At 36.6% G+C, this 144179-nt stretch overlaps 1 long non-coding RNA gene across 4 annotated transcripts; it reads right to left on the bottom strand.

Moving 5' to 3' along the window:
- Positions 1-82052: 82052 nt before the first annotated feature.
- LOC122909958 lies at positions 82053-131488 on the bottom strand. 4 transcript variants are annotated; one of them, XR_006385201.1, is made up of 6 exons: positions 131349-131488; positions 129457-129669; positions 128162-128288; positions 88103-88221; positions 85759-85859; positions 82053-82082 (listed from the first exon to the last, which is right to left on the bottom strand). It is a non-coding gene; the product is annotated as an uncharacterized LOC122909958 (long non-coding RNA). The 4 variants fall into 4 exon arrangements; XR_006385199.1 differs by lacking the exon at positions 82053-82082 and having other exon boundaries at positions 85580-85859; positions 131349-131485; XR_006385198.1 differs by lacking the exons at positions 82053-82082; positions 85759-85859 and having other exon boundaries at positions 87931-88221; positions 131349-131481.
- Between the last annotated feature and the right edge of the window lie 12691 nt (positions 131489-144179).

Raw genomic sequence — 144179 nt, 5'->3', positions numbered from 1 at the left:
ATGCAGAAAGATTGTTATTTGTTTGTTAATGTTTGTGCTTCCTGTATACTGAAGTGCATTTTCTGAAACAATTTATGAATTCTCTAACATCTTATTAAGTACCTGAGCTAGTGATGAATCAATATTTTCTATTTCCAACACCTAGGAAAACTGGAACTCTGCTAATTGTTGCCATATCTGAGAAGTCACAAAATTTTAATTCATTATGGTTATGATGAGTTTTTAATGTATTATTTGATGGAATTTTTCATATATATTTTAATTTTTCTGCTAAGTGGTCTGTTTCAATATGCTTTAAAATTACAGGAAATAAAAAATATTTATGATAATATATATGGAAGCAACACAGAGACATAAGATAATTCCAATTTAGGTGTATTTATTCCTTGAAGAGGAGTTGAAAAATTCACACACATATATATATTTGTATATAATTAAACTTTTCCTTTATGAATAATTTTATAGCTTTACTAATGTTTCATACAATTAATTCATTTGATCATGATAACAAACTTGTGGGGTAGTTGGAGTAGATATTTTATTTTCTTTTTTGGGAAGGTAGATATATTAAATTTCATTTTGCAGGTGAGGAAACTAAAAATAGAGAGGTTACATGGCTTTGGAGAAAGGTATTATAAACCATGCCCACTGGCACTATTCATTCATTCAACAAATACTCATTATGCTTCTGCTGTATTCCTCCTCACTCTTCCACTGAATGGGGATAAGACAATGAAAAAGATAGAAAATGTTTCTAAACCTATGTCTCTTAACTCACTCCAGTGATTAATGAACCAGACCATGTGGGCTCTTAACTTTGGCAAACTAATTTTTTTTTTTAAGATTTTAATGTAAACTCTGTTTCCCAAATTTAATTCCAGGCCTTATAAAGAATAGATAAAAAAGAAAAAGAAAGATATAATTGGAATTTTATTCTAAATATCTAGATACAACCCAATAGCACATCAGAAGCTAAGATTCTAAGAAATGAAAACAAATAAGGAAGCAAATCTTAAAATGCTTCGAAACCACTATAGTAGTGTCTAGAGGCGGGGAGGTAATAAGTCACTTTTACACCACTGAACCAATTTACCATGGGTGAGATTCTCTCGGCTCGTATGTGCTCCTTATTCATGCTGCTGAGGTGGTCACCTGGGCAAATTATGTGAAGACTGCTGAGTGCTGAGACAGGTCAAGAAGTCAAAAACACTTCTCAGAGGTTCATATTCACTTCCTCAGAATAAAGATTTTTTTTTTCAGTGTTCCAAAATTCACTGGGAAGCCAGTGGGGACTGCCACCCCAAGGACTCATGAGTCTGGTGCCAGGAGCAAACTCCGAAAGAGAGGGCCTTGGGACACAAGCAGTGCAATACATGCCCTTCACAATACCTACCACCAGGCTCACCCCCCCAACCCCCGGAAAAAACCCTCAGTTTGTGTCTCAGAGTCCACAGTCTCTCATGGTTCATGTCCCCCTCCAATTTCCCCTCACTTCTCCTTTCCTTCTCCCAGTGTCCTCTGTGTTATTTCTTATGTTCCACAAGTAAGTGAAACCATCTGGTAATTGACTCTCTGCTTGATGTATTTCACTCAGCATAATCTCCTCCAGTCCCATCCATGTTGATACAAAGGTTGGGTATTCATCCTTTCTGATAGAGTCATAATACTCCATTGTGTATATGGACCATATCTTCTTTATCCATTCGTCCACCTAAAGACATCTTGGGGGGCACCTGAGTGCCTCAGTGGGTTAAAGCCTCTGCCTTTGGCTCAGGTTATAATCCCAGGGTCCTGGGATGGAGGACCACGTCAGGCTCTCTGCTCAGCGGGGAGCCTGCTTCCCTTCCTCTCTCTCTGCCTGCCTCTCTGCCTACTTGTGATTTCTGTCTGTCAAATAAATAATTTCTAAAAAAGTATTTAGAAAGGCATCTTGGTTCTTTCCACAGGATAAAGATCTTTTTAAAATCCTTTTAATCTGGACAGCCAGTGATGACCATTGTTATGTGTTCAGTAACTGGTACCAAAGCTAAACAACTACTTGAGACTTAGATACATTTTTAGCACAGTCATCATATAATGTATTGTCCAAACCAGGACACTTGATTATGAAATGGGGAGCTATAAATGACGATGCTGTTTCAAGAGGCATAAACTTATTTTAATGTTTATAGGAGTCATTTCTTCTTATACTTTATAAGAAGTATAAATACTTCTTATTTTTAAATGTTTCAGTATAACAATATTTTTTAAAATGTGACTTTCATTTTCAAAATCCTCAATAGATAACTCTGTTCTAGGGACTTGTGAGTATACTTCCTTCCTCTTCCAATTAAACAAGAAATTATCAGACTAAATCGTTAGGAAGTTTTTATTGTAAGAAACGGAAAACCCAATTCAAACTTGCTTTTTCAATAAACGGAATTTAATATCTTCCTTCCCTAAAAGTCCCAAAGGTAGAGTTGGCCAAGGCACAGGCTTTATCTAGAGACCCAAAACGACATCAAAGATCTGGTTTTGTTCTGTATCTTCTTCTTAGGGTAGGTTTCATCATAGGCAGGTATGCCTTAAACTCCCCAAATATCTTCCATCACCGCTCATTTCTACATGCTTCTGCACTAACATCAAGTAGAAAAAGAGTGTCATTGTCTCAGCATTACAGAAAAGAAACCCATAGATGTACAGTGTTTATATTAGTGACCATTATATAACCATCTCTGAGCTGGTTTTCTGCACTCAGGTGGGTGGAAGGCAGTCATTCATTTAGCCTAGATCTTGCATTTTGTTTTTAAAAATCAACCTTGGGGCCAGATTCTCTGGAATCCAAGTGAGAATAGAGAGCTCCTGGGAAGAAATGGCCCAGGATTGGTTGGTTGGGTGGGTGGGGGTGCTGATTTAGGATAGATGGGGTGTATGAAATCCAAGAAGGCAAGAAAAATGGAAACTGCCCAAATACCAAAAAATCTCTGCAGGATACTGGACAATGGGGATTGTCAATACAGACAGAAAGGAAAGATAATAAAGAAACTAAAACCACATTAAATGGATTAACACAGAGTTTATGTGAGGGATTGGAACCTGGGCTGTTGGTCCTATTTCTGGTTTGGGTGACTGACAGGATGGTGCTATTTGTGAAGGTAGAACCACAGGAAAAGGAGTGAGTATAGGAGAAGATGCCGGACTTGGGACATGTTGAACTTGAATTGACCTTGGACTATACAAGTAGGCTCTCCTGTGAGTTCTTTCACTTATCAGTTTTTCTTCTGTCTGCTAGTGGCTTACTCAGTATCCACTCCACATTCTCCCCTATATTGCCAGGGTCACCGATGTATCTGGTTAGAGACATAAATTTCCCAATTTCTACTGCTTCTCAGTTGAAGTAACCAACGAGTTTTAAGAAACTGCTGGAATTTGGAAAAGCTCTTCATGAGGCTAAACCTAGGGGATGACTGTACTTTAGGGTTTTGTTTTTTCCTCTTTCTTATCCTCTCAGATGATGAACTACATAATATATATCTGAATATTAATCTGGATCTTAGGGGAGACATCTGACATATAACTTCTTCATATTTTAGTAGAACTTGATGTATATCAACCTACCTAACAATATATACAATATCCATCTGATGCAGTATGAAGAATACAAAAGTGACAAATACACAGTATTTGCCAACAAGACCTTAGTATAGAGAGATGAGAAAACACAAAACAATATTTACATAATTATTATGAAGATACATGTTAGGAGCTAAGAGGGAGTTTTCAGACAAAAAGATAATATCAATTTGGGGATTGTGTGACTTGTGACATGGGTGGGAAGAGTGGGCCAATTTTTAGCTGAAAGTTGGGGAAAAGGAAGGATATTCCAACTGGAGGCAGCAGCTTAATTCATATATGATTCTAAGAGAATAGCCAATTATACACATTATCTGTAAGGTAAATTCTCACATTTAGGAATTCAGAACTATTGCAAACATTAGGAAACCAAATCTATGAACATTTGGGTCTCAGAATATGCTCTTTTTATTGAAATACAGTCAAAAGATCAAACTTTTTTATTCACTGAATTGATTGGGTTTTTTGGCCCATATGACCAACTCATCTGACCATTTTAACATCATCTGGGTACATAAGCTTTTTTTAAATTTTATTTTTATTGCTGATGATCTATTTCAACTCTGAGTCTGTAAAATCAGTAATATTAATCTCCTCTTTGCCTATTTTAATGCTTCTCTGTGCACAGGTTTCTCAGTCTGTAAAATATGGAGCACAGCATTCCTAAGTTACACGTGGTAAATGAAATGTTTGTGCCAGAGCCATTTTTGAGATTCTAGAAGAAGATATTTTATATTCTACTTCTCATTACTGGTACATTGTGGAACAGTTTCTACAAAGAAAAACACGGATAAAACAAACTGAAACAGAACTGTAAAACTAGTAGTAAGCCACTTGACACCTTTATGGAGAAACGGAAACATAGAGATTTCCTCCCAGTTTTCATCGAATCCTCCAACCATTTAGAATCTGAACCAGCTGTGCCAGACCAGAACATAAAATAATTCCGTTCAAGTAGAACGCTGAATAAGACAGTGACATTAAGACTGGGTGTTTTGTGGCCACAGGGCAGGAACAAAGGCTGAAAAAAAATGTACTTTTCATACCAGTTGTTTAGATTTACTGCCATTTTTGGTAATGTAACATTTGTACTTGAGTGTGGGTATAGATACACATACATGATGGATAGAGGTATAGGTATATTTTATTATTTATTTTTTAACTGAAGTATAGTTGACACACAATGTTAGTCAGACATTAGTGTGAGATGTACAATACAGTGATCTGACAACTCCGTATGTCATGCTGAGCTCACCCGTGTAACTACTGTATGACGCTATGATACCATCAGCTATATTCCCTATGCTGTATCTTTCACCCCTATGACTTATTCATTCCAAAACTGGGAGAAGGCATTATTTCTAACTTTATTTTTTTCATATTAGAAAAATATCATAGACCATTTCAAACATTAACGGAATTTAAATCAATGGTTTTTTATCTCAAGAAAAGTAAAAACTGGGGCGCCTGGGTGGCTCAGTGGGCTAAAGCCTCTGCCTTCGGCTTAGGTCATAATCCCAGGGTCCTGAGATCAAGCCCCACATCGGGCTCTCTGCTCAGCAGGGAGCCTGCTTCCCTCTCTCTCTCTCTCTGCCTGCCTCTCTGCCTACTTGTGATCTCTGTCAAATAAATAAATAAAATCTTTAAAAAAAAAAAAAAGAAAAGTAAAATAAGAACATATGTTTTTAGAAGCCAGAAAGCTGAAATAAACTTTTTTATTAGAAGAGTAAGTGATGGATAAGATAATCCAAGAGAGACAATACTTCACATGTGAACACACTCACACACAAACACACACACAAAACTAAAGTGTGTAAATACTTTTATATGAGTTCAGCCTTTGAAGAATTATGGAAAAAACACAATCTTTTGTTGTCACAACGAATTTTGTCAAAATGGTTATTGCATGAGGAAATACTTATAAAAGTCTCTGGGACCCATAGCATTGTATTTATCAGTAGATAGTATTACCTTGCATTCGTATTTTGTGTTTCCTAGAACTTTAAGATCCAGTCCTTCATTTTATTCTGTGAATTAAACATGATAGATAATGGATTTCCCTTTTGTACAGGAATGACTTGATTTGGACAAGATATGTAACTGCCCCAAGACTGCACAGGAAGCAAGCCAGTTTCTGCTGTTTCTTCTCTAACTCTCTCTATTGCCTTTTACTGCCTTCTACAGTTATGAATGCAGTTTTAATCCACAGCACCATTCGCTGGCAAATAAGTAATGAGACAAACGTTGAAAACCTTGTGGGCACAACTCAGTCAAAAAATTGATACTCCTCAGGGAAACATAATAGTTATCCTATTATTCATGATTAAAATATGGATCTAAAATTTCTCCTAGACCCTCTTCTATGAGAACCAATAATGTTGCTAAATGTTGATAATGCCACAATAGCACGTTTATCCTTTAATGAAATGTGGAGCACAAAAGCAGATGGGATGCCACGTACCTAAGATGACTTGATCCATATCCAGAATCAGCAGCTCTCAAAATGCCTCATTACCAACCTATTTGCAAGATTCCCCCAGACATGACAGGAACCTCCAGACATGACAGGAACTCAGGAAACCCCAAACCCCAACCAACTTGGATGAAATTCCTAGGTCAAACCCTGAATCCATTCCTTATTTTCTCTCTGCCATCACAAAGTACACAAAAAGAATGTCTGAGTCTCTCTATGATACAAGTATAGGGCCATTTCCAAGCTACCCAAAATGGCATTCCACATGGTAACTTGAGTGGGGCAAAAGAGATGGCAGAGAAATTATTCATGCCTCAAACAGCGAACTAAAGACCTTCTACCCTGCAATTTGGGCTTTACTTAAGGTCCCACAGAGAGAGCTGCATTCAGGAGCTTGGGTGGTACCATACTGGCAGGGCTTAGAGGAAAAGTGAAGCAATGTATGAGGCACCGAAGACAAGCCTACAGAACTAAATGCAACTATGACATTAACACATCAGCCCATATCCACCCCTCTTTGTTGTAATGCATGCTCTTTTCAAATTTAGTGTTTTGTTCTTGGCCAAAATGCTACATAGTATGTTCTTTCATTCTTGAGTTTTCCATTCAGAACACTGTGTTCTCAAGGAGACTAGTGTCCATGATGAAAAAAAAATTGGTATGACCACATGAATGGAAACAAAAATCATTTAAATCTCTTTTCTTCTACTTCTATACTAGCAGGGTTCAAGTATGGATAATAAAAAAGTAACAAGACAAGAACAGTCAGTACACAAAGGAAGAAATAACCAAAGAAATGCAGATGAAACTAAGAGCCAAATAGATTTTCATCTATCATATGGCAAAAATTTAAAAATATTTAAAATATTCAATGCTCAGGATGTAAGGAAACTGATTCTCATTAACTGTTGATAAAAGTGCATATTGATAAAAGACATCAGTAAATTTAGAAATTTGAAGATTTATCAAAAACATTTAATACATTTAATACATGCCATCATATGGCAAAAATTTAAAATATTTAAAATATTCAGTGCTCAGGATGTAAGGAAACTGATTCTCATTAACTGTTGATAAAAGTGCATATTGATAAAAGACATCAAAATTTAGAAATTTGAAGATTTATCAAAAACATTTAAAAACATTTAATACAGAAGCAGGAACTTCTGTGTTAATGAATATGATCTATTTTGACATATTATCCACCAGAAAGTTTATGAGAGTTTATGTTTAATCAGAACAGAGAGGTACTACCTGTCCAAATAAAAGGTTGTTGTGGTCTTAGATATTGAAAGAATTCTAAAAATCTTTAGTTTTGGATTTGGGTGTACACACTGTTTTGAAAGGAGAGGATGTCTCTTCTTAATTATTTTGTTCTTGGCTCAGATGAACCGCAGTCTGGAACTACTGCACACATGTCAGTTAACATGGGGAACAGAAGTCTGGCCCAGGACTGTGTAGGGAGAAATCATAACAGGAAGGCAAGACTCACCCCAGTTAATTTCCAAAATTAAAAGGGTCCACGTGGAAGATAAAGAGCCATCTTTTCCTTCCACGACTTCAGCGTTTTACTCAAAGAGCAGGATGTGAATTCTCATGTGTCAAGATTCATACATCCCATAGCTCAAACTAGACAAATGATCAGATGACAGCTTCATAGCATAATAGCCACTGCCAGCTACTAATTACAAATCCACTAGTGGCAAATTCCTATCAGATATTTGGAAGAAAACCTCTAAGTCTTCTTTAAGGCATCCTTAAGAACAAGCTTCTGGCATGACAATGAAAAAGAAGTTGGAGAATATTAATAAGTGTTAGTAAAACTTGAAAAAGCATTAGAATATAAAAAAATGCATGGGAAAATGTTTTGCTCTGGAAAACAGCTTGAAAATCCTTGTCCCTAAAACTCCATAGATGATTTCCATATTCACATCTAAAGTTGTCGTGCCAGAAAAGGATGAAAGACAGGAAGAAAAGGAGTAGAAGTGGCTGGAGAGGAACAGGAAAGCCTGATGTGCTTTAGGGATTCAGTCTGACATCATACATAGTCAGGATGTGAAGTCACACCAAAGATAGCTCATCAAGTTTCCCCTTAATTACATACGTACACTATCGTGGAAAGACTTGCAGAATTAAACTCAGGGTTTATGTTCAGTGTTCCTTCGGTCTATTTGACAAATCCACAACCGAAGTAAAATTTTAGTTGAAAATGCTTCAAAAAGAAATGCGTGTTTTTCCATCTATTCGCTGATGTTTAGCCACTTCAACTTGGGCCTTAATTTCTTAATAATAGTTCAAACAACAAAGACCATATTGCTTTACAGTGGAAATAATGATGGCAGAATGAAAAAATTGCTAAAAAGCAGAACTGACTTACATGTTTACTTAAGGACTTTCCACGGAACAATGATTTTTAAATTAACTACTTATCTCCTCTCTTATAAGATTTTTATGGAAGAACTGAAGTTGGGAAAATGACCTCTTTCTTATGATTAAATTCAGTCCCTCTCTGCAGCATGCTGTAATTTTAAGGGCGTATAAAATCCCTTTTTCAGATTTGTAAGAGGGGTAAATTACATTACCTTCAATGGAGTTAATGTGTATAAAAACAGAAGATAAACTTGCTCAATCAAACAATTGCAAGATTCAAATGGAATTGGGATATTGAATTTCTATCACTAGCAATACAATAGCATAAGACCTCTATTTTCAATACTACCTTAAGAGCAAGGCTAGAAAGAAACCCTCAGATAGTCTATGTAAGTAAAAATATTCTTTTAAAAAATTAATAAATTATTTTTTCTTATTATAATCCATATTTCAGATATAACCTACTTTGACAAAGTCTATGTCTATGAAAGAAAGTGAAATTATGTTTCTGTTTCTAAATATTACTCTAAATGTGGTTTTTACACTAATATATGGATTATTGGCCAAAACTTTCATTTTTAATCGAAATATTTTATCATGTTCTCACAGTAAAATCTTGATTGTTAATTTTTAGTACACTGAAGAACAAAAAAAGATTTTGAAAAATAAAAACAAATGAATATTTGCTATGGAAATGTTGCATAAATTATTTATTTAACTCCTTTAGAACTTATTGAATTTATTTATTTCCCATGCCTTTTTCCAAAAAAAGGATCACAAAGCAGACACATAGAATTTAAGATTACTAAATTGAGAAATAATATTTGAACATAGATTAAGAGAAAAAGATATTTTAAAATGATAACAAGAGATAATAAGACATAAAACCTGCCTCTTAATCCCAAGGAACCAAGTGTAGTAGAAATCAATTCTATTTTTTATACCTCCTGGACACATACCTAGAGTTTATTTCCCACTTATGCTTGCATCTGGAGTGGTCTTGTGACTGAGTCCTGACCAGTGAAATGTGGGCCAAAGAGATGTGTATCACTTCCATGCCTGGCCTTTTCCCAACTGCCAGTTGAATGGATCCTCCTCTACGCCTTAAGGCAGGATGGACCTGCAAGCTAGAAGGAGCCTGAGTTTCTAAATGACCTTATGAAGAAGGTAATCCAAAGGCAGAAATCTCCACATTGGCTTTTGTGTGAGTGAGAAATAACCCTTATTGTGTTAAGATACTGAGGTTTGGGGGATGGTTCATCACAAGAGTTAACGTTATGTACCAGAAACAATTCAATAAGGCAAAAAGAAACTTCAAAAGTTAAGATTTTACATCAATTAACATACACACAAATGACAGCATGCACAACTGTAGAAATCTGAATAAGCCCATGGATTGCATCCTTGTCAACTTCTTGGTATCTCTACCTTACTATTGCTACACAGATGTTAACTTTGGGGAATGCTAGGGGAAGTGTGCAAGGGTTTTCCTGTATATTTGTTTGCAACTTCCTGTGCATCTATAATTATTTCAAAGTAATAAAATGTTTAAAGTTTTTTCTTGATTAGAGAAGAAAAGTTTTATCAAATATTCAGGGAAAACCAAATTTGATTATTCTTAATTGTTCACTATATAGATGAAAATGAAGTATTCATACTGTGAAAAAAGGTATACAACAGAGAAAATGCCAAAATGTAAATTATATTTCTAATTCGTATAGTGACTCTTTCCATAAAAACTGAAAGACAATGAAAGTTGAAGCATTATTTGGGAAAGAGGGTTGGAATGATTAATATGATATGGTCCAAAAGCATAAACTTCTATTTGGCCCTCATGAAAAAGTAAATTTTGGGGACACATGGGTGGCTCAGTCGGTTAAGCGTCTGCCTTCAGCTCAGGTGGTGATTCCACTTCCTGGGATAGAGTCCCATATTGGGCTCCCTGCTCAGCAGAGGACCTGCTTCTCCTTCTGCCTGCTGCTCCCCCTGCTTGTGTTCTCTCTCTCTCTCTCTCTGACAAATAAAGAAAGAAATAATCTTAAAAAAAAACAAACAAACTAAATTTTGAACAAATAAAGGAGGGGACAACAGGCTGGCAATTTTCAAACATTTTTCATTTTGATTCATACTAGGTAATGCTCACAAGCACAAAACACTCCCGTATCAGATGAAAGTTTCCTCTACCACTCAAGAAAGTTAATGGAATGCCAGGGCATAAGAAGAAAATAATTTTTAGCTCAACCTTGATTTTGTTCTGATTTAGTTTTTAGCATAAATTGTCAACTTAAGGACTTTGCTGTTGTTAAAAAATCAATAACGTACTTTGGAGGAACTCTCTGATTTTCTTTTTTTTTTCTTTTTTATTTTTTTTCCAATTTATTTATTTTCAGAAAAACATTATTCATTATTTTTTCACCACACCCAGTGCTCCATGCAAGCCGTGCCCTCTATAATACCCACCACCTGGTACCTCAACCTCCCACCCCCACCCCCGGCCACTTCAAACCCCTCAGACTGTTTTTCAGAGTCCATAGTCTCTCATGGTTCACCTCTCCTTCCAATTTACCCAAATTCCCTACTCCTCTCTAACGCCCCTTGTCCTCCATGCTATTTGTTATGCTCCACAAATAAGTGAAACCATATGATAATTGACTCTCTCTGCTTGACTTATTTCTGATTTTCTGTCATTAGAAAGAATTTGTCAAAATGAGTTTCCTGGTTTGTCAAAGAAAACCAAGACCTCAGCCTTTTTGACAAATAAGCAAATTCACATTATGCTGCCTCTAAAGCTCGATCCCTGCTATCTCCTCACTAGTGGGTTCCACGTGGTATCTCCCTCACTGTCTGGAGACATAATGCCTCTGATCGCTACCACAAGTTTCTTACTCTTACCTCAAGAAGGCTCTAAACACATTTCAGTCTTGAATCCCAGCTGAGCAGGAACTCTCAAGGTAAGAAATTTCTTATTATGAGAAAGGGGTTCAAAGAATGGGCAACCAAAAAGAGTGTCAAATATCTGCTACACAGAGCATATATAGATTTAATACAAAAAAATACAATGTCTTAACTGCAGTATAGAATCCTGGCAAACAGCACCTCAGCTGGGTGGTGAAGGAAAACCTCACTCCAGTGGTAAAGTCATGCTGAGAATATAGACCATCCAGCACACACCAGTATGATATGATGAGAATGCAAGTTCATCTCTGTGGCACCCTTCCAAAGGTGCATAGCCCCATTTTAACCATGAGAAAAGCATCAGAGAAGCCCAAACTGAGAGACAAAATACCTGAGCAGCACTTGGCAAAACAGTCAAAATCATCAAAAATAAGCAAAGTTTGAAAATCTGTCATAAAACAAGAGAAGGCTAAGGAAACTTAATGACCAATATAATACTCTGGATTCGATCCCAAGGCAGAAAAGACATGAGGGAAAAATCTAATGAAATCTCAATAATATGGAGTTCACTTCTTGACATTCTGGCGAAGATAGTATGAATAAAAGGTGGAGTTTAGTTAATAGTAATATACCAATGTTGGCTTCTTAGTTGTGACAAATGTACGTTAAAAAAAGAACATGTTAATTATAGGGGAAAGTGGATGAATGAGGAGTAGAGCAGAGACTGACTCTCTGCGCTATCGATCCAGCTTCTCTAGAAATACAAATCTCTTCTAAGACAAAAGTTTACTTAAATAAAAATCCTTTTGCTGGCTAATGTTCTTATGAACACTGGTGTGAAAATATTCCCCAATTTTTTCCTTCCCCTTTGCCTAAAACAGTAATGACTGGTATAGTACTTCAAAACAGCAGTTTCACTCTTAGGTTTTTATACTACATACCTTTGTTGTTTGTGGCTTCTCTTCATTTTAACCAAGGTTGATTCAAAATATTTAAGGCTTATCATCTGTTAATTCTAGAGCATCTCACAAAACATCTCAGGCAACCACAAATAATGATTTTCTTAGATTATCAGATCTGTTATATCTGCATAACAGTGTTTCAAAGTTACATATTCCCATAGGCACAGGGGGGGGTGGGAGGTAAGGGGTAGGAAGGTATTAACATAGTTAAAAGACAAGATTTAGCACGCGATTATGAAGGTTCTCATTGAATTATTCTCATTGGATAAATGAGAACCTCAGAAATTTAACAAACTGTTATTAAATTTGTTCTAAACATTTCAACAAAAATTTATTATTTATAAAACTGATGAGTGAGCAAAATATATTAGGTCCAGCCTTCTAATTAAATTCAAATCATATACAAGAACATATTTGTGCGTTTGAATTCTTAGCCACTGAGAAGTAACCTTGTTAAAAAGTGTTACTTAAATCTGATTACCTGCTGACTCCACCAGGATTTCAAAAGAGAAGGAACTGTAAACCTTTGGGCAGGATATGGGTTTCGAGGGAGGTTGTTAACAACCCTGTGTTCATAGGCATGCAGTAAAATCCTCTGTCTACCCAGAATGTTATAGTATCTGTCTGCCAAAATTCAAATGCTAGCTCTGATGTTTATAATAAATAAAAGGGATTTAGTTATACTGCTAGTGATCTAAGCCATTCTTTAAAGGACTTTCACCGAAAACACCTTTTCATGAAAACAATTATTAAGCAGCAGAATGATGTTTTATAGGAATATATACTTACATGACATACTGGGAAAAGTATTTTTATATCTTAATGATGAAAATAATAGTCAAGGAATGTATTTCTTTAGACTGTATTGAAGACTAATTTGATTTATCCAAAATAAGTCTCTGCCAATGGCTTTTGCAAGGGAAACCTGCTAAATAGAGTCTCAGAAACTGGCATAAAGATTTTTAGACCATGATGCTATCTTAAAAATGAACCCAGTCATTTTTCATGAGGGTATGGGCAACTCAAGAACAGAACCTGTTAAACAATATTTAGTAAAAAAAAATTTCTAATGCCCAGACAGCCAATTAATATAGGTCAACCTTCTCTACATACCTAAAAATACCCATTATTTTTGTTCTTTCTCATAGAATTTATTTTGCAAACTTCTCAGCATAGTTGGGTACTCATCTCAATATTTCTAGGCTCTTTTTGTCCTTTGGGAACATTTTGCCCCATCACTTAAGTAAATGAAATTTCTTCCTTATGCTACTTCTGTTTCTTGTCCTATCCACAATTGGGCTATCAAAAGTCTTACATAATTACCCCAGAGAACTATTCCATACTATATAGAATTGAAAAATAAAGTGATTTTAAACATCTCCACCCTGTACCATGGTGTGCTTACCAGGCACACAGAGTCATTTGTGTCCTGACTGACATGGCTACAGAGTAAGCGTAGCCAAAACGGGTACTGCCTATATGCTTGTAATTGGATAAAATCTTCCCATAAATGAGATTTGGTTCCAAAGTGCGTTTGTGTCTCCAAAATTGCTAAATGTAGTTCCTTGCACTATCAAATGTAAATCTGTTGATTAATAAATGATCAGGAAATTGTTGCAGTTGCAGAATCTGAACTATCTCTTTTATATTACATTTGTTTAATCCTGTTCTTATCTTCTTATGTGGGATTGATTCTGCACACAGGCAAATCATGGCCAACCATGCGGCATAATTTAGGATATAAATTATTTGGTAGAGAATAAAGGTTCAAGAATCTAGTCATTTCCCATTAATGGAAATGACTAGATTCTTGAACCTTTAGCCATGCCTGTTAAACTTTAGCCCCCTTAGAAAGAAAAAAGAGATTTCCTGAGTGAATGTGACGTATACCCAAATAGTTTTGATGAAGAAATAGTAATATGGGCAAGAAATGACTTGAGAGTGGTAGGTTTCAAGGCCAGAAGAGTCTTGATTTTTGGCAATGGCTGGAATGTCAGGCATCAATTTATGAAGACAGGGGACTCTAAAGAGATAATAAGTTCTCTCAGAAGAAAAACTACAAAATTCACAATTTAAAGCTGGTCATATTTGTGATTTCATGGCAAATACAAACATAATCTTCAGTAAGTCTTGTGTTTTTCTTTTTCTTAAACTCCATAGCTATAATTTGATTTAGAGGTCTCGATCTTCTATTTTTAGCTTCTACCCTTTGTTTAGGGGTCCTTTCATCTCAAAAACATGTTGTAAAATATGCTGATTAGATGACCTGTCAAAATTCTCATAGGTATAGATTTAGTGATTTAGGCATCAATGGCCATAGGTGGACTATTATTACTCTACTTCACATGTTTTCCTATTCTAGGACTCAGGCTAATGACAATACACAGAAAGGAAAAAAAATTTATAAATCATATATCTGATAAGAGACTCATATGTAGACTATATAAAGAACTCCCATAATTCAACAATAATAAAACAAATAACCCTATTTAAAAAATGGCAAAGGTTATGAATAAACATCTGTCCAAAGATGATCTCAAGTGGCTAATGAACAAATGAAAGGAGGATAAACATCATTATTATGGAAATGCAAATCAAAAGCACAATCAGACAGTACTTCACATCTGTCAGAATGACTATAATCAAAAGGACAGATAATTGTTGGAGAGGGGCACCTGGGTGGCTCAGTTGGTTAAGCAGCTGCCTTGGGCTCAGGTCATGATCCCAGGGTCCCAGGATCGAGCCCTGCATCAGGCTCCCTGCTCAGTGGGAAGCCTGCTTCTCCCTCTTTCTGCCTGCTGCTCTGCCTACTTGTTCTCTCTATCTCTGTGTCAAATTTTTTAAAAACTTTAAAAAATAATAATAATTATTGGAGAGGATGTAGAGAAATTGGAATCCTTATATATTGCTGGTAAGAATGCAAAATGATGCAGTTTTGGAAAAATAGTCTGGCTGTTCCTCAAAATGTTAAGTATAGAGTTGCCATATGGCCCAACTATTCTGCTCCTGGGTATATATCCAAGAAAAATAAAAACATATTCACACAAAAACTTGTACACAAATGTTGATAGCAATGTTATTCTTTTTTTTTTAAGATTTTATTTATTTATTTGACAGACAGAGATCACAAGTAGGCAGAGAGGCAGGCAGAGAGAGAGAGAGAGGAGGAGGAAGCAGGCTCCCTGCTGAGCAGAGAGCCCAATGTGGGGCTCAATCCCAGGACCCTGGGATCATGACCTGAGCTGAAGGCAGAGGCTTTAAGCCATTGAGCCACCCAGGTGCCCCTATTCTTAATAACCAAAAACTAAAAGCAACCCAAATGCTCATCAATTCATGATTGGACAAAATATGTGGTATATCCATATAATGGAATACTATTCAGAGAAAAAAAAAACTACTTATACATGCCAAAACAAGGATGAACCTTGAATACCATTGTGCTAAATGAAAGAAACCACTTACAATAAACCATTTATTGTATACTTCAATTTATATGAAATGTCCAGAATAGGGAAATACACAGAAACAGGAAATAGATTGGTGGCTTCCTAGGATCAGGAATGGAAAGAGTGGATCTAGAGAGCAATCATTTACCATATGTATCTTTAATTCCATAAACACAAAGCAATATCAATCTGTACCAGCCTTAATTGGAATAATCTCCATACATCCATTGATCAGAAAGGCATGGACAGGCAGAGAGATGTGAACTTGTATGAAAGACCTTGAGAATGGACTTTGAAAGGGATAGGGACATACTATCTCTACTTCTACTCAAAGGTAAGCTGCTTCCTACCTTACCAAAATCGAAGATGTCCACTTTGGAAAATTTACTGTACCTATAAATCTTCAGCGTTGGTATATATATGTGCCTGCTTGTGAATGAAATCTCATAGTTAACAAATCTATTGAAAATAATTATTTCTAATATTTTATTTCTAGATATTATTTCATAAGCTTTCATCCCTCAAGTTCTCTTATTTGAAGAAATAACATTCCACTTGTCATTTAATAAATAGGCCTCTGATGTTTTAAAATATTAAATTACAAGTGTTATTTGAAAATCTTGGTAATAATACATATGGGAGAATAGCGAAGCTATCTCATATATCTTGTCATAAGAACTTGCAGTAGAACTTCATCATCAGTATAAGCTTATCTAGTTGGAAGATATAATCTGTTGAAATCTGTATCTCAGACACATCTATTTAAAATAAATTTTGGAATAAAATAATGGCTGGAACATGGTTTGCCTTAGAAAGTATCAAAGACAGGCAATGCTGACAATGAGCCTTTTTACTGAGGAAAAACTGAATTCAGAGCTTATTCTTAAAATTGTGTTCAAATTTCACCTTCATCCCCAAAAGGTAATTGAATATATAGGGTACACCCATGATTAGTTGACCATAAGAGCAATTAAGTCATAATCCCCTCACAGAAACTGTTTATGTAGTCTTTGGCAGCTGATACTTCTGATGAAACATTGCAATTTCAGAAGTCTGTGTCACATATTTTTCTTATGGAGTGATAAACACATCCTTATCACGTTTCATCTCAGATTTGTAGCATATTATTGATGATTACAAGCCTTTTCTTGTGGTTTGAGAGTTGCTCTGGCACAGCGAGTCTCTTCTGGGATCATTCTCCAAGTTTAGTTAAGTGACCCAATATGAATGGTTTGCCTTATTAGGTAAAATGACTAAAAATGTATTCAACCTCAGCATTCCAAATGAATGAAGTTAGTCCATTAACTTGCATATAGAAATGTCTTTATTAAGAAAAAAAAAAAAAAAAAAGAGGGTCGCCTGGGTGGCTCAGTGGGTTAAAGCCTCTGCCTTCAGCTCAGTTCATTATCCCAGGGTCCCGGGATCAAGCCCCACATAGGGCTCTCTGCCCAGCAGGGAGCCTGCTTCCATTCCTCTCTCTCTCTGCCTACTTGTGATCTCTGTCTGTCAAATAAATAAATAAAATCTTAAAAAAAAAAAAAGAGGAAGACTAAAAGACACAGTTCTGTCTGAATATATAGTTCTAATCTTGAGTAGATTATCATCTAATGTTAATATTTAATTGATTCTGTGAGCCCTTTTTTTAAGGATTTTTTTATTTTATTTATTTATTTATTTAAATATTTATTATTTATTTTATTTATTTCAGACTGGAGTCTGAATGAAATTAGGAGCAAGCTAATACATTCTGCTATCTTCTTTGGGCTTACTTTTTGACTAGAGACTAAGAGATCACTGGAATGAGAGTAAAATAGTAATAGTAATTTTTATGAATTTTTACTAATCACCACACACTGTTCTAATTGTTACATAATGACTCATTTAAGTAACATGAGTTTGGTAGTATTATTAGTCTCAATTTATAGGCAAGATATTGAGACACAGAATGATTAGAGAGAATGAAAAAGAGGGTGTCCTAATCTGGTTTGTGAATAAAGGAAGTTTCTTTCCTAAGAAGTTTAGTTCCTAATTTCCTTTAACAGGGAAAATGCTTAAAGATTCTTATGTGCCTGTTTTTAAAGATTTTATTTCTTTATTTGAGAAGGAGAAAGAGCACGTGCAAGTTGGGGGAAGAGTAGAGGAAGAGGGAGAATTCCCAACTCCCTGATAAACAGGGAGCCCTACATGAGGCTTGATCTCATAACCCGGAGATCATGACCTGAACCCAAACCAAAAGTCAGATGCTCAATCGACTGAACCACCAGGCACTCCATTATTTATATTTTTATATGTTAATATCTAGTTAAGATGAATCAATTATAATGGTGACTTGTCATGCTCAACCAGACAAAATTCTATCTTTCTATAGTCATGTGATTGTTAAAAGTTCTTAGATATGAGAGATTCTGATTAAGAGATAGAGATTTACCCACAATTACTTCTAGAGAATATAACCTCTCATGAGATAATACAAATGAGTTTATAACAATTTAAAATTCTACATCTAACCTTCACACCATGTAACACATCCCACTGGGTTACTGGCTTAGCATCATTTAAAATACTTATCATGTAAAGTATAGGACAGTGTTTTTCAAGCCTGCTAGTGCATTAGAATCAGTCTGGCAGTATATAGCACCCAAGATGAAATAAAACAAAATGTCTTAAGGAAAGGCCCCAGAACTTCAAATTTTTAACTCCTTTGGTAATTCATACGAGTCTTTAAGTTATGAACCAATGATCATGTACTAGTCTTAGGTTGACCTGGGTTTATGGCATTACATACATCAAACTTTGGAAGAAATCTTAAAGACTCAGTAAAAACAAAAATCTGGAAGGACTATTAATAAAGGAAGTAACTTATAAATCTTTCAATTCAGCTTAGGTTTGGAACAAAAGTCTGAATATTGTTAAATGATAATATGTCAGTGTCCAGATGTGCAAAATCACACATAGAGAAACACGTCAAGTTTATAGTCAAAGCAAACTTTAAAAGGAGACCAGAACTGGTTTTAAATCATTTACTAGACAGAAATTATGCAAATGTCAAAATCATAGATCTAATAGCTGGAATGAACTTTATGACATGATTGTGGGAGGTCATAAAGAAAGAATTTTTTTTTAAGATTTTATTTATTTATTTGACAGAGATCACAAGTAGGCAGAGGGGCAGGCAGAGAGAGAGGAGGGGAAGCAGGCTCCCCGCCAAGCAGAAAGCCCAACGTGGGATTCAATCTCAGGACCCTGGGACCAAGACCTGAGCCGAAGGCAGAGGCTTTAACCTACTGAGCCATCCAGGTGCCCTTAAAGAAAGAATTTTTATACAGGTACATAACTAGCTATTTTCAAAGTACTGAAGATTGTTTACCTGAAAAATTCATATCTAGCGAAAGATAGAAATAGGTACCAATTTTCACTGATACCAAGAAGCCTATTAGATTGTGTATATTGCACAGATATATTTATGTTGTAGATGGAAAAGATGATGTGTTTGTAAGTAGTGAGATTTCCTAAGCACTGACAATTCTGTAGATCAAAACATTTTTATCATCTTCTAAGCAGCATTTTTCACAGGGTATATTTCTCTCCCCAAAGAGGCCCATGGTGAAGTAAGTCTGGAAATTTCCACTTGCTATTTACTCTCTTCTCGATATTTATAGTGTACATTAGTGTATTCAGACTTCAGAGCAGACCGGCCATAATCTGCTCAGTTTCATTTAATTCAGCATTTTCCAAACTTCTTTCACTATAGACTCCTTTTAAAAATTTTTAAACATTTATTCACATACAGAACATGCTCTGGAAAACACTGCCACAGACAGTGCTTGGATTTCCACCTAGAAAACAACTTCACAAACAGAATAGGAGTGGTCATAAAGATTTTTAAAATATTATAATGGTTTAGACAAGTTAAGATAAAGGCACTCAGTCAGCCGTGCCTTCTCAGAAGGGGCAAACATTTTAGCTATATCTTTTCATTTTAGTACCTATTTTTTCCGATGAAATATGTCATTTTATGTAATCACAGTTTATTTGAATACTCCTTTTTGAAATGCCTTTGTATACGGCTTCATACATGTGACCTTAGTGCAACTAGTCAATGGCCAAGTACCAAAATGTGTAACAAACTAGTTGGGAAATGTAGACTAAACAAATGGTTGTAATAGAATCTTCATTTTTAACTACTAATTTTTATCATGTCTGGGAAAAGACACAAACATAAAATCACAGGCAATATTCATAAATCATAAGTAAAATCACAGGCAATATTCATAAATCATAAGTAAAATCTAACAACTAGTCAAAATTCAAGTCATGTTTATATTTATGTAAATAAACTCTATATATTTCAACAAAATTTTGCAATTTACCAATGCATAATAAAATAGAATTTTAAAATGAAAGGAATTTTAGAGACTGTTTGAACTCCTCATGTCACTTACAAGACAAAAAATGATCCAAAGTGGTAAAGAATTTTTTTTTATTAAAAGTTTATTTCACAGATGAACATACTGTGACTTAAAGTTTATTCCCCCAAACAACCACGGGGTACAAAAATAAATTTATGCAATAGAGACATTAATACTGTTCATAAATATCAATCATAAAAAAGGAATTTAAATAAAGGTTTTAGGAAGGAAAAACACTTGTTACCAGTTGCATTTGAAACTAAGGTTTGCTAAGAGTTATAGCGACTTTTTAAGTCATTTACCAACTTAGCATTTTGTCAATTCTTTTCACATTTGTTTTATTTTTTAATTTTTTAATATTATTTTATTTTAATTCTTTTCAGTGCTCCAGAATTCATTGTTTATGCACAACACCCAGTGCTCCGTGCAATACGTGCCCTCCGTAATACCCACAACGAGGCTCACCCAACCCACCACCGCTCTCCTTTCCAAAACCCTCAGTTTGTTTCTCAGAGTCCACAGTCTCTCATGGTTTGTCTCCCAAAGAAGTAAGGAATCTTAATCAAAATTATACGGGACAGGGCGCCTGGGTGGCTCAGTGGGTTGGGGCCTCTGCCTTCGGCTCAGGTCATGATCCCAGGGTCCTGGGATCAAGCCCTGCATCGGGCTCTCTGCTCAGCAGGGAGCCTGCTTCTCCCTCTCCCTCTGCCTTTCTGCTTGCTTGTGATCTCTCTCTCTGTCAAATAAATAAACAAAATCTTTAAAAAAAAATTATATGGGACAAAAGTCTCCCTGGTAATATTTGCTTCTATTTCCTAATGTAGTTCAGTTCAGCCAATACTTATTGAGCATTTCTGTGAAACAGGTGTATGCAATCCCAATTATAAGTGCAGGCTCCTTTGACAGCAGGAGGTGGTAGTCACTTAGAAACTTTATCCTGGGGTGCCTGGGTGGCTCAGTAGTTTTAAGCCTCTGCCTTCAGCTCGGGTCATGATCTCAGGGTCCTGGAAATCGAGCCCCGCATCAGGCTCTCTGCTCGGTGGGGAGCCTGCTTTCCCCACTCTCTGCCTGCTTGTGATCTCTCTCTGTGTCAAAAACTTAAAAAAAAAAAAAAAAAAGAAATTTTATCCCAAAAGAAATGAAAACTTAGGACAGATTTCTATCCAAAAACGCTCAAATAACTCAGAAAATATGATAGTAAAGTGTATCTTGAAAAGTAGACCCTAATATGCAGAAAGGTTTACAAACTAAAACTAAAACCAAGTCTCTTCTCAAAAACAATAAACTCCCCCCACTGAAGAATTCCAGCAGGAGTCCCCTGAAATGGCAGCGTGTGGCCTCATGGAGCCTCAGGGATTTCTGGATCACACTAATAACATGCTTTGAAACCGGAGAATGAAGTAGAAAGCTCTCTTTGCTTCTCTTTGCTTTCTTGGTGAAGAAATTTCAGGAAAAAGTTATGAAAGATTACAAAATAGGGGGCTTGAGTCTTTGAAAGCTAAAATTACAGAGCTTTGCTAAACACTGACCATCTGAGGCTACAAGGCCACAACTGCCACTCGGGCTGAGCCTCCTGTTGACATAGCCTGTATTTACACGAACTCTGAATTCCATGAAAATGTGCAAGGGTGTTCAGCCCCTAGGATGCAGAAACTAAGCCAGCTGGGTGTATTGTTGGGCTACAAGGAAAACCCAAATGCATGGCTATTACCTCTTGGTTTCACTGTGGTGGAAAACAAACTTTAAATCTTTGGGGATCAAAATATGAGATATACACACTTAAAACATTCACTCTTTCCCACAGTCCACAGCCTTTGTGCCACTTCTAGATATTTCATGTCCAAAATTTCCATTATTTAGAGTTTGTTAACGGATGTACATACACATACATATATGTATATAAACACCTTTCTTTTTTGCTATGGTGATGAGCAGAAATTTTATAAATTGCTCTCTGTTATACCTAAAGAGATCCCTCTTTTTTCAAAATGACCATGTTACATCCCAGGCTGTGTTTCTAACTCTAGAGACATGTAGTACATTTATTTTGTATATACAGAAACATCTATTTTACTCTCTCAGAGCTTGCCACTGGCTGTGGTTCATTTTCCCTTGCCTTGTAAGTTGAGAGTTGTACTAAAAAGAACACAATTCTAGTCACAGATGAGGTCCACTGGGGCTTGGTCAGGAAAGACCCAGGCAGCAGATCTGCGCAGAGAGTATGCCAAGATGAATCCCAAGGCCCCCGTGTCTAATCAGAGTGGGAAGTAGATCAAAACTTTCCAAACGTCAGAAACATTAATAGTTGAACTGCGATAACTTCTGGAGACCACCAGAGCAGGGCTGTCACTTCCACTGTTGTATTGCTTTTATTTTCTTGTAGGCAGGACTGATTCTGCGCACAAGCAGATAGATGAGTGCCCATCTATGCAGCGTTAGCATAAAAAATTATGATTAGTGAAGTTACATTTTTAAATCCAATGTCCAAAAGTAATGTTATTTCTATATGCTAATAATGGGAATTTGGAAATTAGTGTTTTAAAATAATAATATCATTTGTGGGACGCCTGGGTGGCTCAGTTGGTTAAGCGGCTGCCTTCGGCTCAGGTCATGATCCCAGGGTCCTGGGATGGAGTCCCATATCAGGCTCCTTGCTTGGCAGGGAGCCTGCTTCTCCCTCTGCCTCTGCCTCTGCCTCTGCCTCTGCCTGCCTCTCTACCTACTTGTGATCTCTCTTTCTCTCTCTCTGACAAATAAATAAATAAAATCTTTAAAAATAAAATAAAATAATAATATCATTTGTAATAGCATCAAAAATATGAGATAATTGTAGATAAATTTAATAAAATACATGGGAAATCTCTACCCTGAAAACAACAAAACATTGCTAAGAGGAATTAAAGATGACCTAACTAAATCAAGAGATAGTCCATGCTCGCAGATTGGAGGACTCCAAGTTTTAAAGCGTCAGGTTTTCCCAGATTGATTTGTAGACTCATCAGAATCCAACTACAAATCAGGGTTGTTTTTGTTTTGTTTTGTTGAAATTTAGAAGCTGATTCTAAGGGTTTTATATGAAGACCCAGAAGACCTCGAATTTGCAGCAACAATTCTGACAATTTTGACAAAGCAGAACAAGGTTGGAAAACATACATTACCTGACAAAAAGTATTATTTTAGAGTCACAATAGCCAAGACAATGTGGTATTGCCAAAGAATTAGATGTAGATCAATGGAAGGGAATTAAGAATTAATGCCAAGTTGATGGGGAGAAAAGAAAGTATTTTCAACAAGTGGTGGTGGGACATTATCACTTCCGAAGAAAAAAGGAACTTAGCCCTTATATCACACCAGTATTTACTGACCTATCCTACTCAGTATTATAAACTCAGTGTTACTGCCTCATTCTACAGATTATATATATATATATATATATATATATAGACATGTGGATTCAGTGTTTGACTTTTAGCAGGTCACCTCATAGATCACCATCAGTCAAATAAGGGACAGGAGAATTTCTACCCTTCTGTTTTCACTATTGGTATAAAGAAAGAAAATGTGTTATAAAATATATATGAAGTTTCTTTATTTATTGTACAAATATACATCGCATATGTTATCTTTATACATGTTTACATGTTATTAGAACTTGGAAAATTTGTAAGTTAGATATAAGACATTTTATAATAATCAAAGCTAATCAAAAGGGGGATTTAACTATATGCAATGTTTAATTCACCAGTTATTTGACAAAGAAGCAATAAAAAGAAAAATAGTTGCTTAAAAACAGTGCTTTGTGTGCATGCGTGTGTGTTCCCTTCCAGTTAGTAATTTGGGCTCTTTCATGGCATAAGGAACAAATAAGAATTGATTAGTTTTTATGACTTGGTCTTATGGGTCTGATGGTATCTTTCTGGAATTTAGACTTACTAACTTCTCCATATCCTGGGAATTGGTTGTTTTCCAAAGATAAACAAAAAGAATGTTGAAGAATTTTGAGTTTGATTGAAAGCTGGAAAATGATGAAAATATATTGGATGGACCAGAGCCCTGGGAGCAGCTTAAAGAAAAAATAAATTCTTAAAGTGTTTTTAAAAAAACATTGTTTATGAGATGGAAAATGACTGTGAATTTTTACAGAATCTCCTTATTAAAATGTCGCAACATTTTTTCTTAAGGGTTTCTTCCATTAAAAAAAATATATAGTTAATACCCTTACTGTGCTGCAGGCAATCAGAGTTTAAGATATTCATTTAATGCATGAAATATTCATCAAGGAGTGTTTCCACTCCAATGAGTATTTAAATATATTCTAAGACATTTGGGGTATTAAGAAAATATTAAGGAAATATATGAGCATTTGTTTTTCTGGAAAGTTAGGCAAGGAAAGCAGATGAGGCATAAAGCCTGAAAATACCAAATTTCCAAACTCAAGATAGAATGTGTCTTCCATTGCTTCTTTTTCCTATTAGAAAGTGGATAAAATGAACATATCCTTCTTTTAGATTTAAAGTTCAAATGCCTGTGTGAGTCAGACTGTATGATGGTCTGTATGTCTTGTAATTCATAACTAAATACGAGCAAGCTACTATGGAAAAAACCTAACCACAGACTCGTTTTTCCTTTCTCCTCTATATAAATTAGATTCTTTTAAACCAAACCAAACTCACATTGGTTACAAACTTTATTTTGATTTGATTTTTAAATGACCGCTCAAAAAAATCTCTAAACCAAAATGCCACAAGGAACCTTCTGCCTCTTCCTCCCCAATTCACCCACAGTAGGATTCTGGAATTAAACTATGTTGGTTATAATTATATAGCCACTTTAAAAGTATATGGCAGTCCCTTTTTTGTCATTGAGATATACGGACATTCTTGAGCACAGTACATTATTAATATTTAGCTCTTTTGTTCCTAAAGGAAAATATTTTTCTTTAAAAAGTGATGTCCTCAATCACTATGGAGCAAATTTGGCAATATCTATCTAATCTATCTATCTATCATCTATCATGTATGACAAATGTACACATGTTTCTAGGGATAAATTCTATCTCCAGGTATTTACCCTGCAATAGTATTTCAACAATTTTTCAGAGATTTATATAAAAAGATATTTATTGCAGCATTGTTTTATGATAGCAGAAGATTGAAAACAACCCAAATTCCTATGAATATAGGACCACTTAGGGCACCTCGGTGGCTCAGTCTTTAAGCATCTGCCTTAGGCTCAGGTCATGAACCCAGGGTCCTAGGACCGAGCCCCACATCACACTCCCTGCTCAGGAGGAAGACTGCTTCTCCCTCTTCCAATTCCCCTCCTTGTGCTCCCTCTCTTGCTGTGTCTCTCTCTTTCGAATAAATAAATAAAAATAAAATCTTTTTAAAAATTGATTTCTGTTTAAAAAATAAGTATATAGGACCACTTAATAAATGAGGGTAGGTCAAAATGGTGAAAGCCCTACAAAAGTTATAAAGCACCTATGTTTGGACAGCTATGGAAATCCCAACCCAGAGAACTGCACTGTCAGAAGAGAAAAGCTAGATTTTGTGGCAGTATGTAAGGTATACCATTGCTTAAAGTACAAATGCATATATATGTATATGCTTACATATAATATCTCTGAAAGGATACATAAGTAATTATCAATAGGGTTTGCCTGTAAGGTGACGTTAAACAGCTCAGATGGTGCACAGAAGTGCTCAGGAGACTTATGTTTCATCAAGTTCCATTTTGTTAGTTTTAAATATGAATTATGGCATGTATTATCTATGAAGATGAATTAATCACATTAAAAAGCAAAAAACATCTAAAAAGCAGTGTTTAATCTGAAAATAATGAAGAGAAATACTGCTGTTGTGGAAAAAGATAATATTCATGGTAGAGAAAATAAAACTAGCCCAAGAACACAAATGATTATAAGCTGCTAGTATTTAGTGCTAACATTTAAAAATACTACCAAGAAGATTGCAATGTGGTAAAGATCTTCACTATTTTCACAAATTGTATTGTGGCAAAAGAATTGGAAGATACTTGTCAGCAGCAATTAGGAAAAATTAAAAATAAAATATAGTTGGCTGATTAAATGTTTGCAAACCACACACATGACGAAATAGGCTTTATTCAGTGTGGTTGGAGTCAAGAACAAAGTTCCTAGAAGGAGACTAGACTTGTCTTACATGATTCAGAAGCAGTGCCCAGTGTCTTTATTACCACCTACATGCCTAAGACCAGGAGCTAAGAAATACACCTCAGGACCCAGGGAAGAATACAACAAGATTTATCCAAGAATATTCCTGCAAAGCAGGGATTAGGTGAGGTGTTGACATCTTTTAACTAGTGACAGAATGAACTGTAATCAAAAGCATTCCTTTAAAAACATATTTTGCTGGCTGGGAGAGGAGAGAGAGAGACTGTAGTTCATGCTTCTAGAATTAACAAATCCATGACATATCCAGTTGATCAATCTAGTTAGAATTATGCGCTGTTTGTGACTGACTGGTTCTTGATTCCTCATATGCCCCATGCCTTCAACACTTCTTGATCATTTTGATAAGATCAAATATTTGTAAAATTTGACTGAGTGCAGAAGACCTTAGAGAAAAGAGTTGTCTCCTCCCCAACACTCACACAATGGTTCCAACACCTTTAGCTGCTGACAGATAATGGCAGGGACCCTCCTCCAAGGAGCCTTTCTTCCCTAAGCCTTATCCTCTATACCCACTATTATTGTCCAACTCTCAGGTTTTTGGGTTTTGTTTTGTTTTGTTTTGTTGCAAATATTTAATCATGTACAATAAAATCTTTTAAAATATGTTTTTGACAAGTATTTATCCTTGGAGAATCTGCTAAATAATCTGTTTGAAAGCTTAAATTAAAAAAGCAATGCATGGGCGCCTGGGTGGCTCAGTGGGTTAAGCCACTGCCTTCGGCTCAGGTCATGATCTCAGGGTCCTGGGATCGAGTCCCGCATCAGGCTCTCTGCTCAGCAGGGAGCCTGCTTCCTCCTCTCTCTCTGCCTGCCTCTGCCTACTTGTGATCTCTGTCTGTCAAATAAATAAATAAAATCTTTAAAAAAAAAAAAAAAAGCAATGCATGACTACATGTTCATTTCTCAAAAATTTTCAAACCCACACTATAGACTAAAATTTAAAACTCTCCTTTTACTCTATACCTTCCTGTTCTTTGAGAATCCATTGGAAAGATTTTTCTGGGTTATCCTTCCAAAATATTACATAGGGAGAATATGTCTTTTTAAACAAAACTGATTTAAAAATGAGTTTCCACAGACTTCCTCATTTCTCATCCACTGTTATAAGTTGAATTGTGTCTTCCTAGAAAATTTGTATTTTGGGTGCCTGGATGGCTCAGTTGGTTAAGCAACTGCCTTTGGCTCAGGTCATGATTCTGGAGTCCCAGGATCAAGCCCCATATCAGGCTCCCTGCTCAGCAGAAAGTCTGCTTCTCCCTCTGACCCTTCCCCATCTCGTGCTCTCTGTCTCTCTCTCTCATTCTCTCTCTCTCAAATAAATAAATAAAATCTTAAAAAAAAAAAAGAAAGAAAAAAAGAAAATTTGTATTTTGAGGTCCCAAATGCCAGCACCTCAGAGTTGACCTAATTTGAACATAGAGAATTTGCAGATGTAATTTGTTAAGATTTGCAGATGTAATTTGTTAAGATGAAGTCATACTGGAGTAAGTTCGGCCGCCTAGTCCATCATGCCTACTATCTTTATAAAAAGGAGACATCTGGGCATGCACGTGCACATGTGCCCCCCCCGCCCCCCCGCCACACACACAGGGAGAACATCAGGTAGAGGTGAAGGAAGGGAATGGAGTGATGCTTCTACAAGTCAAGGAATGGCAAAGATTGCCAGCAAATCACTGGAAGCGAGGCAAGATTCCTGGAATTGACTCTCCCTCACCACCTTCAGAAGGAATTGTCCCTGCTGATACCATAACCTCAGACTTCCAGCCTCCAGCAGTTGTGAGACAATAGACTTGTTGAAGGCACCGGTCTGTGGCATTTTGTTACTGCAGCCCTAGCAAACGAAAACACCCACCAGAGAAGGATGACATCATCTTCTCAGTTTATCTTTTTTCCAGCCTCAGAAGAATTCCAGCTAAGTATGGAATTTTAAGATGCAGAACGGGAACATGGGGAAAATAGGAACAGAAATCATGAAGATAAAAAATAATTGAGATAGAAAGAAAGGGGAGAAAGGACTGAGGACAGCAACCCCTGTAGGATGGATGAAAGGAAAACTTCCTAGTTGCGTGTTAAGGGTATATGAGAAGGGGTGTTAAGAAAGAGCTGCTGTAGAGAACAGTGACAGGGAAAGAAGAATTTTAAACTGTTTGACCATGTATTCAAAAAGTACTTCCCCAAACCTCCAGCACATACAAACACTGTTCCAGCTTTAAAGATCTGTCAGAAAGTTAATTTCTCAATTTTACATATGTCTTGATTTCAACATATACACATTTAATTTTCTCACTATTTCTTTGAATTCACACTACATGAAGACTAAGTCAAAAATTGTATTAATTATATTCAGATTATATATACACAAAATATGTAAGTATATTGAATATATTTATTCAATTTTAAATTGTGGATTGTTTAAATATATTTAAGGTAAAGAGACTCATATACCCACCTCACAGATTTTATATCTCCACCTTATTTAATGAAATAAAACATTAATTAGTATTTACTACGATCATAACAAATTTTCACAAACATAGCGGCTGAAACAGTGTAAATTTATTATTTATTATTCTTGGAGATCAGAAATCTGACATGGGTCTTACTGGGAAAAAAAAATCAAAGTGGCAAGACTGGCAAGACTGAATTCCTTTCAGAAATTCTTAGGAGGGAAATCATTTTCTTTCCTTTTCCACTTTCTACAGACTGGCTGCATCCTTAGTTCATAGTCTCACCCCATCTTCAGGCAGCAGTGTTGGGTCTAATCCTTCTCACAACATCCTGACAACTTCTTCTACCTCCCTTTGTCTCTTTAAGGACTCTCCTTCAAGGGTGCATCCAGGTAATCCAACATAATCTCCCTATTATAAAGTCAGTTGCTTAGCAGCCTTAATTCCATCTGTAATCTGAACTCCCATTTTCCATGTAATCCAGGAGGGTAGAAAGGCATTATTCTGCCTATCATACATAATATACTCCAATTCCCTCATTCCTCTCTTCTTCTTCATTCCCAGAATATTATTCTGCTTTTTTGACATATGCATGAAATATTTGTTTCTAGAGTGCTATTTTGTGCACTGAAAATTTTCCAATAGTATAATACTTAATGAGAATTTATATCCCAGTTTGCTCATGAGTCTGGTTTGCACTCACTGTTCTAGCATAGTATTAATAGCACTCTTTTATTCTCAAAAGTGTTTCAAATCATACAATAATGCAGCTAGCATTATTCACTCAATAATTTTAATATCCATATTGTTGCCCATAAATCAACATTATAACGAATTAGCTGTATTCATTTTTTTTCTTTTCAGCGTAACAGTATTCATTGTTTTTGCATCACACCCAGTGCTTCATGCAATACGTGCCCTCCCCAATACCCACCACCTGGATCCCCCAACCTCCCACCCCCAACCCCTTCAAATCCCTCAGGTTGTTTTTCGGAGTCCATAGTCTCTCATAGTTCACCTCCCCTTCCAATTTCCTGCAGCTCCCTTCTCCTCTCCATCTCCCCATGTCCTCCATGTTATTTGTTATGCTCCACGAATAAGTGAAACCAGCTGTATTCTTAATGTTCTCCCTTATTTTTGGATATCTTGATTGAACAATCCATCCCCTCCTATTCCTCTTTAAAAAGGATGTGCAATTGTAAATTCTTGGTTTTCCTTTTATTTCTGTCAATTTCTCCTTTAATATATCTTGAAGTTATGTCACTAAATATATGAAGCTTCAAAATGCATTGCTTTATTTTCATGATGAATTATTCCTGTTATCATTCTTATCAACTTTTCTAAAAGATTTATTTACTTATTTGAAGGGGAGAGAGAGAATGAGCAGGAGGAGCTGAGAGAATGGGAGCAAAATTCTCAAGCAGACTGGCCACTGAGTGTGGAGACTGATGAGGGGCTCAGTCTCACAACCCTGGGATCATGACCTGAGCAGAAACCAAGACTCATTTGCTTAACTGACTCTACCACACAGGGTCCCCTCAACTTTTTTCTAATAATAAAATAACTAAATATTTTCTTTCCTTTTTTTTTTTTTTTTAAGATTTTATTTATTTATTTATTTGACAGACAGAGATCACAAGTTTGCAGAGAGGCAGGCAAAGAGAGAGAGAGAGGAGGAAGCAGGCTCCCCGCAGAGCAGAAAGCCCGATTCGGGGCTCAATCCCAGGACCCTGGGATCATGACCCGAGCTGAAGGCAGAGGCTTTAACCCACTGAACCACCCAGGTGCCCCTAAATATTTTCTTTTGGTTAGTATTTATGTGGTATATCTTTTCCAACCTTTCCATTATCTTTAATCTTTGTATATAACTAACATTCAACTAATGTCACTAATGAATCTTGTTTTGTAATTAAATTTTGCATTTTAGTTAGGGAATTCAATACCCCTACATTTGCTATAAATGATAATATTTTCATTTTTCTACCATACAGTATTATGCTCTTTATGTTGTGCTTTTCCTTTGTTTCTTTAACATGTTTGATTCTGAGACAATCTATATCCCTTCTTTCATAGCATTGTAAATCCAATGAAAACATCTTTCCGCTAACATATTGCTGTCCAATATTCTGGTTCCACGTTGTTTTTACCCTCCCCCACTGTTTGCTATAATTATCATTGGCTGTTATATTCTGTGTTTTTTAGGTTTTCTCAAATGTTTACAACGTTCTTTGCATATAATTGCTTCCTGCAGTTCACATTATATTGAATTCAATTTCCTCAAGTATATTTTATAGAAGACCCTAAAATGGGTCTGCTCATGGTCAGCTCTCAGGTTTTGTTTAAATAAGTCTTCATGGCTTCATGGTGGTTTTTAAGAATTGGGTTCTTTTAAACTTTTCACATTGCAATTATTATGTTCTTACCCTCCAGAATTATTATTTATGGTAGACTATATCTTCCAAATCTTGACACAAAAATGTCTCACATCTTTAAAGTTCTTCTACAGTAGACTTTGCCTCTCTCATGTTAAAAAAATGGGATCTGTGCTACCCTCCTCCCCATGCCAGATCTGGCAATTTTGTGGCTCACTTGTAACCAATAGACAGTGGTAAAAATGAGACTGCATAACTTCCAATACAAATTGAAAAAGCTCATGCAACTTCTACCTTTTTCAAAGATACACTACTTGTGAGTTCTGAGTGACCATTTAAGAAATGTAAGTCTGCTGAGGCCATCTGAGGAAATGTATGCCACAATGAGAGACCACAGACTTTGGCCATAGTCTCAGGTGAGGTCCCAGTTAATAGCCAGAATCAGCCAACATACACATGAGTGAAGACACCTCCAAATGGCTCCATTTCTGAGCTGTGGAGTAACCCCAGCTGTCTTGTTGTCCCAGCTGAGGATCCAGACATCTTGGAACAGAAAGAAGCCATTGGCTCTATGCCCTGTCCAAATTCCTTGCCCACAGACTCTTTAAGCACAATAAATGTGTTGTTTTAAGACACTAAGTTTTATGGCAACTGGTAATGAAACCATAGTAACTGGAACACTAATTAACCAACTTTTGACCTATTTTTGTTGTTCCAAAACTTCTTAGTCTCATTTTTTTTTTAATGGAATCTGTATCATTACTCTGGTTGCTTTTAGATTTCTCTTTTTGTCTTTGAGAGAGAAAGAAATCTTCAAAGATAAAGGTAAATGGTACCATGGGAATAAATAAAGAAATATATATAGGCATTGTGTGTATTTAAATAAAAATGCCACCTCTGTTTCTGGGTTGGTTAAAATTGCTTCTAGCAAACCACCTCCTTCTGAGAATGACTAGAAAACTAGATTAAATGTTTCAAAAGTATGTTTGAAAACACTGAAGAAGTATCAAGACAGCAAGGACTTGAGACAGCAAGAGCCTGGAGAGAAGGGGAGTACAGAAGTGAGCCCAATATTCAGGGCTACTATTCTCCTCAAAGCCTTTTCTGATTCATAAATAGACATTTTGAGTTTGAGACATTGACAAAAACTTGAGGTAGTTTAATTGGAATATAATAACCGAAATTAAAATTCATGGTTTTTTAAGAAGGAGATTCCTTTAGAGTTCTACTTGGGTGCTAAGGAATAACAACTCGGGAGCAAGGAGAAAGAGACAAGCATTTTTAAAACTAAGGTTCATCTTAAAATCAGCTCAAAACCAAGATGGATTAAGATAATCTTTTTCTATGAAACTGCCTTTTGGCATTGAAATAAGTGATTCTGGAAGAATTAACTCATCTAGAGGTTAAAATAATTTATATAATTTTTCATCATATTATTTGGTATTCAATAAAAAATTACTTGGAAGATGAAGTGGTATGACCATATTACAGCCCCCCCCAAAAAGCAACAGATTCACCAAATATGTAGATATTAAAACCACCAAACAACAACTATAAACAAATAATTAAAATATAATGCATATAGATTAATAAATGTATATATAAATATATTTGCATATATATAAAGAAATTCTGTTTTTATATATATAATATACACATATATATTATATATATATAACTGCAAATCCTAGAAATAAAAAATAAAGTATTGAAATTAAGATTCAATATATGATTTTAATGGGAGATTAAATCTTGCTATAGAGAGTAGCAATCTTCCATTATTTAGGAGATTGAATTATTTCTCTCAAGTGTAAATCTTTTACCATTTTTGTTAAAAAATTATGGCATTCAATTTGCAATGATGTGGATGGAACTAGAGGGTATTATGCTGAGCAAAATAAGATCAATGGAATTAAGATCAATAAAAAAATATTCAGAATAGGAACACATGGGGTGGCTCAGTTTGTTAAGCATCTGCCTTTGGCTCAGGTCATGATCTGAAGGTCCTGGGGATCAAGTCCCACATCGGGCTCCTTGCTGAGTAGGAAGTTTGCTTCTCCCTCTGCCGGCCACTTCCCCTTCTGTGCTCTCTCTCTCTCTGACAAATAAATAAATAAAATCTTTAAAAAAAAATACCCAGACTAAAGCACAGACAGATTAAAGATGAAAAACAAAGACAATATCATAATAATTGAGAGAGAAAATAAAGTTTTAACATATGAGTAAATGGTACTCCAGAAGAAGGCATAAATGAAAATGAAGCAGAAACAATATTTGAAGAGATAAGGGCTGATAATTTTCCAAAAGCTACAGATTTAAGATTTGTAATAAGGAAAACAATACCAAAAAAAAGTAAACTTGCTGAAATTTAAAATTCAAAGAGAAATAAAACATATTTTAGGCAGCCAGAGAATAAAAGACACATGACTTTCAAAGGAGCAATGATATGAATGTTTGTTTACTTTCAAAAAAAGATACAGTAGCCAAAAGACAATTAGATGCCATCTTAAAGTACAAAAAGAGAACTACTGACAATTTAAATTCTATATAGAGCAAAAATATCCTTTCAAAACAATAATCTCGGGACGCCTGGGTGGCGCAGTTGGTTGGACGACTGCCTCCGGCTCAGGGCGTGATCCTGGAGTCCCGGGATTGAGTCCCACATCAGGCTCCCAGCTCCATGGGGAGTCTGCTTCGCTCTCTGACCTTCTCCTCGCTCATTCTCTCTCTCACTGTCTCTCTCTCTCAAATAAATAAAATAAAATCTTTAAAAAAAAAAAAAAAAAACAACAATAATCTCTAACTATGGAAGAGTTGTATAAGATTGATATAAGATTTTTCCCCTAAAAGTTTAGAAGAATGTACTAGTAAAGACTTCCGGCAATAGAGATTTCTTTGTGGGAAAATAATTAATTTCTTTGATTATATGGGTATAATAATTTTCAACTTACTCTGTCAGTTTTTGTAGGTTGTGTTTTTCTCAGAACTTGTCCATTTCATAAAAATATTTTTAAAATATCTTTTAGTAGGATCTTAACATTGTGCATCTTTTCATTATTGAAGTTGGTAATTTACAGACAATTTACATGATCAATTTTAATAGGGGTTATTATTTTTATTGTTTTTCAATGAACCAATTTGTAGTTTTGTTTATCGTCTTTACTGATCAATTTTAATAGGGATCAATTTTACATATGTATCTTTCTATTAGTGTAGATAGCACAGAGAGTTGAATTGGAAGATGAACGCAAAATGGCAACATTGTTTCTTGTTCAGCTGTTTTTTGTATTCAGTATTATCTTTATATTTATAGAGTGCCATAATTTTTATTTAGTTGTTTTTATTAACATATAATGTATTATTTGCCCCAGGGGTACAGGTCTGTGAATCATCAGGCTTACACATTTCACAGCACTCACCATAGCACATACCCTCCCCAATGTCCATAACCCAGCCACCTCCCCCCACACCCCCTACAGCCCTCAGTTTGTTTCCTGAGATTGAGTCTCTTATGGTTTGTCTCCCTCCCAGGTCCCCTCTTGTTTCATTTTTTTTCCTTCCCTACCCCCCACAATCCCCTGCCCTGCCTCTCAAATTCCTCATACCAGAGAGATCGTATAATAATTGTCTTTCTGTGATTGACTTATTTTGCTCAGCATAATATCCTCTAGTTCCATCCACATCATTGCAAATTGATTGCCATAATTTTTTAACAAAAATGGTAAAAGATTTATACTTGAGAGAAATAATTCAATCTCCTAAATAGCTTTTTAATCATAGCTTTTAAATATTTTAAATACATCATTTGTTAAGACCATATCTGCTTATATTTATATCTCATGACTTTGTTAATTTCTTTATTCTTTCTAATCTTCACCATCCAAGATAATTACAAAATAAAATAAATTCAAAAAAAGGTGAAAATAACTTTATTTTCTTATTCAATTTTGCCTTTTATCTTTTTTCTTACTACTCAATACCACTCTTTTTTGAAATATCTTTTTTTCAAAGATTTTATTTATTTATTTGACAGGCAGAGATCACAAGTAGGCAGAGAGGCAGGCAGATAGAGAGAGGGGGAAGCAGGCTCCCCACCGAGCAGAGAGCCCTATGCAAAGTCCAATCCCAGGACCCTGAGATCATGACCTGAGCTGAAGGCAGAGGCTTAACCCACTGATCCACCCAAGCCTTTTTTTTTTTTTTTTTTTAATTTCTTTTAAAAACTTTTGGCTATTTCCCTTCAAATTTGCACAGATGCATTTTTAGGGTCATTTGAAAGCGATGGTTTTATGTATCATTCTCCGTGTGTTCTCAGGCAAGAAAACAAAATTAAGATATACCCGTATCTCTATAATAACACTAAATAATCCTTTAAGTATTTGCATATGCCTTGTGCCTTCACATTGATGTCTGCCGCTTACCACCAATTTATCAGTTAAGGTTGGAGTAACACCATCTTCGAGCTCACTATGGGCAGTTCACCATCACAGCATTCTCTGCCTGCCACAGCCCTACAGGACTCCGTTGATTCTTAGTTGTATCTTACTGATTTCAAAGTTATATACAAACGTCCTGTTTTTAGCTATGGAGCCACATTCCCAACTCAGACCACAAATTCATAAAGACTACATCTTTGAGCTATCAGTGAACAACAACCCAAAATCACACACAGAAAGCACTCAGAATTTTTCTTTTTATCTCATCAGGAAAAGCCCCAGCATTAAGCATGTTTATAAAGATGCGATGAAGAAAACTGTGGCTGGAAATTAAACTAATTTGTAGGAGAAAACTCGTGTTCATGTAATCAAAAGTAAGAATGCTGGTTTGTTGAGTGACCTACTTGTCTTTCAGGAATGTGGCAGTATAATGCTCTCAGAGCCCACCCACATAGTTATTTTCTGCTCTCAAGCACTTCTCACGTAGTTCTGGGGCTTTAAGGCTAGTCGTTTTTTCCTACAATGGTAAATGGATCGACAGTGGTAAATAACGGTAAACAAGGTCACCACTGGGCTCAAGCGAAAAGGTTCCCCACTAACAAAATAGTAAATCTTCTAATTACTCATTGAACATAAAATATATTTGTTACATGGACATTTACAAATAAATTAGAGATTGGTCAATATGAACAATCTGATTTTCCTTATGACTGAAGTTAATGTGACATTTTTAGTGTTAAAGAAATAGAACTTCTTTTCCTAAACTTTTGTGTATCCCCAATATCATTTCCCTTACCCAAGGAATATTGGTACCACTCTTTGAGGAATAGCAGGGGTAAAATGGTCAAAGCAGTCTGCTCAGTTAGCTTTCACCTCATTGAGCTAAATCCATTATTTTTAAGACTTAAGAATCATTCCGTTTATTTCACTGGGGATTTGAGCCCAGAACACTTGATAATTGTAAAGTGTATGAAGTGTCAGACATGATTATTTTAGAAATAAAACCAATAGTATTTGATGACAGATTCTTATCCTAAGTATTAGTGTTTCACTGTATCAAATAAGCAGATTGTAGGTAAATAAAAATATCTATAGTTTAGGCACACTTTGCCATGTTGTATCCATCCCTGCCCCCAACAGTAGTGGCTTGTACACTAAACGCCAGTCCCACTCACTTTCTTTGATTCCTTTTTGTCCCAGGACATTTTCACAACTGGTTTTCTTTGTCAGGAATAACAACACACTCACACACATACACATTTTATGGCTAGTCAGTATCCATCTGTCAGGTCTATTAGAATGCCACGTCTAAGGCTAGATTATATGTCCTCCAGGACTCTGAACATCTCCACAGTCACCTCAAATTCAATAGGACCCACAACTGTCATTGTCATGTTTTCTAACTTGTGTGGAATACTTCATCATTTAAAAAATACTTTCATATTCATTTTTCTTCTACTTAAAGTAACAGCATATCGCATCACAAGGGAGCCACATCAAGGGCTTTGTGCTCTGAAATCAGACAGCCTGGCTTGCCATTCCCTCTCGGCCATGTCCAAGTTGCACAAAATGACAAGATATTTAACCTTTCCGTGCCTTGGTTTCTTGCTCAGTCAGTGGGAATAATGGCACTTCTATCGCAGGGACTGGGACAGGGTCTAGCACTTTGCAATTACTCAATAAATACTAGCATTCACTGTTTCCTCCCTAACTTTTTGGATGAACCTACATGGTTTGGTCAAGATCAGACAAATAGTCTTTTGACTTCTTTCACATGTCACTTTGGGCTTTTCTTCTTCAAAGCAGACACACTGATTTTTTTTTTTTTTGCAATTATCAAAAACAATTTTAAAACTCACATTTCATTTCAGGAGAGTATGTAGCAGATTTTAATAAAGTTAAGTCCTGCCTGAAGACCTTGATTTTAGTTTTCTAAATGGCTGGGTGTTTTCTGAGTTTATATTCAAGACAAAACATTTTTCAGAGTCCTATTTTTAGTCAAACACATTGATATTTCTTACAGATGACATGCTGTACCAATTGAAACCAGCACAAAAAAAAAAAAGAAACAAAGGTTATGACATTTAACATTGAATGCCAAGATCTCTTGTTATTAGGAAACAGAGCCTCTTTTTGTTAATTTCTGTAATCAGAAATTGTGACCTTTGTCTCTTTATTCAGCAGTGACTTTAGGCTTATATTACTTGTGCAGTTTCTTCCTGAACACTTATTCTTTTTATTTAGAGTTTTATTTTTTATTTACAAATTATTTTACTCTTATTTTGAAAGAAAAACTGTCTTCACTAACTTTCTTTTTTTAAATTTACATCAACTGATAACACTTATCCTGTAGAAACTGAAAATAACTAAGAAATTCCTACTCTTGTTCTTAAGAATATTTTTCCCCACACATGAGAGTGTAAATGGTATCCCTACCTTACTTGTGGATCTTTTGGATTTTCTTCTATTTAAAGTTACTAAGAAGTTGGAGACTTCTGGAGCTGGAGAGTTTACAGGAATCTTCCAAGTTTTTAATACCTGAAATTATTGTAAAATTTGTTAAGTAAGTATAATTATATAATTAAGTGCGACTGTCAAATTATCTGCTCTTCTTAAGTTATTTGTGAGTGAGTCTGCATTTCTCAGGGATCCTCAGGACTTAGATTTAAAGCTCATACAGTCAGTCTTCATTATTCACGCCTGTTGTATTTGCCAATCAACCTACTTACTAAAATTTCTTTGTAGCCCCCAAGCAATGCCCACCATAGTTTCACAACATTCACAGACATGTGCACTACTGCAAAAAATTTGAGTCACCCAACGCACATTTCATCAGGTGGGGTGCAATGGTCAGCTTTCCTGTTTCAGATCTCACACTCTAAACAAGTGTGTTTTTTTTTTTTTTTCACAGTCTCTTTAGTGCCAGATTTTCCATGTGTGCTGTTTGTTGGTGATTTTGCTGTATAAAATGGCCACTGGACATATTGCTTAAGGGCTCTCTAGTGTTTCCGAGCACAAAAACATTGTAATACGCCTTAAGGAGAAAACACGTATGTTAAAAAAGTTTGGTTCAAGCATGAATTATAGTGCTGTGGGTCATGCATTCAATGTTAATGAGTCAACAATGTATACTAAATTAGGGATGTTTAAAGACACCTAAGGTTAGATGTTGATCAGCTGTCAATTTGTTTTGATGGCAGACTCACAAAATCTCACCCTGCATTTCCCCTAAGAGATAATTCAATATTCACTAATTTAGTGCTCCAGGTAACTTTATAATCTGTAACTACCATGCATAATGAGAATTGACCATATTTTGTTGTCAACTCTAAATCTTTGAAATCAGAATCTACCTGAATGTAATTAGTTTAGCTAAAATCTTTGTCAATGTATTAACGTGGACAATATAATTAATTTAGCTAAAATGTCACATCAATGTATTAACGTGGACAATTTAATGAATTTTTAAAAACAAATTTGAATAGTCCCCTTGATGAATCAAGCTAGTTGTTCTTTAATCTACAGTTGTTGTTTTATGTCAATATATGTCAAAATATCCAGTCAATTATGCTAATTCTGTATTTGTAAAAAATTCTCAGTGTTTCAGATGAGCTATTTGCCAACCAATACACTGAACTTAACATATTTGCATAGATTATGCATATAGCCAATAGGTTAAATAGCAACTGATCCTTAAAAAGACATGATTATGATTTGTTCCACAAATACATGTTGAGAACCTGCAGTTGGTAGGCACCCCCTGGGAGTTACAGTTGTGAATAAGACAGGCAATGTTCCTATGCTTGTGAGTAATCTGGGTGGTAGAGATAGACAATAAAAAATTTCACAAATAAATACAGATAGTGATATGTGTAATAAAGATAATATTAGGGAGATGTGTAATAGAGATAACAATAGAGGAGGAAGCTACTGTAGAGAGTCTGAATGACAGGAAGCCATGTGAAAGCTGGGGGACCAAAGCAAGCCAGACAGAGAGAATAAGTGCAAAAGCCCTTAGTCTTGGAAAACTGTGGCACATGCAAGATGGAGACAGACAGCTAGTGTGGCTGGAGCTGGGGTCTTAGCGAAGCAAGTATGAAAATGACATCTGCAACTATGACCTTCTCGTGTGACAAGAAGTCCTCTCTTGGTGTCTGTCCAGGTGTCCACTCTTCTTGTCTCCTCCCCTTTCCTGCTTTCTCAGATGGAACCACAGGAACATCTGAGGTGTTTTTATATACACTTCTTGGGCTGCAGAAAATTCTGGGAGTGGTGCTTTACCCTTTCCTCTTTTTCCTAGTAAGCAATATCCCTATGTCTCTACTGCTATCAGGCCTTCTGCCCCCTCAGAAATCTCCATGCAAGAAGCAAGCCACAATTTCTATGTTTCATTTAGGTGGTTAAATCCAGAGACACAAGTTAACTTCTCTCAAAAATTTCCTCATCCAGCAACCCTTAGCCCCAGTGGCAGTGCTAGAGTGAATGCAGTATGAACAGAAGATAAACTCTGACCTAAACCTTATAGAAGTTGGTTAAAAAAAATAAAATAAGAAGCAATGGGCAATGCAAGGAAAAATAAGATAGGCAGGATCATGAAGAAGTCAAAGCTTCAGGACCAGAAAGAAGTCAGCTCTGCAGAATAGAAATTTTACCCACGCTCACCTTTTCTGCTCCCCACTAGTCATTATGGAGACTGTGGGCTGGAGCCCTGTGCACCATCTCCAGCTTGCCACTGTGTGAGCAGAGACAACTCTCCTTCCTGTGCAGGTGTTGAGAAGCGGGTAAGATGCAGCCTTGTTGACCGCACTCACCCTGGAGCACTGTGAGCTGACGCCTTGCCCTTCCTTCTGCCTGCTTAGCTCAATGGGAATTGTGAGGCCGAGCATCAGCTACCATTCTGGCTGGTGCTAAGTGGAAAACAGCAAATAGCTGGCACCTTAGTCCCTTAGAACTAGACAGTGAAGACAGAACCCAGAAGGAGGAGCCAGAGAAAGAGATCCTTTAAATTTATGTGTATAAATCCTGGGAGGATTCTTTTTTTTTTTTTTCCAATTTATTTATTTTCAGAAAAACAGTATTCATTTTTTTTTCACCACACCCAGTGCTCCATGCAAGCCGTGCCCTCCATAATACCCACCACCTGGTACCCCAACCTCCCACCCCCCCGACACTTCAAACCCCTCAGATTGTTTTTCAGAGTCCATAGTCTCTCATGGTTCATCTCCCCTTCCAATTTACCCAAAAGCACATATCCTCCCCAATGTCCATAACCCTACCCCCCTTCTCCCAACCCCCCTCCCCCCAGCAACCCACAGTTTGTTTCGTGAGATTAAGAGTCACTTATGGTTTGTCTCCCTCCCTATCCCATCTTGTTTCATGGATTCTTCTCCTACCCACTTAAGCCCCCATGTTGCATCACCACTTCCTCATATCAGGGAGATCATATGATAGTTGTCTTTCTCCGCTTGACTTATTTCGCTAAGCATGATACGCTCTAGTTCCATCCATGTTGTCGCAAATGGCAAGATTTCGTTTCTTTTGATGGCTGCATAGTATTCCATTGTGTATATATACCACATCTTCTTGATCCATTCATCTGTTGATGGACATCTAGGTTCTTTCCATAGTTTGGCTATTGTGGACATTGCTGCTATAAACATTCGGGTGCACGTGCCCCTTTGGATCACTACGTTTGTATCTTTAGGGTAAATTCCCAGTAGTGCAATTGCTGGGTCATAGGGCAGTTCTATTTTCAACATTTTGAGGAACCTCCATCCTGGGAGGATTCTAAACGCCCTTGCTTGGAACTGCCTGGAATCCACACAGCAAATTATCTGAGAACTGAACTATGGTGTGTAAAATCACTCGTGTTTCAAATTGGCCTCCGGGAAGCACACAAACAGAGCAGTCCACCATAGCACAGAAAAGTTTCTGAAAATTAAGTTAACATTTGAACCACAGCCCACAGAATCAGCCAGAGGGTGCATTCTGAACCTAAACTTACTGACTGCCAATCTCAAAAGGCTATATGCTGTGTGAGTCCATGTATATGACAGTCTTGAAATGATGCAATTACAGTGTTGGAAGACAGATCAGTGGTTACCAGGGTTCAGACCTTACCTACGGACAATCCTAAAAAAATCTAACATTGTAAAAATCCCAAGAATCCACAAAAAAACTATTATATGTAATAAACAAATACATCCAACTTGTATAAGATCAACACACAAACATCGGCTGTGTCTCTCTGCTCCAGCACTGAATAATCTCAAAAGGAAATTAGGAAAATAAATGCATTTATAATAGTACCTAAAAAAATCAAATGCTGAGGAATAAATCTAACCATGGAGGTGAAAGATTTGAACACTATAAACTATAAAATATTGCAGAAAGAACTTAAAGGAGACCTAAATAAATGAAAAGATACCTCACATTCATGGATAAAAGCACCAAAATTATAGGAGCAAAAGAAAAGCAGATAAATTGGACTTCATCAAAATTAAGAACTTTTATACAACCACAGGGTATGATCAAGAAAGCAAAAAAAAAAAAAAAAACAGTTTACTTAATGAGAGAAAGTATTTGCAGATCATATATCTGGTAAGGATTAAAATTTAGAGTCTATAAAGAACTACAACTCGACAACAACAAAAAGCCAAACAAGCTGACTGAAAGGGGCAATGGGCATGAATGGACATTTCTTCAAAGATGTACAAATGATGGGGTGCTTAGGTGGCTCAGTCTGTTAAGCACATGCATTTGGCTTGGGTCATGATCCCAGTGTCCTGGAATCAAGCCCCACGTTGGGCTTCTTGCTCAGGGGAAACCTGCTTCTCCCTCTCCTTCTCTCCCCTCATTCATTCTCTCTCTCTCTCTCTCTCTCTCTCTCCCACTCTCAAATAAATAAATAAAATCTTAAAAAAGAAAAAAGGTATACAAATGGCTAAGAGTACATGCAAAGATGCTCAACATCAATATAAATGAGGTAAATTCAAATCAAACCACAGTGGGACATCAGTTCATACCCACTAGGATGGCTATCATTTTATAAATAGAGAAGTGTTGATGAGGATATGGAGAATTTGAGACCATTAGACATCGCTGACAGGAATGTAACAGGGTGTGGCCACCGTGGATAATAGTGTGGTGGTTCCTCAGAAAAGAGGAGAAAAAGTCAACAATGTCATTTCTAGAGTACATAGACCTGTCAAATTCATGGAGACAGAAAGCAAAATAGAGGTCTCAGAGACTGGTAGGGGAGAGGGGGAGATTGCTTGATGGATAGACATTTTGGTGGGGAGATGAAAAGGCTTTAGGTATAGATAGTGGTGATGGTTTTACAATGCTGTGAACACATTCAACGTCACTGAACAGTACACTTAGGAATGGTAAAAATGATAAATATTATGTAACGTATGTTTGACAACAAAAAATACTATAAAATAACTCCTAACACAGCAGATTTTTAAATTTGCTTTTCAAAGTCATCTTTCTCCCCTATGTTCATAGTATATAGAAAAGGTATACATATAGTCTGATGCTACTAAATTCTCTTATAATAAACCCTTTCTAATTCAGGTTTATTGCTTTGTAGATTTTTTGAAGTGAAGTTTAAATTTAAAGACATAAAGGATAAAACTGAAAAATCTGGCTGTTTGAATGTCATCTAAATTTTTTAAATATATACTTACTAATAGTCATCTGCTATTATCCCACAGTCACTTTAGTTATGTTAACAATGTTGTCTGTGCATCATTTCTCTTAATTTCTACATGCCTTTTGCAAGCAGTGTTGGCAAAGATAATTACTTTGGAGAATGGAAGCTGCATTTTGCCAAAGGGAGTGGGATAAAATAGCAGAAAATTTGCATTTTCTTCAAAATGCCAAACTTATGAATTCTGGGTGGACTCCGATTTTTGTTGCTAAAGTTTGCCAATCCTTTCTGGATGAGGTGTATGATTGGAATTTATTTCAGTCCTTTTTTAAATTGAAGATGTGGAAACCAAAAATTTTCCAATTTAAAATTCCAAGTGTGTTTTTTTTTTTCCTTTGAAAATAGTAACTATTTTTAATTTGGTAGCATCAGTGGTCCTATAGATGGTCATGACTTGTGCTAATGAAATTCAAATAAAGCCAGGCTTCACAGTAAACATGACACATCACAAGTACAAACAGTTTAGCATGCCAAAAATCATTGAAATGGTGCAGTATCATTGAATCTTAATTTCCTCTCAAACCTCAGTATCTCCCAGGGTTTAAGTTCATGGATTCCAGAACCTCTCTGCATGGGTTCAACTCCTAGCTCTACCGTACATTGCCTATGGAAGCCTGAGCCAGATACATACCTGTTTGTACCTCAGTTTCCCTGTCTGTAAAGTGAGATAATAATAGTATCTACCTCATAGAACTGTGATGAGTATTAAACATAAAGCATTTAAAACAGTTCTTGCACAGAGTAAATATATATAATAAGTAGTTAACTTTTTCACAAGACACACATCTGTCCACTCAACATTAACATTTTCAATTAACACCTCAATAATTTAATAAACTTTATCCTGTTTACTACAAGATTTCTTGCCTTTTTTAAAAAAAACATCCTTTTGGGGGCACCTGGGTGGCTCAGTGGGTTAAAGCCTCTGCCTTCAGCTAGGTCATGATCCTGGGGTCCTGGGATCAAGCCCTGTATCCGGCTCTCTGCCCAGCAGGGAGCCTGCTTCCCTTCCTCTCTCTCTGCCTGCCTCTCTTCCTACTTGTGATCTCTGTCTGTCAAATAAATAAATAAAATCTTTTATTTATTTATTTATTTATTTATTTATTTATGTCTTTATATTGTATTTATTTATTTGACAGAGAGAAGGACACACACAAAGAGAGCACAAGCACGAGAGTGGGAATGGGAGAAGCAGACTCTCCACTAAGCAGCGAGCCCTATGTAGGGCTCCATACTTTGAACCTGGGATCATGACCTGAGCCGAAAGCAAAGGCTTAATGACTGAGCCACCCAGTTACCTCTATACACCTTCTTTGTAGAAAAGAGAAGACCTTTCTTCATTTTAATACCTTAGAGGAGAATTGTTGGATGATATGGTTGTTCTATATCCATTTTTTAAAGTATGCTTTATGCCCAATGTGGTGCTCAACCTCATAACCCCAAGATCAAGCGTCACTCACCCTTCTAATTGCATTAGCCAGGTGCCCCTATGTTGAACTTTTTGAGAAAACTTGACACTGTTTTCCATAGTGACTGCACCCATTTACAGTCCACCATCAGATCCCATTTACAGTCCCACCAATAGAGCAGAGTTCCCTTTCTTCCACATAATGGCCAAAATTCTTGTTCAGTCTTCTGGACACTAGTCTTTCTGACAGATGACAGGGGACATCATTTTGGGCTTTGATTTGCATTTCCCTGGTGATAAGTGGTGGTGAACATCTCTTCTTGTATTTGTTGGACCTCTGTGTGTTTTCTTAGAAAAAATATCTAGTCTGAACTCTGCTCATCTTGTAACTGCCATCTGTTTTTGTGTTATTGAGTTGTATGACTTATTCAATATTGTGGATAAGAGACAATTATCAGTTAGGTAGTTTGCAAATATTTTCTCCTCTTCAGTATGTTGTCTGTTCAATGTGTTGATGACTGGAGATTTCCTTTGCTGCACAGAAGGCTTTTATTTCAAAGCAGGCCCAGTTGTTTGTTTTTCATTGTAGCCTCTTCAATAAATGGTGTTGGGAAAATTGGACAGCCACGTGCAGAAAAATGAAATTGGACCATTTCCTTACACCACACACAAAAATAGATTCAAAATGGATTAAGGACCTCAATGTGAGAAAGGAATCCATCAAAATCCTTGAGGAGAACACAGGCAGCAACCTCTTCGACCTCAGCCGCAGCAACATCTTCCTAGGAACATCGCCAAAGGCAAGGGAAGCAAGGGCAAAAATGAACTTTTGGGATTTCATCAAAATCAAAAGCTTTTGCACAGCAAAGGAAACAGTTAACAAAACCAAAAGACAACTGACAGAATGGGAGAAGATATTTGCAAACGACATATCAGATAAAGGACTAGTGTCCAAAATCTATAAAGAACTTAACAAACTCAACACCCAAAGAACAAATAATCCAATCAAGAAATGGGCAGAGGACATGAACAGACGTTTCTGCAAAGAAGACATCCAAAAAAAATTCTTTTGTTTTCTTGCTCCAATTTGTTTGCTTGGGGGGAAAATACTTTTTTTGTAGTGACTGTGCTTTCCACGGTTAACTGTGTGCTGTCATTCTAAGCAAATCATGACCTCCTATGTTTTGTGCCCAGCACCCATCTTTGTTTATAATGGTGTTATTAACAGATGGTGGTGCCAGGCAAAAATTTTACCAGAAAAGATAGGAATATTTTCTTTGGTTCTGGTTTATCTAAAAAGTTAAGTTTTAAAAAGTATAGTAGTTATCATCATATCCAGTCTTACATGTCTTTTATTAACCTGAATATGCCAGAAATCATAGTTCCTGACATCCACTTGCCAGCATTAATTATAAAAAAACCTCAAAGAGAACCTCTCAGGGAAAAATTACTTTTACTTATTTCTTTTCCTGTATTATGTAACTCCTGAAAGTAAAATAATGGCTGATTCTTTGATTCTTACTTACTAACAACAGAAGAAAAATGTACATCACAGATTAAAATCATCAGCAATCAATACATTCATTTAATTTCAACAAACCGTGGAAAATAATAACGTTTATATATGTATCAATATTAAATAATTCTTTGAAATATTATTAACCACAACTTTGTTCGTTTTGAGAAAAATCTCTTGAAAATACATATCATCAAAATATAATTTTAATTCATGACTATGTTAATATTTAAAATATTTTCAATTCTGAACACAAGTCATCTTCAGTGTTTCCTATTTGAAATGATTATTTCTATGCAAAATCAGATATATATGATATATACATATATATCACATGTTCTTTATCCACTGATCTATTGACTGATATTTAGATTATTTCCATATCTTCACTGTTGTGAGCAATGCTACAATAAACATAGGAGTGCAGATATGTCTCTAAGATCCTGTTTTCATTTCCTTTGGGTATATATCCAGGAGTGGGATTGCTGGATCGCATAGTAGTTTCGTTTTAAATTTTTTGAAGAATTCCATACTGTTTGGCTTCACCAATTTACAATCCCACAAACAGTTCACAGGGTAGGTTTTTTTTTTTTTCCCATATTTTTGCCAACACTTATCTACTATTTTCTTGATAATAGTCATTCTAACAAGTGTGAGGTGATATCTCATTGTGATTTTGATTTGGGTTTCCCTGAGTATCGTTTCATCTACCTGTTGGCCATTTGTTTGTCCTCTGTGGAGAACTGTCTATTTAGTTTCTCTACCCATTTTTTAATAGGATCTTTTGTGGCTTTTTGTTACTGAGTTTGAATTCTTTATATATTTTGGATATTAACCCCTTCTCTAATATATAGTTTGTAAACACATTCTTCCATTCCGTACATTGCCTTTTCATTTTTTTTTTTCTGTTTCTCTTGTTGTGCAGGGTTTTAATTATGGATTCTTTACTCTGTCTCATTGCTCTAGGAATCTATTATTATGGCAGTACCTTACTGTTTGGCCTACTACAGCTTTGTAGTATGTTTGAAATTAGGAAGTATGATGTTTCTAGCTTTGTTTTTCTTTCTCAGAATTGCTTTGGCTATTCAGTATCTTTTTGGCTTCTATACAAATTTTAGGACTGTTTGTTATATTTCTGAGAAAAATGCCACTGGAATTTTGATAGGAATACAGTTTCATCTATAGAGGGCTTCAAGTAGTATGGACATTTTAACAATACTAAATCTTCCAGTCCGTGAATACAGGGTAGCTTTCCATTTGTTTATGCCTTCTCCAATTCCCTTCATCCAAATCTTGTAGTTTTTACTATTCCCATCTTTTCCTTCTTTGCTTAAATTTATTCCTAGTATCATTGTTTTTGATGCTGTTGTGAGTGAAGTTGTTTTCTTTATTTCTTTTTAGATATTTTGTTGTTGGTGTATAAAAATGCAACTGATTTCTGTATATTGACTTTATATCCCAAAGCTTTGCCCAATTCATTGATCAGTTCCAACTGCTTTTTGGTTGAGTCTTCAGGATTTTCCACATATAAGGCTATATTATCTATAAAGACAGTTTCACTTCTTTCTTTCTGACTTGAATGTTTTTCATTATTTTGTCTGCTTGTTCTAGGTAGGACTTCCATACTGAATAAGAGATGAGAGTGGACACTCTTACCTTCTTGCTGATCTTAGAGGAAAAGTTTTCAATATTTTGCCATTGAGTAAGATGTTACCTGTGGGTTTGTCATATAGGGCCTTTTTATTTTGAGGTATATTCCTTCTATATCCAATTTATCAGGTTTTTTTTTTTTTCATGAAAGAATGTTATATTTTGTCAAATGCATTCTCCATGTAATTAAATGTAAAGTGAACAACTCCATTCCCAGGGATATTAGAAGTTCAAATTATTGGGGTGGCTGGGTGTCTCAGTGGCTTAAAGACTCTGCCTTCAGCTCAGGTCATGATCCCAGAGTCCTGGGATCGAGCCCCACGTCGGGCTCTCTGCTCAGTGGGGAGCCTGCTTCCTCCTCTCTCTCTGCCTGGCTCTCTGTCAACTTGAAATCTCTGTCTCAAATAAATAAATAAAATCTTTTTTTAAAAAAGAGAAAAAGTTCAAATTATTAGAAGACACAAATTTTTCCAGCTTGGTGAAAGAAACTTACTTAATAATATATATTGTTAATGGTTTTAAGTTAAAACCAGTTTTTTCCCTCAGCTTTTTTTCTAAACCAATGAGTAGGTTGTTTAATCCAAGTGCTTCTGAATTCTTATAGTGTTTAAAAATGGGGCATTTTCAGAAAATTTCCCATATTTCATTAGCTCAATTATCTGCAAATGTCTTGCCCTGCTTTCATTCAGGGAAACTATTTAAAGCAATTTGTTAAACTTTAAGAAAGAGTTTTAGTAATACAAATGTCAGTGCTTTTGGCTTGTCTAAGAAGACTAAACAAAACAAAGACCACATTATTAAATAGCCATAAGACTTTCAAACTTTGAGAATGTTTACTTAGATCATTTTGAAAGATTAAAACATAGCAAACTGGTTCTTGGCTGAGTCAGATTTCTTTTATTCTTTCTAAATCAAGTCAGAGTTAATAGTACCAAAGAAGTCAAATAGTCATCCTCATCTTTTTTTTTTCCTATCCCCCCAAATAGATGACCATAACAAAATCCTATTAATAATACAGGCTCATGAAAGTAGTGTTGTATGGAAGAATGGAAGAAGAGACGATGGAGGTAGACATTTACATCAAATTCTTGGCTTCATTGGAAAAAGTCTATAATTTTAAAAAGTCTTGCAGGTGAATCTAAACCATTTTTCTCCCCACCTCTTTAACCATCCCTACCTAGATCAGAATTACAATATTAAAATGAGGTTAAATAGTAAATGATTTTCTCTACATTTGAGCACTAACCATATCTTCTTTTTGACATGGGAATTCTACATTGGATATAAATCAAAAAATGAGTTAGATAGTGGGGTAGGCAGAATAATGACCTCGAAAGATCCATGTCCTAATCCCCAGTAATATGAGTATGTTACTTCCCATGGCACAGGAAACATCACAGATATTACTTAAGTTAAGGACATGGAGACAGGAAGATTATTCTGGATTATCCAGGAGGTCCAATCTAATTACACAAGTCTTTAAAAATAGAAGATCTTTCCTGGTTGTCAGAAAGAGATGTGACAATATAAGAAGGGTCAGATGCACAGACATGTAATTTTGCTGGCTATGAATCTAGAAGGAATTCATAAGCCAAGGAGCATGGGCAGTCTCTAGAAGCTGGAAGAGATGAGGAATGGATTTTCCAAAACACAGGCCCACTGACATCTAGATTTTAGTCCAATCATGCCCTTGTCACACTTCTAACTCACAGAACCATTAAGGAAGAAATCTTTGTTATCTTAAACTATTAAATTTATGGTAATTTGGTTCTGCAACAATGACTAATGGTAGCAAGATTTTGACTTTGACTACTTTTGCTTAAGAAGTATCAGATAGCCTCAGAACTCCTTTAATTTACTCAAATTATAGACACTAAAGAGTACTACAAAGATTATTTGTAAGCAAGTAAACTCATTCTTTCACAGTTATACAGTTTGATTAAATGTTTTCATAGTATTTCATTAGCAACTTCAAGTTTACTCAAACAGGTATGATTACATAGCTATCTATGCAAATAATGAAGTACAAATGGATAGATTGTTGCAACTTTTCATCATCTCCATACCTACATATATACTTAGTATTTTTTGTCAAGGTATTTCCCAAATTATATGTAATAAAATACACCAAAACAATGGATAAAATGAAATGTTTTATGAACTCTCCTTACCAGTTTTACATACTCTGCCCTCACAATATTGATATAATAATCAATAGTGTATGTCCAGATTAGGTAAATAATAATAATAATATAATAATAGTACTTCAAGATGTTATGCAACTTATGATTCCCAAAGATAACAAATTTATTTAGGAACCATGATTAAAAAGATAATATATATATTAAAATGTATAATATATTATTTGGAGGAAAAAATCCATATTTTTGGCCCAGGGGAAATGTACCCTCCCAAACAAATGTGCAATTTCTCTGTTGAAGAGTCTCTATGGACAGATCTCCTCAACACTCAGGAGCCCATGAGCATGTGATGGGGTTGGGGAAGATGAAGTAAGATCACTAATCTCCACCATTTGCCTTGTTGCCAATTGAATACACAGACACCAACCCTCAAGCAGTACTTCAGTCAAAGGATATGGTGTTAAGTATCTGCATCTATCCCATAATTCTAAGTCAGCACCATGCCACTGACCTCCATAATCATCCAGCAAAAAGTTCTTTCTTCCTTCTGAGAACATCCATACAATTTTGTTTGTGCCTCTTTTGTGACATTCATCACTTTCCACTGTATATTATGGCTGTTTATAAACTTCTTTAGAGGTCCTCCTACGCGGGAATCGTGACTAATTCTTCTACTGAGCATAGTGTCTAGGGAGCAGTAGGTGTTGACAGAAGGATGGATTCTCCCATGACCAGAAGAAAGGATTCAGATTCCTGCAGATTTGCAGGAATTTGAAGTGAATCAGACTACTCTTTTTAACCCTCAACATCACCAGGCCTCCTGGCCTGGAGAGAAAAATATGGTACCCCTTCACTCTTTTCTCTCACACTGGATCTTAGAGCCTGAGTAGCAATGTTAGAACTTGCGGACTGTTATTCTTTTAGAAGAAAATTAATGTGCTCCTAACACCCACCATACAACCAGTTTGTATCTGGTTTGGAGGGAGGGGAACTTGTAGGAGCCCCATTCTATTTGAAGTTCTACCTGGAGTCACTAAGTACCAACAGCACTCAGAACACTATACTTGCTGGTGAGATTGCTTTATTATATAAAATCCAAAGGGAAGGGGTGAAGAGAAAGCATTTGCCAAGCATGTGGAAAACAAAACAGACTATCAAATTACTCAACATCAACAGGTGAAATGTGAAGAGAAGAAAATTTGACAATGGAAATACCATAATGTCACAGAGTGATTCACTGGAAAAACCAAGACTTCCAAGTTATAAATTACTGTCCCTTTTGCACTTATTTCTGGTCTTTCTAAAACTCCTTGTATGCTTGTATTAAAAAATAGCAATAGAGAACACCTGGACCTTTTTAATTCATTAATTCAATAACTATTTATTAAATGCCTACTGGTTGTCAGGACAACATTGAGGACTGGAAAAGAAGTTGTTAACAGAGCCCATACCTTAAAAAAAGCTTTGATTCTGAAGTAATATTCAGGGTAATATAATACTCATTGTATAACTTTTGAAAATTAAAGCTAAAAACACTTTGTCAAATAAAGTAAAGATATGCTTCCCTGAGGGTGTAACAAATCTTTGGAGGTAGGGACCAGAAGAGCAATCATCATATTTTATGTGTAAACAGGGTTACAAAAGGTTTTCATGTTTCTCACTTCATAGATTGAGATATAAAGTGAGACTACTTTTTAACACATATCTATCACTTGGGATTTTTACTAACTGTGACAATTCCAGATAGGTGTTAAAAATGAGAGTCAGTCTCCAGAGGTTTTGTCAACTCAGTTGAACCCAGTCATTAAAAACCTCAGGCAAAAATATACCATATTTCTTACATTTTAAAAATGCATATCTTTCACATTTTAGCATATCTAAAATTGAGATTTGCCTTAAAAGAGTTTGGCATACTTAACCTATTATTATTTCAGTGGTACATCTTATAACCGATTGTTTCCCACAATAGAAAAAATTACAGCACATAAAAGAGAACCAAGTAATCTTTATTTAAAAAATGATTATTATAGAAAACATATAGCTTTTATTTAAAATGATGACATAAAAATAAATGATATATAAAGAGGCACCTGGGTGGCTTAGTCCATTAAACATCTGCCTTCAGCTCAGGTCATGATGTCAGGATCCTGGGATCAAGCCCAGCATCGGGCTCCCTGCTCACTGGGGAGCCTGTTTCTCCCTCTGCTGCAGCTTGGCTTGGTCTTTCTCTCTCTCAAATAAATAAATAAATAAAATTAAAAAAAAAAAAAAAAGAATTGGTGTCATTGTAAAATGGAATAGTCTACAAGTAAAATTCAATATTGTGTTCTGAAGGTCTTTAGTAGATCATGAGTAGAGCTTAGAAACCAAATTATCCTAATTTGTAGAAAATGGGAGTCAAAATAGCTGATTTGACTTTGGGTAAAGTTTCACCATCTAAGCTTAAAATACTACTTTAATGGAAACTCTGAATCTTTCTCTACATCTGGGGTCAATTCTAGGAAAAATAGCAGTTGGCTGATTCAGTTCTTTGTGTGGCCTCCATGCATACTGCCCATGCTTGCTTGTTTATCTAGGGAGAACGTGTATTACAAGGAATGTGATTTTCATAATGTAGAAAGTCTCTAAAAGTCCTGATTTTTGGAAGACTGATAGCGAACTAACTTTGGATAAAGTTACTCTGTGAAACTGCTCTGTAAGGTTCAGGCAAAGAGAACCTTCTAGATTTGTTTTAACAAATAAATGTTACAGAAATGTTATTGTGTGCATATACATATACAACAAATGTAGCATTTATCTGTCTGGGTGCCATTAAATTACTAACTGAATTTTTTATATTTCATGTAGCTATTTTGTTTTCAGATAAACAGAATAGGGATTGATTGAATCAGTACAGGAAAATAACATTTTTCTGATATATAAACTTTTTTCTTTGCTATATTTGCTAAATAAATATAGTCACAATGTGTAAAAAGATAAATATATTTCATTATGTTACAGAGAAACAAATACTTAGAGTTTCTGTAAAGAACATTTAGAAATAAAAGAATTTGTACAGATACTTGCTTTTCTTTTTCTTTTTCCTAGCTATTTCCTACAGTCTTCAAACTAAAATTTAACCCAAGCTTAATCCAAGGTGTATCAAAATAATAGCAAGTAAGAAGATTTAAAATTAGTGTCTTGTATAATTAAGTTTATTTCCATGTGGTCACTTCCAAAATAAATATTTCAGTCTTTCCATCACACCTTTTGGATTCTTCCTTTACAGTTAGTGAATTCTATACATAGGAGTCATGAAATGGATAATCAATAAATTTCCAGATGACAAGAGCCAGAGAAATATAAGGGATAAAGGTAAAGAAAGAAAGGAAAGGAAAGAAGGTAGGAGACAGGTGCAGGGGGCAGGTCAGAGAGAGGATGAGGAAGACAGAGAGACAGAGGTGGAGGATAAACAGAGAGAGTGAAGCTATTGTTTAGGAGTGAATACCGGTTATGAAAGTTTTATGCAGTATCTTCCAGAAAACAATTATTTTTCTGTATGATACTTGGTAAGGACTGTTTGAAACCTAAGGCAATTGCAGAAAGAAGATAAAAATTTCTGTAGTTTGCCTCCAACACCCAGACCTTTTATCAGGTCTCTAGTCAAGATCTCTTCAGGGATGCCTGGTGGCTCAGTTGGTTAAGCCGCTGCCTTCAGCTCAGGTCATGATCCCGGGATCCTGGGATCAAGTCCTGCATTGGGCTCCTTGCTCAGCAGGGAGCCTGCTTCTCTAGCTGCCTCTGCCTGCCTCTCTGCCTGCTTCTGTGTACTCTCTCTCTCTAATAAATAAAATATTTAAAAAAAAAAAGATCTCTTCAGAGACGCCTTTGAATAGCTCACTGAAAAATGGCAGCCTCATTGCTCTCTACCCAACTTCTCTATATAGCACTGAGCACTACCTGAGGGAATTATGTATGGACTTTGTTTTCTGTTTCCTGCTCTATAAAATCTATGGATGCAAGAGTTTTATCATTCACTTTTATGCTGTATTCCAACGCCGAGGATAATGCTTGTTAAATAACAGGGACTCCGTAAAATCTTGGTGACTGAGTATAAGCAAGTGACTTCAGCACAGACCAGGGAAGAGGAAAACTAGTGTGAGGTACACAGCACAGGATCATCCAGAGGAAGAGTCAAGAAGCAACAAAGTGGTAGTTGCTCCAGGGGTGAAACAAAACTCTCCATTAGATAACAACAGAGGTTTTACTAATTTCTAGAGAGGAAGAATAATAAATTTATGTTAGGAATGCCTATTGCAGTTTTTTAAAATGTATTTTGCTATTTGTTTTTATACTTAAGTTCTATGACAATGTATAGTTATTCATCTACAAAGTGGATCAGCCATTTTAAATGGTATGTATTTAATCACTCTCTCAGACATTGCTTTAAATTTTTGTTTGAACTCAACCGTAACTTACAACTGTAGACATGCCATTGTTGTCCAAGGAAGACAAAACTTTAGAACATGGTGCATTAGCAGTACTTTGATAGTGCAAACCAACACAGAGATGGTTTTTCCAGTTGGTTGTGAACCTCGACTTGGTGGGACACAGAAAAGGAGTCATTACTGTAACTTTTCCCTTCAGAAACCTCAAGCTGTAACAGAAAATGATACCAGAACCTTCTTCCAAAGGCTCAGAAAACAAAACAAAGGAGAAGAGAAACATGGATTTATATGGCTGATCTTTCTTAAATTCTTACTATGAGCTGGGCATGATTTAAATCCTCAAAATAACCAGATACAATTCTCACTAACGATGAGGAGAGAGGCTTAGAAATTTAAATGCTCACCCAAGTTCACACACATAGAATGATGAATCTGGGGTTTAAACACAAACACCATTAAAAGATCAGCGATGAAACGCACTCTTGACAATATTCCCATCAAGGGTACACACACTTCATTTCAAACATCCCACAATGAATTCTATAATAGTGATCACCTATATCGTGTAATTCTCTTTCTCATTTGAATTGAGTAAATGCCTTTTTTTCTTCAAAGATTAAATCTACTCCAACAGAACTCTGGATGTATTTTTAAAAGCCAAAAAATAAATTCAAAATATGACTCAGTGTAAATAAGTTTGTTAGAGAATCTGGGACTCAAATCAGTTCTAGGTCAATTTCTCCTATGGTTTGTACAGAGATCCACATAATATTGTTTAACTGAATAAGAAGTTATATCAAAAGAGAATTTAGGAGGCACTGGGTGGCACAGTGACTTAAGCCTCTGCCTTTGACTCATGATCTCAGGGTCCTGGGATAGACCCCTGCATTGGGCTCTCTGGTCAGCAGGGAGCCTGCCTCCCCCTTTCTCTCTGCCTGCCTCTCTGCCTACTTACGATCTCTCTCTCTCTCTGTCAGATAAACAAATAAAAATCTTTTAAAAAATAATTCAAAAAGCTGTTTGCCTACATGCAGATTTTAAGGATATTTTATTTTACATTTTCTAGTGTGAGCACAGTTTTAAACAACATGAAGTAAGTTGTGGCTTTCCAAGTGCAGGTTGTTTCCCAATGGAAGCTATTATTTTCCTCAAAATAATAACAGCATTGATCAATTGTTGACTCATTTTTAAATCAACTTATCTTAACAGGACCTATAAATCTACCCCATAAAATGCCATCTACTTCTCTGTATTCTCAAAAATACATTTTTTGTGATTTTTTAAAATTTAATTATTATTTTTTAATAAACATATATTTTTTCCCCAGGGGTACAGGTCTGTATATCACCAGGTTTACACACTTCACAGCACTCACCATAGCAAATAACCCCCCCCAATGTCCATAACCCCAACCCGTTCTCCCAACCCTCCTTCCCCAGTACCCTCAGTATGTTTTGTGAGATTAAGAGTCACTTATGGTTTGTCTCCCTCCCAATCCCATCTTGTTTCATTTAATCTTCTCCTACCCCTTTAACCCCACATGTTGCATCTCCACTTCCTCATATCAGGGAGACAATATGATAGTTGTCTTTATCTGATGGACTTATTTCGCTAAGCATGATACCCTCTAGTTCCATCCACATCGTCGCAAATGGCAAGATTTCATTTCTTTTGATGGCTGCATAGTATTCCATTGTGTATATATACCACATCTTCTTGATCCATTCATCTGTTGATGGACATCTAGGTTCTTTCCATAGTTTGGCTATCGTAGACATTTCTGCTATAAACATTCGGGTGCACATGCCCCTTCGGATCACTATGTTTGTATCTTTAGGGTAAATACCCAGTAGTGCAATTGCTGGGTCATAGGGTAGTTCTATTTTCAACATTTTGAGGAAACTCCATGCTGTTTTGCAGAGTGGTTGCACCAACTTGCATTCCCACCAACAGTGTAGGAAGGTTCCCCTTTCTCCGCATCCTCGCCAGCATCTGTCATTTCCTGACTTGTTAATTTCAGCCACTCTCACTGCTGTGAGGTGAGATCTTATTGTGGTTTTGATTTGTATTTCCCTGATGCCGAGTGATATGGAGCACTTTTTCATGTGTCTGTTGGCCATCTGGATGTCTTCTTTGCAGAAATGTCTGTTCATGTCCTCTGCCCATTTCTTGATTGGATTATTTGTTCTTTGGGTGTTGAGTTGGCTAAGCTCTTTATAGATTTTGGACACTAGCTCTTTATCTAATATGTCATTTGCAAATATCTTCTCCCATTCTGTCAGTTGTCTTTTGGTTTTGTTAACTGTTTCCTTTGCTGTGCAGAAGATTTGATCTTGATAAAATCCCAATAGTTCATTCTTGCCTTTGCTTCCCTTGCCTTTGCCTTCCTAGGAAGATGTTGCTACGGCTGAGGTTGAAGAGGTTGCTGCCTGTGTTCTTCTCAAGGATTTTGATGGATTCCTTTCTCACATTGAGGTGCTTCATCCATTTGGAGTCTATTTTCATGTGTGGTGTAAGGAAATGGTCCAATTTCATTTTTCTGCATGTGGCTGTCCAATTTTCCCAACACCATTTATTGAAAAGGCTGTCTTTTTTCCATTGGACATTCCTTCCTGCTTTGTCGAAGATTAGTTGACCATAGAGTTGAGCGTCTATTTCTGGGCTTTCTATTCTGTTCCATTGATCTATGTGTCTGTTTTTGTGCCAGTACCATGCTGTCTTGATGATGACAGCTTTGTAATAGAGCTTGAAGTCTGGAATTGTGATGCCACCAACTTTGGCTTTCTTTTTCAATATTCCTTTGGCTATTCAAGGCCTTTTCTGGTTCCATATAAATTTTAGGATTATTTGTTCCATTTCTTTGAAAAAAATGGGTTGAATTTTGATAGGAATTGCATTAAATATGTAGATTGATTTAGGTAGCATAGACATTTTCACTTTTATTCTTCCAATCCATGAGCATGGAACATTTTTCCATTTCTTTGTGTCTTCCTCAATTTCTTTCATGAGTACTTTATAGTTTTCTGAGTATAGATTCTTAGCTTCATTGGTTAGGTTTATTCCTAGGAATCTTATAGGTTTGGGTGCAATTATAAATGGGATTGACTCCTTAATTTCTCTTTCTTCTGTCTTGTTGTTGGTGTAGAGAAATGCAACTGATTTCTGTGCATTGATTTTATATCGTGACACTTTACTGAATTCCTGTATAAGTTCTAGCAGTTTTGGAGTGGAGTCTTTTGGGTTTTCCATATATAGTATCATATCATCTGCGAAGAGTGATAGTTTGTCTTCTTCTTTGCCTATTTGGATGCCTTTAATTTCTTTTTGTTGTCTGATTGCTGAGGCTAGGACTTCTAGTACTATGTTGAAAAGCAGTGGTGATAATGGACCTCCCTGCCGAGTTCCTGACCTTAGCAGAAAAGCTTTCAGTTTTTCTCCATTGAGAATGATATTTGTGGTGGGTTTTTCATAGATGGCTTTGATAATATTGAGGTATGTGCCCTACATGTTGAAGAGTTTTAATCAGGAAGGGATGCTGTACTTTGTCAAATGCTTTTTTAGCATCTATTGAGAGTATCATATGGTTCTTGTTCTTTCTTTTATTGATGTGTTGTATCCTATTGATTGATTTGTGGATATTGAACCAACCTTGCAGCCCTGGAATAAATCCCACTTGGTTGTGGTGAATAATCCTTTTAATGTACTGTTGAATCCTATTAGCTAGTATTTTGTGGAGAATTTTCGCATCTGTGTACATCAAGGATATTGGTCTGTAGTTCTCTTTTTTGATGGGATCCTTGTCTGGTTTGGGGATCAAGGTGATGCTGGCCTCATAAAATGAGTTTGGAAGTTTCCCTTCCATTTCTATTTTTTGGAACAGTTTCAGGAGAATAGGAATTAGTTCTTCTTTAAATGTTTGGTAAAATTCCCCTGGGAAGCCGTCTGGCCCTGAGCTTATGTTTGAAGATTTTTGATTGCTGTTTCAATCTCCTTACTGGTTATGGGTCTGTTCAAGTTTTCTATTCCTTCCTGGTTCAGTTGTGGTAGTTTATATGTCTCTAGGAATGCATCCATTTCTTCTAGATTGCAAATTTGTGGGTGTAGAGTTGCTCATAGTATGTTCTTATAATTGTATTTCTTTGGTGTTAGTTGTGATCTCTCCTCTTTCATTCATGATTTTATTTATTTGGATCCTTTCTCTTTTCTTTTTGATAAGTCTGGCCAGGGGGTTGTCAATCTTATTAATTCTTTCAAAGAACCAGCTCCTAGTTTCGTTGATTTGTTCTATTGTTTTTTTAGTTTCTATTTCATTGATTTCTGCTCTGATGTTTATGATTTCTCTTCTCCTGCTGGGTTTAGGGTTTCTTTCTTGTACTTTCTCCAGCTCCTTTAGGTGTAGGGTTGTGTACCTGAGACCTTTCTTGTTTCTTGAGAAAGGCTTGTACCACTATATATTTTCCTCTCAGGACTGCCTTTGTTGTGTCCCACAGATTTTGAACCACTGTGTTTTCACTATCATTTGTTTCCATGATTTTTTTTTCAATTCTTCTTTAATTTCCTGGTTGACCTATTCATTCTTTAGAAGGATGCTGTTTAGTCTCCATGTATTTGGGTTCTTTCCAAATTTTCTCTTGTGATTGAGTTCTAGTTTCAGAGCACTGAGGTCTGAAAATATGCAGGGAATGACCCCAATCTTCTGATACTGGTTGAGACCTGATTGTGGACCAAGGATGTGATCTATTCTGGAAAATGTTCCATGTGCACTAGAGAAGAATGTGTATTCTCTTGCTTCGGGATGGAATGTTCTGAATATATCTGTGATGTCCATCTGGCCCAGTGTGTCATTTAAGGCCTTTATTTCCTTGTTGATCTTTTGCTTGGATGATCTGTCCATTTCAGTGAGGAGAGTGTTAAAGTCCCCTACTATTATTGTATTATTGTTGAAGTGTTTCTTTGATTTTGTTATTAATTGGTTTATATATTTGACTGCTCCCACGTTAGGGACATAGATGTTTAAAATTTTTAGAGCTTCTTGTTGGACAGACCCTTTCAGTATGATGTAGTGTCCTTCCTCGTCTCTTATTATAGTCTTTGGCTTAAAATCTAATTGATCTGATATAAGGATTGCCACTCCTGCTTTCTTCTGATGTTCATTAGTATTGTAAATTCTTTTCCACCCCCTCACTTTAAATCTGGAGGTGTCTTCAGGTTAAAATGAGTTTTTGTAGGCAACATATAAATTGGTTTTGTTTTTTTATCCATTCTGATACCCTGTGTCTTTTGATTGGGGCATTTAGCCCATTAACATTCAAGGTAACTATTGAGAGATATGAATTTAGTGCCATTATATTGCCTGTAAGGTGACTGCTACTGTATATTGTCTCTGTTCCTTTCTGATCTACTACTTTTAGGCTCTCTCTTTGCTTAGAGGACCCCTTTCAATATTTCCTGTAGATCTGGTTTGATGTTTCCAGATTCTTTCATTTTTTGTTTGTCCTGGAAGCTTTTAATCTCTCCTTCTATTTTCAATGATAGCCTAACTGGATATAGTATTCTTGGCTGCATGTTTTTCTCATTTAGTGCTCTGAATATATCATGCCAGCTCTTTCTGGCCTGCCAGGTCTTTGTGGATAAGTCTGCTGCCAATCTAATATTTTTACCCTTGTATGTTACAGACTTCTTTTCCTAGGCTGCTTTCAGGATTTTCTCTTTGTCACTAAGACTTGTAAATTTTACTATTAGATGACGGGGTGTGGACCTATTCTTATTGATTTTGAGGGGGATTCTCTGTACCTCCTGATGCCTGTTCCCTTTGCCATATTGGGGAAATTCTCTCTAATAATTCCTTCCACTATACCTTCTGCTCCCCTATCTCTTTCTTCTTCTTCTGGAATCCCAATTATTCTAATGTTGTTTCATCTTATGGTGTCACTTATCTCTCAAATTCTCCCCTCATAGTCCAGTAGCTGTTTGTCCCTCTTTTGCTCAGCTTCTTTATTCTCTGTCATTTGGTCTTCTATATTGCTAATTCTTTCTTCTGCCTCATTTATCCTAGCAGTGAGAGCCTCCATTTTTTATTGTACTTCATTAATAGCTTTTTTTATTTCAAGTTAGTTATATTTTAGTTCTTTTATTTCTCCAGAAAGGCTTTTATATCTCCTGAGAGAGTTTCTCTAATATCTCCCATGCCTTTTTTGAGGCCAGCTAGAACCTTGAGAATCATCATTCTGAACTCTAGATCTGACATATTACCAATGTCTGTATTGATTAGGTCCCTAGCCTTCAGTACTGCCTCTTGTTCCTTTTTTTGTGGTGAATTTTTCCGTCTTGTCATTTTGTCCAGATAAGAGGATATGAAGGAGTAAGTAAGATACTAAAAGGGTGGCAAGGACCCCAGGAAAATATGCTTTAACCAAATCAAAAGAGATCCCAAATCGTGAGGGGGAAGAAAGGGGTAAAAAGAGGCTCAGAAAGAAAAAAAAATTTTAAATAGAAAACCAATAAGGAAAAAATATGAAAAAGAGAAATATATATATATATATATACATATATATATGTATGATTAGCAGAAAAGATTAGCAGAAGAAGAGAGGAAAAAAAATTAAATTAACTGCAAGACAAGAATCATAGGGAAAAACCCATGAGTTCCGTGCTTTGCTTTTTCCTCCTCCGGAATTCCGCTGCTCTCCTTGGTATTGAAACTGCACTTCTTGGTAGGTGAACTTGGTCCTGGCTGGATTTCTTGTTGATCTTCTGGGGAAGGGGCCTGTTGTAGTGATTCTCAAGTGTCTTTGTCCCAGGCCGAATTGCACTGCCCTTACCAGGGGCCGCACTGAGTAATCCGCTCGGATTCGCTTTCAGGAGCTTTTGTTCCCTGAGCGCTTTCTGTAGAGTTCCGGAGGACAGGAATGAAATTGGCAGCCTCCCGGTCTCTGGCCCGGAGGAGCTGAGAGCTCAGGGCCCCACTCCTCAGTGCGCCCTAAGAGAACAACGCCCATTTACTCCTGTCTCCCTGGCCTCTGGCCACGCTCCGAGCTCACCGAGGTTCAAGGTAACCCCGAGCTGTGAGCTCACTGTCAGCTCTGTCTCTGTAGCCGGCTTCCCCATTCTAATACCTGTAAGCTCTGTGACACCCAGACACCCCCAATCCTTCTGTGACCCTGTGGGACCTGAGGCCACGGTGACCCCGTGTAGGCTTCACCCCAGTTTAGCCTCTGGAGCAATGTCCCTCAGCGGAACAGACTTTTTAAAAGTCCTGATTTTGTGCTCCATTGCTCCGCCACTTGCCAGGAGCTGGCCCCTCCCCGCCAGGTCTATCTTCCCGTCGCTTTGGATTCACTTCTCTGCCAGTCCTACCTTTCAGAAAGTGGTTGATTTTCTGTTTCTAGAATGGCTCTTCTTCTTCTCTTCGATCTCCTATTGGATTTGTAGGTGTTTGCAATGTTTAGATAAGCTATCTAACTGATCTCTTGCTACCTGATGTTGTCTCAGCCTGATACTTCTCTGCCATCTTGACTCCTTTCCTCAAAAATACATTTTTTTTAAAAAAGCTAAAAACATTGGCTAGTGGAGAAAAGGTTCTTGATACCGGAGAGATTCCCAGCCCTTTGGTGACATAATATGGTGAAAAAAACACTAAACCAAAGAAAGAAAAAGAAAAGAAAAAAGAAAGAAAGGAAGAAAAGATTTTCTTTAAAAAAAAAAGGAAGGAAAAAATATTAGCTGTGACACCAAATAATAGTCTGTGGTAAGCCATCCACTTAATCTAAGGTTCAATTTCTCCCTATGTATAAAGAATGAAATTTTCTTTTTTTCATTGGAATCCCACCCTCTCCCCAGTTCCTCCATTTCTACTGAGAAAACTATAACTAATAAGACCAACTACAGTACCCCCTTTTGTTTCTGTAACAGTCATTCAACCTCACCTCTGTCCTTTGAACTGGATTACAATGGAACTCTCTACATACTACTCTCTTAAAATATAATATAATATATACACAGATAGAATATAGTATAAAAGGTTTGTTTCACATTTATTCTTGCTAGATATAAGCACCTTGTGGAAAATAAAACAAACAAAAGCACCCACATAACTTATTAATTTTAATATCCCTTCACAGTCCCTAAATTTAAGTTCAAAAAAAGTACCAATATTAGTTATACTACTGGAAGTACTAATAGTGGTAGTAATAGATGCTGAGTATTAAGGAGGGCTCTCCTGATGAGCAATGGGTATTATATGTAATTGACTCATTAAACTCGATTCCTGAAACCAATATTACACTAATGTTAACTAATTAGAATTTAAATGAAAACTTGAAAGAAACAAACAATTTCAAAATTACATCATATGTTGGCTAATTGAATTTAAACAAAAAATAAAAATAAATAAAATTACAGCCTATCACCATCCTTTTTGGATGGTGGACAGAGCAGTCCTGTCCAATTAGAGTTGTTTTTTATTTTGTTTTGTTTTCTTTTTTCTTTTATTTGTGTTTTAAGTGGCTGTGGTGAGGGGAGCAGGATCTGATGTTTACAAAGCTTCCCAGGTCCTGGAAACACACAGCCATGGCCTGGACTGAAAACCATTTTTGTATGAAACCAGAACCGATTCACTGACATGGGTCTGAAGAAGGGATGAAGTAGAGAAATGTACCTACCTGTGGTTTAACTTTGGTGCTGCTTAATTGGGCATAATGTTTATGAAAACAGGATAATTTTAAATTTTAAACAATTGTTCCATAATTTGTATCCTTTGACCTATGCATTTAAGAGGATGGAATCCGTATTTCAGTACTCCCCCCTCCTGTGATGTGCGTTCATCCAGGTCATGCTCAGTTGAACTCTTCCTCACCAACACACACACTTCAATGAGACGTTTTTCTCTTTTCATTACCAATTCCAATAAATGTGTTCTTACAATCGGCCAATTTTTACAATAAAAATAAAGCAAAAAGTTCTTACCAAATAAACATTTTAAAATTGGGTTTGTTTGTTTCTTTGGGGTTTTTTGTTTTGTTTTGTTTTGTTTTTTGGTGTGTGTGTGTGTGTGTGGTTTCATATGGCAAACAGGAGTGCAGTGCTCCCTTCCTCTGCCTTCTGTGCCTTTTGAAATCTGGATCCGACTTCTTTCCAACAACAACAAAAAGAAAACATGCTTTCCCTTAATGGTGTCACCCAATCCTTCAACCATGGTATTGAATGAATTAGCTCCATAGAGGGCAAACCTGCCTGGTTTCTTTCCCGGAAGCACTGGGCCTCCTCGGGAACATTTCTCTTGAGGAGATGGCTAGAGGTGGAAACCTCAGGCAAAGTTGCAGATTTCCCGCTAGTGCAGAACTGAAGGTGTTCTTTCCTTTTGGGTCTAATAATATTCCCGATAGACTTTTATTATCACGCTGACAACTTGTTCTTTTTTCACACCTGTTTACAGGTGTTCTCCCCTCTTTTATGTTACCCTCTTTTTGAGGAAACAAATCTATACCTGGCACCTGGCACTCAGCCTAGCACCTGCCATTCACTACCTGTTGGCCCCAAAGCGGCAAGTATAGCAAGTAAGAAAATTCAGATTTTTTTTCTTCATGCCTTTCTTGGACTCATTTAATACCTTGTCAGGCTTGTAGTAAAAAGCATATAGCTATACACAAATTTGTTTAATTACACATTCTCCTCCTTTCTGACTTGTCTTTATTTTCTTTAGTATAAGATTTCATAACTTGGGTAAGAATACCTTGATTCCCTATATAGCGTTAGAGTTTATAATCTATTCAGTGCCCCATTCTCAATCTAATACTTTTTATTAGTATTTCAAGAAAAATAAGAAATATAAGTATTCACACCAGAAAAACACAAAATATTCGTTAGTTTAAAAAAATCTAAGGCCACTTCATATTTATTCTTACTATTTAAAAAATTGGTAGCTGAATGACTATAGTGTTGAGTTGAAAATGTTTATAAACCACTACTTATTTTTCACCTAGAAATCCTGTTTTTTTTTTAATTTCTGAAGAAAATGATAAGCATTATTAGATACATGAGAACAAAGGAAATATTATACGTGTGGGCCCAGGCTGAAAATATTTCTCAAAAATATATAACTAACCATTTAAACCACTTAATTATGGAATCAAAAGTAAGTAGTTTCTGTAAATGTAACTCCAAAATTATTCAGATGTTTAAAAAATATTGTAAGAGAAGACGCAAATTGCAAAATCCAACAATTTAATTAAAAACCTTCTTTCAAATGTGAGATTAAAACTAAGAAGAATAGGAAAAAAATAGATGAGAAATACAAGGATGATAATATTTTCCAATAATAAATAAAATAAGAATCAGATAATAAGTGAAAGGTTAGTATGATATATTTTCCAAACAAAATGGTTAAAAAAAGAAACAAAACAGATTAGTTTCTTCTACATTGCTATTGGAAAAAAGAGGAAGAATGAAAACTTAGCTCATAAAATAAAAGATAAAAAGCACAGAGACCAAAAAAAAGTATAAAAATCATAAATAAATTGATATAAGTAAAATTGATGAATCTATTAGACCATGCTATATACAAATGTTCTAATTCCTCTACAAAAAGACAAGGACTTTTAGGGACTTTTAGATTTGGTTAAAAGAAAATCTCCTCATATGCTTTTTTTTTTTTTTTTTTTTTGAAACGATTTTCTTTATTCCTCTGACGGACAGAGATCATATGTAGGCAGAGAGGCAGGCAGTAAGAGAGGAAGGGAAGCAGGCTCCCAGCTGAGCAGAGAGCCAATGCCAGAGGATCCCAGGGTCCTGGGATCATGATCTGAGCCGAAGGCAGAGGCTTTAACCCATTGGGCTACCCAGGCTTCCCTCCTTATATGCTTTTTAAAACAGACATGTATTATTTGAAAAGTTTAAAAGTAAAAAATTATGAATATATGTTGAAAATCACAGTAAAATGAAATAGGAATCTCAAAGGGAGTAGCTGGTAAAGTGGGATAAAGAAATAAGCAAGGTTGAGATTTTTAAATATTATCTTATATAAAATCTATAAATATGTCTACAATAGTGATCAACCTTTATGAATGATGTAGCATTAAAACTGAACAAAAAGATTTATAAATATAAGCAGTAGCAGTAGAAAAAAAGTAATAGGACATAAATAAGTAGATAAAGATAAATTAGAATATAAAGGACTAACCACATGGAAATTAAATTTTCAAAAATAATGAAATCATCTACAAAGAGTTTTTGGAGGAAAAAGGAAATGATGCTGCAATTATATAATGTTTAGAAAACAATTATGAAAAGAAACCCTTTATATAAAAAAAACGGAATGTATAGTCAAAGATTTTTCTCAGAATCAAATTCATAGCCTTAGATGTTTTTATTATTAAAAATGTTGGGAACTATATAATTAAAATATAAAATAGGAAATGTAAGAAAGAGAAGTGGAAATGTATAAAGATAACCAAATAAGTAAATGAATTAAAAATAAAATAGTTGATACATAAAACATTTGAGAACACAGACTTTGAACAAAAATAAGTTTACAATAATGTATAAATTTAAATTAGTATAATTTTAAAAATGAATAAGATGATAGAACTTTAAAAAGGCATGAAATACAGATACAGACACAATTTTCACAAAATGCCATGTTTATTCTGTCATAAATATGCATTATTTTATACATATTCACAAAAATTAAAATTTAAAATGGAGTTTCTTCTACAGTAATTTTAGTACCCATGCTAACTCTTTTTGTAACAATGTAGGTAATCACAATAATAAATCAGACAGAGAACTAGAGATTCTATTTCTATTAAGTAGAAATATTTACTCTGCCCCTCAGTAAGTATTTTACTGGAGAAGGAAACAGAAAGACATAGAAGTACTTACCTCTACATGGTTTTCCTTTCCCTAAGGTAAGACCCATAGTAATTTTGAATTCTCTTCTCAAATGTAAGTTCAAAGATGAATAAAATTTCAAATAACAAAACTTAAGCCCTGGAAATGGAAATAGAATATGCTTTTTACTTAAAATAATGAATATAAATTTTGAAATAATTTATAATATGATTTCCATTTCCATTGGAAATGGAGATGTCCATTTCCAGTAATAGACATGATCGACTTCTTCAGGGCTTACTCCTCAGGTCCCAAAACCAGGCACTGAAATACAGTGAGTAGGATCTATCATTCACTGAAGTGCAATTTCAACCATGAGTTAGATCGGGACTCCAGGAGCTTCGTATCCAGTATTTTATCACTAGACTGCCAAGATAGCAATAATAAATTGAAGGAAACTCTCTGTTCTTTAAGAAAACAGACTCTACAATAAACCATAGCACAGGATTCAAGATTGATTCTGATTCCATAATGAATTTACTAGCCATGTAAATGTATTGTGTTCCAAGCCTCTTTCATATGTCTGATTTCAGGTTTTAATTTCTCAATGTTAACTTCATGAATGGGGAAAGATTAAACATTTGAATACAGATACCCAGGGATTCTCATCCATCCCATGTTTTCCATCAACAAGGCATTTTGGATCTCTCAAAGTTCCATAAGTAATATATAAAATGTGAGGGAGAAATACAGATGCCAAACCTCTGTCTGCAGAGACAACTTTTTCAGGGGATGGAAACAGAAACAGAGCTTGCTAAAAGGTTTCCAGGCCTGGAAGTCCAAGAAGTTGGGCTGAAATTTGACCTTGGGAGCTCTGAAACTGCTGGTAATATTTAAAAGCAAAATGTGGGCTTTAAATAACATTTCACATGCTGACTATAGAAAACGGAAACAACTTCTGGGTGTCCAGGCGGGACATCTGAAGTCTTTCACAAATGGTAAATCACAAATCAAGTCCAACACGGACCAAGAGTGAAAATACAGTGACACTGCATTGATATGAGGGAAAGTGAGTTTTTCTGGAGTCTTTGATCTCCCTGAAGGTTGTTTATTTTCTTGAGTTTTAGAAGAATACACACCATAGGCATAGCATATTATTCAGGCTTTTGTCCTCCAAAGTGAGGTCTTTTCATGCTTCAAATACATAAATCAGAGCATTCTTAAAAAGGAAGTCTTCTGAGCCTCATGCTTCAACTAAGTGCAGTTTGCTGAGCACAGAAGTAAAGAGCTGTCAGACATTAGTGTAGTATCTTTAAGACTCCTCTCTTCTGCACAGTCTAACTTTCACTCACCTCCCTAACTACTCTTCCCCTCTCATATAGACAGAGTTTCACAGCTGGAGGAAATTTAATGATGCTGCCTAAAGCCTCCCTGTTTCCTTTTTGCTCCTCTTCTTTTCTATTGAATTCTCTCCATATTTAAAAGAGAAAATTAAGATGGAAACAGCCTTAAAACCATCCCTATGATGTTTTATCACTGATTGTCCCTATATGCTACCAGAACAGATAAATAATTGCATGGGAGAAAAATCAAATAAGTAGATCAAGAAGTTAATCCCAAACAAGTTTGACTTTCCTTTTGCTTTGCTCACTGATGTTACACACTTGGAGAGTTGAGCCTCTTTCTTGCAGAATCATGGGCTCAAAGTGAAGAAAGAGAATGGGAAGTCTCAGACAACAGTCGACCTCCACACTCCTACCTGGCCTGGTGACTGACTGATCACTGTCTTAGAGAAACCCCACCAACATTACAAGGCACTAGGCCTGCTGGAGAATCTACCTGCCACAGTCAGCCTTACTTGTGTCCATGCAACAGATACAGCCATTCCATGGTGGCTCTAGTCCTTAAAGGAGATTTCCTCAGTGACCCAATGACTTTGCTTGTCTTGATGACAGCCCCCTAGTCCCGGGAACTCAGACTCATCCCAAGGGAGTGATCATGGGATGTTATGGACTAAATGTTTGTGTGCCCCCAAAATCCACATGTTGAAGTCCTACCCTCACCCCCCACCCCCGAATGTGATAAGATTTGGAAATGGATCATTTGGGAGGTTAGGAAGTTGAGATGAGGTCATACAGGTGGCACCCCATGATGGGATTAATCTCCTATGAGAAGAGGAAGAGAAACCAATGCTCTCTTTCTCCCCACTATGTAAAGAAACAGCAAAAAGTGGCAGCCTACAAGCCAGAAAGAGAGTCTTCTCCAGCATCCTGATCTGCCAATACCTTGCTCATGGACTTCCTGACCTCCTGAACTTTGAGAAACAAATATCTGTTGTTTAAGCTGCCCAGTCTATTGTATTTGGTGATGGTGGCCTGAAATGAATAGAACAAAAACCAATGAGGCTGCTCTCAGTACCAGCCAGGAGCATTCTCCCTTGTCCAGCTTAGACACCTTGAATGTCTCCTTCAGTCAGTGCCTTCAAAGTTGAGGGATGACCCTTATTCTCCCGAGGACTACTAGGTGGGGCCTGGTGGTCATTCTCGACACGAGCAGCCCATTACTCTTCCTCACCCAAACCCTCTAATCAAGGATGCCTCGTGGACATGAGTGTATATATAATATGCAAATGAATGGGATAAATATGTGTGTGTGTGTGTATACACACACACATACATTATGTAATATATACTATATATTATATATGTGTATATATATGTACCTATCTTAAGTTGCTACTTATATTAATATGGAACATAAGAGAATCAAAGAATTATAAGCTGAGCTGTACCTTGGAGGTCACCTCTGCTGCAATACCTTTATTCCACAGCTGTAGAAATATAATCACAAAAAAGTGACTAGCTTACCCAAATTCACAGAGGCAGGGTAGAAATGAGCACAGGAATAACATTCTGTCAAGCTGTGCTACTCAGCTTCTTCTCTACTTTAAACAACCAATTTTATTTTAAAGAATGTCAAGGAAAAGGCTAAATTTTTAAGATCACACACACACATATGGTCCATTCTGTCCTTGAAGCTTTGGGAAACATGAATATCACCATGCATGCTTAATATTTTGCCACATGCTGCGATTACAGCATGACAAACCAAAGCCATAATAGTAACCAGAGCTGCTTGTTCTTCCAGCTTAAACTGTCATCTCCTGAGCCGAAAATCTTCCACAGCAGTTGAAGCAAAAATCGGACAGACCTGCTTATTATGCTTCTGGGGAAGAAGAGGTAAACAAAGCCAGTCATGCTTTGAGCAAAATACAGCCCATTTTGAGAGATTGACAGCTGCACAAAGTCTGTCAGTTGGAAATAGGCTGCGATTATGTCTAAGGAGCTAATCAGAAACCAGTCTTACAATGGAACCAAGAAGGTAAGGTCATGTCTTTGGGGAAGAATCAAGGAAGATATCATGCAAGATGTTTCAAATGGTGATTAAGATTTAGGCAGAAAGAGACAGAAGAAGAAATGGCAAATGAAGGAAATGCTTAGCAAGGGGGTGTCTCAAAGTGGACCAAAACAAAGCTCCTCCAGTGAGGGCTGACTAGGTCAGTGCTGCAGGAGGTAATGGAGAGTGGATGGGGTGGTAGTTAGGCAAAGAATTGGGAAGTCTGGTCAGAGCCAGATCTTGGAGGGCTTATCACTGCATGCTAAGAAGATCATTTTAATGCAGTAGACAGGGGATTCAAGAAGAGTGATTCTCAGCAGAAAAATGATCAGGTGTCTGTTAACTACACATTTACAACAACAAAAACAAATAATAACAATAAACAAATTTTAGATATTATCTTTCCTACTTTTCATTTAGACATTCAGAACCTGAGGATCTAGTTTATCATCAGTTATCATCAGTGAAACCTTATCTCCAGAGTTATCCTCTCATTGTGATTTGTGATTTGTTTAATCTCTTCAAAATCTGCTGATGTTTTCTCTTCTTGGCTGCCAAGATCCTGGCTCCGCTCTAGTCCTCTCTCAACAGCTCCTTGGCTGCCCTTCTCCATTCATCCATCACATGCTTAAAGTCCATCCAAAATACTGCAGTACATATCACTTTTTCCATTTCTTGTAATACTCATGTTACATTAGCCTCATGTACACCTGAAAATTAGATTCAAGTAATTTCTGGTTCTGATGCTTCAAGCACTTCAGGCCTCCATGCTTACAGAGCGCCCTCCAAGGCCCTGCTTGCACCCTTGTTATTGAGACTGGATTTAGGGAACTTTCATGGTCAAGGTCCAGCCTGATCAAGAATGAGAAGAATAAGGATTGTCCTGGACTTGTCTATGGAGCTGAGTTCAAGAATGCTAAAGTACTGATTAATCGGATGTATTATTCCTAGAACTGACCTCTAGAGCGCCTGGGCCTTGCCCCCCAAGTAATTTTCATGAATTTAAATCCACCTTATCCAATTAGTTAGTATTCCAAGGGCAGCTGCTGAAAATAGCAAGATGCTGTAATTTCACAGAAAGATAACATTTAAGTGAAATGTGCAAATCCCTCTTCCAATAGACAGCTTTTTATTTCCACAGATGATTCCTCTTGAAGGCTACCTGTTTCCTCTCTCTCTCTTTTTTCCTCTCTCTCTCTTACTCTCTCTCTTTTTCTGTCTTTCTCTCCCTGCCCATACATTTTTCATCTCTTTTCCTTATTTTTCATCTCTGAGCACTTATCAGTGGCTAATGGCTCCCTCAGCAATTCTACATTCAGTTGTTTCAAAGATCAGGAAACATTCCTTAGAGAAATATGCTCATTTTAAGGATGAAAATAATGAGATACAGAGAAGACGTACTTTAGGTTTGAGTAAAGGTAGTTACAAACCTAGTATGGAAGCTCAACTCTCCCAACCCTTAGTCCACTGAGAAAGTTATAACCCTGATTTATAAATAGTTTGAAAGAGATCATGATTCTTTCTTCTGTCTTTGAAATAATCTTGGCTCCTGACTAAGAATCCAATTACATCATATCAATTAACTCAAGGACAAAAATGTCTAAGGCAAAGACTTGACTGCCCCTGCCCTTAGAAGAAATCCAGCTGTGGCTCAAGGAACTTCTTACAGAAATGCACCAGCTTGCCTCATCAACTACTGCAGAACCTATCATTTGCTTAAATCATCTTGTACTAAATTCTTGATTTAGCAAATGTCATAAGCATGATGTATGTTAGTTTTCTCCACTAAGAGAGATATTTGCATTCAGTTTAGGAAGTAATTTGTTTCTAGAGTGCTATTACATAAAAATTGATGATTTTTTCCTCTGATTTATTACCATTTTTAAGCAGCTTTTTTCAATACCATTATAAATTTTGCTCAATTTCTGAACATTATAGAAATAACTCTCAAGAATATTATCATTTCTGCATTAAAATCATCTTAATGATTCATCTTTTATGGAAATTGAATTTTTGGCATCAATTTTACTGATAAATAATTTTTTAAATAATCACACACAGGAATGATAAAAGATATATTTATAAAGTAAATTAGAGATAACTGGTTTTATGGAAAGAGGTTTGGCTTCAGAATTACAAAAAATGAACCTTAGGTCCCCTGGGTGGCTCAATTGGTTAAGGGGCTGCCTTTGGCTCAGGTCATGATCCCACGGTCCTAGGATGGAGCCCCGCATCAGACTCCTGTTCAACTGGCAGCCTCCTTCTCCGTCTGCCCCCCGCCCCCGCTCATGCTTGCTCTCTCTCTCAAATAAATAAATATTTTTTTAAAAAAAGCAGAAATAAGATGATTTAACTCCCCTGCAAGTCTGAGATCTTTTTAAAGTTTGTTATATGCCTGTTAATGTCTCTCAACTCAAATTTTCTAGGATCACATTGGCTTTCTTTCACTCCCAATTTCCACCATTTCCTTATTATCAATTATCTTTATACTAAACAGATAAATCCATTGGCTATGCCCTATGTTATCTATCATCTATAGACTACATCATCTATATACTAATCTTTACTTCTGCGTTAGACTGCCAGCTCTTTGAGACAGAAGCCATTATACTTATTTTGCTTTTCCTAAAGGATAAGCTCGCTAGTCCATTGCTCAATAATTAATCAATAATTGATCAAATCAAAATTAACATGATGTGTCCATGAGGACTGCAGTGTCATTCTGCTTCTGGGGCCTTAAACCTCTGCAGTAGTTAGGACAATCAGGCTCAAGAATCCTGACGTGAGTGCACCAAAGAGACATTTAAAGAATACTTAAGTCAGTTTCTTCACTTGCAAAACAAGAAGCCATAAACATGAATATAAAAAAGAATAAATCTTTAGAGGGAGTTAAATAATCTAACATATATGTTTTACTATAGAGATTAATCACCTACCTTACTTTATTCCACTTAGCTTTAATTTTTCTCTTCCCTTATTCTAGATTTGTCCCCATAATTCCTACTTTTTAACCTTTTTACTTCCGCATCCCTCCCTGATCTAAAGTAATAAAGATGGGGAAATATGAGGTAAGTAAAAAAGTAGACATGTTTTTACATTACATTGTCTAATATTTGTACAAGCATATATGTACAAGCATATAGACAAGTCCTGCTATAAACACATTAAAAACTTTGCAGGGATTTTTTTTTCAATTTATTTATTTTCAGAAAAACATTATTCATTATTTTTTCACCACACCCAGTGCTCCATGCAAGCCATGCCCTCTATAATACCCACCACCTGGTACCCCAACCTCCCACCCCCCCCGCCACTTCAAACCCCTCAGATTGTTTTTCAGAATCCATAGTCTCTCATGATTCACCTCCCCTTCCAATTTACCCAAATTCCCTACTCCTCTCTAACACCCCTTGTCCTCCATGCTATTTGTTATGCTCCACAAATAAGTGAAACCATATGATAATTGACTCTCTCTGCTTGACTTATTTCACTCAGCATAATCTCTTCGAGTCCCGTCCATGTTGCTACAAAAGTTGGGTATTCATCCTTTCTGATGGAGGCATAATACTCCATAGTGTATATGGACCACATCTTCCTTATCCATTCATCCGTGCAGGGATTTTTATAATTATTCAATTAAATTAGTACATACTACATCTCAACTATGTACAAAATCAGAGTCCCATTTATAAGGCAGTATATTATAAGCACTCATAATGGAGTAAGATTGAATTAAGGAAGGAAAATCCACCAGAAGAACCACAAAAAGGAAAAAGAAAAGAAAAACCTTGAATCTATTTCTTTAGAGAAACTTTCAAAAAGTTAATATTTTGCCATGACTTTGGCTATATCACAAAGCAAAAAAATGATTTATCTCTCTGTCTACTAATGTTTGGTCTTGAACTGAAAAAAAAATTCCTATTTATAAATTTGCTCCCAAAATTATTACTTGGTTGTTTAGAATATCTTGAAAATGTTGGATGTACTAAAGGAAAGGTGAAATCAGATGCACATTAGGCTAAGGAACTTAAAATGTTTTCCAAACATTTTTTGGTTCTATAAAATCTAAATTTATTTTCTCAGAAAGCATCAAATGTTTGTTTACATTGAAAAAACATGAAGACATTTTCTAATTTCTTTCATGCAATTTGTACTGCTTTTTAAAAACTACTTTTTATACTAAAAGACTCAATTTCCTTACTAAAACTAATAAGTTTTTCTTTAACAGAGCTAGAAAAAATTTAAAAACCTAATAAGTATGGGTGTTAATTTTAACTTGGTTTGAAATTTATGACATTATTTTGGGGAAGAGAGTAAAAATCTGTATAATTTCCCCCAAAGATCCTCATTCTCCTATGCAAATGTGAGTGTCATTCAGATCAATGTATTCCAAAAATGTAATAGATAAAAAATACCATTACATAACTGTAAAAATGTCATCTTCTCACATGACAGGTCAGTTTCATCCATAAGCAAAAGGGAATCCATTTTGTGGAAAAAATAAGTCTTTTACACACTAAGCTCCCTTATTCTCAGAAACCTTAAGTGCAGATCATAATAACAAAACTGCTTATATGGTAATTATAAATTTTTCTTTATACATCTATAAATGACTTATATAATCATAATTAATTTACTCATTCATAAAATATTTGTTGGGAAAATTCTATGTGTCAAGTACCATTCTAGGCTTTTAAACCATAGTCTTGACAAGAAAGGCAAGGTTTCTGCTCTTAGGCAGTTGACATTCCAGTGGGAGACAGATCACAAATAAGGTAATTCCAAAAGAAAATAAAACCAGTGATGGAGTACATAATGATGGTGGGAGGAAGAATGTTAAGGCAGTAAGAAAGTTTTCTTGTAATGAGGAGGTGATGGCTGAGCCGAGAAGTGAGGAATCAGCCATGAAAAGTATCAGAGGCAGAATTCCTGGAGGAAGGAACAAGTATGAAAGGCACTCGGGAATGATGTAGAGTGTCCATGTGGTGGATTAAATTCCTAGACAATTTTCCATTGCAAGGTAGCATCAGTTTTCTCTCCCCTTGATTCTGGACAGTCTTGCAACTGCTTTGACCAAAAGAGTGTGTTAGCAGTGAGGCTGTGCCTGCTCCAGGAGAGTTTCTCAGACAGTAGGCAGCCACCTGATCTCTTAGAGCCCTTTGCAGACATGTAACCTCTAATAAACTTCCTGGAGAGGGAGAAGGTAGAAGGACCTGTGACTGCAAGGACAGGTGGATGGAGAGAAGCCCTGATGAACATTCTGGGCTCCAGTCATGTAAGAAAGTCTATTTGTGATCTCCACAGGCCAGTGGCCAACTGAATACACCATGGACAGCAGAAGAATCACCCAGCCAAACTCTACTGGAATTCCTGACTCATAAACTTGTGAGAAATGGTAAGATGGCTATTGTCTTAAGCCAGTAAACTTTGGAGAAGTTTGTTATGCAGTAAGGGGTAACTGGAACATTTCCTAGAGCAGAAAAAGACCAATATGGTAGATGCATGATGAAGCAAGGAGACTATGAACTGGAAAGGGGCCAGACATTTTATTCTTTGTGCAAGGAATGACAAGATGGGGGAGACAGTATGATTCTGACCTGATATATGTCTTTAAAAACACAGCCCTGCTACCTTTCAGAAAATAGATTTTAGAAAGGTAAGAGTATAAAAAAGGAAGAACAGTTTTCATAAAAGTATTATAGTCACAGGATTATCTCATTTAATTCTCAAACCACTTGAGCTGGCAAATTGTACTGTCCTTATTTTACAAATAAACATATGGAGAAATACAAAGGGTAAATCATGTGCCCAGGGTTGCACGGGTAATAAAATGTAGAAGTATGATTGAAAGCCAGGCCAATTACAAAGCATTTGGCTTAATTGGTTCCCTAAATCAGGGGTTGTCAAAGAGTGGTCCCAGGACCAGCAGCATCAGCCACTATTGCTTGGAAATATATGCCAATCCCTGAACCCCATCTAAATCTACCAAATCAGAAACTCTGAGAGTGGGGCCCATGACTCTGTGTTTTAACAAATACTCTAGGTAATTCAGATGCAACGTCAGGAACTCCTTCTGTGATACCAAAAAAAAAAAAAGGAAGAGGGCTCAGAATTGAGCTAAAAGGTAATTTCTTCTTTTGATCTGGGCAAGAGCAAGGAACCAGTGCAGGAGAATGAAGAAGAGTAGTCAGTGGAGTAGAAAGGAACCCAGGAGACTGTGGAGTTGACCAAGACAAGAAAATGTTTCAAGAGGGAGAAGTTGTTCCACTATTTCAAACATTGCTGAGCAATCAAGAGGAGATTGGAGCATGATTAGTGGACTTGCCAGAATAGACAAAAGTCACTGGTTACTCTAAAAGTGAGTAATTTGTGGATGGGTGAGGGAAATCTTGTTGGGATAAAATAAAGAACAAATAGGAAGGCAAGGGAAACAAAGCAGCAGTCAATTTTTTTTAGCAGTTTTTTTTTTAATGAAGTGTAGAGATACATGGGATGATAGAAGAATTTGAAATAAGTGGTTTTTTTAAATACAATAGATATGAGGGCATTTTTATATGTCTTTAGAAACCATACAGTATAGGAAACAATTGAAGTTGAAAAAGAGAGCAAGATATGATAATTGAATGAGCAAATTTTTTCAGAAGCCATAAGAAGAGTATTTGTCCTCAGGTAGGATCATGGATTTTTCTTATCCTAACAGGAGATGAAGAAAGTTATCTCAGAGTCAATTCAGGCTAGTCTGAAGACATGGTAGTGAGATGAAGTGGGTCTCATCAATGTTTTCAACTTAGCAGTGATCTAAGACATATGGTTAAGGTCATATGTCAGAGTTGGGAGCAGTGTGAAGAAGAGAAAGTGGAGAATAACTTTCTTAGAGTATGGGAACAGAAATTTAGTAGAAGAATGGAGAACAGCTAGCCAGTGATGGAGACAGTCTGGGATTTGTGGTTATTAATTTCACATGAGACCATTGAGAAGCGTTGTTTCCTCCAGCAAGTTGTATCCAGGGCTGGTGCTTTTTTGGGTAAATATAGTAAAGAAAGACAGAGAAAGACCATCTATGAGAAAATGATTACAGTGATGGACATGGAACCAAGGACTTCAATGTAAGTAAGGAAGAAACCAAACTATAAAAAAGAATGCTGTGCAGTGTAAGAGAGTCAAGGGGGCGGGTTCCTGAAGGGGTGAGAAATTGTGAGTGTAGGAGTTACTGGAATAAGTAAGCCAGATGGATAGGAGGTAGTGGTTGGAGACTCAAATTCCTGAAACTGAGAGTTTGGAGTTCAGATAGTCATTGATTCAGAGTTACAGGAAAGACTACAGGAGTGGGTGACTGGTGTGGTTGGTGGCTGGACTGAAGGAAGTCAAGTTTGGAGTGAACAAGATACCACGCAGACCATAAAGGACGTAACCCACAGCAAGAATGGTGACATGAGTAGTGATAAAAAGAAAATAATGAGTCAGGTACCCTCGTATGTGTGCTCATGATTAAATATAAAACATGTGTTTTGTGTCTCCTTCCTGAATGTAAAGTTCTTTGAAAGCAAGATCCATTTGGTTCATTTGGTCTTGCCTGTTGTGCTGAGTATAAAGTGTTATATTAGAACATGATATTCTAATATGATTTGGATAAAGGAGTCAATAGCTAACAACTTAAGAAAATGGGTCAACAGGGACGCCTGGGTGGCTCAGTTGGTTAAGCAGCTGCCTTCGGCTCAGGTCATGATCCCAGCATTCTGGGATCGAGTCCCGCATCAGGCTCCTTGCTTGGCAGGGAGCCTGCTTCTCCCTCTGCCTCTGCCTGCCATTCACTCCCTTTCTCTCTGACAAATAAATAAATAAAACCTTTAAAAAAAAAAAAAAGAAAGAAAATGGGTCAACACAGTAGAAAGGTTTGAAAATGACATTTATTTAAACCCTGATAGGCATAAGATACTAATTCCCTACATATACAATTCTTACCACTGTCCTTTAAGAACGCAACTCTAATTTGTTTTCATTCTGCCTATGACTATGCTCAAGAATCACAAAAAAACATAGATGCAAAAAGAACAAGGTTAAAGAACTGCTTTTAAAAATTGCTATAGTTTCAGGCTTCTGGGGGGCTCAGTCTGTTAAGCATCTGCCTTCAGCTCGGGTCATGATGCCGGGGTCTTGGAATGGAGTCCCTCATTGGATTCCCTGCTCAGTGGGAAGTCTGTTTCTCCTTCTCCCTCTGCTGCTGCTCTCTCTCTCTCTCCCCCTCAAAAAAATAAATAAAATCTTAAATAAAACAAAAAAAAATTGCTATATTTTCCAAACTTCCAGTAAAATGAAATTCTAGTAGGCTTAGTTGTTTTCAGAATACCCATATAAGCACAGGAGGAACACTGAAGTGGGCATGCCAACCGCATGTGCCGTGCCACGGTTCGTGCTTCAGCTTTCAAGATGCATCAGTTCCTTAGGCCATTAATAGGTGAGATCAGTGGAAAATATTTAGAATAATCAGAGCCTGGAGATACATACGATATATGCAAGAAATCAAGGCTAAGACTGGCCATAGGACACAAACAGAATAATCTGAATGCATTTGTTGCCTCATGGTCATTTACTGTATGATGCTATCTAAAATTATTTATTTGGCAAATGCTTTATTTATGACTTTTTAATAAACTTTTTCACTGACAATGAGGGCAGCAAAAGAACTTGGAAGGGGAGATGAACCATGAGAGACTATGGACTCTGAAAAACAATCTGAGGGGTTTGAAGTGGCGGGGGGGTGGGAGGTTGGGGTACCAGGTGGTGGGTATTATAGAGGGCACAGCTTGCATGGAGCACTGGGTGTGGTGAAAAAATAATGAATACTGTTTTTCTGAAAATAAATAAATTGGAAAAAAAAATAGAGAGCTGCTGTTTCTCAAGAAAGTTTATAATAAATGCGTACCATACTAAGATGTTCGTTGACAGTCACTACATTACCATAAATGTGCCGACAATATTACTTCTGCAAACCAAGATACAAATATGCTGAAGAAGCATGGTCATCTTTCTTTAATGTTAGTTTTTTTTTATTAAATAACTGTGCCATAAGATAGTATATGCAGTTGTAGATGATATGTTTATCCATTTCTCTAGAAGCATGACCTGTTCCTTCAGATCAAATGAACTATTCTAAATTCATTTTGTTCATTTGTTTTTAACATACAGAAAATAGGGGCACCTGGGTGACTCCATCAGTTAAGTGTCTGCCTTCGGCTTGAGTCATGATCCCAGAGTCCTGGGATTGAGCCCCACATGGGGCTCCCTGCTCAGCGGGGAGTCAGTCTCTCCCTCTCCCTGTCGCTCCCCCTGCTTGTATTCTCTCTATATATATCAAATAAATAAATAAAATTTTAAAAACAAAATGCATAAAATTGAAACAACTGCTGTTAATGTCTCAGCTCCATTAGTGGAAGGAAAACCTTTACAGATAGATAAATCATAAATGTTTTAAAAATGATTAGTGTCATCATGGAGTAAAAACAATGTACTTAAAAATGTATTCTATTAAAGGTAAACTTTCTGATATTATCATTATAAATGCTATTGTAAGTTCATTTAAAAATATTAACACAGAAGATAAAATCATTTTTTTCTGTGGTAGAAATACAAAAATTAATTTTGTTGGAGCAGAGCATAATGACACAAAAAATATTTTCTTACTAAAAAGCAAAAGCAAGAGAAATATACCTAGAATTGATTGCAACAGAGTCCCAATTTACAATTGTCCTCAAACAAGAGTCTGTCAGCCTAAACACAAACTGTAGTTGTTAAAATTTGTGTCATTTTTATATATTTCACAGAGTAATTTTACCTCAAAATTTTTTTACAAAGCAGATAATGAATACAAAACAAAAATTTTTCCTCCAGCATGGCAAAAAGTGCTTTTATTTTTTCTTACCTATTATCAGTTAGATTTTTAAAATGTTCAGAACTTTGAAGAATTATTCTAAAGATGAGTGTATCCTACAATTCAAATGAACGATTTAGCAAATGAGTCCTTTGTATTTCTATTACATTGTGTTCAAATTTAGTTAGAAATCTTTCATCAAATCATTCAACAGATGGAACAAAACAAATAGAATTTAAAGATTTTAATCAATTGCATTTATTGAAAAACAGTGTTGTAATTGGAAAGACATCAAAATTTCTCCCTATTAAAGCACAGGAGGAACTGAATCAATTGAATGATGACAACTCAAAAATGCACAAAATGTTTATTTTGAAATTTTGTAATTACTCTGTGGAATATCTTGACGTGGGAGAAATCTTTCGATACAGTTCTTATATTTAGCTGGATATATGTATATTCTTATGATTTTGCAGCATCTAAATTTGACAGAAAATCAAAGGATTATAAATAGAGACATGCATTTTGATAATTTTTCTTTAAAAATATTTATTGTGGAAATTAAATAAAAGTTTAAAATAAAAACCAGTTTCTATGAAAATATTTGGGTTGAAATATTTACACATTTCAATTAAAAAATAGAAATAAGAATATTCTGTATTTAGCAAGAATTTGCTATGAAGTTTCTGAGTGACTTAGCATCCATCTGTAGAGAAAATGTTTCTCAATTAAGAAGATTATGCAGAGCAAAGTCTAATGTAAAAAACCTTTTCAGGTTTGTTGAGTATAAAATGTTAACTTTGAGCAAGATTTCATGCAATGTCATGAAAAAAGGTATTGCAATAACAAATACTTTCATGGGAAAATACCAATGACATGGTATTAGAGATAGATACAGATTAAAATAAAACTCATTGAAGTTCTTAAAGATGGAAAAGGAATAACTATTCTACTTATGCTATTTTTTAAATTAAAATAAGCAGAAGAATTATTTTACCTTGCTTTTGTGTACTGTTATTTTTTAAAAGAATATTGATTTTTAACATAGTTTTTGAAAAAGATCAACTAATATAATAACAATTTGTTAGTAGATGAATACATATATGTGTAGTTAGTTAACCTCAAAAACTAATATATTTTTAATTATTTTAGCATCCCTCTCTAAAATGCTCTGGTTTTATGACAAATTATATAATTGCCACAGCCAAAGCTTTTTTTTTTTTACAATGACTCTATTATTTTATTTTATTCATAATGAATTATTGAACAATATTCTAGAATTCAAATAAACAAATGTTTATTATATAAACATAAATTATAGATATTTTGTACTAGAGTCTCAGAAACTTTTAGAGCTGAGATATTAGAAATCCTGTTGTCCAGACTCCACATTTGACTGCTAGAAAGCCATAATCTGAGGAGCTAAATGTTAGGTCCAAGTACATACCATTAATTAGTAGCAGAGTTGCGCCTGGAATCCCCCTCTCTAACAGTCAATGTTCCTTTCAGCACATCATGCTTTAGGTGCCAGCTTCCTATTCAAGTAGTCCTACAACATGTTGGTCTTTTCCAAAGAATGAGTTATGTTTTGCTGTTATGTTCTTGTTGACTTTAATTTGCAAATTTATAAGTCAAAATTACATGTTTCCAACAACTTATTTCTTCCTAAGAATGTTTCCATATACTGCCCAAATAAAAACAATTGAATATGTAGTTTTCTAGAATTATTTGTATATTTTTGGTTTGGATCATCCCAAATATTTTTCATAACTTTACAATGATCTAAAAACAATAATTTAAAGTCTTGATATCCCATTTGTGGTTTAAATGCTGACAGTGGTTCTTATTTATCTGAAGACTGCTATTATGATGCAATTTCCTTTTTACGAAGCTTAAAAAAAATAACCAGCCCACACTTCTATTGATTTATAGAGGATGAAATCATATTTGTATTTCAAGAGAAAAAATAACCACCAAGTTAAAAAGCAAGTTGTCTTCAGTTGCATTATATCCTCAATAGTTGTGGATGGGGACTCATAAATCAATGTGTTCCCATTTCTTGCTGGAAAAATCTATTTGAGCTATTTCTGAATTTCTCTTCCAGGTTATGAGAGAAAACATAATAGCATGCTTTGTGCATTTGCTGATGGGAACTAACACCTTCTGGGTATTCTTTCACTGGCTGACACTTTTCACTTTGAGTAGAAAAAAATAAAATGTCAGTTTCCAGGTAAAGAGGAAAGACTACCCTGAGATGGTATTTATCACAATCATTATCAGTGGAAAATGAGATACATTATCTTGGAAAATGAGATACAAAAAGTCAAACAAAAAGATTTTTCCCGGGGCACCTGGGTGGCTCAGTGGGTTAAGCCGCTGCCTTCGGCTCAGGTCATGATCTCCGGGTCCTGGAATCGAGTCCCGCATCGGGCTCTCTGCTCAGCAGGGAGTCTGCTTCCCTCTCTCTCTGCCTGCCTCTCCATCTACTTGTGATTTCTCTCTGTCAAATAAATACATAAAATCTTTAAAAAATATATATTTTTCCCCCACATTATGCTAATGAAAACAGATATAATAAAAAAAATCATATATGTATATGTATATACAATCAATCCTCATTATTTAAGAATTCCGTGTTTGTAGGAGCACCTGGGTCATTTAGTCAGTTAAGGGTCCTACTCTTGGTTTCAGCTCAGGTCATGATCTCAGGGTCATGAAATCGAGCCCTGTACAGGACTCCCTGTTCAGCATGGAGTCTCCTTGAGATTCTCTCTCTCCCTCTCTGTCCCTCCCCATTTACACACACATACTCACTCTTTCTCAAATAAATAAAACCTTTTAAAAAAAAAAGAGTTCTGTATTTGTGAATTCATCTTCTCTCTAAAACTTATTTGTAGTAGCAAAATGAATACTCCTCCTCCCCATTCTGTACTTTTGCCCTCTTTTACAGACAGGAGCAGAGTGAGAACACATTTGAGTTGCCCAATGTACACATTCCCAGGTGAGATTGAGTATGAGTATCTTCCCTGCCTTCTTGTTTTAGTTCTCACACTATATAAACAAGTGTCCTCTTCACAGTCTATTTAGTGCTATTTTTTTTATAATTTTGTGCTATAACATAAGGATTTTGCTGTTTAAAACAGTCACCATGGGGCATCTGGGTGGTTCAGTGGGTTACACGTCTGACTCTTTATTCCAACTTAGGTTATGATTTCAGATTTGTGAGACTAAGCTCCATGCTATACCCATACCCCACTTTTTCAAATAAATAAATAAAATCTTGTTTTAAAAATGTACTCCAAGAATAGTGAAGAAGAGCTGTCTAGTGTTCTCAAATGCAAAAAGACTGGGAATGTACCTTACAGAGAAAATGTGGGTGTGTTGGGAAAACTTCATGCTGTTGGCTCTGAATTCAGTGTTAATTAATGGATAATATATATTGAATGAGGTATCTAGATAGAAAGACACATAAAACAAGATTATCTATTGATCAGCTGACAAAAAAAAAAAATGTAGTCAGAAGCCCCTGGGATCTTAACCTTGAATTTTGCCTGGGAGCAATGGTTTAGTATTCACCAATTCAGTGTCCACAGCAATTTTATAGAACATAACTACTGAGAATGAAGAGCACTGAACACACACACACACACACACACACATATGGAACAAAACTTCAAACTTAGCAGATGAATCTCAGGAGACATTATGTATGATATCTTTCTTGTCTGATTGGTCTCACTATAATTTTCACCTTTAGGGTTCCATTCACGCTGTTCTGAGCAAAGTGGTGTTTTTGTTGTTGGTTTTCCAAGGGGAAGATATTGTCTTATCATTTGCAGAAACCATATTAGAGTTCATTTGAATGAAGTGAAATTAAATAAAAATACTGAAATGAAGTTTTCCCAACAATTCAGGAGTCAGCTTTAAAAAAAATATTTTAATTCACATTCAGGTTCAGATTATAGTTTAAAAACACCCATGGCTTTGGATGTTTGAGAGAGATTAGTCAACAATACACCATTTAATGAAAACATGTTTTAACCTTGACCTAGTTCTGTCTTTATGGTACTAGATGAACTGTCTGGTGAGATGAACTGTGTCCCACACAGTCTCACTGGGTCAACAAAATATTAGAAATTAAGTACAAGCCTATATTGTCTGTGAGGACACTGACTCAGTTACATTTCTTGCATACCTTTAATACACTAGAATATGTATATTTCTACCCTCATGTTGGAATGCTCTAACATAAAAATTCAAGAACACAGAAACTTTTTTTTTTAAAGATTTTATTTATTTATTTGACAGAGAGAGATCACAAGTAGGCAGAGAGGCAGGCAGAGAGAGAGGAAGGGAAGCAGGCTCCCCACTGAGCAGAGAGCCCAATGCGGCACTCGATCCCAGTACCCTGAGATCATGACCCCAGCCGAAGGCAGCGGCCTAACACACTGAGCCACCCAGGCGCCCCAAGAACACAGAAACTTTTTAACGTTTTATTAAAATAAAAAGGTAGATGCCCACATACTGAAAAATAATAGTATTACAAAAAGAATGGTTAATTAGAATTGCTACATTTCACTCTTCTTCATAAATTCCCATTGCACTAGGAATAAAATCCGTATCATCTGCCATGGCCCACGGGCATACCTGACTATCTCTGACTACCTCTCCAACCACACTTCTTGCCTCTCTTCTTCTCCACCCACCCCAGCCACATTGTCCTACTTTATGTTCCTTGAACGACCAAGTTTGTCTCCACCTTGGAGTCTGCACTTACTCTTCACCACCCCCCCTGGAATGCCAACCCCATGTCTTCACATTATTAATATATTCTTGTCTTTCAGCTCCAAATGCAAAAATCACCACCTAATTGACTACCCATTTTGAATTAAGCCTGATATCCTTAAACTCTCTATTTCAATACCCCATTTTCTAGTCTTCATAACCTTAAATCTATCTAAAATCATCTTCCAGGGGTGTGTGGGTAGAGCAGTCAGCTAAGCAGCCAATTCTCAGCTTCAGCTTAGGTCGTGATCTCAAGGTCATGAGATTGAGCCATGGGTCCAGCTCCATGCTCAGTCCAGAGTCTGCTTGAGATTCTCTCTCCCTCTCTCTCTGCCTCTCTCTCTCTTGCTTTCTCTCTCACAAATAAATAAATTTAAAAAATAGGCAAATAAAATCACCTTTCATTTATTGGTTCAATGTATTTTTGCCTCTCTATCCCCCTGGTATATAAATTAGTGTGTCATCCATCTTACTCTACACTATTTCCCTAGTTCCTAGAAATCGACTTATAATACAGTAGTGCTCATCAAATATCTGCTGGAAAGAATAAACTATTCTTTTAAATGCAAAATTCCATTTAATGCAAACTATAGGCTCCCAGAGATTAAATATAATTACATCTGGGTGGTAACATAAACTACTCTTACAAAATCTTTAAAATTATTTTGTTTGTGCTACCCTATGACCCAGCAATCACTACGGGGTACTAAAGATACAAATGTAGTGATCCAATGGGGTACATTCACCTGAATGTTTATAGCAATAATGTACACAACAGCCAAACTATGGAAAGAACCTGGATGTCCATCAACTGACGAATGGATAAAGAAGATGTGGTATATAAACACAATGGAATACTATGCATCCATCAAAAGAAATGAAATCTTCCCATTTGCAATGACGTGGATGGAACTAGAGGATATTATGCTAAGCGAAATAAGTCAATCAGAGAAAGACAATTATCCTATGATCTCTCTGATATGAGGAATCTGAGAGGCAGTTCATGGGGGAAAAGGAGGGAAAAATGAAACAAGATGGGACCAGGGAGAGAGGCAAATCATAAGAGACTCTTAATCTCAGGAAATGAACTGAGGGCTGCTGTGGGTGGTGGAGAGGGCAAGGATAGGGTGGCTCGGTGATGGACATTGGGGAGGGTATGTGCTATGGTGAGTGCTGTGAATTGCATAAGACTGGTGATTCACAGACCTGGACCCCTGAAACAAATAATACATTATATGTTAATTTATCTTGTTGCTATGTCTATACAATGTGTAAAAGAGATTTGTTTAGGTTTTTCTTGAATTTTATTCTCATCAGACTTCCAGTATGAGCCAGACATACCGTAAAGCTTCATAAAACTTCTGAGGATAGAAAAAAACAACACAGCCTACCTGAAAGGGATGGAAACATGCTTCCTGAATCATCTGTGGACATATACATGGTCAGGTGTAGGAGGCCTCATTTCCAGAGAACATCGTTAATCATTGAAACACTGCAAGATATTAAACTAAAAGTAATGACAAAAATTCCAACTCCCACTGTTGTCATAGGAACAAAGAGAATTTTAAGTATGTTAGTAAAAGAAAAGATAAGGATGAGCAAAGCTATTTCTCAACTACACTTAAATCTATGTCTCCAATTGTAATCTCTGACCATCATTTCAATCCACATCTAAAGAAAGCTAAGAACATTTTCTCTAAGATACCTTAGGACCAGTCAGTCTTCCCAATGTCCACAGTAGGATTCATCTCTCTTCTCCAAAAAATGGTTCCTTTCAATAACCCAAAAATGTGCAATCATCTTTTGTCTTTTCCTCTCACTGTGCCATGTGTTCTCCCATGTACCAAACCTACCCAGCCTTTCTATTTGAAATGTCTTTTTGGCTCTAGTCCTTATCTCTGTCTCAAAGCCTGAACTCTATCATTACTTTTGCCCTCAGAATTACTTCTCTGTGGAAATGGCTTAGGGCAATAATCTGGAAATAGGGGCTAAAGGGGCTATAGGACTCATTCTGAGGTTTCATGTTTAGAATATTCTGAACAAGTCAGGACAAAATATCCATCATCCAAATCAAAGAGTATGTTGTGAGCTGATGTAAATTATGTGGCTGTCAGGGACCTAAAGCTTACCAAACCCATCTCTTGTCACTGATACTTAGGAGCAAATCTGTCCTATTTATATAGGTACTGGATATGTGCAGTGGAAAGTATGGCATGTTGAGAACATAAAGGACTTTATTCCAGATCTCCTAACTCCGAATTCCCAGTTCTTGTCACTACACTACATAGTCTCATTCAAGTGTAGACACAAGGAGGCATGATGACATGTATCTCTTATTGTTTCTAAAAAAAAATTAATCTGGTTACTAATCCAGTTAGAGTATGACTGAATTATAATTTTAAAAAGTCATTTTATTAAAGATTTTATTTATTTGTCAGAGAGAGAGAGAACACACGTGCATGCACACAAGCAGGGCAAGTGGCAGGCAGAGCAGGCAAAAGGAGAAGCAGGTTCCCTGCTGTGCAAGGAGCCTCACATGAGACTCAATCCCAGGACCCTTGGGATCATGATGCTTAACAGACTGTGTCACCCAGCGTCCCAAAAAGTCATCGTTTTTAATTCATAAACACTACTCAAGGAAATGAAACTTTTATTAAATTTCATAATAGATAGAAAAAGGTATCTGCGAACTTACTCAGAAACTAGTTCTAGGATGCCTGGGTGGCTCAGTCAGTTAACCTTCTGCCTTTGGTTCAAGTTATGATCTTGGTCCTAGGATCAAGACCCGTATCAGGATCCCTGCTCAGAGGAGAGCCTGCTTCTCTCTCTCCCTCTGCTCCTTTCCCTGCGCATGCTCTCTCTCTCTCTCTCCCAAATGAATAAATAAAATCTTTAAAAACAATACTAGTTCTTGTAACATTTGTTGAGGAATCTTGATACCTTAAGGAAAATATTACTACCAAATTCAAACTTATTTTTAATTTATTAGCAACACAAGTTTGAATTTCAATGAATGCATACATTTTAAAGAAATATACAAGACTTGGGGCATCTGGTGACTCAGTGGGTTTAAGCCTCTGCCTTCAGCTCAGGTCATGATCCCAGGGTCTTGGGATCAACCCCCGCATCGGGCTCTCTGCTCAGCAGGGAGCCTGCTTCCTTCTCTCTCTCTGCCTGCCTCTCTGCCTGCTTGTGATCTTGGTTTGTCAAATAAATAAATAAAATCTTAAAAAAAAGAAAGAAAAGTACAAGACTTCATTAACAGTGGTAACAAATCATCTGTAACAATGGTCCCTGTGATATACTAGTTCAGCTGGCAAAAGTCTAGCTGATTAGGCTGACATTCAAGCTCACCGCATGTGAGGTAATTAGTTCCAGTCTACTTCATGGCCACAAATTACATACCTAATTCTGATCTACCAATTAAAGTGTATGACTTCGGTTGTGAGGATGGCCAAATCACAGGATGCAGCCATCTGTGGCAACACCACTACTGGGGAAAAAAAAAAAATTACCTTAAACTCTATGCCCTACGATGACAGATCAATAATGTCACTAGAGCATAAACGAAGAAGTATTTTAATGCACTCTATGAATCTATCTTCAATGCACATTAATTTTATAAAGAGGAAAGATGAATAGGTTTTCTCAAGGCCCACATATATATGTGTGTTAAAACTTTTCATTTTAACACTATCTTAATACACTTCATTCTTCATTTCCAGGTGCACTTACTCAGTTACAGACCGGTTTCTGTCAGTGAGGTTAATCAGAGTATAGGACAATATGCACATTTTCAAGGCGATGTCTGTGGCAGCCCTCCTTCAGAACTATTTTCTGGGAATATGCTCTTTCTGAAAAGCAGAAATGATGAAAGCGAAAATGAAGTTTGGTGAGCCGCACATGCACATTCCAACACACCACCTGATCTTCTCTTTGTGATTCTTAGTTTCATTTTTCCTTGGCTTGTCTACCAGTCAAAGATCTGTCACTACTATTGCCATGAAGGTGTCATACACTAGCTGTTGGTAACTACAAGGCTTCACTGTCTGGGGCACTTGAGTTAGGGTATTCTTTCCAGGAATTCTAAGCTTACCCAACTCTTCATGCCTTGACCTTGTCCCTGTGTTAACAAATTCTAACGCCATGGTGTGTGCTCCTATCAGATGTGTAAAGTAACTGACCACAAGCTCAACATATGTCTTCATGGGTGTGCAAATAAACTTCCACATGAATTTATAGATGTGCTTTATTTAATACAAAGGACAAGTGTGAGGAGGAATGTGGTATACAGGAAACTGGGCCAGTGTTCTAGTAGGCCCTTACTCAGCTAGAACGTGGATGAGATGATACAGTGTGAACAGTCCTGTGCCTGGAATTCTGAGGCATGGAGTTTACAAGAGCATCATGGGCTTTGACTGCTCTCTACTGGATAGAAAATAAATCTGGGTATTCTCCAATGCATAAGTATTTCAGAAAAGAGGAAATACATTTTTTATTTTTTCTTTCTCTTGTAATATTGGGGAGATAAAGACTCTATTTTCTTATTCTACTTCTCTCTTTATAAATTATTACCCACATCCTGAACTCCTAGTTTTTTCATGATGACAGGTATAGAATAATATCTTTATTTCTAGCTGTACTTAAAATTTTACTTTCTCCTTCATTTATCTAAGTCACTTTCAGCAAATAGTATTTGTATCATGATTTCTTTCCACATATACAGAACTCAGTGTTCAACCAACAATACAGTCATGTTGGTATTGTAAAAAGAAGTCCCCCTCTGTCCATTACACACACACACACACACACACACACACACACATTCATGGGATACTAAACATACTAGGTGATGCTTTTTAGGTTTTAAGATTAAAAAAAAAATTTCAATTTTGAAACTAAGAATCTAGAAGTTAAAACTCTGAAAAGGAAACATGATGCCTATGAGACACTACCAGCATAAAAACAAGGAAGGTCATATTGCCTTCCTGATTAAGAAGCCTGTCCCTTCCAAGTGCTATTGTCATAGCTATACACCTGCTAGGAGAGAGTTGATTAGGAAATAGTGATTATTGCTTCATCTGTCAGGCTTCTGTGTGCTATTATATGAGTGAAGAGTAAACACAACTCTGAAAGAAAGAAAGTTTGGTAACATAAAGCAAATACCAACTGGCAAAAAGAAAAATAACTGCACCTAACAAAAATATAATAGCAACGAAAATCAACAATTAGAGCTTTCCTGAAAATAATACCTAAAATAAGCTTTCCCTAAACATTTCCTAGATGCACTTTGTAACTTCTGGCATTCAGGGTAAAGAGGTTTAAAGAAAATACTTGATTTAAAAGAAGCCTTCAGGGGTGCCTGGGTGATTCAGTGGGTTAAGCCTCTGCCTTCGGCTCCAGGTCAAGATCTCAGGGTTCTGGGATCAAACCCCTCAGTGAGCTCTCTGCTTGGCAGGCAGCCGGCTTCCCTTCTTCTCTCTCTGCCTGCCTCTCTGCCCTCTTGTGATCTCTGTCAAATAAATAAATAAAATCTTAAAAAAAAAAAAGAAAAGAAAAGAAAACTTCAAACTAACTTAGATGTAGTCCTGAGGTATCCGAAGATTTTCTAAGGAATATCCGTGCAAGGATGGCTCTAAGGGAGTCCATTCTGATGCTGCAACTTCTACGTATCTGTTGCCTCCTCTTCCCAGCTGATTTGTCTGAGACTCAAGGAGCCTCCTTTCAAGATGGCTTTTCCACACACACTCTTTTGAAAGAAAAATATCCACTCCTCACTCATCTGGATTTTTTAATTAATTAATTAATTTAGTTAAATAAACATATAACATATTTTTATCCCCAGGGGTACAGGTCTGTGAATCACCAGGTTTACACATTTCACAGCACTCACCATAGCACATACCCTCCCCAATGTCCAATCCCTACCACCCTCTCCTGTCCCCCACCCCCCAACAACCCTCAGTCTGTTTTTTGAGATTGAGTCTTTTATGGTTTGTCTCCCTCCTGATCCCATCTTCTTTCATTTTTTCATTTCCTACTCCCCAAACTCCCCATATTGCATCTCCACTTCCTCATATCAGGAAGATTATATGATCATTGTCTTTCTCCGATTGGCTTATTTCGTTGAGCATAATACCCTCTAGTTCCATCCACATCATTGCAAATGGCAAGATTTCATTTCTTTTGATGGCTGCATAGTATTCCATTGTGTATATATGCCACATCTTCTTTATCTATTCATCTCTTGATGGACATCTAGGTTCTTTCCATAGTTAGGCTATTGTGGACATTGCTGCTGTAAATATTTGGGTGCATGTGCCCCTTCGGAGCACCACATTTGTATCTTTAGGATATATACCCAGCAGTGCAATCGCTGGGTCATAGGGTAGCTCTATTTTCAACTTTTTGAGGAACCTCCACACTGTTTTCCAGAGTGGTTGCACAAGCTTGCATTCCCACCAACAGTGTAGGAGGGTTCCCCTCTTTCTGCATCCTCAGCAGCATCTGTCATTTCTTGACTTGTTAATTTTAGCCATTCTGATTGGTGTGAGGTGGTATCTCATTGTGGTTTGGATTTGTATTTCCCTGATGCCAAGTGATGTGGAGCATTTCTTCATCTGTCTGTTGGTCATCTGGGTGTCTTTTTTGCAGAAATGTCTGTTCATGTCCTCTGCCCATTTCTTGATTGGATTATTTGTTCTTTGGGTGTTGAGTTGGCTAAGCTCTTTATAGATTTTGGATACTAGCCCTTTATCTGATATGTCATTTGCAAATATCTTCTCTCATTCTGTCAGTTGTCTTTTGGTTTTGTTCACTGTTTCCTTTGCTGTGCAAAAGCTTTTGATTTTGATGAAATCCCAATAGTTTATTTTTGCCCTTGTTTCCCTTGCCTTTGGCGATGTTCCTAGGAAGATGTTGCTGCAGCTGAGGTCGAAGAAGTTGCTGCCTGTGTTCTTCTCAAGGATTTTGATGGATTCCTTTCTCACATTGAGGTCCTTATTCCATTTGGAGTCTATTTTTGTGTGTGGTGTAAGGAAATAGTCCAATTTCATTCTTCTGCATGTGGCTGTCCAATTTTCCCAGCACCATTTGTTGAAGAGGCTGTCTTTTTTCCATTGGACATTCCTTCCTGCTTTGTCAAAGATTAGTTAACCATAGAGTTGAGGGTCTATTTCTGGGCTTTCTATTCTGTTCCATTGATCTTTGTGTCTGTTTTTGTGCCAGTACCATGCTGTCTTGATGATGAAAACTTTCTAATAGAGCTTGAAGTCTGGAATTGTGATGCCACTAACTTTGGTTTTCTTTTTTAATATTCCTTTGGCTATTCGAGGTCTTTTCTGGCTCCATATAAATTTTAGGATGGTTTGTTCTATTTCTTTGAAAAAATGGATGGTATTTTGATAGGGATTGCATTAAATGTGTAGATTGCTTTACATAGAATAGACATTTTCACAATATTTGTTCTTCCAATCCAAGAGCATGGAACATTTTTCCATTTCTTTGTGTCTTCCTCAATTTCTTTCATGAGTACTTTATAGTTTTCTGAGTATAGATTCTTTGCCTCTTTGGTTAGGCTTATTCCTAGGTATCTTATGGTTTTGGGTGCAACTGTAAATGGGATTGACTCCTTCATTTCTCTTTCTTCTGTCTTGTTGTTAGTGTAAAGAAATGCAACTGATTTCTGTGCATTGATTTTATATCCTGACACTTTACTGAATTCCTGTACAAGTTCTAGCAGTTTTGGAGTGGAGTCTTTTGGGTTTTCCACATATCATCTGCAAAGAGTGATAGTTTGACTTCTTCTTTGACAATTTGGATGCCTTTAATTTCTTTTTGTTGTCTGATTGCTGAGGCTAGGACTTCTAGTACTATGTTGAATAGCAGTGGTGATAATAGACATCCCTGCCATGTTCCTGACCTTAGTGGAAAAGCTTTCAGTTTTTCTCCATTGAGAATGATATTTGTGGTGGGTTTTTCATAGATGGCTTTGATGATATTGAGGTATGTGCCCTCTATTTGTACACTTTGAAGAGTTTTGATCAGGGTGGGATGCTGCACTTTGTCAAATGCTTTTTCAGCATCTATTGAGAGTATCATATGGTTCTTATCCTTTCTTTTTTAATGTTTTGTATCACATTGATTGATTTGCAGATGTTGAACCAAACTTGCAGCCCTGGAATAAATCCCACTTGATAATGGTGAATAATCCTTTTAATGTACTGTTGGATCCTATTGGCCAGTATTTTGGTGAGAATTTTCACATCTGTGTTCATCAAGGATATTGGTCTGTAGTTCTCTTTTTTGGTGGGATCCTTGTCTGGTTTTGGGATCAAGGTGATGCTGGCCTCATAAAATGAGTTTGGAAGTCTTCCTTCCATTTCTATGTTTTGGAACAGTTTCAGGACAATAGAAATTAATTCTTCTTTAAACTTTGGTAGAATTCCCCCGGGAAACCATCGGGCCCTGGGCTTTTGTTTGTTTGGAGATTTTTGATGACTGTTTCAATCTCCTTACTGGTTATGGGTCTGTTCAAGTTTTCTATCTTTTCCTGGTTCAGTTGTGGTAGTTTATATGTCCCTATAAATGTATCCATTTCTTCCAGATTGTTGAATTTGTTGGCGTAGAGTTGCTCATAGTATGTTCTTATAATTGTTTGTATTTCTTTGGTGTTGGTTGTGATCTCTCCGCTTTCATTCATGATTTTATTTATTTGGATCCTTTCTCTTTTCTTTTTGATAAGTCTGGCCAGGAGTTTGTCAATATTAACTCTTTCAAAAACCAGCTCCTAATTTTGTTGATTTGTTCTATTGTTTTTTTCTTTTTTTTAGTTTCTATTTCATTGATTTCTGCTCTGATCTTTATGATTTCTCTTCTCCTGCTGGGTTTAGGCTTTCTTTGTTGTTCTTTCTCCAGCTCCTTTAGACGTAGGGTTAGATTGTGTATTTGAGACCTTTCTGTTTCTTGAGAAATGCTTGTACTGCTATATATTTTTCTCTCAGGACTGCCTTTGTTGTGTCCCACAGATTTTGAACCGTTGTGTTTTCATTATTATTTGTTTCCATGAAGTTTTTAAATTCTTCTTTAATTTCCTGTTGACCCATTCATTTTTTAGAAGGATGCTGTTTAGTCTCCATGTATTTGGGTTCTTTCCAAATTTCCTCTTGTGATTGAGTTCTAGCTTCAGATAATTGTGGTCTGATATTGATACCAGTTGTGACCTGATTTATGACCAGGATGTGGTCTATTCTGGAGAATATTCCATGTGCACTAGATAAGAATGTATATTCTGTTGCTTTGGGATGGAATGTTCTGAATATATCTGTGATGTCCATCTGGTCCAGTGTGTTATTTAAGGCCTTTATTTCCTTGTTGATCTTTTGCTTAGGTGATCTGTCCATTTCGGTGAGGGGAGTATTAAAGTCCCCTACTGTTATTGTATTATTGTTGATGTGTTTCTTTGATTTTGTTATTAATAGGTTTATATAGTTGGCTGCTCCCATGTTAGGGGCATAGATATTTAAAATTGTTAGGTCTTCTTGTTGGACAGACCCTTTGAGTATGATATAGTGTCCTTCCTCATCTCTTATTATAGTCTTTGGATTAAAATATAATTGATCTGATATGAGGATTGCCACCCTATCTTTCTTCTGATGTCCATTAGCATGGTAAATTGTTTTCCACCCCTTCACTTTAAATCTGGAGGTGTTTCAGGTTTAAAATGAGTTCTTGTAGGCAACATATAGATGGGTTTTGTTTTTTTATCCATTCTGATACCCTGTGTCTTTTGATTGGGGCATTTAGCCCATTAACATTCAGGGTAACTATTGAGAGATAGGAATTTAGTGCCACTGTATTGCCTGTAAGGTGACTGTTACTGTATATTGTCTCTGTTCCTTTCTGATCTACTACTTTTAGGCTCTCCCTTTGCTTAGAGGACCACTTGCAATATTTCCTGTAGAGCTGGTTTGGTGTTTGCAAATTCTTTTAGTTTTTGTTTGTCCTGGAAGCTTTTTATCTCTCCTTCTATTTTCAATGATAGCCTAACTGGATATAGTATTCTTGGCTGCATGTTTTTCTCATTTAGTGCTCTGAATATATCATGCCAGCTCTTTCTGGCCTGCCAGATCTCTGTGGATAAGTCTGATGCCAATCTAATATTTTTACCATTGTATGTTACAGACTTCTTTTCCTGGGCTGCTTTCAGGATTTTCTCTTTGTCGCTAAGACTTGTAAATTTTTTTTTCTTTTTTCCAATTTATTTGTTTTCAGAAAAACAGTATTCATTATTTTTTCACCACACCCAGTGCTCCATGCAAGCCGTGCCCTCTATAATACCCACCACCTGGTACCCCAACCTCCCACCCCCCCCGCCACTTCAAACCCCTCAGACTATGGACTCTGTAAGACTTGTAAATTTTACCATCAGGTGATGGGGTGTGGACCTATTCTTATTGATTTTTAGGGGAGTTCTCTGCACCTCCTGAATTTTGATGCTTGTTCCCTTTGCCATATTGTGGAAATTCTCTCCAATAATTCTCTCCAGTATACCTTCTGCTCCCCTCTCTATTTCTTCCTCGTCTGGAATCCCATTTATTCTAATGTTCTGTTGTCTTATGGTGTCACTTATCTCCTAAATTCTCTCCTCATGATCTAGTATTTGTTTGTCTCTCTTTGGCTCAGCTTCTTTATTCTCTGTCATTTGGTCTTCTTCTGCCTCATTTAACCTAGCAGTAAGAGCTTACTGCTTATTTTTTATTGCACCTCATTATTTGCTTTTTTTATTTCAACTTGGTTATATTTTAGTTCTTTTATTTCTCCAGAAAGGGCTTTTATCTCTCCGGGGAGTTTTTCTCTAATATCTTCTATGCCTTTTTCAAGCTCAGCTAGAACCTTGAGAATCGTCATTCTGAACTCTAGATCTGTCATATTACCAATGTCTGTATTGATCAGGTCCCCAGCCTTTGGTACTGCCTCTTGCTCTTTTTCTTGTGGTGAGTTTTTCTGCCTTGTCATTTTGTCCAGATAAGATTTGCTTTCTCCTCTTCTGGAATTCTGCTGTTCTCCTTGGTGAGTGAAGTCGGTCTGGGCTGGGTTTCTTATTGATCTTCTGGGGGAAGGGCCTATTGTAGTGATTCTCAAGTGTCTTTGCCCCAGGCGGAATTGCACTGCCCTTACCAGGGGCTGGGCTAAGTAATCCGTTCGGGTTTGCTTTTGGGAGCTTTTGTTCCCTTAGTGCTTTCCGTAGAATTCTGGAGGACAGGAATGAAGATGGCAGAAATGAAGATCTCTGGCCCAGAAGAGCTGAGAGCTCAGATTCCCACTCCTCAGTGCTCCCTCAGAGAAAAGGACCCAACCGGCCCCATCTCCCTGGCCTCTGGTTGTGCTTGGAGGAAAGCGCTCAATCACTAGCACTTGGTGAAAGGTGCCTGGTCGCTTCCATCTCCATGGCCTCTGGCCACACTCCAAGCTCACCCAGCCTGCGACAGGTTCAAGGTAAGCCCGAGTTGAGAGTTCACTCTTCGGCTTTGTTGCTGTAGCTGGCTTCCCCACTCTAATACCTGGGAGCTCTGCGACACTCAGACACACCCGGTCCTTCTGTGACCCCGCAGGACCTGGGGTTATGCTGATCCCCCCGTGGCTTTCCCCCCCCCCGGTTTAGTCTCTGGAGCAATGTCCCTCAGTGGAGCCGACTTTTAAAAGTCCCAATTTTGTGCTCCATTGCTCTGCCGCTTGCCAGGAGCCGGCCCCTCCCCCCGCAGTCTATCTTCCTGTCACTTTGGATTCACTTCTCCGCAGGTCCTATCTTTCAGAAGGTGATCAATTTTCTGTTTCTAGAATTGTTATTCTTCTTCTCTTCAATTTCCCATTGGATCTGTAGGTGTTCTCAATGGTTAGATAAGCTATCTAGCTGATCTCCTGCTACCTGATGTTATCTCAGCCTGCTACTTCTCCACCATCTTGACTCCTCCCCTCATCTGGATTTTTAGTATGGTGTTTATTGAGGTATAAAAATATCTCAAATTGTTAAAGGGACAATTTGTAACATTGATATAGGTGTTTCAAAAATGATTTTAATAAGTATGCAAATCAAGGGGTGAATACTCTGCCTTTGACACAACTGGAAGAGGAACTAACCGAGTCATACATAGTTCAGAATTCACTGGAAGAATTGAATGACATTGCTGTAATAAAACTTCTATTCTCATACACTATTTCCTTCTTCTAGCAACATTTATCATTGCTTAAAACTGTGAGCAAGAAATATTGGAATCAAACTGATAGTACATGCTGAGTCATCCCAACAATAAGTAATATTCATCTACATCCATATATACACATCTACATCCATGTATATACACACACACACACACACACACACACAGAGCAACTATTTGGGAAAAAAGCTAAATCTAGCACATCAAGAGATTTTTTAAAAATTCCATTCCTTTTTCAATAATATTATCTCAAAATATATTTCTACTTGGGGGTGCACTTGGGAGGTTTAATTAATCAGGAGACAGAGCCTCTAATATCTTCAGAGACTGGATGGATTATGCAAATGGATAAAAGGAGAGTAAGGAGAATAAAGTGGTCTTGATAAGACCAGGGCAAGAGTAGGGTAAGGATAACTAATTGTTCCAGTCTTGAGGACTGCTATGAGGTCACCAATCCCTGTAATTCCAGATTGTCCTTTTTTTCCCAAGTGAATCCAAATTCATATTTCTATATAAAATTTCAGAATTTTTAAAATATTGATAACAAATTTAACATCACACATTTGCACACACACACACACATGCACACACACACACACACACACACACATTACTACGCAGGCCAAAGAAAACAGTAACACAATAGATCACGCTGCCATTGATTCCCTCTGGTTTAAAAATATATTTACCCCAGCTCAGGAGGAAGTTGACTAGGAAGAGGCATTTGAATTGTTTAGGGTAGATGAAGCAACAGATACAAAGTCCAGAACTATGGAGATCTTCTAGGCCGGCCTGTCTCCATAGCTGTCTATGTGCCCTGACTGTATGGTGTCTCTTCACAAAGATCTGTTCAGGCCTTAGGGCATGAGGCTCCCATGATGAGGGTGCTATTGAGGATTGCCTTTCCCCAAAGAACTGAGTACTCTCCAGTAGAGTAAAAGCCCAAGCAGAGGACCCACCATATAGCCCTCTTGCTCCACTCTCACCTCAAAAAAGTAATTGAGCCATTGCATGGACAATGAGTGGCACTTTGTCAATCTTCAATCAACCTCCCCTACACACTGGGGAATTTCATGAAGCACAGCCCAGGAAGGAGAGAAATTACTTCAGAGGACACTATTTCCTCAGACTAGGGAAGTTTCAAGCATGGGGAACTTTTATTTATTGTCCCCAAAGTAGGATACCTGAAATATAAATCAGCAATGTTGGAGCCCTACAGGCTTCCCTATCACTACGGTGCATCATCTAGGCCCACCAGCATGTTGGACAAGGCCTGCCATAGTCCTCATTACTACTCAAGCCCACTATCCACCCTCCTCACTCTGCATTTTATAACTCACCAACACAGAATTGCTCAAAGTTACCCAAATACATGATTCTCTTTAATGCCTGTATGTGGCCCATACCCCCTACCTGTCCCCTACCCCACTTCTTTTCTTCCTGTTAATTCTTTTAAGGTCCACTTCAGATGTCAACTCTCCCAAGGGGTTTTTCTTGAGCACCAGATCCTATCATCCCAAAGCTAGACTCAGACTTCAGTTCTCTAATCCCATAATAAATCTTGTCTGCTTTCATCATAATTTTATTTTGCTTTCAATTTATCTGTTAATACACCTGTCTTGGTTCAAGGGTGAGAACAGAGTTTTGGTATTTTTTTCATCTTTATATGCCCAATCTCTAGTATTGCATCTGTCACAGAACAGGCACCCAACTGAACTGGCCTGAACTATACTAAACCTCCTCTCTGGCCTCATCAGGAAATTGAAGCTTTTGGCCTAAGCTTTAGAAGATTTCTGGGGTCTCTTCCAATAGTAATGTGATTTAACATTCACTCCACAGATTTACAAATGATTTATGCTATTGTTTTAGCTGATATGAGACTTTCCAACTCAGACCACACCTTGCACCATTTAAGGCACATTTTTTTATCAGCAAATTTATGGCAATTTCTATCCTTCAAAATGGCCAAGCTATTTCTCCTGGCCTCTTTGCACAAAGCTTTCCTCGACTTCAAGATCCTGCAGTTAGCATTCATTGTCTTCCTGCTGCACACTTCCTTTGAATATGCCTTCTCATGTCTCCCCCTATTTTTAATTATGCTAGTTGTGTCCATTTAAAAAAAGCCCTCAAATTTTCTCCTTAATAATTGTCTCTCAGGCTAACATAGTCTAGTTTACAAGTCCTATACCCCGAAAGGAATAATTTTCTTTTTCAGAAACTCCACCTTCAAATCCTCTTTCATTCAGTTTTCTTGATATGTCACAAAATAGTTCTAATATTATTATTGCTCTTTCCTTCAGACCCACTAATCTTAAAGTGTTCTACAAGTTATAGGTAAGCAATGGAATTCAACAAGCTTTTATCAAGCACATTCTAGTCAAACAGTTGTAGTAGACCAATAGATTTTTTTTGAGATGGGATTGCAAAAAGCTTGAATTTATACTAAAGTATAAAAGGGATATGAACAAATTATCCCAAAACAAGGTAATATGTGATAAATATCATAGGAGGTTAAGGTGAAATTCTATAGGAGTATAAGAAAAGAGTCCTTTTCTATTAAGGTGACCAAAGAATGCTTAGTAAATGACTCAGTAATGGGTCTGTCCCTGGAAAGTCAATACGTTTGTGATAGCTTTTGATAGGAGGAAGAAGAAAGACATGGATGAAAAGATAACATGAATAAAGAAAGGTTTGGAGGCCAAAGAATGTAGTAAATTACTGAGCAGCTTGGTTTATTGGAACACGGGGAATCATCTGAGCTTTAGGTGAACAAATTTATTTGAGAAGGATCATACAGAGACTGATGGTTGAATCAAGAAAATTTAGTTTATTAGGGAAATTAAATGTAGAAGACTGATGAACTTTGTGAATTGCTGCAAAAAGACACTAGAATTATTATGCTAAACAAAATAAGTCAGTCAGAGAAAAGACAAATACCATATGATTTCACTCATATGTGGAATTTAAGAAACAAAACAAATGAACAAAGGGGAAAAAGAGAGGGAGAGAAAGAGAGAGAAAGGCAAACCAAGAAACAGTCTCTCAACTATAGAGAACAAACTGATGGTTACCAAAGGGGAGGGAGTAGTGGGGATAGGTGATGGGGGTTAAGAAGGACACTTGTGATGAGCACTGGGTGTTGTATGGAAAAGTTGAATCACTATATTGCACATGGACACTAGTATTTATTTCACTATGTGTTAACTAACTAAATTACTCTTCATGTCATTAGATTTAGAAACTGCAGCAGAAAATGGAATTATCAAAGAAAAAATGTTTGAAAAATGTTGACGATTTGGCACATAATGCTATGGAGCTTTTAATAGCATTTGAATTCTTAAATAACTATTCAATTGTTTATGTGAAAATAAATATTTTCAAATACATTGGCTTTTTCTCATTTCCAATAAGTGAATTAGCTTTTTCCATCTTTCCAACAATAATTTCCATGCTTTTATCCAAGTGGTTAGTACTAAAAGCTAACTTGACACTGTCTCAACATACAACTATTCTTTCCATTGCATATATATTTATTTTAAAGGAATATTTTGGTGTTAGAATTTAAAAATCCATGGTTTAACTTTAACAGTCTGCTATTAATAGTTTATAGGTCTTTTATGCAATATGTCATTAGGATGTTTGCAAAAGCAGTCACTTTAGCAGTTTTCCAATAATCTGGTTTCCTTTCCTCCACCATTGTAACTGAAGAAATCATTTGATGCAGGGAAGAAGCAAAATTTCTATTAACCTGATTTGTTTGCATGTTTCAAGTATCCAGCTAGATATGAAATTCATTTTCTAAAAATTTTAGGATATCAACAATGGTCCACTTAGGAAGAATTTCCTATGCCATTCATCCCAAGAGATCTATATGAATGCATCCAGGATGCACAACTGGTTATGGGTCAGGGTCTCAGCCAGGACCCATATCACCTGACACTCACTTGTATGTTCTTCCCTCCACACTGGTTTTCATACCCAGAAGACTTCCCAAATCCCAAGGAACCCTAATCTTTTTTATTCATACTACATTTCTTATTTCACCTCTACAATGTGAACAGGAATCTCAGAAAAAAAGTTCTACAAGAAGGAATGAGAAATGATGTTGTTTTTGTCACTGTTTTGTTAATTTAACACACAAGCCACTTCCATCTACATTTTCAACATGGAGCCTTAGCTGCTATGCTTCTGACATGAAATTATAAGAGTTTATTGTTATGCTTTCAATAGATTGCAGAATGTTGCATATCCATTGGAATAAGAAGTTACACTTGATTGTAAATTCAGATGAGCAAGGGATTGAAATGCACTTTGTTTTAATGTTGGTCTTTCTTCAAGATGTGCCATCCAGAATATGATCCCAGAAAATAAGATGATTGTTTGTTTCTATCCATATGCCCTTGATCAAATTAGAGCTAACACTTTGTGGTTAAAATCATTATTAACTGAGAAGCAGAACCATTACTTGTGGATCATGGATACTGAAACAAGTTGTGAAGAGAAGCTGAAGAATTTAACAGTCTGCTTTAGTCATTTGGCTTTTGCTTCATATTGAATAACTATATTATATGACTTTTACTTAAATTTTTGCAACTGACTCAGAAAACTATAATTACAGTCCTTTTTAATATATTGCTGTGCTTATTAGTATACAATGGAAAAGGCCCTTCCCTCCCAAAAAAGCATTTATTATAGCTGGAGAGAAAACGCTCAGAAATGTTTCCAAAATCTATAGAAACAGCACACAATCTTTAGTTACTTTGCATATTCCTTATATATAGAGAGAAAAATAAATGAGGTATTATTCAATTCACTGAACAAACTTTGTACAAATGTTTATGTTCATATGGACAAATATTCATAACATACTGCTAATTTGGTTAAGAATTTTTAAGAAATCCTCTAATTTATAAACAATTGGCATTAAATGAAATAATGAAGAGTGTTATAAATGAATAGTAATACAATTAAGCTAAATATTTAAATAGCATCAGGATGGGAATTCCTAAATGCATATCCAATAGTCTACATTAGGCATTACTATGAGATACATATTCTTTATTTACTATAACATTGTATCAATATACAACCTTTCAAACTTTAGGAAACATTAACTTAGGAAGATAAATCTTTAAAATATTCCCTCATAGAATTATACTACTGATAAAACAAGTTATTCTTTGAATACATGCAGATGGCCAACATGAAAACATGAAACATGAAAAGATGTGTAACATCACTAGTCATCAGAGAAATGAAAATCAAAACCACAATGAGATACCATCTTATACCTGTCAGAATGACTAGAATCAAAAACCCACAAAATAAGAGCTGGCAAGGATGTGGAGAAAAGAGAATTCTTGTGCACTGTTGGTGGGAATATAAACTGGTGTAGCCACTATGGAAAATACTGTGGAGGTTTCCCAAAAAATTAAAAGTAGGGCTACCATATAATCCAGCAATTACACTTCTGGGTATTTGAGGGTGGATGGGTGGGAAAAATGAAGAAAATGAAAACTCTAATTCAAAAAGATACATGTACACTTATATTCATTACAGCATTATTTACAATAACCAAGATATTCAAACAAACTAAGTGTCCGTTGATAGATAAATGGACAAAGATTTGGCATATATACACAATAGGATACTATTCAGCAACAAAAAGAAGAAAATCTTGCCATTTGCCACACATCAATGGACCATGAGGGCATTATGCTAAGTGAAATAAATCAGAGAAACAAAGACAAATACTGTATGATCTCACTTATATGTAGAATTTAAAAAAAAATACCCACAAAACCTCAAAGATACTGAAAACAGATTGGTGGTTGCCAGAGCTAAGGGATAGAAGGTGGGTAACATGGGTGAGGGGGGGTCAAGGGATAGAAACTTTCAGTTATAAAATAAGTCCTGGGGATGCAATATATAGCATGGTGACTATAGGTAATAAATTTGCATTGTGTATTTGAAAGTTGCTAAGAGTAAATCTTGAAACCCCTCATCACAAGAAAAGAAGTTCATAACTATGTATGGGGACAGATGTTAACTAGATTTATAATTCTGATCATTTCACAATATCCACAAATATTATTATGTTGTACACCTGAAAATAATATAATATTATATAACAATTATACCTCAATTAAAAATTATTTTAAAAGCATTTCAAAAAAGAAGCCAAGAAAAATTATTTCTTCCCACATTTACTTAGCTAGGACAATTCCTGCATTGAGACACTCTTGACACAGCTTAATTAGATTCATTCTGAAGAATCCTCAGGTATGAATCTTGTCAATGAGTCCTGGCGTACATTAAAGTCAGCATTCTTTGGGAGGCGTTTTCAAAGAAAAAGAAAATTTCTCTGAAGAATGTCTCTTGGCAAAAAACTCTTAACTGTTTTATTAATCACATTCAGAAGTCACACTTCCTTGCCATTCTGAGCAACATATTATATGCTGCTCATGTCAACTATCAGTGGCAAATCTAAATAAAACTGGAGAACGTGTCATGGTCAAAAATCCAGTAGTTGTAATTTTCTTAGAAACAACTGAAAAAGAAGTGGAAGGAAAGGGAAGGAAAGAACCTTCATAACATACATAATCTCTGCATTTTTTAAAGCTCAGGAAATAAAAATAGTATCAAGTCTACCCAATATTTCAATGAATGAAAACAATAATGCAATACATGCCTTCTGCAAATTGTATGATTTAAAGTGTATATGGTATGCTAACTATAAATTCCACATGTTTATTTATTTGAGAGAGAATGAGTGAGAGGGAGCATGAGAGAGGAGAAGGTCAGAGGGAGAAGCAGACTCCCCGAGGAGCTGGGAGCCTGATGCGGGACTCGATCCTGGAAGTCTGGGATCATGACTTGAGCTGAAGGCAGTTGCTCAACCAACTGAGCCACCCAGGCGCCCCTTCCACATGTTTATATAGTATTTTTCTTAGAAGTAAAACAGGAAGAGGATAAACAGCCTCTGGCTTTTATTCAGCTGATAATTAAATATGAAGTGACAAACCAGTGGGCTGGACTTAGATGTTGGAGCAGAGACTGTGTTGGGCCTCTAAATCTTCCAGGCCAAAGGGAGCACAACCATGGCAGTATGCATTGCTCCAATGTGAGACTGAGAAAGGATGTCTACGATGGGCCTATGAGGACGTTGACTGCCTGTATCATGGACATCTCTTGTCAATGTTGTGGGGGTTGAGTTTTCCTAAAAGTCTGGTTTGGCACATCCACATCATTTTCAGGGTCCTAAATCCAATTTTATGAAGTACAGATTGGGACTTCCCAGGAAATGCATCTGCCTCTTGGTATCAGCAGGAAAATTATGAACAACCTGCTAGTTTCCTCTAAAGGGCAGATATTCTCCAACCTCTTCCATTTCTTTCCTGATACAGATTCAGTCCATCATCAAATTCCTCTCTCCTCCTTGAAATTTTCCTAGGTTCCTCTTTTCATGCTCAGAAAACCTTTGGGAGATCTCTGGGTATGACCCAGTAATTTGTATTTAAACAAGTACCCCACCCAGATGATTCAGTGGCCCAAACATATTTGAGGAATTGCTCTCTAGTAAAAGTCAAAGCTTTTTCAGGCTTTTGTTGACAAAATCTAAGTTATGTTTTAAAATAGTTAGTTCCAACTTCTTTAGTGAGAATAGGGGAGCTAGAGTAGAATTACAATCAGTAGAGTTTTTTGGTTTTTTTTTTTTCAGTAATCCAGGCAAGAAATGGTGATGGTTCTCACTTTGGTGGTTGCAGTAGAAGTAGTGAGATACAGGCAAATCCTGGTTATTTTGGGTGCTAAAGTCAACAGAAATTTCCTGACATAGTGAATGTGGGGCAAGAATTAGACAACACTTAAATATAATGACAGAGTATTCCCCTGAACAACTAGAAGGATGGAATGATATTAAATGAGGTGAAGGAAGCTTCCACTGAAGTCAGTTTGAGGGGTAAAAGGAGCAGTTTGGGTCAGGAAATTATGAGTTTGAGATGACTTGTGGATATTCAAATGAAGATATCAAGTAGGCAGTCAGATATACAAGTCTGATATATATAGGAGGGTTTTACCCTGGAGAGTTCAGATTATGAGGGTTTTCAGTATCCAGAAGGCTTTTAAAGGGAAGCAGATGAGCCACCCCCACCTCCTGACTTTTGCATCTTTCTAATCCAAATTCTTTCCATCCTAACCACAAGTGTTGACCCCAGGCTGCTCCTTAATAAGATTCTGCCTGCTGAGGTCCACCTCTGAGCCCACATGCCAATTTAGCTTTCCCTGATTTAGCTAAAACACATCTAAAATAAGATCAACCCATATCTTTTGCTTGCAGTTTTACCAGTAAAAGACTCAAAATCCCATAGTCTTTCAATTTAATTTACTCATTCTTTCTTTCTTTTATTCCCTTCATAAATATTCATCGAAAACCTACAATGTGCCTGTTACCTTTCTTTTCTTTTCTTTTGTTTGTTTTTTCTTATTTTATTTTATTTTATTTTTATTTTCAGTGTTCCAGAATTTATTGTTTATGTACCACACCCAGTGCTCCATGCAATACATGCCCTCCTTAATACCCACCACCAGGCTCACCCAACCCTCACCCGCGCTCTGTTTGTTTCTCAGAATCCATAGTGTCTCATGGTTTGTCTCCTCCTCCGATTTCCCCCATCTTACTTCTCCTCTCCATCTCCCCATGTCTTCCGTGTTACTCCTTATGCTCCACAAATAAGTGAAACCATATGAAAATTGACTCTCTTACATTTCTAAGTATTAAAAGACTAAGAACTTCTTACTAGTAACTAACTAAGTGAGTTTAAAGTCTCCATAAAATCTAAAACTAGAGGGGAGACAAGATGGCGGGGAAGTAGGAGGAGGTGCCTTTTCAACCTGTACCCTAAAGTGAGCTGATTACCTTCCAAAGAACTCCGATCACCCACAAAATCAGCCTGGGATCAGAATTATACACGTCTGGATCTCTATAGGGGCAGAAGATGCCAGTGGGCAGGTAAAGCGGAGTGGGAACATCGACTAATATCGGAAGATAAACAAAGAGGGAGGGAGCCACCAGAGGCAACCGAATGGAAAGTAATACCCTTAATACAAGAGTGCCCTGCATCTGCGGACCAGCATTAACTTGGAGACTAGTTAAAAGCACTCAAAGAGAGCAAAGGATCACCGGGGCAGGGGGTGGGGGGAGGGAGGAATTGTGGGAATCAGGCAGTTAGGGACAGGGGCTTAAATCGCCGGACCCAGGACAGCATCTCCTGGCACTGAGCCAGAGAGAGTGTGGTGGAGAAACCATATCTTGGTCCCTGAGCCACCAACGCGCCCAAGAACACTTGGGGTCCGGCTCCTGTGAGGGGCTAGGAGCCTCACCAGACAGCAGAACATGGAGCCACGGTAACAGAGCATGAGAAGCACACACCCCTCACCTTCCCCTGAGAGAGGTGCGTGAAAGCCCAGCCTGGCGCTTTTAGACCCATGCCATTGTTTCAGAGCCTGAGACACTCATGTGACCCACAGCCTCCCCTGAGAGAGGTGCACGAAGGCCCAGCCTGGCGCTCTTAGACCTGCACCATTCCACCAGAGCCTGAGAGGAGCGCGCGCCCCTCACCCTCCCCTGAGAGAGGTGCACACAAGCCAGGCACTCTTAGACCTGGAAAGACCAGGCACTCCCAGCCCGGGCCAGCGGGAAAATCTCAGTGTGTGATAGCTGCTTGGAAACTCTCTGGCAGTCTGGAGCTGCCCAGACAGCTGCTGCTGCCGTGGTTTTGGGTACGAGCAAAAGATCCTGCGTCCCCAGGGACCGTGACTCGGAACCTGCTCTGCCAGCGGCCAAGGGGGAATTTATTTGGGCTCTGCAGCCAGACTGAGGCTTCTCTCTGAGAGGGAGGTCAGGGTGCAGTTTGCTTTCCTCTAAACCTACAAAAACCATCAAAAGTGGTCAAGGCAAGAGACAGAAAAAAAAAAAAAAAAAAAGAAAGAAAAAAACATAAAAACCTCCAGAGAACAAAAGCCTGAAAAAACTGGTTTCCTCAGAGCCCACCCCCTTCAGGGTGGTATGACTTAACTCAGGGAACATCATTGACTGAAAACCCACGTGGCAGGCCTCTCCCCCAGAAAACCAACCAGGAAAGAAAAAAAAAAAAAAAAAGACGACAAGAGAACAACCACCAACCACCATTACTTCATAGGACAACTTTTATTTTTAACTCGTTCCCACTATTCTGGTTCTTTATATATATATATAGAAAATTTTATATATATATATATATATATAGAAAATTTTTTAACCTATTTACCATCACAGTGAGATGTACAGTACATCAAATTCCATAATAACCTTCTAACCTGAACTTTTTGATACTCACACCTGTGTTTTTCTTTTGCATTTCTATTCTTTTTTAATTTTAGTTTAGTTTAGTCTAGTTTATTCCTTTTTTATTTTTATTTTCTAATATTCATATAGAGTTAAACTTCAAGGTAATCCCCTTTTCCCAATAATTGCTACCCCTATAGGTAAACCAATTTTTAATCCCCCTTTATCTTAGGAAAGTTGACCCTTTAACAAAGATATCAAGATACATCCAGAAAGAATCAAAACAACCTTCCTCGCCCACACTGAGAATTTATTACCACTCTCCCATCTTTTTCTTCCGCCAGTGTTTCTGTGTTCTTGTGTTTGTCCTGATAGTACATAAATCTTACACTTGGGGTTCTTTTTGATGAGGTTCTTCCTTTATTTGCATATATATATATATATATATATATATATAGATAGATAAACAAAAAGACTGATAAAAGTATATGACAATATATATATTGTCATATACTTTTATCAGTCTTTTTGTTTATCTATATATATATTGTCATATACTTTTACCAGTCTTTTTGTTTGTCTGTGTCTGTTTGTATACTTCATAAATTTTACCTTGGGGCCCATTTGGGCTGAGCCTTCTCTTTTATCTTCCCTTTTATTCATGTCTCTCTCTCTCTCTCTCTCTTTTTCTTTTTCTTTTCTTTTTACTCTCGTCTGGGTGGGGAATCCTGATTGCTCAGAAGCGTTCAGGGTGCACCTTGACTGCACCAAGGTCAATACATCCAGCTACATCTGTTCAGTCATCTCTCACTTAAATGACTAGGAGGAGGAATGCCCAACAGAAGAAAAATACAGAGGAGAGGCCTTCTGCAACAGAGCTAACAGGTATCAACATAGACAATATGTCAGAAAAAGAATTCAGGCTAACAATTGCCCAGGCAATAGCTAGGTTGGAGAAAGCCATGGATGACCAAACAGAATTGATTAGGGCAGAACTGAAAGCGACCAGGAATTATGTTCACAATGTTAGGGCAGAGGTGAAAGCCACCAGAGATGAGGTTCACAATGCTCTCAATGAGTTCCAATCTAATCTAAATTCTCTCAAAGCTAAAGTAACTTAGACAGAAGATAGAATTAGTGATCTGGAGGACAAACAGATAGAGAGAAAGGATCAGGAGGAAGCCTGGAACAAAGAGCTTAGAAGCCACGAAAACAGAATCAAGGAAATAAATGATGCCATGAAAAGTTTCGACGTCAGAATTATTTGAATCCCTGAAGGGGAGGAGAAAGAAAGAAGTCTAGAAGATATAGTGGAACAAGTTCTTCATGAAAATTTTCCCAATCTCGTGAATGGGACCAGCGTTCATGTACTAGAGGCCAAACGGTCTCCACCCAAGATTATAGATTCCAAAAAAACATCAAGGCACCTGATAGTCAAATTGAGGAATCATAATTGTATATATAATCTCTTGAAAGCCACTAGGACAAAGAGGCTCCTTACTTACAGAGGAAAGCCCATCAGAATAATATCAGACCTGTCCACAGAGACCTGGCAAGCCAGAAAAGGCTGGCAAGATATATTCAGGGCACCAAATGAGAATAACATGCAGTCAAGAATACTTTATCCAGCAAGACTGACATTCAAAATGGATGGAGAGATAAAGAGTTTCCAACACCCGCAAGGCTTAAAAGACTATGCAACCACCAAGCCAACACTGCAGGAAATATTAAAAGGGGTTCTATAAAGGAGGAAAAATAGCATTGAACAGAAAAATAGAGACAATCTACAGAAAGAAAGACTTCAAAGTTAACACAATGTCAATAAAAATGTATCTATCAATAATCACTCTCAATATGAATGGCCTAAATGCACCCATAAAATGACACAGCATTGCAGATTGGATAAAACAACAGGACCCATCCATATGTTGTCTACAAGAGACCCATTTTGAACCTAAAGATACATCCAGACTGAAAGTGAAGGGACGGAGAAGCATCTCTCATGCCAATGGGCCTCAAAAGAAGGCTGGAGTAGTGATTCTCCTATCAGGTAAATTAGATTTTAAACTAAAGACTGTAGTCAGAGATACAGAAGGACACTACATCATTCTTAAAGGGACTATCCACCAAGATGATCTAACAATTGTACATATCTATGCCCCCAATATGGGAGCAGCCAATTACATAAGAAAACTGTTAATCAAGATAAAGAGTCATATTGATATGAATACAATAATAGTAGGAGATCTTAACACACCTCTCTCAGAAATAGACAAATCATCAAAGCAGAAAATCAATAAAGAAACAAGAGCATTGAATGACACACTGGACCAGATGGACCTCATAGATATATACAGAACATTCCACCTTAAAACAACAGGATACTCATTCTTCTCACATGCACATGGAACCTTCTCAAGAATAGACCACATACTGGGTCACAAATCAGGACTCAACCAATACCAAAAGAATGAGATTATTCCCTGCATATTCTCAGATCACAATGCTTTGAAACTGGAGCTCAATCACAAGGAAAAGTTCAGAAGGAATTCAAACACAAGCAAGACTACCTTGCTTAAGAATGCTTGGATCAACCAGGAAATCAAAGAAGAACTTAAATAATTCATGGAAACCAATGAGAATGAAGAGACTTCAGTCCAAATCCTATGGGATACAGCAAAGGCGGTCCTAAGGGGGAAATACATACCATCCAAGCCTCTCTCAAAAAAAATTGAAAAATCCAGAATACACCAGCTGTCTCTACACCTTAGAGAACTGGAGAATCAACAGCAAATCAAATCAACTCCACACATAGGAAGGGATATAATCAAGATTAGAGCAGAGATCAATGAGGTAGAAACCAGAGATACAGTAGAACATATCAATGAAACTAGAAGCTGGTTTTTTGAAAGAATCAGTAAGATAGATAAACCATTGGCCACACTCATTCAAAAGAAAAGAGAGAAAGCCCATATTCATAAAATTATGAATGAAAAGGGAGAGATCACAACGAACACCAAGGAAGTAGAAACAATCATCAGAAGTTATTATCAACAGTTATATGCCAATAAGCATATAACCTAGATGAAATGGATGCATTCCTGGAAAACTATAAACTCCCAAATTTGAAACAGGAAAAAATTGACAACCTGAATAGACCAATTTCTAGTAACGAGATTGAAGAGGTGATCAAAAACCTCCCAAAAAACAAGAGCCCAGGACCTGATGGATTCCCTGGGGAATTCTACCAAACTTTCAAAGAAGAAATAACACCTATTCTCCTGAAGCTGTTTCAAAAAATTGAAGCAGAAGCAAAACTTCCAGACTCTTTCTATGAAACCAGCATTACCCTGATCCCCAAACCAGCCAAAGACCCTAACAAAAAGGAGAATTTCAGACCCATATCACTGATGAATATGGATGCTAAGATTCTCAGCAAGATCCTAGCAAACAGGATCTAACAGTACATTAAAAAGATTATCCACCATGGCCAGGTGGGATTCATCCCTGAGCTACAAGGATGGTTCAACATTCGCAAATCAATCAATGTGATAGAACAAATTAATAAGAGAAGAGAGAAGAATCACATGGTCCTCTCAATTGATACAGAAAAAGCATTTGACAAAATCCAGGATCCATTCCTGATTAAAACGCTTCAAAGTATAGGGATAGAGGGAACATTCCTGAACTTCATAAAACCTATCTATGAAAGACCCACAGCAAATATCATCCTTAAAGGGAAAAAGCTTGCAGCCTTCCCATTGAGATCAGGAACACGACAAGGATGTCCACTCTCACCACTCTTGTTCAACACAGTATTAAAAGTCCTAGCAACAGCAATAAGACAACAAAGAGAAATAAAAGGTATCCAAATTGGCAATGAAGAAGTCAAACTCTCTCTCTTCGCAGATGTCATGATTCTTTATATGGAAAAACCTAAAAGACTCCACCCCCAAACTACTAGAACTCATACAGCAATTCAGCAACATGGCAGGATACAAAGTCAATGTGCAGAAATCAGTGGTTTTCTTATACACTAGTAATGAAAATACAGAAAGGGAAATTAGAGAATCAATTCCATGTACTATAGCACCAAGATATATACCTAGGAATCAACCTAACCAAAGAGGTAAAGGAACTGTACTCGAGGAACTACAGAACACTCATGAAAGAAATTGAAGAAGACACAAAAAGATGGAAGACCATTCCATGCTCTTGGATCAGAAGAATAAACATTGTTAAAACGTCTATACTCCCTAGAGCAATCTGTACTTTTAATGCCATTCTGATCAAAATTCCACCAGTATTTTTCAAAGAGCTGGAGCAAATAATCCTAAAATTGGTATGGAATCAGAAGAGACCCTGAATCGCTAAGGAAATGTTGAAAAACAAAAATAAAACTGGGGGCATCACATTACCTGATTTCAAGCTTTACTACAAAGCTGTGATCATCAAGACAGCATGGTACTGGCATAAAAACAGACACATAGAGAAGTGGAACAGAGTAGAGAGTCCATATATGGACCCTCAACTCTACGGTCAAATAATCTTCGACAGCTGGAGGGAGGAGTCAAGATGGCGGAGAAGTAGCAGGCTGAGACTACTTCAGCTAGCAGGAGATCAGCTAGATAGCTTATCTAAAGATTGCAAACACCTACAAATCCATCGGCAGATCAAAGAGAAGAACAGCAATTCTAGAAATAGAAAATCAACCACTTTCTGAAAGGTAGGACTGGCAGAGAAGTGAATCCAAAGCGATGGGAAGATAGACCCCAGGGGGGGAGGGGCTGGTTCCTGGCAAGCGGCGGAGCAACGGAGCATAAAATCAGGACTTTTAAAAGTCTGTTCCGCTGAGGGACATCGCTCCAGAGGCTAAACTGGGGTGAAGCCCACGCGGGGTCAGCGTGGCCTCGGGTCCCGCAGGGTCACAGAAGGATCGGGGGTGTCTGAGTGTCGCAGAGCTTACAGGTATTAGAATGGGGAAGCCAGCTACAGAGACAGAGTCAACAGTGAGCTCACAGCTCAGGGTTACCTTGAACCCGTCGCTGGTTCGGTGAGCTCAGAGCGCGGCCTGAGGTCAGGCAGACGGGAGTTACTGGGCGCTGTTCTCTGAGGGTGCACTGAGGAGTGGGGCCCCGGGCTCTTGGCTCTTCCGGGCCAGAGACCAGGAGGCCGCCATTTTTATTCCCATCCTCCGGAACTCTACAGAAAGCACTCAGGGAACAAAAGCTCCCAAAAGCAAACCCGAGTGGATTACTCAGCCCAGCCCCTGGTAAGGGTGGTGCAATTCTGAATGGGGCAAAAACACTTGAGAATCACTACAACAGGCCCCTCCCCCAGAAGATCAACAAGAAATCCAGCCAAGACCAAGTTCACCTACCAAGGAGTGGAGTTCCAATACAAAGGAGAGCAGCAGAATTCCAGAGGAAGAGAAAGCAAAGCACGGAACTCATAGCTTTTTCCCCATGAGTCCTTAGTCTTCCAGTTAATTTAATTTTTTTCTTTTTCAATTTTTTTCTCTTCTTCTGCTAAAATTATTTTAACTCTCACCCTTTTCTTTTTAAACGATTTTAATTAGTTTATCTAATATATATTTTTTTCTTTTTTAAACTTTTTCTTTATTTGTTTTCGTTTTTAAATTGTTTCTTTTCTTCTTCTTTTTTTTTTTTTCCCTTTCTGAAACTCTTTTTATCCCCTTTCTCCCCCCTCACGATTTGGGATATCTTCTGATTTGGTTAAAGCGTATTTTCCTGGGGTCTTTGCCACCCTTTTAGTATTTTACTTGCTCCTTCATATACTCTTATCTGGACAAAATGACAAGGCGGGAAAACTCACCACAAAAAAAAGAACAAGACGCAGTACCGAAGGTTAGGCACCTAATCGATACAACATTGGTAATATGTCAGATCTAGAGTTCAGAATGACAATTCTCAAGGTTCTAGCCAGGCTCAAAAAAGGCATGGAAAATATTAGAGAAAGGCCCTCGGGAGATATAAAAGCCCTTTCTGGAGAAATAAAAGAACTAAAATATAACCAAGTTGAAATCAAAAAAGCTATTAATGAGGTGCAATCAAAAATGGAGGCTCTCACTGGTAGGATAAATGAGGCAGAAGAAAGAATTAGTGATATAGAAGAGCAAATGACAGAGAATAAAGAAGCTGAGCAAAAGAGGGACAGACAGCTACTGGACCATGAGGGGAGAATTCGAGAGATAAGTGACACCATAAGATGAAACAACATTAGAATAATTGGGATTCCAGAAGAAGAAGAAAGAGGGGAGCAGAAGGTATATTGGAGAGAATTATTGGAGAGAATTTCCCCAATATGGCAAAGGGAACAAGCATCAAAATTCAGGAGGTGCAGAGAATGTCCCTCAAAATCAATAGAATAGGTCCACACCCCATCACCTAATAGTAAAATTTACAAGTCTTAGTGACAAAGAGAAAATCCTGAAAGCAGCCTGGGAAAAGAAGTCTGTAACGTACAAGGGTAAATATATTAGATTGGCATCCGACTTATCCACAGAGACCTGGCAGGCCAGAAAGAGCTGGCATGATATTTTCAGAGCACTAAAAGAGAAAAACATGCAGCCAAGAATACTATATCCAGCTAGACTATCATTGAAAATAGAAGGAGAGATTAAAAGCTTCCAGGACAAACAAAAACTGAAAGAATTTGCAAACACCAAACCAGCTCTACAGGAAATATTGAAAGGGGCCCTCTAAGCAAAGAGAGAGCCTACAAGTGGCAGATCAGAAAGGAGCAGAAACAATATACAGTAACAGTCACCTTACAGGCAATACAATGGCACTAAATTCATATCTCTCAATAGTTACCCTGAATGTTAATGGGCTAAATGCCCCAATCAAAATACAGAGGGTATCAGAATGGATAAAAAAACAAAACCCATCTATATGTTGCCTAAAAGAAACTCATTTTAAGCCTGAAGACACCTCCAGATTTAAAGTGAGGGGGCAGAAAAGAATTTACCATGCTAATGGACATAAGAAGAAAGCAGGAGTGGCAATCCTTATATCAGATCAATTAGATTTTAAGCCAAAGACTATAATAAGAGATGAGGAGGACACTATATCATACTCAAAGGGTCTTCCCAAGAAGAAGATCTAACAATTTTAAATATCTATGCCCCCAATGTGGGAGCAGCCAAGTATATAAACCAATTAATAACAAAATCAAACACATCAACAATAATATAGTAATAGTAGGGGACTTTAACACTCCCTTCACTGAAATGGACAGATCATCCAAGCAAAAGATCAACAAGGAAATAAAGGCCTTAAATGACACACTGGACCAGATGGACATCACAGATATATTCAGAACATTCCATCCCAAAGCAAGAGAATACACATTCTTCTCTAGTGCACATGGGACATTTTCCAGAATAGATCACATTCTTGGTCCTAAATCAGGTCTCAAGCAGTATCAAAAGATTGGGATCATTCCCTGCATATTTTTAGACCACAATGCTCTGAAGCTAGAACTCAATCACAAGAGGAAATGTGGAAAGAACCTAAATACATGGAGAGTAAACAGCATCCTTCTAAAGAATGAATGGGTCAACCAGGAAATTAAAGAAGAATTGAAAAAATTCATGCAAACAAATGAAAATGAAAACACAACTGTTCAAAATCTGTGGGACACAGCATAGGTTGTCCTGAGAGGAAAATATATAGCGATACAAGCCTTTCTCAGGAAACAAGAAAGGTCTCAAGTACACAACCTAACCCTACACTGAAAGGAACTGGAGAAAGAACAAGAAAGAAAGCCTAAACACAGCAGGAGAAGAGAAATCATAAAGATCAGAGCAGAAATCAATGAAATAGAAACTAAAAAAACAATAGAACAAATCAACAAAACTAGGAGCTGGTTCATTGAAAGAATTAATAAAATTGATAAACCCCTGGCCAGACTTATCAAAAAGAAAAGAGAAAGGACTCAAATAAATAAAATCATGAATGAAAGAGGAGAGATCACAACTAACACCAAAGAAATACAGACAATTATAAGAACATACTATGAGCAACTGTACGCCAACACATTTGACAATCTGGAAGAAATGGATGCATTCCTAGAAACATATAAACTACCACAACTGAACCAGGAAGAAATAGAAAACCTGAACAGACCCATAACCAGTAAGGAGATTGAAATAGTCATCAAAAATCTCCAAACAAACAAAAGCCCAGGGCCAGACGGTTTCCCGGGGGAATTTTACCAAACATTTAAAGAAGAATTAATTCATATTCTCCTGAAACTGTTCCAAAAAACAGAAATGGAAGGGAAACTTCCAAAATCATTTTATGAGGCCAGCATCACCTTGATCCCAAAACCAGACAAGGATCCCATCAAAAATGAGAGCTATAGACCAATATCCTTGATGAACACAGATGCGAAAATTCTCACCAAAATACTAGCCAATAGGATTCAACAGTACATTAAAAGGATTATTCACCACGACCAAGTGGGATTTATTCCAGGGCTGCAAGTTGGTTCAACATCCGTAAATCAATCAATGTGATACAACACATCAATAAAAGAAAGAACAAGAACCATATGATACTCTCAACAGATGCTGAAAAAGCATTTAACAAAGTACAGCATCCCTTCCTTATCAAAACTCTTCAAAGTGTAGGGATAGAGGGCACATACCTCAATATCATCAAAGCCATCTATGAACAACCCACCGCAAATATCATTCTCAATGGAGAAAAACTGAAAGCTTTTCCACTAAGGTCAGGAACACGGCAGGGATGTCCATTATCACCACTGCTATTCAACATAGTACTAGAAGTCCTAGCCTCAGCAATCAGACAACAAAAAGAAATTAAAGGCATCCGAATTGACAAAGAAGAAGTCAAACTATCACTCTTTGCAGATGATACAATACTATATGTGGAAAACCCTAAAGACTCCACTCCAAAACTGCTAGAACTTGTACAGGAATTCAGTAAAGTGTCAGGATATAAAATCAATGCACAGAAATCAGTTGCATTTCTCTATACTAACAACAAGTCATAAGAAAGAGAAATGAAGGAGTCAATTCCATTTACAATTGCACCCAAAACCATAAGATACCTAGGAATAAACCTAACCAAAGAGGCAAAGAATCTATACTTAGAAAACTATAAAGTATTCATGAAAGAAATTGAGGATGAGACAAAGAAATGGAAAAATGTTCCATGCTCCTGGATTGGAAGAATAAACATTGTGAAAATGTCTATGATACCTAAAGCAATCTACACATTTAATGCAATTCCTATCAAAGTACCATCCATCTTTTTCAGAGAAATGGAACAAATAATCTTATAATTTATATGGAACCAGAAAAGACCTCGAATAGCCAAAGCAATATTGAAAAAGAAAGCCAAAGTTGGTGGCATCACAATTCCAGACTTCAAGCTCTATTACAAAGCTGTCATCATCAAGACAGCATGGTACTGGCACAAAAACCGACACATAGATCAATAGAACAGAATAGAAAGCCCAGAAATAGACCCTCAACTCTATGGTCAACTAATCTTCGACAAAGCAGGAAAGATTGTCCAATGGAAAAAAGACAGCCTCTTCAATAAATGGTGTTGGGAAAGTTGGACAGCCACATGCAGAAAAATTAAATGGGACCATTTCCTTACACCACACACGAAAATAGACTCCAAATGGATGAAGGACCTCAGTGTGAGAAAGGAATCCATCAAAATCCTTCAGGAGAACCCAGGCAGCAACCTCTTCGACCTCAGCTGCAGCAACATCTTCCTAGGAACATTGCCAAAGGCAAGGGAAGCAAGGGCAAAAATGAACTATTGGGATTTTATCAAGATTAAAAGCTTTTGCACAGCATAGGAAACAGTTAACAAAACCAAAAAACAATGGACAGAATGGGAGAAGATATTTGCAAACGACATATCAGATAAAGGACTACTGTCCAAAATCTATAAAGAACTTAGCAAACTCAACACCCAAAGAACAAATAATCCAATCAAGAAATGGGCAGAGGGGGCGCCTGGGTGGCTCAGTGGGTTAAAGCCTCTGCCTTCGGCTCAGGTCAGGATCCCAGCGTCCTGGGATCGAGCCCCGCATCAGGCTCTCTGCTCTTCGGGGAGCCTGCTTCCTCCTCTCTCTCTGCCTGCCTCTCTGCCTACTTGTGATCTCTGTCTGTCAAATAAATAAAATCTTTAAAAAAAAAAAAAAAAGAAATGGGCAGAGGACATGAACAGACATTTCTCCAAAGAAGACATCCAGATGGCCAACAGACACATGAAAAACTGCTCCATATCACTCGGCATCAGGGAAATACAAATCAAAACCACAATGAGGTATCACCTCACACCAGTCAGGATGGCTAAAATCAACAAGTCAGGAAATGACAGATGCTGGCGAGGATGCGGAGAAAGGGGAACCCTCCTACACTGTTGGTGGGAATACAAGCTGGTGCAACCACTCTGGAAATAGCATGGAGGTTCCTCAAAATGTTGAAAATAGAACTGCCCTATGACCCAGCAATTGCACTACTGGGTATTTACCCTAAAGATACAAACGTAGTGATCCAAAGGGGCACGTGCACCCAAATGTTTATAGCAGCAATGTCTACAATAGCCAAACAAAGAGCCTAGATGTCCATCAGCAGATGAATGGATAAAGAAGATGTGGTATATGTGCACAATGGAATACTATGCAGCCATCAAAAGAAATGAAATCTTGCCATTTGCGACAACGTGAATGGAACTAGAGCGTATCATGCTTAGCGAAATAAGTCAAGCAGAGAAAGACAACTATCCTATGATCTCCCTGATATGAGGAAGTGGTGATGCAACATGGGTGGTTTAGGGGGTAGGAGCAGAATAAATGAAACAAGATGGGATTGGGAGGGAGAGACCATAAGTGACTCTTAATCTCACGAAACAAACTGAGGGTTGCTGGGGGAGGGGGGTTGAGAGAAGGGGGGTTGGGGTTATGGATATTGGAGAGGGTATGTGCTATGGTGAGTGCTGTGAAGTTTGTAAACCTGGCGATTCACAGACCTGTATCCTGGGGGATAAAAATATATTATATGATTATAAAAATTAAAAATTAAAAAAAAATAATAATCTTTGACAAAACAGGAAAAAATATACAGTGGAAAAAAGACAGTCTCTTCATTAATGGTTCTGGGAGAACTGGACAGCTATATGTAGAAGAATGAAACTCGACCATTCTCTTACACCGTACACAAAGATAAACTCAAAATGGATAAAAGACCTCAATGTGAGACAGGAATCCATCTGAATCTCAGAAGAGAACATAGGCAGTAACCTCTTTGTTATCAGTCACAGCAACTTCTTTCAAGATATGTCTCCAAAGGCAAAGGAAACAAAAACGAAAATGAACTTTTGGGACTTCATCAAGATCAAAAGCTTCTGCACAGCCAAGGAAACAGTCAACAAAACAAAGAGGTAACCCACGGAATGGGAGAAGATATTTGAAAATAACAGTACAGACAAAAGTTTGATATCCAGGATCTATAAAGAACCCCTCAAACTCAACACACACAAAACAGACAATCATATTAAAAAAAAAAAAAAACGGGCAGAAGATATGAACAGACACTTCTCCAATGAAGACATACAAATGGCTATCAGACACATGAAAAAATGTTCATTATCACTAGCCATCAGGAGATTCAGATTAAAACCACATTGAGATACCACCTTATACCAGTTAGAATGGCCAAAATTAACAAGATAGGAAACAACATGTGTTGGAGAGGATGTGGAAAAAGGGGAACCCTCTTACACTGTTGGTGGGAATGCAAGTTGGTGCAGCCACTTTGGACAACAGTGTGGATTTTTCCTCAAGAAATTAAAAATAGAGCTTCCCTATGACCCTTCAATTGCACTACTGGATATTTACCCCAAAGATACAGATGTGGTGAAAAGAAGGGCCATCTGTACCCCAATGTTTATAGCAATAATGGCCATGGTCACCAAACTGTGGAAAGACCCAAGATACCCTTCAGCGGGTGAATAGATAAGGAAGATGTGGTCCGTATACACTATGGAGTATTATGCCTCCTTCAGAAAGGACGAATACCCAACTTTTGTATCAACATGGATGGGACTGGAAGAGACTATGCTGAGTGAAATATGTCAAGCAGAGAGAGTCAATTATCATATGGTTTCACTTATTTGTGGAGCATAACAAATAGCATGGAGGACAAGGGGAGATGGAGAGGAGAAGGGAGTTGAGGGAAATTGGAAGGAGAGGTGAACCATGAGAGACTATGGACTCTGAAAAACAATCTGAGGGTTTTGAAGGGGCGGGGGTGGGAAGTTGGGGAAACCAGGTGGTGGGTATTAGAGAGGGCACGGATTGCATGGAGCACTGGGTGCGGTGCAAAAACAATGAATATTGTTACGCTGAAAAGAAATTTAAAAATTTTTTAAAAATCTAAAACTAAAACATGGGCTTAATTGAGATATCACACTGTGCATTCCATGAAGGATTCTTAGTCCACTAAAGATCTAACACACATCACTTAACAATACAGCTCATATTTGGCATCCACATTTTCAAAGAACAGAATTTTCCACAATGTGGGGGATGAACCTTTTATGATCAGTGAATTTTCAGTGTTTTCCTCCATTGTCTGTGGCTACCAATTGCTGTTAGATATTTGTAGAATTACTGCTATATTTCTCTGTTTTTTAAAAGATTTTATTTATTTATTTGACAGCACAAGTAGGCAGAGAGGCGGGGGGTGGAGGGTGGGGAGAAGTAGGCCCCTTGCTGAGCTGAGAGCCTGATGCGGGGCTCCATCCCAGGACACTGGGATCACGACCTGAGCTGAAGGCAGTGGCTTTAACCCATTGAGCCACCCAGGCACCCTATATTTATCTTTTATTTATCATTTTGCCTTGTTTCATACTTACTGTCTTTAATTTTTTTATTCACTAGCAAATAAAACCATGCAGGGTAGGCAGCTGATGAATTATTTGCCTTATAGTCAAAAAGTCTTGAGAGTCTTTGGTAAAGATACAATTACTGATGATCTAAGAGGCCACCTATCTAGTACAATTTCAGGGGAAATTTGTAACGCAGTATGTCTGCTGCAAATTAGACACAACACTACATATTTAAAAATGCATTGCCTCAGGTTGAGCATGCCTAGTAGATCTGTCTTTTACATAGAAAAAACTAAAAACATAAATACTTTGTGCTGTTACTTAGAGAAAATTTCTTCATCATTTTGCATTCGAAAGTAATATCTATCTGTAAACAAGATGGCAGAATAGGTAGACTTACAGTTTAAGGCTAGAGCTAAGTGATGGTTGATCATGTTTACTCTAAAGATGCTCCTTTGAATGCTAAGGGCAGGCTTGGGGAATCATGTTCAAAGGAGCTGCTCTGTGGGCCTGTGGGATCAAAAGTTCCATAGAGTCTTGCCTTCCTACTTCCCACACCCTTTCTCCATGGCTTCTAGCTCTTTAACATCACCCTGTCTTGATCTTCTGACTCCAGATTGCCTATATCATGAAATCCCAGAGAAGGTGTTAGGAATTCCAGGTTCATATCCCTAAATTTAAGATTGGCACCCATTCTCCCAGAGAAGGTCTAGAGAAGGAAATCAGAGAGTCAATGTGAGTCAAGAGCAGGAACAGCTGGATGAGAATAAATCACACAACCAAAATGGAAGAGTGAACTATTGGTGAAACAAGATGGCAAGAAGTCAAGATAATGGTACAGCACAAGGATGAAAAGAACAAGAGAAGACAAGCAGGCATAAACATCTCTGAGACCACAGAGAGAAGTCTGACTACAGAAATATAACAGGTACTGATTTATTTCTCACCTTTGAAATAAGGATGTTCTTGGGTGCTACTTGGAACTCACCAAGAAGAAAAGTGAACTTCTTACATTTGTGATTTTCTTTTTTTTTTTCAAATGCTAAGAGATGTTAAGTTTAATTTAAAAAAACAAAATATTATCTTTGAAATCTTTAATTAAAAACAGAAATCCCAAAGATAGGGAATACCGGAAAGACTGCTGGTGAATTATAGTTAAAGTCTGTGGGACTTAATTTATGAGTTCAATGTTTGTCAACATCAATTCCAGTGAAGACCTGCTTGATGGTGCTCTTGAAAAGCAGTAGCCACTGAAAACGGAGGGCCTCAGCAGCACACACAGCTGCTGCTGGCCCAACGTGGAACACTCTTTACATGGACCAAATGCCTGACATCTTTCGGAAACCTGTTTCTTCATAGATAGGAAAATTTGGCCCCTTCTGAAGGCAGCAGTAAGTAAAACAAATAAATAAATAAAAACTGTCAGGTGGCTTGTCATCAGTGATTTCCCTTCCCAGAATTTCTTTCAACTTGTGCCTGATCCAGGAGTTCCATTATCCTTCACATAGTTTGCCTATTACCGCCCTGCCTATTGATACAGAACTAACAGTATCTTATGTCCTCAGAGATCCAGTTACCAGTTCTATAGATATTAGCCAGCAAGCTATTAACATCTGTAGGCTGAGTTAAAGCTTTGTTATAGTACCTCTCAACTGAAATTACAAAATAAATAAATTCCTTTATTCCATGTTCCCTCCACAGTTTATAGAGAAGCTTTTCAAGACCTACTTTCTTTTCAGTTTTCTCTTGAATCCACTCCAATAAAGCTTCTGTCCCTCCTGCTTCCCCAATTCACTCCAAACTGCCAAGTCCAATGGGCAATTCTCTGTTCTCCTTTTATGTGGTATAATAACTTTCACATGGTTGAGCAACTACCCCCTCCTAAAAAAATGCATTTCATTTTCCATCTGGGACATCCCTGTTTTTAGTTTTTCCCACTAGCCTCTCCATCTCAATCTCTTTTGCTGGTTCCTCTTCATCTTCCTGACTCCTAAACAGTAAAGTGCTTTGAGGGTTCAGGCCTTGGTTCTCTTCTTGTGACAGTTATTTCTAGAGTGAGTTCATGCAGTCATGGCGATAAATACTGTCTACACTCTGATGACTTTCAGTTTTATCACTCCTGCCTGAATGTGCCTCTGAAATCAAACCCTAACTATTCAACTGCAGTTTTCATGTCTCCTCTTGGATTTCTAATAATCATCTTCCCATATTAAAATAAATGTCTTGTTTTTTCCCCAAGATCTTATCTTCCTTTTTTTAAATTATTCTTTTTTATTTTTTTCAGTGTTCCAAGATACATTTTTCATGCCCCACACCCAGTGCTCCATGAAATACGTGCTCTCCTTAATACCCACCACCAGGCCCACCAGATCTTGTCTTCTGACAGACTTCTCCACTTTCGTTATGGAAATTACGTTTTTCCCATCAGCCAAGGGTTGTTTGTGACCCTTCCCTTCTCTCACATTCTATATCCAGTCTAACCTCAAGTCAGCTATACTTCCTAAATGTGTCCAGAATTCAACCACTTCTCACCACTTCACTACTCCAACTCTGGTTCAAATTACCAACATCTCTTACCTGCAATATTACAAGAATCTCTTAAGTGATGTCTTCCTTCCTACTTCTGCCTCCTTATAGTCTACATACAGAGATTCTCTAGACACTCAAAATCAGAGCAGATCAAAACTCTTGTCAAATGCTACAGTGACTTCCCATTGCACCCAGAATAAGAACCCAAATTCTTACGTGACTTATCAGATCATGTTCCATAGCCCATCTGACCTCAATTTCCTCCCCACTCTATTTGTTCACTAATCTGTAGTCACACTGACACTGGTTTCCTTCCTATTTCTCAAATACAGTTCTGTCTCAGAATCTTTGAACTTGATGCTCCTTCTTACTGGAGAAATCTTCCCACAAATACCAGCATGGTTCAATCTCACTTTCATCAGACTTTATTCAGTTCACACCCCTCATCTTATCAAGGAGGTCTTTCTTAATATCACTCTATAATAGAGCAACCTCTTTTCTTATTCACTTTCTATGTCCCTCACCCTGCTTCACTTTTCTTCAGAAGTTTTATCACTGTCTGACATATTACATAAGTAATTACTGATGATCTATCCTACCGTCAGTGGAATGAAAGCTCCAAGGCAAATATTTTGTCTCTATGTTTCACTGCGGTATCCACAGTACTTAGAACAGTGTCTGTGACTATACAGAATATACTTAACAAATATGAGCTTAACTATTCAATTAAATAAATAATAAGTGTATTTATAGAGTCTTTTTTTAATGCCAGTTGGAATCACTCCTTTCTTTCCTGACGCTGCCTCCTGAATCCATCTGCTAGTATCCCAATAACCCATTCTGGTTTCTCATGACCCAGGAATATTTCTTCATAGCGTGGATTAGAGGAGAAAAAAAAATTGGTGTTTAACTGTTTAATCATCAAACTGAGCCAATCATTACAGTAGGCACTCAGGATCCAGAGATGAAAGCTTTAGAAAACAAATTGTGAACAGTATAATTGGTGAGAAAGACAAGACAACAATTTCAATACATTATTCAATGTGTCATAACAATACATAAAGGGTTCTATGGGAGTACAGAACAGAATCCTAAACCTCAGTGAAGTATAGGGACAGAAGAAGTGAGAAAATTTCAAAAGTTATGAAGCTTGCCAGGTTGTAGGAGAGCAGGGACAGACACCCCAGGTATAGTACATAACTTGTAGATGGTCTTCAAGGCATGAAGAACTGCAGAGCAGGAAATAAGCTAAAGATACAGACAAGAATCAGGTCAGCAAGAATGTGCATGCCATGATGAAAGAGTATATATTTTATCTTGAAGTTGACAGGGAGCCATTGAAGGGGTTTAAGCAAAGGAATGGAATGACTAAGATCTAGTCCTGGCCCCGCCCCTCACTGACTAGGATTTAGGCCAAATTATTTGATGCAATGCCTATCCAATTTTTTCAGCCAAAAAAAGCCTTTGTTCAAACAAAGGGTATCCAGAACTAACACATAAATCAGATAAAAAAGAACACTTTGGTTGAAGACTGGCCTGTTCGACTCTTTACTCTTTGCAGCAGTCTCTGAGGCCCCTCAATAAAATCCTCGGAGCTCCACGGATTACCTGGCACAAAAACCACTGACTTCATATCTACTTCCTCTTCTTCCATAATCTCTAGAAGGCTTAAAATATGATTTTTTTCTCTATACAAACTTTCACAGTTGTATTTCCCCTAGCAACATTCTAAAGCAATATTTTTAAATCATTTGATTATGGCAAAAGGTATCAAAATTTCACTTTCATTTTTCCTTAAGAGAGCTTGCCTCAGTTAAAAAATATCCTTCCAGGGGTGCCTGGGTGACTCAGTGGGTTAAAGCCTCTGCCTTCGGCTCAGGTCATGATCCCGGGGTCCTGGGATCAAGCCCTGCATTGGGCTCTCTGCTCAGCAGGGAGCCTGCTTTCCTTCCTCTATCTCTGCCTGCCTCTCTGCCTACTTGTGATCTCTGTCTGTCAAATAAATAAATAAAATCTTTAAAAAAAATTTTTTTTTAAATACTTCCAGAGAATGACTTACATGAAAAAGAAAAACGTCCAGGTATTATTGTTAGAATAAGTATAAGAACCTCCTGGCTTCTTAACCAGCAGTACATGCTAAAGCCTAACTAAAAGTTAGGGCTATTGACTAGCAGTAGAAACACTAAATGCCAAAGTTATGCTTTAGACACAAAGTTGCTTAAGTATGTTATCAGAAAACACTAGACAATGAGATTTTGTTGCCTTCGTGTTTATTCTTCTCAAGTACTGCCCCCTAGATGTCATCCTTTAATGAAAAGATTCTTTCTCTTCATATTATTCCATAACTAATAGAAGTCTCTTGCTATATGATTCTATGAGTTTAGTTAGCACTATCTTGGATAAGTATTTTAACATATCCAATAGAAAAGGATATAGAAAATAGACATTTTGGAGAGAAAATTATGAGACTACAGCATGAAAAAATAATGAAAATATAGTGGGATATGTGGAGCATCAAAAGATGTGTCTGATCTGCATTCCCATTGTACTCTACAGCCCTTCCAGGACATACAGCATTCTACCATTTCTGCCTAAAAGAAGGAGGGCCAAAGCAGACATACTAAGGAAATAAGACTATCTTGGTTTTAGCATTTCAGAACATAAGCAATAGCTTAAATGGGGAAAAAAAGAAGTGTTTTAAATTTAAAAACTCAGAATTCTGTAGGATTCAGGGCTTGAAATGTATACTCTCAACTTAAGTGCATGTGTTGGGCAGAATAAAAGCCACCCAAAGATATCCACATTCTAATCCCAAAACCTGTGAATATAATACTTCACTCTTCAATTAAGCACCCTGAGATGGATAGATTATCCTGGATTATCCTGATGATCACAATACAATCACAATAGCCTTGTGATTAATAAAAAGGTAGCAGGATTAGAGTCAGAAATGGTGTTGTTATGGAACAGAGGGTCAAAGCCAGAATATACTGTTTCTGGTTTTCAAGATGGTGGAAGGAACCATAAGTGAAGGAATGCAGGTAGTCTCAGGAAGCTTTTGGAAAAGACAGGGAAATAGATGGCCCTGATGACCCATTTTGGATTTCTAACTTATAGATAATCAATTTGTATAGTTAAGCCACTAAGATTTTGGTAATTTGTTGAAAGAACAATAGAAAACAAAGACAGATTTTGGTACTGATAGTGGGGTACCTAACTATGTAGAAGTAGCTTTGGAATTAGGTAATGGGTAGAGGTTGGGAGAATTTTGAGGAGCATGCTTAAAAAAAAAAAAAAAGACTAGAATTCACTAATACACCTTTGGGAGAAATATGGTTAAAGGCACTGCTGGTGAGGGCTCAAAATGACATAAAGAGAATGATAGAGAAAGCTTATATCATCTTAGAGAGGTTCTTCAGGTAGAAATAAAATCATTCCAGACTGACACACAGAAATGTAAGGATTGAAGAGAAATGGAGGGCATAAATGTGAGTAAACATAACAGATTGGACTAATAATATTTAATATAATGCCCAGTGTAGTTTAAAGTTTATGTAGAAATAAAATCTATGCCAATCATGTTAAAACAGAATTGGAGTAAAAGGGAGCAAAAGTGTTCCAGGGTTTTAGCACAATTATAGAAGTACAAATGTGATCATTTGTTACAAGACAAGGATGGATATTTTTATAATTTAGTAGCAACTGAAGAAAAATAAAGACTAGTTTTTAAGAAGTATGACTAATAAATTAATAGCAGGAACAATATAAATGTAAAAATTGACAGCATAAGAGGAAGGGTAGACACATCAAAATCATGCAAGAGATTTTATACTTTTCTTAATAATAGATGGTGAAGCAAACAGACCAAAAATCAATAGGGATATAAACCTAAAAGCACAATTCATATATTTCATCTAATTATCATATAGTAACATCACATCTAACAATGATCAAATTAACTTCTTTGCAAATACACATGGATCATTAACCAAAATTTATGCTGTTAATGCTAATATAACAAAGTCTTGACAAATTTCACAGGCTGAAATCATGTATTATATGTTCTTTGAGAGCAATGGAATTAAATTAGAAATAGACATAAAGATAACTAGAAAACTGCCAAATGTTTATAAATTTAAGAAATACTATTATTATGTATGCATAGCCCATACATAAATGAAGACATGAAATCAAAATTTTAAATTAAATCAGAGTCGAATTACAGTGAAGATAGAACATATTAAAAATGATGACTTTATCTAAAGTAGTGCTTAGAAGAAAATTTAGTGAAATGTTGAACAAAATATTAGCAAATTGAAAGCAGTGATATATAATAAGAATATACTTCAACCATGAGAGAATTAGCCCAGAAACACAAGATTGGATGAACACTCAAAAATAAGTCAATGCTAGACTATGGACTCTGAAAAACAACCTGAGGGTTTTGAAGGGGCGGGGGGTGGGAGGTTGGGGTAGCAGGTGGTGAGTATTATAGAGGGCACGGATTGCATGGAGCACTGGGTGTGGTGCAAAAATAATGAATATTGTTATGCTGAAAATAAATAAAAAATAAATTAAAAAAATAAATCAATGCTAAAAAACAAAACAAACCCTCAATGTTAATTCACCACATAACTGTTAAAAAGGAAAAGCAAAGATGTATGATCATCTCAATATTTACAGAATAAAAATATTTGACCAAAGTTTGTACCCATTCTTTGTAAAAACTCTTAGCAAACTAGGAGTAGAACAAAACTTCTTAAAATGATAAAGACCTTCTTAAAATAATCTGTAGCAAACATATTTGATGGTGAAATAGTGAAGCTTTCCTCCCTGAGATTAGAAAAGAGGAACAAGGATTATGCTAACACCATTTCTAACCAATATTTCAGTAGTGTTCACTGAGTCACAATCATGGTCACCAATGTGCAATAAAGCAAAGCTGTAGGCGATATTTTATCATTTCCTTCTTCCACTATCCAATGTGTCTTTTGTTCTCAAACAGGAAATCAGCTAAACTGAATTTTTTACTCAGCAGAGTAAGACAAACCCTCACTCCCAATGGGTCATTCACCTCTGTTGTTGTTGTTGTTGTTGTTGACTGCTCGAGTATGTGTTATTTTTTACTTTGGACATAATACTAAAAAGTATCTGAGAGAATCCTGTGGGTCTCAAATAGAGAGAACATGGCATTGACCACCACCCAAATAAGTGATCTTTGTGGGGAAAAGCTGTGGTGGAGAATAAGAAATAATAATAAGATACTTGCTTAAATTCAGCACAGACCCAATGCATGTAGCCCATGGTCTAGGTCTGTGCATCTCTGAAGAAAAAGAGTTACTTAAATGTCAGATGCAACACTGATTATACTCAGATGTTTTGACTTGTCCTGCTTTCCATGAAGCAAGTCTTTATTCAGAGTCCCCACTTCTGTCACCACTCTGGATTTGTTTTGTCCAACCCTGTCATGTTTCTCTGGTACAATTGTAATATATACATCTGGAGCTAATTGATGCTTGCTGACTTTGTAATAATCATCAAATGGGAATAATAAGAACTGATCAGAAGTAAAAGCTTAAAAGTAAAGGAAGTAAAGAAAAAAAACAGAGTTCAAGTGCTGTAGATATTGTTTGTCCCTAAGTAGAAATGAACCACCTTTGACATTCCAAGCCCAGAGAAGGAACCTCAGAGAGTTTGGAAGGATCTAAGATGAAGGGCTCTTATCTCCAGTACAGCATAAAAACTGTACAGTAAAACAAACACACAAACAAGCAAACACCTTGAACTCAGTGGAGTAAAAAGTCAATAGGGAAGAAATTACCAAAGGTGACATCCAAGCTGATATATCTGATATCTCATGCCAGATATCTTCCAACTGCCCCTCCAGATTCACTCCCCTCTATTTTGTTCTCTTCCTCTTGGTTCCAGTGGGATTTAGCCATTGGAGACTACAGAAGAAAATGAAAACAAAGTGTGATACCAGTATATTTAATTCCCCTGAAGCCCTTCCTGAAGAGTCATATTAAGTTGGCTGCATCCCTTGAATGATCACTGCTCCTTCCAAGTCAGCCTTCACTTCTTAATTGTCTCCCTTTCTAGGTTCTGGTAACCTCTCTCATCTCCCATTTAGGGTCACTGCTAGCTCTGTCTACCTGCACTCTCCTTTGTTGTCTCTTTACAATCCCCACATCTTTGTAATCAGTTCCTATGTAAACAAACTCTCTGAAATACATTAATTTGAGTATACCTTTTTCTTGTAGGGACACGTGTGAATATGAACCTTTTGTGCATCCTACCATGCTTTGTGGAGGCAGAAAAGTTCAGTTTCTTATGTTACCAAGAATAGAATGGACAGAGCAGTGAGTCCTAGTCAGTCTTCCACACAGAAAGAAAAAGGAATAATGGTGACAAGGCAAAGATCATATGGAAGTATAGGCATCTTTGCAGTTAACAAGCACCAATACAAGATGACCAAGAACTAGACTCCTCTTCACCTAATACCCCACCCCTAACCCTTGGCATTGCAAAGCCCATCAGAGCATAATAAAGTCAGGAAATAGACATTCTTGTTATACAATTGACCATGAAATCTTGAGAATTTGAAGTCATTTTAAATTATTCCTTCTCCTTCATTTCTTTAGCAATTAGAATAGAGAATTGTAATTTTCCTGGCAAAGTATCTCTCGATTATATTTTTTCCTTTCTTTTTTCATTAATTACACCTTTGCTTAGGTACTTATCTCTCTGAATTATTGCAGCAACTTCTTAACATGTCTTTTGTATTAACCTCCAAAAAGCTGGAATTCCCCTCAGTCTACTCATTTATAGCATTAAACACATCACAGATGTATTGATATTGACATAGTATACATGGGAATAAGTTTTAACATGTATAAAGTGCTTAGCTTTATATAGTAAACATTATCCAACAATTTGTTAGGTAAATAAAAACCAATTGCTCTGAAAAGACATTTTCTTATTTCTCATTTGTCATTCAAAAAACTCTGAGTATAGCTCATTCATTCTACAAAATCAACCAGCATAAACTACTATGAGATCCCAAATTTTTTGCCCTTTTATAGCTTAATAATACATTTGGATGTGAGGAATACATACCTGAAACAATTGAGCAACTCTGCAAGACATATTCCAAGAAGTGTTACCAATCATTAACATTTGAAAAGGGGAGAGATTAGGGTGCCTAGATGGTGGGATCAGTTAAGCACTGGCCTCTTGGTTTCCACGAGGTGGGGCTCTACTCTCTGTGTGGAGTCTGCTTTATTTTCTTTCTCCTTCTCCCTCTGCCTCTCCCACTCATGCTTGCTCTCTCTGAAATAAATAAATAAATCTTAAAAAAAAAAAAAAGGAAAGGAAAAAGGGAGAGATTGATGAGGATACGGCATATAAAAACGAAGAGTTGACACAGAGTTCTAGAGATCTTGTCACAAAAGGCAAAGCATTAAAAAGATGTGCATGTTCAAAAGTCAAAACTGGACAAAACAACCACAAATGACTTTTACAAACACAGATAAAGGCAGACCCCAAAGCAAAATTATATAAATGGTAATTCTTTTACCAAATATTCTAAAAAGTAGAGTGAATGGTTACTTATGTATGGGGAAGAAAAGTGTTTAGAAAATAAAAAATTATTTAAAAAAGAAGAAAAATATTAGTTCCTTCATATGGAATAAAAAATACAGAATAGTCAAATAATTTAAGAAAACTGATTATTCAAGTCAATGTGGAAATAGTAAGTTCTTAGTCAAACTTCAAAAATAAAAATAGAAACTTTAAAGGACTATGCTCATGTGTTCTTTGATATTATAGCTGAGTGGCTGAGATTTAATCATTATTTGAATAAATTGTTTGGCTTTGAATATAAAATTAGAGCATATATATGTAAATTTTCTTGTTCAAATTTAGGACCTAAAAAAAAAAAATTGAAACTATGTATGAACTCTGTTTAATGTTAAGTTTTTTACCTCAGCTTAATCTTAAAACCATTTTTTTAGTTCTTCTTTTAAAAGATATTTCAACAGATAATTGTCTAAAACAGAATGCATAAAAAATTTTTAAATGAATTCCACAGGGATAGATTAATTTTACAACTCTAAGTGCATTTTAAAATTTAGCTTTATTTTGTCTCAATTATTATTTATAAACATACTTATTATTAATTAAATTGTAATTCATCATCTTCCTGTGTCACATTTTTCAACCCTGTTTCTTAAATGTCAGCAGTCTTCTCTGATCAGTAAATGTGGAAACAACATGCATAATTTAGAGAAGCCTAATCTACCTAAAGAATAAGGCTGAACAAATGGCAGATTATAATATAAAATACAGAAGAGAAATTTATTTTATTAAGTTCAGAATCAATTGATTGAAAATGTTTTAAATCAGCCATGTCATGATCATTCTGAGACCAAGAAAACTAATTTTTAAGTAGTATGCAATTATGGAAATTTGTGGAATGAATGAATAAATAAGGAACCCAGATTACAACATACAATTTTATTCTTTCCTCAATCATTTTAATATAAAATACATTAAAATATAATAAAATATCAAACTTTCATCTTCATTATAATAATCAAAGAGAACCCTCATGCAATTATGAAGACTGGAATCAATATTATTCATATTTGATTTTTCTTAATTTGGCACGTACTGAACTTATTCACTTAATTGCTAAAACATTTTAACTCAGAGTGAGACAACAGAATAGAAGTTTGTTTACAATCGTCCCCCCATAGGACATTGATCTTGACAACCATCCATGGATAAGAATACCTTCATGGGAGTCCAGGAGTCCATCACAGAAGTTCCAACACACTGTTGGATGAAGAGAGAGAGAATAGATGCAATTGAAGAGGGTTAAAAGAAAAGAACAGTTTCACTTTACCTGAATCATCCATTGCTCCAGAGAGTACTGCTCAGTGCCAAGAGAAACCTCATCAGACTGCAATTTATCCCACAGGGAAAGTGAAAATAAACTGTATGAGCACCTGGTGTCTCCAGCCAAGCAGGATATTGCCCAAGAAGTCCACTGCTTTCTTGCTCTACCTAGAATACTGAAGTGATAGGCATGGTTAAAGGTTTGGGAGAGCTGGGAGCACAGCAATGATGGCTCCAAACAAAAGCGAAAATAAACTTCTGGGACTTCATTAAAATCAAAAGCTTCTGCACAGCAAAGGAAACAGTCAAAAAAACAAAGAGGCAACCCACGGAATGGGAGAAGATATTTGCAAATGACAGTACAGACAAAAGGTTGATATCCAGGATCTATAATGAACTCCTCAAACTCAACCCACACGAAACAGACAAACACATCAAAAAATGGGCAGAAGATATGAACAGACACTTCTCCAATCCAGACATACAAATGGCTATCAGACACATGAAAAAATGCTCATCATCATTAGCCCTCAGGGAGATTCAAATTAAAACCACATTGAGATATCACCTTACACCAGTTAGAATGGCCAAAATTAACAAAACAGGAAACAACATGTGTTGGAGAGGATGTGGAGAAAGGGGAACCCTCTTACACTGTTGGTGGGAATGCAAGTTGGTGTAGCCTCTTTGGAGAACAGTGTGGAGATTCCTCAAGAAATTAAAAATAGAGCTTCCCTACGACCCTGCAATTGCACTCCTGGGTATTTACCCCAAAGATACAGATGTCGTGAAAAGAAGGGCCATCTGTACCCCAATGTTTATAGCAGCAATGGCCACAGTCGCCAAACTATGGAAAGAACCAAGATGCCCTTCAACGGATGAATGGATAAGGAAGATGTGGTCCATATACACTATGGAGTATTATGCCTCCATCAGAAAGGATGAATACCCAACTTTTGTAGCAACATGGACGGGACTCGAAGAGATTATGCTGTGTGAAATAAGTCAAGCAGAGAGAGTCAATTATCATATGGTTTCACTTATTTGTGGAGCATAACAAATAGCATGGAGGACAAGGGGCGTTAGAGAGGAGTAGGGAATTTGGGTAAATTGGAAGGGGAGGTGAACCATGAGAGACTATGGACTCTGAAAAACAGTCTGAGGGGTTTGAAGTGGCGGGGGGTGGGAGGTTGGGGTACCAGGTGGTGGGTATTATAGAGGGCACGGCTTGCATGGAGCACTGGGTGTGGTGAAAAAATAATGAATACTGTTTTTCTGAAAATAAATAAATTGGAAAAAAAAATAATAATGGCTCCAAATCATCAGAGGGCTGTGGATCTGACTAAATGTCTCACAAAATCATAAAGGAGCCTACCCATGAGCCTCTGGCAACACCTTGCTTGTATATCCTGTCAAATGGTCCAAGAACAACTTCTATGTTGTGTGTACCTCACCCACCCCACTTTGATCAGTTTCTCATGTCCAGTGTGAGCCTTTACAGACAGCTTACAAAAGAAGCACAGAAGCCCTGCCCTATTCTGGAGAATTAGGAGAAAGCATACAAATTCAAGCATTTCAGGGTACCACCTGAGGCAAAACAGGGAACTCACCATGCAGTCTTCCTTTGCAAGAGTAAAAGAAGCATACAAGTTTAGGAATTCTCCCCAAGGGGGAACGAGAAATGTGAAATAGGTGCATCCATAGAAAATGTCGGAAGCAACATAGGAAGGCCTAGCCAGGCTAACTGGTGAAGGTATTTCTCTCCTGAAGTCAGTCAGTAAGGACTGCAGCAGGTGATTGTTTCTTGAAATGCAAAGACAGCAATGCAACAGTTTAAGGAACTCAAAAAAAAAAAAAATCAAGGGAACGTGACATAACCAAAGGAACACAATAATTTTCCAATAACAGACCTTCAAGAAATGGAGATCTATGAATTGCCTGAAAAGAATTCAAAATAATTACATAAGGAAAACTCAGTGTGCTACAAGAAAATACATATATATAACTCAAAGAAATCAGGAAAACAGTACATGAAGAAAATTGGAAGTTCAACAGAGACAGAAATCATAACAAAAGAACAAAGAGAAATTTGGAAATTGAAGAATACCATGAGTGCAATGAAAAATATAATAAAGGTTGTCAACATTGACTTGATCAGAGAAGAATCTGTAAATGTAAAGACAAATCACTTGAAATTACCTAGTACGTGATAAAAGGAAAAAGAATGAAAAGGATTGAAGAAAGCCCGTGTGACTTATGGGACATCATCAACAAAACTAAAATACACATAATGGGAGTTAAAGAAGGATGCAGAGAGAGAAAGGAACAGCTTATTTAAAGAAATAATGTCTGAAAACTTCCCGAATCTGGGGAGAGATATGGATATTCAAGTACCTGAAGCTTAATGGTCCCCCAAACCACTTGAATTCAAAGATTTGACTGAAATCTATTAAATCAAATCTTCAAAAATCAAGACAGAAAATTTTGAAAGTAGCAGTTGAAAAGTTTGTCACATTCGAGGGAAACCTCTACAGATTTCTCAGCAGAAAACTTGCAGTCTAGGAGAAAAGAGGATAATATATTCAAAGTGCTAGAAGATAAAAACTAACAGCCAAAAATACTTGAGCAGCAAAACTATTTTTCACAAATGAAGGAAAGAGGAAGTATTTCCCATACAAATAAAAGGTGAGGGAGACCATCCCTACTAAACCTGTCTTATAAGAAAAGCTAAAATGAAAGGAAGCTGGCATGAGATGTGAATGTGAAAACATGAAAGCATAAAATTCACTGATAAAGGTATGTACATAGACAAACTCAGAATATTCTAAAAGTAGCATATAAATCACTTTTAACTCTAGTATAAACATTAAAATACAAAGGTATTAAAATAACTATAGCTATAATTTGTGATATATATATATATATATATAATGGAATACTATTTGACCTTAAAAAAGAAGGAAATCCTGTCATTTGCAACAACATTGAACCTAGAGGACATTATACGAAGAGAAATAAGCCAGACACAGAAAGGCAAATACTGCATGATCTCACTTACATGTGGAATCTTTAAAAAAAAAAAGTCAAACTCATAATTTTCAAAAAGAAAATTATGGTTACCAGTAACTGAAGGGTGAGGGAAATGGGGAGATTCTGGTCAATGGGTACAAACTTTTAGTTATAAGATGAATAAGTCCTGAAGACCTAATATAAAGCATGATAACTGTAGTTAATAATAATGCATTGTATATGTGAATTTTGCTACCAGTTGCTCTCAAGGGTTCTCATCACACAACATACACAAACAAGTAACTGTAAGTATGTGAGGTGATGGATATATCAATTTGTTTGTGGTAATCATTCCACAGTATGTATACCATAACATCACAATGGATACCTTAAACACATACCATTTTTATCAATCATACCTCAATAAACTGAAAAAAAATCCATCAAAACATATATTAACCCATTTATTTCATCTTTACAGCATCCTATGAGATATGCTATTATTATCCCCATTTTACAGATAAGAAAACTGAAGCATAGAGAATTAAAGAACTTGCCAAAGAAAAAGCAGGGCTTCAAACCCAAACAATCTGGACCCAGAGTGATATGTGATGCTTGCCTACCCAGACACTTTATACTGCCAATCTATTTTACCTTCTTTACCTTTACTGAGTAAATTTGTACCTCAGAATAAAAACTGTTTCTCATAGTCCACAACAAAGCATTCATTTCTTTTTTTTCCATAATGTCATCTTTCTCTCAAGTCCTACTTAAAGAAATAAGACCTCCTCATTCATTCTACATTAAACAGAAATCAGATGTTTGTAGAATCAAAGAACACTTTGGTTCATCTCAGATTTCTTAATCAACATATACCACTGATCCAATTCTGAGTACAAAGAAAGAACTCATATGTAGCTCCTTCCAAAGCCCAGATGAAGTAATGGCTTTCAGTCTATTGGAAGACATCAATCCTTTGAAGGAGAATAACCATAGTAAAGACATTAAGCAATCAACAACATTGGTCTCTTTGGTTCAAGACTTGAGTTTCTCCTAGATTAATGGTGTTCAAATTTTAGCATACATCAGCAACACCTGGAAGGCTTATTAAAACACAGATTGCTGGGCTCCAACCCAACAGTTTCTGATTCAGGAGGTCTAAGGTGATGCACAAGCATTTACATTTCTAATAATTTCCCGACTGATACTGATGCTATTGATCACATGGCCAGCTTTTAAGAAACATCAACCTATACTAAGTTTTCCTAATTGAAGTTCCATAGAAACTGCTTTCTTAGAATAATGATGTTTGCTTTGAAAATGGGTTTTGTGGTCAAAAAAGCTTGGGAAATTATACAAACTTGAGGAATCACAAAATACCTTAGTATATTATGAGAAGACTTGGAAAAATCTCCCATTTAACTTAGTTAAACCTAGCTTTTCCCAAACTTACAAGACCACGGTTTTCGGCAGAACACCTATTAAATCACATGTAACTGGAGTTCTGAGGAACAATGAGAAATGCTTGGCTGCCATTCAACATTAGTAGATTTTGCTTACACATTAATTTAGCCAGGTGTTTTTATTTTTCTCTTTGATTTACACAATACCCCATTACCAGCCCCAAAGTATACATTCATTCTTAGTCAAGATTTCATTTCTATGAGTGAGATATAGTAGGAATATTGCCAACCCAAGTATCAGATATGAAATTATGATGTCAGCTGATGGTGCACAGAAGATACATTAAGTTCAAAGACTATCAAATTGAGACCAGATATCTAAAAAATGTGCATGCACCCTGGCAGCAAAAGCATAGCTGCCATGACACACCAGGTTCATTTTCAAGTTTGCTAAGTCAGCATCAAAAGAAAGAAATTCCTCTTACATGTGCCAGGTAATTAAAAAACATAGTTCTAACATTAAATACAGTAAATAATTTTACCCATCCTTATCTATGCCAACATCAGCTTGCTGTATAGCAAGAGAAAAAAAAGGGTTTCAAAGCTTCGAACATATGGGATTTTGTTTTCTAACATAACTGTTCTAACATTTAGCAACATTCAAGAGTATTGTCTTCACTTAAGATGGGCAGCTGTTTCCCTGAGCTATGACGAGCCAAGAGCTTCTAGGATGGTCCTAGAAGACAGGATGCAATCATTAATTGAAATATTTTCTCCCAATTCTTTTATTAATAATAAACATTTTAAAGAACAGTTTTAGATTTATAGAAAATGTATACAGATATAAAAATAATATATTTTCTATTTTTAACATCCCACTATATGCTGTATTTGTTACCACTATTGTTACCAAATATATATGCTATATTTGAAACTACTATAAATATGTTATTCTAACTAAAGTCCATAGTTTATTCCGATCTTCTTGGCTTTTCTGAAATGTTTTTTTTCTGCTCCAGGATCCCACCAGGATACCACATTACTTTTAATCATCATTTCTTTTGGCTCTTCTTGACTAAGACAGTTCTCAAACTTGTTTTTGAGAACCTTGGCATCTTTAAGGAGTACAGATCAGGTATATTATAGGAAGTCCTTCTATAAAACTGTGTTTTTCTCACAATTATCGTGGGGTTATGGGTTTTGTGGAGGAATATCACAAAGGCAAAATGTCATTTTCAAACACATCATATCAACGTTACATACCACTAACATAATTTCTGATCGTTGATGTTCAACTTGATCATCCAGCTAAAGTCATGTTTGTCAGGTTTCTCTGCCATTAAGTTATTCCTTTTTCCACTTTTCTATATCATAATATTTGTAATAAAGTCACTGTGCACACCCCACACGTAAGAAGTAGAGACTTATGCTTCCTCTCCTTTAAGGCAGAGGAGCGCCATAATTTCTTTGGAATTCTGCACAGAAGATTTTTCTCTCCTTTATGTATTAATTTACTTTAATAATAAATCAATAGATAGATAAGCAAATAAATAATTTGTAATTTATTTACATCAATATGGACTCACAGATATTCATTTTTTTACAAATATTCATTTTATAATTTGGGTTATAATCCAATACTATTTGTTGTTTTTTTGCTCAAGCTGTTCCTGTTTGACTCACTTAAAACTCTTTCACGTGGCTTCTGGGTTCTTTTTATATACCTCCTTCATTCTCATCATTGTGGATTTCTTTTTTTTTTTTTTAAGTTAGTTGCTTCAGGTTCATCCTGACCTTGTCCTAGAGTCAGCCATTTCTCCAAGAAGACCTGGTTCTTTTTAATGGTGAATGTCCTAAAAACTAAGATCTGGGCACTGTGTGATTGTGGCTACTGGAATGTCTTTTCTTTTATATCTTTTCAGTTGTCAGAACAGAAAAATATGTGTGTGTAAATTAATATATATTATAGATTATATATGTATAATACATTTAAATATATATTCTTTAATATAATACTTATTTTATCTAATAATACCTTTATTAATTAAACATGAATTCTTACAGCAATCTTAATTTTAATCTTCTGAATATGAACTATTTTGTAATGAGATATAGGCTTCCTAGATCAGACCAGTATGTAGCAATAGTATTGAATAGTCAGTTTTGAAAAACTTACATTCTATAAATGGAAAAAATGCTATCAAATGTGGAGCACTGAGTCAGAGAGGCAATATGAAGAGGATGAGAAATCACTGTAATCCATTAAAAGAAAGAACTCAACAACCAAAAACTGGGCATGTGTCATACATGATTAGCATTTCCCAATATCCCACTCGGCTCTCCTTTGGGTACACTACACTTACTGGTTCCCTTCTATTCAGTAGAGCTATGTGTCCAGTTCTGCCTACTGATTAAAAGAGAAAGCTCTGTATACCACAACAACCTTGATACACATCAGTGACAGTTGAGAACCTGGTGTATTCATTTACTAGGGCTGCTAGAACAAAATACCACAGACTATGTGACTTAAAACAATGATACTTGTTTTTTCACAGTTCTGGAGCCTGGAAGTCCAATAAAGGTGTTGGCAGGTTTGGTTTCTCCTAAGACTTCTGTCCTTGGCTTGCAGATGGTCACCTTCTCACTGTGTCCTCACGTGGCCTTTGCTTTATGTGTGTGCATGTATTCCTGGTATCTTTCTCTTCTTACAAAGATATCAATGATTGTGGATTAGGACTTACCCTATGACTTTATTTAATTTTAATTACCTTCTTAAAGGGTAATGCAGTTTCATTGGGAGTTAAGGCTCCAACATATAGAGTTGGAGGGGTTCATAATTCAGTTCATAAGGCCCAGGGTTATTTAGAACAGAAAACAGGAGATCAGGGCTAGAACTAGAACTAGGGAGCCAGGAGAGCTATAAAAAGCCAACTGATAGCAGTAGGGTTGGAAGACTCCAAATATCAAACCACTGCTTTTTAGGGCATGGTGATTCCTAAGGTATTCCTCTCAGATGCCTGTCATACCTCCACATGCTATGTTGGTTTTCTAGAACAACAACAATAAATAATAAAATATAAATTTTAAGTAAAATTAGAAAATTAGTTGAAAGAACATGGTAAAAATTAAAACACATGCAATTAGCTAGAATTAAGACAAAATATACAAATTTTGAGATAATTATTATAATAAATAATCATTATAATGAAGAAAACCAGCTGTAAGGACATACTGAAAACAGTTAGTAGAGATTCAGATGAAAACATGGAGAAGTACCAAGGCCAAGAAAAGGGTAAAAGAAGGAACCTATGAGTGGTTGTGACCTTTGTGAATTTTCTTTAGCAGAACACCTCTTAAATCACATGGCACTAGTGTTCTGGGAATAATTTCACTATAGGAGTCTCTTCTCTCTAAACATTTCAAAATATTCTACAGAACATTTCCCCCTTGAATATGTTACCATTACCTGAATTTTAATTTATTTCAAGCTAAATTCATTTTTTATTTCTTTCCAAAATAAATTTATCTTTCTGAATTTAGTACTTTTTCATCTGTGGTACGTTGTGCCTTTTTTATCCACTTTCTCAGAAGAAAAAAAAAAAAAAGATTGTTACCTTGGACTCCTTCTTGTATCTTCTCCTCAAACTCAACAACCAACAAGTCCCACCTACTCATACCTTCAGAAAAGAAAAAATTACTAAGACATCATCATAGGTCAGGCAGTGTTTTGGAAAGAGAGGATACACTAAAGAACAATATGAAGATCCAAAGCTTTTACATTCCATATTTGCCATGAAATCAGTAAATCAGAAATGGAGTAATAGAAGCTCTGTTGAGAGACAGGGAGGAAGAAGGTAAAATAACAGATCATTGCTTTGAAGTCATTTATCTGTTCCTTTTACCTCTGTGACTCTTCTAGTATATTTTCATGACACTTGGAATAAAATCCAAACTTCTTAACTTCATAGCCCACAAAACGCTGCATCATTTGGCCCCTACAGACTCAAGGTTGTCTTCTCCATTCTTTTCTTCATTCTTTTCCCTCCAGCCATGCAGACTTTTTCATCCAGCAGGTGAGCCAAACTGTTCTCTTAGTCATGGTTTATATATCTTCTATTCCTCTCACCTTAGAATTTTTATCCCATATTTTTGTCTAACCATCTAATTTCTGCTCAACCCAATTCCCTCACTCCCTGTTCTTTTTCCCTGCATTCAACTGTCTGAGATTGTATTATTTATTTACTTGTTTGTGTGCTTATCATCCAATTATCTTTAAGTAAGAGAAACAACTATTAAGTTTAAATACAGAGCTCTTTAATAACTATACTACAAAAATAAGAATGAAATTGTTAAGGTGTAGGACTCACCTAGTTTTTCCCACTCTGGGCATCAGAACTTGGTTCCAGCAATAGAAAAAACCAGTGGTGCCAACTATATATATATATATATATATATACACACACACACATACACATACATATATATGTATGTATTCTTCAAACAAAAAAATCCACCCATTTGGGAATAATTAAATTCACACATTATAATGTGAACAGTATTTTTGTACCATATGTTCCTACTCACAACTTACTAGAAAGTATATACAGAAGTTTCTAATTAAAACAGTTTCAGTTCTTCCTCACTAAAGAAATGGTGATGACCATATGTCCCAGACAATCTTGACTGAGGTGTGCATTTCTTGTTTCTTATTAGCACTCACAGCAAAACTTTTGTTTTTCACTTAAGTGCTTACGCAAAATAATGTGTTAAGAATAGTGTTTTTGTAAGTTCATTTCTACACTAGTCTTTGCTCTCTCCAGAATATTCTACAATCCTGTTGTGCAAAGTGTAGTTCAGAGACCAATAGCATCACTTAGAACTTCATAATGAACTTAAGACTCCTTAGATCTGAATTGGAATCTGTATTTTAATTTGATCCCCCAGGTAGTATTTATCCATATTACAGCTTGAGAACCTCTGTTCTAAAAAATTCTAGCCATCTTGCTTTTCTTGCACAAGTAAATAGCTGTTGTGATGTTACAGCTGTTTCTCTCTGATGGTATTGCATTCTTGGCAGCTGAAATCTGTGTGAACTCAACAAGCTCCACATGTTATGCCAATACATGGGGTACTTTGAACGCTGCTTTTTGGTATGAAAGAACTTTATTCCTGGAACATAAACTAAAGACATGCTCTCTTTCTAGATAAAAACTAACTACTAGTCAGGGTGATTTATTTATCTTGCTTATTACTATAAAAATATTTGTAAATGTTCTTTAGGTTCATTTCAGGCAAATAGAAACCTGATACAAACTTAGATTTAAAAACCATTTTCAGATTGTAGAAAATCTTTTTCTACAAAACTCATCATTTCACTTTCTTGCTATCACTTATAACTTTATCTAAAGAAATATGGGGCAATAGCTGATTAGTGAATGATTTATAATTATTCTACCAAACATAAACCTGAATTCTATATGTCAGCTAAAGGGAGTGAATCTACTAAACTGGAGCCCTCATAGAATATTTATACTGCCTCCTAAAATCTTCTGTTGCATGAAGCAAGGCATACCTTAATGTGATGAGCAGAATTACTACTCCCTCCCCCAAAGATGTTACCTTATATGGAAAAAGGGACTGTGAAGATCTGGGTGGGACCCAGTAATCACCAGAGTATTTATAAAGGAAAGAAAGAGGCAGCAGAGCCAAAGAAAGAGATGTAACTTTGCAAACAGAGGTCAAAGTGAGGCCATTGTTGGCTTTAAGATGGAAGAGTGTCACAAGCCAAGGAGTAAGGACAGCCTTTAAAATCTGAAAAAGGCAGGGAAATAGATTCTCCACTAGAGCTTCAGAGAGAATGCAGCCTTGCTGACATGCCTTGCTGACACCTTGATTTTAGCTCACTGAGAAATCTGATCTCAGAAATACTAAGATCGTACATTTGTAATGCTGAAACCACTAAATTTGTGGTAATTTGTTATAGCAGCAATAGTAAACTCATACAATAGGAAAAAAATCAATTTATAGCAACAGTATTTGAAACAAAAGTATATAAACACCTAAATAGACTGCTTACAAAAATGGACAGAACTGTGACTGCTGCTCAGTTCACTTGGAAGAAACAAAAATTGCCGATTTGTCTCCAGGGTTAATTTCCTCATAGTGAACCAACCAAGGTCTTATAATCACCTAAATTTTTTTGGAAATAGTAAATCATCTCTAAGGTTTTATGTATTTACTAATCTTTATTTTTATTTTAAAATACCAAGTGTTCTCTGCTACTTAGGGGAAATCATTTTTAAAAGCAACTTTATTAAGGTATCATTGATATTCAGAAAGCCATATATATTTAATGTATGTAAATTGATAAGTTTGGAGATAAGTATACACCTGTGAAACCATCACTACAATCTATAACATAAACATATCCATCACTTCCAAAAGTTTCTTCCTGCCCTCTTTATTACTTATTTTGTGATAAAAACATAACATAAGATATATTCTGTTAACAAATTTTTAAGAATACAGTACAATATTGTTAACTATAGGCACTAGGCTGTGTAGTAGACCTCCAGGACTTATTCAACCTATATATCTGAAACTTTGTACCCTTTGACAAATACCTCCTCACTACACCCCTCCCTGATACATGCCCCTGGTAACCACCCTTCTACTGTCTGCTTCTATGAGTTTGACTATTTGATTCCTCATGTAAGCAGTATCATATAACATTTGTTTTTCTATGTCTGGCTTATTTCACTTAACATAATGCCCTCCAGGTTCACCATGTTGTCACAAATGATAGCAATTATTTGATCGATGCCTAATAAGAATCTGATACTTTGACATGTAACAAGAATTATTTTTTATAGACACATATTCAAAGATTTTCTAAATGAGGACTTCCTTGTGTAAGTTGGCAATGTAAAAGAATGCAACTGTGGTGTAGCTATTAGCCAGAATTTTTATTGAAAACAGTGAGATACTTGTTTTCGATTTGAAATTTTCACGGGACAATATTTTCTTAGGTAGTTCAGACACTAGATTCTCCAATATTTACAAAGTGCAGATTTTCACTTATTCTTGGACTTTCCTAATTCCTCATGTTAACAAGTAGAGAAAACACCTGAATGCCAAATAATAAAAACAAACAAACACAAAGATTAAAGAGATAAATGAGATATATTTGTAAAATGACTAACTCATTTACATGCAGCAGTTAAACTGTTTTAAAAGATTTGGTTTAAAATACATTAGAAAATCATCACACAGGACAGCTATATTCTGTGTTTTTCCCAATTTAAGATAGGGTTTAAGTACTATAGGAGAATGTGGCATGAAATTATCAAAGTCACCTACATTACCCTCTGCCTTGTCATAGAATCATTGCCTGTTAGAATTAGAGTAGAGGGGTGCCTGGGTGGCTCAGTGGGTTAAGCCTCTGCCTTCAACTCAGGTCATGATCTCAGGGTCCTGGGATCGAGCCCCGCACCAGGCTCTCTGCTTAGCAGACAGCCTGCTTTCCGCTCCCCCTCCACCCCCACCATCTGCTGCTCTGCTTACTTGTGATCTCTCTCTCTGTCAAATAAATAAAATTAAAAAAAAAAAGAATTAGACTAGAATTTGAGGCCATCTGTTCTGGCCTATTCATTTCTCAGATAAAAAAAATTGAAGCCAAGAAAAAAAAAATATTTCAAAATACCAAAAACCAAATTCTATTCCAAAGTTTTTTCAGCTTTTTTAGCTCACAGAGCCGTTAGGTTCTCAGCAAATTTTTCATGATACTCCTAATACAAAATAAACATGTACCAGTTCCATTTATTAAATAGTTACATCCAAACAACTTATCACATTATTTATGCTCTAACAACTCAGCAGCCATTTAAACAAAATCATACATATTAACATGCATCTTTATTTCTCTTTCATTCTCACAGCATCTTTATTTCATTCTCAACCACAATTACTTATTAATGGGATATATTTTCCTGTGAGGCACAGCATGATTTCTCAAACCTTGGAATCAGGTGGATTTCCACATGCTACTTGCTTTTTATCACAGCGACTGTTGAAACTTAAGCTTCACGAAAATGTGATGTAATTGAACAGAATGTGGTGTGACATAACGTCAAAACCGCAAACTACCTTGAGCTAGCACGCTGAGCAGTATCCAACATATGTCAAGAATCACTGTTTCCCTTCAAAAATGTTTAAATACCTCACATTACCGTGAGTTCTGTGCTCGTGTTCCATGGTGGTTTGGTGCATAGTCAGAAAATGAAGTGTCTAGACAAAGACAGAGATGGGTCTAGAGTCTATAGTTACTGATTCTAAATTCAATGTTCTTGCTACTATCTTAAAACCTTACGCCCGATGTATATTATTTCTTTTTAATTTAAACACACTTTCCTACTTCAGCAAATGAACTTTCTCAGGTAACAGGCAGAATACTAAAATAATTTGTTCAACATTACAAAGCTGCAGAAATTGCACTTTTATCTCATAAGGTATTTCTGATCCCCAGCCTGA

This window comes from Neovison vison, chromosome 1, assembly GCF_020171115.1.
Source record: "Neovison vison isolate M4711 chromosome 1, ASM_NN_V1, whole genome shotgun sequence".
NCBI classification, from domain to species: Eukaryota; Metazoa; Chordata; class Mammalia; order Carnivora; family Mustelidae; genus Neogale; species Neogale vison.
This window is presented reverse-complemented; position numbering and strand designations above follow the sequence as displayed.